The 140,000-nt window shown below is 39.6% G+C and overlaps 2 protein-coding genes and 1 pseudogene across 4 annotated transcripts in view; 1 reads left to right on the forward strand and 2 right to left on the reverse strand.

Moving 5' to 3' along the window:
* Window positions 1–35,922, reverse strand: part of LOC135198126 (ceramide kinase-like) — a 91,903-nt gene extending 55,981 nt beyond the window's left edge. The window contains exon 1 of one of the 2 annotated variants that reach the window (XM_064225598.1): window positions 35,487–35,922. In XM_064225598.1, coding sequence (XP_064081668.1) covers window positions 35,487–35,592 — 106 coding nt within the window. In that variant the 5' untranslated portion in view covers window positions 35,593–35,922. Of the gene's footprint in view, window positions 1–30,984; window positions 31,001–35,486 lie in introns of those variants that run through there. The other variant, XM_064225599.1, reaches the window with a different exon arrangement.
* A 3,447-nt stretch (window positions 35,923–39,369) lies between these two features.
* LOC135198127 (condensin complex subunit 1-like) lies at window positions 39,370–105,729 on the forward strand. Of its 2 annotated transcripts, none has more exons than XM_064225600.1 (29): window positions 39,370–39,501; window positions 40,604–40,724; window positions 40,945–41,085; window positions 41,437–41,615; window positions 42,165–42,310; window positions 42,731–42,881; window positions 45,116–45,364; window positions 45,604–45,765; window positions 46,419–46,589; window positions 47,938–48,121; window positions 50,688–50,865; window positions 57,859–58,102; window positions 58,899–59,010; window positions 59,546–59,687; window positions 60,538–60,644; window positions 61,737–61,851; window positions 62,535–62,696; window positions 70,659–70,779; window positions 73,229–73,342; window positions 73,716–73,940; window positions 74,740–74,864; window positions 75,016–75,142; window positions 96,631–96,758; window positions 98,773–98,912; window positions 101,065–101,197; window positions 103,278–103,412; window positions 103,912–104,162; window positions 104,644–104,766; window positions 105,481–105,729. In XM_064225600.1, exons 2-29 carry the CDS (start codon window positions 40,604–40,606, stop codon window positions 105,525–105,527), a joined length of 4,233 nt encoding a protein of 1,410 aa, XP_064081670.1. In that variant the 5' UTR covers window positions 39,370–39,501; the 3' UTR covers window positions 105,528–105,729. The 2 variants fall into 2 exon arrangements, with proteins under 2 accessions (XP_064081670.1, XP_064081671.1); XM_064225601.1 differs by having other exon boundaries at window positions 39,377–39,491.
* A 1,479-nt stretch (window positions 105,730–107,208) lies between these two features.
* On the reverse strand, window positions 107,209–114,725 carry LOC135198128 (uncharacterized; annotated as a pseudogene).
* Window positions 114,726–140,000: the final 25,275 nt, after the last annotated feature.

Below are 140,000 nucleotides of genomic sequence, written 5' to 3' on the forward strand. Positions count from 1 at the left end.
GATAAGACGAAAATTATTATCAACTGAAAAATTCCCCTTCGATTTACACATATGAAAATATATTAATTCCGCGGTAGAGCGAATTAGATATTAAAGGATACTTGTAGCTCGAATAATTTATATGAATCACGGTGATGCGATAATTATTCATATATACAGTATATTTCTTCATAATCGGGCTGTCTGCAATTGGAATTTGCAAAATTCTCGTGTAACTGAGAATCCTTTGCATATTATCTGGCTGTCAATTAGCTGTCAAAAAGCTCACGATATGGAACGATACCAACGCAACGAAATAGTTCGTCCCTCGTTTCGATGATCTGGCGAACTTTCTCATTTTTTTTTTTTTTTTTTTTTTTTTTATCTATAAGTTTTTGAGTTCTCCCAGTCAGAGTCTCAGGTTTTGAAACTATACCATATCAGAATTTAAAGCTCTCTGCCCAGTCAGATTTTCCAACAAAATCGCCACAAAAGCTGCGCCAGTCAGAAGCTGATAATAATAATAATAATAATAATAATAATAATAATAATAATAATAATATAATAATAATAATATCATACTAATAATAATAATAATAAAATAATAATAAAAATAATAATAATAATAAATCTTATTTCAGATCAAGGCCACATAAACGGAATATATATACAAGGTCGAGACAATGCAATACAAACAGGACCACAGCCATCGCAAAATACGACCCTACATCGACACGCAAAACCACCTAAGAATGTTATACACATTTATAAAAACTGCTTTGGCCATATGTACGCGAACGAGTATTACATAAAAACGCATTTTCTACGATTCCTATTCCAAATCGATTTGGCATCCGTCCCCAAAAGCCGTCATTTTGGCACTGGTTCCAAAACATCACCTGACATCACCCTTCCCCTAAACGTCACAGAGAGAGAGAGAGAGAGAGAGAGAGAGAGAGAGAGAGAGAGAGAGAGAGAGAGACTGTACTACAACCATTTCACTTTTTGAATGAAGAGACAGAGAGAAAACGCTTGGATATTCTATAAAAGAGAGAGAGAGAGAGAGAGAGAGAGAGAGAGAGAGAGAGAGAGAGAGAGAGAGAGAGAGAGAGAGAGACTGTACTACAACCATTTCAATTTTTGAACGAAGAGAGAGACAGAGAGAGGAAACACTTGGAGATTCTATAACTATTTCACTTTTGAAAGCATAAACGAGAGAGAGAGAGAGAGAGAGAGAGAGAGAGAGAGAGAGAGAGAGAGACTGCAGCTTCCCCCAACCCAAAGACATGACCGCCACCTTCAATTTACGCACTAAACATCAACAACTTATGTCTCACTTACTCTTGGCACCAAAAGATCTCCTTCAACTCATTGGCCCCGAAAAAGGAGAGAGAGAGAAGAGAGAGAGAGAGAGAGAGAGAGAGAGAGAGAGAGAGAGAGAGAGAGAGCTCCAAGTCATGCAATTGCAGATAGGTTCAAGGCTGTTTACTTTAATATGTGTATAAGTGACCGACGGCTTCAGTATGAAGAGCTATTCGTTGATTTATTTTTCTTTTCTTTTAACGAGAACAGACTACGTAACAGTCTGATGTACGATGTAAGAAGAATAATCTCAAAAGTGAAATGGGTTTAGCATCTTCGAGCCTCTCTCTCTCTCTCTCATAATTTCAAAGGTGAAATGGGGTGGAGTATACTCCTGAAGCCCCCCCCTCCCCTCTCTCTCTCTCTCTCTCTCTCTCTCTCTCTCTCTCTCTACTCTCTCTATATATATATATATATATATATATATATATATATATATATGTATATATGTGTGTGTGTGCGTGTGTGCGCGCAGGCGTCTGTGCCTTTGAGAGAAGCGGCGAGTGAATGTCTGAATATCTGCCATGATAACTAAGTGGCCTCACTTACGTTTTGTAAGGCTGTGATTATTTCCGTTAGCGAAAGAAGGGGAGAGAGAGAGAGAGAGAGAGAGAGAGAGAGAGAGAGAGAGAGAAGAGAGAGAGAGAATCTTCTTTTCCCAAGTAAGTTTGCAGCAGCCTCCCTCGCTCCAAAATTCGTTGTAGTAGACGCGAATGAACGAATACTACATGAATCATTCCCGAAAATTCATTCATTCTGCGGACTGGAGAAGGGATTTTGGACGGTGATGGTGGTGGTAGTGGGTGGGGGGGGGGGGGGTGGTAGAGACGTGGCACTGTCATTCAAGTAAGCATATCGCAGGTGGGAGGACCCACACATTCACACTCACAGCTGCATTCCCTGACTTTCTTCGTGTTATCCGGTTACTTTTTAAGGGGTTAATACACACCTGAGAGAGAGAGAGAGAGAGAGAGAGAGAGAGAGAGAGAGAGAGGAGAGAGAGAGAGTAACTAATAATTGGAGATACTACAGCCATTTCGCTTTATCATATCTTGAGAGAGAGAGGGAAACGGAAATAAGAGATTGTACACTTATTTCGATTATGAAATTATATGAGAGAGCGAGAGAGAAAAACCAGAGATTGTACACTTATTTCACTTATGAAATTATAAGAGAGAAAAAGAGAAATCAGAGATTGTACACTTATTCCACTTTTGAAATTATAAGAGAGAGAAAGAGAGAGAGAGATGAACTGGAGACACTACAACCATTTCGCTTATGAAATTATATGAGAAAGAGAGAGAGAGAGAGAGAGGAGAGAGAGAGAGAGAGAAATCAGAGATTGTACACTTATTTCACTTTTGAAATTATAAGAGAGAGAGAGAGAGAAACGAATACGTGTACGTGACGATCGAGTAAACATGGAGAACCTTGCATGGAATGGCATCTAGCCTCGAACATAAAATCATTACTCGACCTAAATGTCTGCTTCCTTCCAACACACAAGCAAATGAAGCTAATATTTTGACAATTGGGGAAAAACAGTGGCAGAAATTTGAATTCTATACCTTCAAAAGTTATACATTCAAATTGCAACAACGCTCCTGATTACAGACTTTGTTTTTCAGCTGACCGTAAGTATCCCCAGTCGATATCACTGAAGCCTTCATCTGGCTTCTGATTGGCCAATACATTTGAATCACCAATGATGGTTGCTCCCGGTAAGAGCCTCCACCAATCACGATTCGTTTCAATGATATCAATTGTGGATATTTACATAAACAAGAGGTTATTATTCTGCAATTTCAAGCAAGAGACGATCCCTACCCATGGCCTATAATGGTTTTCATATGATGAAATCTATACTTCCATTTACATGAAGGTATTACTTTACAACCAATACTACTAGTTGCAGGATGATTTGCCCGGGATGCCAATGGCTCACATTTGTAATGAAACAATAGAATTCATACCAAGAAATCGCATCGAATGAAACCACTTCTTCGTATATTTTCCCTCTTGGGCACGTCTCATTTACACACAAAAATAATATTAATATATTTGAAGTTATATTTATCATAAGTCTCCACATTAGACCACGCATTCTATAATTGTTTCGTATTTCTTGCGCTTGGATCTAAGGCTTTGCAGTAACAAGCGTATCCAAAAAGAGTGAAGATTTCGAGAAGTTACGAAGATATTGTGGCTATTACAATTACATTCCTTATATATATATATATATATATATATATTATATATATATATATATATATATATATATATATATATATATATATATATTATAGTCATCCGGTTCTGGGATGAGGCTGCTATCCTATGCATACTAACTTCCCACCTTCCACAACCGCCCATTCGCTGTATATATAGTTTATTACAGTCGACCAACTAAGAAGTAGTATATACATAATTCACTGCCTATACGCCAAAACGCAAGGCTATCATCGATCTCAAAACGCGAGACGATACGACAAATCTGAATCTGTAAGTGTGAAACTACTTCCACGCGACGGCCAATTTCCCTTCGTAAAAATAAAGTCGAAATACCGAGGAGAAGTCAGATCGCATCGCTATAAACACACCCGGATCTGTTTACGGTTCTGGATGGAGGTCGAGGGGATCTTGAAGATATCGTTCGTATAAACACAAAGGTTAATCTGGGAAGGCCTCTGCGTCGTTCTGATTTGCAGCCCTTTTGAGTTTCACGGTGGCTTAGTCGAGCTGAATACAGAATTTAGGCCAGAGGCCAAGCACTGAGACCTATGAGGTCAAGTGTTAGGAGAGGGTGGAAAGGAAGATGGAAGAAAGAGAATATGAACGGAGGTACAGTAAAGGGAACTAAAGTGGTTGCAGCTCATGGCCGATGGCACGCTGCAAAAGACCTTCAGTAATGCCTACAGCGCACCGCACGTTGGCTTAGTTGTCAAAGACACCTATCGCACGTCGAAAAAAAAAGCGAATGTTGCATTGTATTGAAAAGAAGATGAAATCGTGATTGAAAGCACAATACGTTCACCCTTGAGGGATCTTGAAAAAACACGCACAATCTAACGGGACCAATTTGTTGCTTTCAACCGAGATACATGGGAGTGCCTATGACCTACTATGTGTTACTCTACCAACTCGTTGGAACAACGGCTGAAATAATACCAGCAAAAGAGGGAAGCCGTCCTCTAATTCATTGAGTAAACAAATAAAAAAGAAATACGCCGAAGTTTTCTGTACAGCGTATAATTCTGTAAGAAATTCTCAGCCACAGCCCATGAATGGCATTTAAAATGGCGTTTGAGCAAGTACTATATGCTTACTTCATAAAAAAGTAATATGCTTGATCATGCACCACTTAGCCTACGTGAAGAATTATTCATATTCCATTGTGTACAATGAGTCACTGTCATGCCGTCGCGGTCATATTTAGTAAGGGAAATCAGTAGTAGAATATCTTCAAATCTGATCGTTCATAAGAACCCCCCCCTTCCCCCCCCATTATGATTTTGCATATCCATAAGACAAGAGCTTTTCTCTAGTAAAGTCTTCTACCGTTAGCTTTCTGCAACTCGTGAACAGACTGGATGTGAAACATCGCCAGGGTTTGCAGTATTATTAAATATACATACCACTAAAGTAGCTCATGGTGGACCGTACAATTATTCCTCTTAGGCACGAACCAGGAGAGAAGACCTACTTGTATTGTCAGACAAGTTCAAGATGTGACAAAATTCTTAGGGTTAAATTATTATTATTATTATTATTATTATTATTATTATTATTATTATTATTATTATTATTATTATTATATTCAGAGATGAGCCCTATTCGTACGAAACAAGCCCAAAGGTGTGTGTATATATATATATATATATATATATATATATATATATATATATATATATATATATATATATATAATATAGACTTCAATTATGTGGCAACCACCTCAAAATCCTGGAGAGAGAGAGAGAGAGAGAGAGAGAGAGAGAGAGAGAGAGAGAGAGAGAGAGAGAGAGAGAGAGAGATCCAAACCATTGTTTAGGAATTCCGAAAGGTTGGTAACTCCAGATAATAATTACAATTACACCTTCTCAAGGTAACTTCAACCAGCGTGAAGTTTTCTTCTTTTTTTTTTCACCACATAATACCGATTCGCTTGAGCACGTGCTGAGTGGGGTACCTTTTTTTTAAACGACTTTTTTCAGTTTATATGACGTCAACTATCATTGCTGTCCATTAGGCCAATGGTTTCCAAACTGGGGTCCGCGAACCGCCCCAGGAGAAGGCCCTACTAGGGGGCCCGAGACACAATGACAAACTAACATCTTTTCAACTCAAGAAAACAAACGTGGCTGTTGTGACCAATTTTACTTTGCACTGAAAGCAACAAGCAAATATTGCAAATATCTTATATATTTACTTATACTTACTTTGGGCAGGAATATGGAAATATATAGGTATATATATATATATATATATATATATATATATTATAATATATATATATATATATATATATATATATATATATCCATTTAGAGTATGGCAACTATGAATATACCGATAATTCTACGTCCGACGTAGAATCTATGTGAGTGTTTCCAGGCAATATACAGCATTAAGTATACATAGTATGCATCACAAATATACATAAAGAATCATACATTCTTCATGTGGCTAAACGTAACAGCGTACCATTCATATAACCAATAATTATGTCCGTTTCTCTTAATTACCCTAATTATTACTATTATTATTACCAAGGGGAGAATTAATTATTAGTATCAGAGGGAGAATTAATTGCAAGGCATTACACACGCCACCGAAGCTTCCTCATGCTTCAGACTGTGTGTGTGTGTGAGAGAGAGAGAGAGAGAGAGAGAGAGAGAGAGAGAGAACAAGAAAACTCGATCCTACTCGGTATGAACTCCGGATACCAGAAGCAGGTATACGAGCACTTTAGGGGAAGATTGGTATTTCCAGTGTTAACTGCAATACAGTATAATCCTTAAGCCACATTTAACGAGAATCATGACAAAAAAAAAAAAAAATCAATGTTTACCGATGTATGAAGGTCTTCATTTCACTGCATTTCCAATCGACCTTTTGATTTTTTCCATGACAACATCCAAATAGTTATTTTTTCAGTCGCTATTTGGTAACGAGATAACTGCAACGCTCCCAAGGCCAGTTTCTCTCTCTCTCTCTCTCTCTCTCTCTCTCTCTCTCTCTCTCTCTCTCTCTCTCTCTCTCTCCTGGCTTTGCGAACTTGCCGTCGGCTGAATTGTTTCCTCTTGAAACAAAAGTTCCTTCACGACTGAAGGAACTTCATTGCAATAGCAATTATCTTCTGTCCATCCAATATAAATCTTCCCCGTCTCCACCTGAGACCACTCTAGTTAGTTTTGTTTGTTTGTTTGTTTGTATGGTGTTTTTACGTTGCATGGAACCAGTGGTTATTCAGCAACGGGACTAACGGCTTTACTTGACTTCCGAACCACGTCGAGAGCGAACTCCGATCACCAGAAATACACATATCTAACACCATTTCAATGGAATGCCCGAGAATCGAACTCACGACCATCCAGGTGGCAGGTCAAGACCATACCGATCAATCCTCTTAGACGCTCCAAGGTAGGGAGAGGGACGAATCTAGCATCGACACCCTCAACAACAAAAAGGAGTCCAATAAGAGACCTTAAAAGAGGTGTACATAAAGAACTATTTTCTTAGAGTGAGTAGCTGACGGGACATAAAACCGACTCTGTCAAACACCTTGAATTAAAAAAATAAATAAACAAGTAAAAAATGCGCCGAAGTTTCTCCAGCGGAATCGAATTTGCTGTACAGCATATATAAATGCTGTATGAAACTCTCAGCCAGCCGTGGTGGCCTGTGTTGTTGCGGTGTCAGACGCACGACCATAGGTAAGACCATGGATAACTTTAATTGAAATAAAAAAAAAAAATTACTGAGGCTAGAGGACTGAAATTTGGTATGCATAATGATTGGATGGTGGATGATCAACGTAACAATTTGCAGCCCTGGAGCCTCAGTAGTTTCTAAGATCTGTGGGCGGACTGAAAAAGTGCGGACGGACAAAGCCATCTCAGAGTAGTTAGATTTCCCCATAAGTACATTTTATGTTAAGACGGGGCATGATATAACGTGGAATAGGCAGAACATACTGAGCCTAACAAAATGGCTTTCAGAGAAAGTGAAATCCCGAGTTACTCAAGTTTTTGGAGTTCGCTTTGGCTAATGAGATCTTTTTCAAAGAAGCTCGATTAAAACTACTGACCTCCTTTATAAGGGGCTCTTAAACACCCCCTCCCCCGGCCGCCCCATAAAACAATCCTTCAATACAACCCAAGAACCCATCCTTGACAAAGTTTTTTTGGGTATTTATAATGTCAATGGTGCAAATTGTCCGGTAACAAGAGAAATGCAGCACGCCCAAGGCCTCTCTCTCTCTCTCTCTCTCTCTCTCTCTCTCTCTCTCTCTCTCTCTCTCTCTCTCTCGGTGATTCACCTGTCTTTGCTTCCACTAAAAGCAATCCCAAAGTGGATTCAGGAGGAGGGAGGGAGGTCGCCATTTCGCTGAACTGCAAGACAGACAGACAGACAGACAGAGAGAGAGAGAGAGAGAGAGAGGTAATCACAAAAAGAAACCCCACTTGCAGCTGTTGTAATGCAAGTATTACAAATAATACATTATAATGATCAATTTAAGGATAAATATTCTTGTCCTGAAGAAATAATAGAAAACATTTTTTTCTTGTACACATTTATGCATAACTTTAGTTTTATATACACGAGAATGTGTATGTGTATGTATGTATATATATATATATAATATAATATTATATATATATATATATATATATATATATATACTATGAATGAATATTTATCACATCGGAACGTGATTCATTTATATATCATTCAAGCTACAAATGTCCTTTAATATCTAAATTCACTCTACCTCCCAAATGATATATTTTCATATATGTACCGAAGGGGAATTTTTAGTTGATAATAATTTCGTCCCCCCGTGGGATCGACTGTCCTGATTTCGGTCCCCGTCCACTTGGACGGTGGTTCGATCCCAGGGGGGACGGGGGGACGAAATTATAATCAACTAAAAATTCCCCTTCGGTACATATATGAAAATATATCATTTGGGAGGTAGAGTGAATTTAAAATATTAAAGGACATTTGTAGCTTGAAATGATTATCTATTATATATATTATATAGTGTAATATTACTTAATAATAATATATATATATATATAATTTTTACTTATATATAATTTAATGAATACTTATATTAATTCATATAATATATACTATTATATATAATACTATTCATTAATACATATATGTATAATTATATTGTGTAAGTTAAATATAATATTATTAATTATATAAATAAATTAAATAAAATAATATCATAACTATAATATATATATTATATATTCCTTAAAACATATATATTATATTATATTATTAATATTATATTATAAATATATAATATATATAAATAATTACTTATAAATATATTAACGTATTAATATATATATGGAGTGCCTATTGTTAAACTGAACTCGACAGAAAGTTAAAGTTTGGAACACCGTGATTAAAGTCCAATAAATAAATAATAGGACATCTTGAACGGTTCGTACGCCGATTAACTAGGTATTAAGCTACGGTCGATCGTGAAAAGATAACGTCATATCACATTACCTTGATTCATATATAAACATCGAGCTACAAATGTCCTTTAATATCTAATTCACTTTACCTCGGAATTAATATATTTTCATATATGCTTAACCGAAGAGAAATTTTATTAGGCGATTATCGCCTATTAAATTCCCCTTCGGTTAAGCATATATGAAAATATATTAATTCCGAGGTAAAGTGAATTAGATATTAAAGGTCATTTGTAGCTCGATGTTTATATATTATGTATATAGATATATACATATAATATATTACATATACAAAATCAGTTTTGTATATGTAATATACAAAACTGATGTATAGATAACGGGTTGGGGGAGGTGAAGACGATGAGAGAGAGAGAGAGAGAGAGAGAGAGAGAGAGAGAGAGAGAGAGCTGTTGTGGAGCTGGAACGGTCAGGGACATGTGAAATTCTCTCTCTCTCTCTCTCTCTCTCTCTCTCTCTCTCTCTCTTCTCTCTCTCTCTCTCTTTCTGTGTGTGTGGGGGGGGTGCTTGCGCAATCTTGTTGTGCTTGCTTTATCTATTTCTTTCAATGTATTGTCTATTCGTTTATGTCTTTACCGACCTTCTCCACTTCTAAATGACAATTCGCCTCACCCCTTAATATGAATTTATAAATAGTAATTACTTGTCGTCCCAGGAATACGAATTAAAAATCTCCTGAGGAGCTGATTTCTTTTCAATGTGAATTTATAAATAGTAATTACTTTTTGTACCACTAATAAGATTTAAAAAACCTCTTGAGGAGATGATATCCCTTTAATATGAATTTATAAATAGTAATTACTTTTCGTCCCTGTAATACGAATTAACAATCTCCTAAGGAGATGATTTCCATCTGGTATTCTTCCAGGTTCTGAATACCGTCCCCTTGTTGAGTCTCCAACAGCTCACTAGCATCGTAAGTGGTGGACAATAACGAGTTCTATTACAATTCTGATTCCTGATCCTCATATTAATCTCTGACACAGTCGCTCCATTAGATGGCTGTGCACGCTGGGCAAGATATACTAGTTCCTAATGATCCTCCTAGACTAGAATGCCATCCACCACCTAGCACCAGAACGCCAGTGAATTCAGAAAGCCAGAGAGTTCAGAAAGCCTGTGAATTCCAACAGTCTTTCTGGAAATTCAGGAGTTGAATCACTGTTCAAAAGTATTTCTGATGGGCAGACTGAACGTGAGTCTCACTGAACAGTTGATTCGTTGACTTATTTACATTGTTATCTATTTGTTTTCTTCTTGTATTTCTCTCCAGTGGTTTATTCTTTACCTCTTGTTTCAATTTCTGCACAGAGCTGTTTTCTCTATCGGGGTACATACCTAGGTATGTTTGTCAGCATTCTGTTTTCCCAATAAGTATTACAGCTTGGTGTGTAACATCAACAAAAACTACAATAATAATAAAATAATAATAATAATAATAATAATAAAATAATAATAATAATAATAATAATAATAATAGCAACAACTGTCGTATACCTAATTCTAGGCCTTGCCGTAAATTCGGTCACTAGACCTACTTTCAAATCCTTTTTCAGAACTAACTTTGTAACCGATAACCCCGTTTTACATCATCACAGTTGTTACACCATAAATCAACTGAGTAAACTAAACAGATCCACACATTTTAGAATAAATCATGAATTACTGGGGAGCCACACCCACACCTATGATATTACAGTTAGTTCATACTGGTACAATCTGATCATGCAACGTGTCGACTACATACCGAACTGGAACACAAATTGCAAGTCCCGTTTTAAGCAATATCTGTTGAAGACTATAACCTTATATGGTGACAATACTTAAAATTTCGTTGTTTTGATAGCACATACATACATACATACATACAAACACACACATATATATATAGCTATATGTGTGTGTGTAGCCTATGTATAAATGAATCAAGAAAATATGGAACGTGGCGAATAGACAAATTGCCACGAAGAAAAGAGAAACAGTGGGAGTGCCGCTAGGCCTTTCGACATCCTGTCCTTTACTTAGATGAGCCTAAAGGCCTATAGCAGCACTCCCATTGTTTCTCTTTCCCTCGTGGCATTGGTGGTAGACCTGTTCATTGTAGCCATTTTGATAAACAAGTCTTAATAACTATGTTTCGTGACATAGTAGCACTTCACTGTGGATCTCATCTCACATTTCTGAGAAATTTAGAACGTGATGAATATATAAATAAAAGGCAAAATCCACGAAAGAATGTGAAGCAATGGAGTATAAACGCTTTGAGACCTTTTCGACGTATATAGTATATCTGCATGTACTTCCTAATACTAACAGCGCTGCACAAAGAACAATGGCTTATTCAAGACACACCCAGAAACCGCTTTTGTATCAAAAGAAAGTCTACTACAGCTGGGAAATCAATGAAATCAATCAACCCTTGACATCAACCACTACGCTGGAACAAATTCCTCGCACTCAAGTCACCCTTACTTACTTTGTTAACCTTTCGCCCGTCATTAGAAACACTTCAATTCTATTGGAATGTCAAGCTAATCTACCTTATAAGGAAATTAAAATTTGTTTTCTCCTCATATAATTGGGATAAAAGACTATCTATACGTCACAATACACTTAAGTGACTTATGGTCAGTGAATGTATAGAATGTACTTGGGCAAGTTACACATTTTATAAAAGTAAATAAACGAATATGCACATTCTTCTTACCTAAACGTCAAATGAAAAGATATATTGTGAATTCGCCCTCTTTAAATGGCAAAGACAAAATATCACCACTGAACGTCATTCTTCACTTGAAGAAACAAACCCACAGTTATGTATGTATGTTTGTTTGTTTGTTTGGTGCTCTTACGTTGAATGGAACCAGTGGTTATTCAGCAACGGGACCAACGGCTTTACGTGACTTCCGAACCACGTCGAGAGTGAACTTCTATCACCAGAAATACACATCTCTCACTCCTCAATGGAATGGCCGAGAATCGAACCCGCGACGAACGAGGTGGGACGCTAATACCATACCAACCAAAGTTATGTATGGGCACATATAAGAGAATTCCGCAGGAAAAATGATAGCCAGACAGTCAAACCAAGAGAGAGAGAGAGAGAGAGAGAGAGAGAGAGAGAGAGAGAGAGAGAGAGAGAGAGAGAGAGAGAGAGAGACTTCATGATGCTCGACATCCCGAGTCACTCCTAACAAAAATTGTTGTTTTCACTCTACGATCATTACAATTTCCTCGAGCCGAGGCCAGCGAGCCTGAGGAATATCCTTATCGTGCCCTGGCAACCTATGATTCAACGGTGCATCCGATTTCATAATGGTAGGTTGCCAAAGCACGATACCAAAACCTTAAAAGAATTGTCGGCCGAAACTACAGTTCACTTAAGATAACATAAACAGCCAGATGAAGAAATTCCTGATAAGCTTTCAGTTACTTGTAATAGAACGAAAGACGCTGCAGCAAAGAACTTCAAGAAATGCCTACAGTGCACCACCGCACGAGGTAGTACACTGACGGAACTAGCCCCCTACGGAGCTTGGTCACTTATTACACACCTAGCAATAGGTCAAACTGACTCGGGAGCCCATTACCTTTGCAGTACCTTTGTAACATCACAAGTCAGCCATTCAATCATGGTTTCCCTAGGGTTAATCTTTTTACTGCTCCTCATTGGTCCTTAAGGTCATTTTGACAGCCATGGACGAAACTTTCACCCGTCACATACAATTCTCTTTCATCACACATGTATTTCCCAATTTAATTGTTTTTTATCTATTTTTTTATTCATTAACTTGCAATGATCTTTCCTGTTGGGCTACATATGTTTCTATGGATTCTTAAATGGACCTACATACATACATACATACATACATACATACATACATACATACACATCATAACATACATATTATATATATATATATATATATATATATTATATAATATATTATATATATATATATATATATAGCTATATATATATATAGCCTATATATATATATAATATATAGATATATATATATATAGAGAGAGAGAGAGAGAGAGAGAGAGAGAGAGAGATTGAGAGAGAGAGAGAGAGAGAGGAGAGAGAAACGTCTTTTAGCTCACTACTTAAAAACTCTTCCCTATCTCTCGGAGATTCGCTAACATGAATGAGAGAGAGAGAGAGAGAGAGAGAGAGAGAGAGAGAGAGAGAGAGAGAGAGAGAGAGAGAGAGAGGGGACGCCCCTATCTATCCGTGTATACATACATGGGCGTGGTCCTCACTATGCTTCTTCACATGAAGAAACACAGACAGAGGCTATCTGGGGCTGCATATAGACTCCCCCTTCGTACCTCAGCAGATCTGAAGTCTCTGTATTGTGAAAATTGCTTGGTGGAAATTCGCCGTGTCTGGCCAAAAATACAGTATTTCTACAACAAAACAACAAAAAAACTAACTGTCTTCAAAATCTTTCAAATTTATAATTAAAATATTATTTTTAATAAACGTAGGTACACCCAAATTATACATTACGTAAATATGAAAACAGACATTTATTTATATATGTATACATAATGTTTTATCAGTGATGATTTTCTACCATTTGGCATTTGCATCAGCAACTGCTTTTAGAATATACCTAATATATTATATACATATTATATATATATATATATATATATATATATATATATTGTCATATACACAAACACAAAGACCCAATGGATGTTTTGGTATTATAGCTAATATCGCTAAGTCATTCCCATGTTCATGATGACTGGTTATATTAACGTTTTTTTACTCCTATTCCTCAAGGTTCCATTTCCGAGAGAGAGAAAGAGAGAGATAAAAATCATTATGGGAATCAGAGGCTTTTTGAAAAATACAATAGTTACACCATTAGTTATTTTACAATTTTATTGCCATTGTTGTTGTTTTTGTTAGAGAGAGAGAGAGAGAGCTTGTCAGAGCGATGATAGCTCACATTAACAAATACACTAGCAGGCAAACTTTGTGTAAAAGGGTGGGAAACACAGACCGGTGTATATTGGGTAGAATAATGTGGGAGGGGGGGGGGGAGTAGGGTTCAACGTCATGCACGGGACGTCCTTCAAAACCCCTCAGCCTCACCTCTAACTCCCCCAACCCCCATCCCTTCAGCCTGGATACTTGTTTTTAAAGATCATTAATTTCACGTAAACAGAACCTTCTATTGAAATAAAAATACAATAAAAACTAAAAACTCAAAAATGGCCTCAAATCCCACAACCCGACTGATAGCACCGCCACCTGTTGCTCTCTCTCTCTCTCCCTCTCTCTCTCTCTCTCAGGTAGTTACCACACAATCCAGCCGTTGCTGCAACATTCTACTGGCCTGGAACTTTTTTTATTTTTTTTTTATTTTTTGCAGCGCCGAAGTTGCTTTCAGCTTCTCGCTCGAATAATGAACCCTCTCTCTCTCTCTCTCTCTCTCTCTCTCTCTCTCTCTCTCTCTCTCTCTCTCTCTCTCTCTCTATATATATATATATATATATAAATTACTATATATATATATATATATATATTATATATATATATATATATATATATATATATACATATATATATAATATATAATTACCTTTACCTCTACCGTCAATAAAAAATGAACCCCCTGGGGGGGGCGTCAGTGCACCTTACGCAGTGCACTGTAGGCATTCCTTACAAATTTCTTTGCAGCGTCCCATCGGGCCCTAGCTGCAACTCCTGCCATTAGGTAATTTTATCCTAGCTACAATTCTTGGAAAGGATTGTAATATAGAGGAGGTATATAAATTCATAGATTGTCTACGTAGGAACTTATATATATGAACAAGATTTTTATATACATATATTTATAGTTATTTTTATGAAATTTATTAAAAATTTAATTTTTTCTTTTTAATTTATTTCGGTGTCAATTACCTAAATGTTGTGACGCCAGGTTTAATAGACACAATCAATCAAACCTTTTACTGTACTTCCGTTCATATTTTCTTTCTGCTATCTTATTTTCCACCCTGTCTTTACAACTGTTTCAGCATTATTTTCAGCAGTGGATGACCTCACAGGTCCCAGTGCTTGGCCTGTGGCCTACATTTTATACTCAGTTCAGTTCAATAAACCCACAACAAAGGCGGCGTCTGCAAAAGCAACAAAGATGGCGTCTGAAAAAACAACAAAGATGGTGTCTAGAAAAAAAAAAACAAAGATGGTGTCTGAAAAACAAGAAAGATGGCGCCTGAAAAAACAAAGATGGCATCTCAAAAAAACAAAGATGGCATCTCTAAAAAACAAAGATGGCGCCTGAAAAAAACAAAACAAAGATGGCGTCTGAAAAAAAAAAACATCTGAAAAAAAAAACAAAGATGGCGTCTGAAACAAACAACAACAAAGTGCGGCGTTCCCTCCATCCCTCATCGGCTGGATCAAGTCGTTACACAATCCACAAAAATTTGGAGGACCTGCGCCTCTAGAGCGTGGGCGTGGCTGATCCGCCACGTCACAAGAAGCTCCCCCCCCCCCCCCCCCCCCCCCCCCCCCCCAAAAAAAAAAAAAAAAAAAAAAAAAAAAAAAAAAAAAAAAAAAAAAAACCAGGCGGCGGTAAAACGACAGCTCACCTTGAACAAATGACCACGACAATTAGCTAAAAGAACAAGCCCAGCATGAGTCGCACAAAAGGACAAGAAAATCAACAAAACAGACTAGATAAAAAAAAGAACAAAATGAAAAAATAGATAAAAGAAAGAAAAAATGCTATATATACAATAGCTAAGGAATAAAACAAGAAAAAATTCAATACTATAATAAAATAGACAAAACACAAAACAAGAAAATATTCAATAATATAAAAGAGATGAAAAAGAAAACAAAAAAGTAAATAAAATAAAATAGATAAAAGTAAAAAAAATAAAATAAAAAAAATCTAGATAAAATCAAAACAAGAAAAAAATAAATAAACAGCTAAAAAAAATCTTTTTAAATAAAAAAACAAGAAAAAATTGGGACGTGATAGATCAGGGAACTTCTGATCTCACCTTAAATGCCTCTAAAAGCCTAAAAAGGGCTGCTTTTAATAACATTGAAATATATATATATATATATATTATATATATATATATATATATATATATATATATATATATATATATATATATATATTATATATATAGTTGTTTCACTTTAACACGGGCCCAATAACTGTTCGAGAGAGAGAGAGAGAGAGAGAGAGAGAGAGAGAGAGAGAGAATCACTCGCTGGACAAAAACCTTGCTGTCCTTAGAAACCCGAAAAAAACCAGGGAGGGCGGGGGGGGGGGGATAAGAGAAGCAGGGGAGGAGGGGAGAGAGAAGAGAGCAGTCACACGACCTTGCATAACCACTTGCTCTGACGTATAATCCTATTTCCCATCAGAGCTCAGTTCTTTCCTGACACTTACCGCAGCAGTTCATGGCAAATATAATCGTTTCTGTATAAAAAAAACGTCGCAACTGTGGTGTCGAAAGCAACTGAACTGATTTAATTCGCTGTTTTACGATATTTTTCAAGTTGGTGGAGTCTTCAATGAACTTGGTCTTAACACGTCTGGTATTGTCCCGCTAGGTAACGTTCTAGGACCGCCCTTAGTACCGACTGCTGTACTAGAAAACAACACTGGACAGTAAACCGTATAGACCTGAGGCAGTCACCAGCTATCCCAGCAAATTTAAACCGCTACTGCCCTTAACATATTTACCTATACATTTTGTGGTTTACTGAGCGGATAACGGTGATGATAAACACCGACAATATTAACATTTTATCAATTAGGCGACCTCGTACCGTGCCTCATATTCTCTTATTCGCTGACTGCACGCTTCTTCTATGCAGTATATAATGAAGCATAATTAATGCTGTAAGAAATTTATGACTAACTATCATTAAGCCACAAAGATGTCTTAACTTTTTTTTTATAACTACGCTTAATTCTCTAAGCATTGATTCTGGACGAGGAAATATAAATATGGAGAAACTCCTACCTCTCCAGGTGGGATTCGAACCTACGATCACGACGGAAATGATGTGGCTGCTGATAGATGTCACGAAAGAACACATCTGCAGGTTGAGATTGCTTAACTTACACCTGTCCTCTGACAAACACTTGATACACACTCTCCCTCCCTGTCTAAAACCCACATTGCTCGACACTTATCAAGACATTCTCTTCTCTGTGTTACTGTCAATCAAACAAAACCATGCCCCTTACTTTGTACACTTAATAACCTATGTCATTCTTACACATATATACTACATCTGACAGAACAATGAATTCTCACCCAATCCTTAGGCACTTTTCCCTCTTCCAGACAAGCCTTAGCAGACACAGTCAGCCACTCAATCACATTATCATCACTTGTACTCTTTCCAGCCCCTCATAGCTTTCCATTATTTTATGTTGTAATCTCACTTTTGCATCATCAACATTCACCTCCACAAACATTCTAGAATGTTCACCTAATTATATATATCCATTGCACTCAATTCTAGTGACATAAGACAACATTTCCCTCTGATGGCATTATTCCATTTGTATCCTTTCTGCAAAAGAACACTATGATTAATGTCCATTTCTTACCCAGTAAGACTTTTTTTTTTTGTTTCCTCTAAATAATTAACAGGTAAGAATTTTTTTGTTTCCTCTAAATATGTGATTACATTCACCGCTGTGTTGTCATTAACTTCATTTTGTGTCACATTGTTTGGTTTTATGTACAGCTCTCCAGAGGGATGATTATTGTACGTTTTCAAATGAAGGTGCTTCTTAAATCTTATAATTGTCTTTTAGAGTTTTCTCGTCAGAAGTGTTTTTAATTTTTTTTTTCAAACCTGCTCTCTTCTCGTATGATCTTCACTTCAGCCGGTAGTATTTTGATGTCTTTAGTCTTGGTGCTCAATGTACTATAGTAGATTCATATCAGTCGCGCATTTCATGTCTAGGCCAGTCCCTTACGGCACTCCTGATTGGCTGTTGATAAGCCAATCACAGGGCTGGAAACTCTCAGTCTCTCTCGAGAGTTCACATAGGCAGGATGTATATGTGTACCTCTCCTGAGGGATACTTTTAAAAGACGTATCCCTCAGGAGCGGTGGAAGATGCATCCTGCCTATGTGAACTCTCTCGATAGACTGAGCGTTTCCAGCCCTGTGATTGGCTTATCAACATCCATTCAGGAGCATCGTAAGGGACTGGCCTAGACATCAAATGCACGGTTGATGTGAATCTACTATAGCTTACTTTTGTAAACGTAATTTCCGGCTACCCTGAGACGACTTTTGAGCAATTGCATAACTGGCACCTCATGTGGCGTTTACGCAAAACATGCTGTCCTACATCTGCGACATTTTGCTTCAAGCAAAAGTCAAGCAGGAAACAAAAATACGCATGAGAAAGGCTACGGTGACACACTTCATTTTTTGCCAGATACATTATTCGTAGAAAGCGTCACAACTTCAAAGCTGACTGAGAAAAGATACTTAGAATACATATAATACATATAATATTAAGTTAAATTAAATTAAACTGTCGTTCTTACATGATGAAATGATCAGTTTCTGTTTAGCCAAGCCCAAGAGAGTAAGCTAAGCGTCGAAAGTTCAGGGAAACACGACAGAAATTAAGAATACGCGAGTTATCGCTTTTGACAACAGTATAATTCTAAATAAAAAAAAATAATAATAATAATAATAAAAAGGGACTCAGGATATCCGTTTGACTTGTTTCCTCTGACTGTGTGCGTACAAGTCGCCTCAAACTTCTTAAAATGTAACTACGTCACGCATACAGTTCTGTATCTATAGGAAAGTCCACCTAGCTTTGCAGCTGGCTAGTTCTCGAAGGGGAAATGAAGTCACACTAGTTAATAGTCCATTATTCTCGTTAGCATTAACGTTTTACCGTCAATATCAATATCAGTTAGTGTAATAATTCCATTACAATGCATTACAAGGTTAACTGATATTTATTATGCATGAAGAGTTAAAGTCTAGACATTGCCAAACGCATCCTCAAGGGTCAGACAATACATAAAATGACAGAACCAGTCTTTTACAATGGCCACCGTGTTATTCATAGCCAAATTCACACGAAGAATAATAATAATAATAATAATAATAATAATAGCAGTAGTATTAGTAGCATGAGTCTTGAAATGGAGAAAAAATATCCACAGTTATGTACATAGGCTATACATAACTGTAGATTTGCTTCTCCAATATATAATAATAATAATAATAATAATAATAATAATAATAATAATAATAATAATAATAATAATCTCAGGCTGTTGGTTACTGTCGTTGTGGTGGTCAGTTGCTGGATGACGACCTCCAAGTACCTGACCGTCTACCCCTTCAATTGGGTTGAATACCTGGCTGCCGGACGAAGCTCCTCTGTTGCCAGAGGTTCCATTTACGTCGTTGTCGTTTATTCCTTCATTTCTTAACATCATTGCTGAGTTTTGCTATTTAACCCGTAGCTGGACCCTACCCCATCAGGGATAGGTACTCATTTACAGCTGAGTAGACTGAGGAAATTATGGTAAAGATCCTTTCCCAAGGAATCAACGCCGAGGAGAGCGGTCACCCATCCAATGACTGACCAGCCTCAATGTTGCTTAACCAGACCATTGACGACCTAACCCACTCTGCCACGGCGCCACATAAGTATCAAGATCTGAAAATAGAAATAAGAAGGATATGGGATATGCCAGTAAAATTGTAGCCATAATCATAGGAACACTAAGCACGATCCCAAGATCCCTGAAAAGGAATCTAGAAAAACTAGAGGCTGAAGTAGCTCCAGGACTCATACAGAAGAGTGTGATCCTAGAAACGGCGCACATAGTAAGAAAAGTGATGGACTCCTAAGGAGGCAGGATACAACCCGGAACCCCACACTATAAATACCACCCAGTCGATTTGGAGGACTGTGATAAAAAAAAAAAAAAAATAATAATAATAATAAGGATTAAATTTGAAGCAATACATTAATCGCCACCAAGCGCGAAATTCAAAAGCAACTACCAAAATTTCCTATACATCATCCAACTCGTCGAATGAGGTGGGGGCAGCCGCACAGGGGAAATCGTGTACTGTATAAGGAAGGACTTTACAGCAGTTGACCAGTTAACTCTTACCAAACTAAAGTGAGACCCGAACCTCGTACTATTGCACAATGAAACGTGGCCTGGCAGATTTGCCTTCAAGTGGCCGTTTCCGCGGGTTGAGCAATGAAGAGGAACACTGACGTAAGTGGGAAACTTCGTGTGTAAACAAGTTCCAAGAAACTTATAGGACATTATAATGTTGTTACTTTCATTTTGCGAAGTTGTTCCACCGTGATAAAAAGCACTGCTCTACGATGTCAATTAATAACAATAAATCAATTCTTCATACTGTAAAAATTAAAATTTCTACGATAAAAAAAACAATGATCGCAGATTAATCATTTATACTGTCTCACAACTGTCCTTCTCAAGACGGGAAATACAGGCTATGCGTTGCTACAGTTCTCTTAACAACGGAAACCGGCGAACCTTAGGCCTACACTGTATAAGATCTTGGAAAAGGGGTGATTGGTCGTAAAGATATTATTACACACGTTCGTTTTTAGTCAACATGAGGGCATAATAAAGACGGAATTCTTCGGCGCATAAAGGAAAACCACTAAGGTGGACCAAAACCAAAGAATGTCGTGGTGGTTTCATATTTGGTTAAACTGGTAGCCTTAGTGGTTGACTATGGAATTACCGAGCGTTTTTATTTCTTAGCTAAAGAAGCGTTGTCAGCAGCTTTAGATTGGAGAAAGTAGCACCCTAGTGCCTGCATAGGTAACTGATGATATCTGGCAGTTTTTGAAAGGAAAATAGACCTCAATACGATTATTGATGACATAGTGGCCTCATTTGAAAAAATGTGGAGTCCCCAACTGACAGAATATGGAATTATTATATTAACGGAAAGCTAATCAGCATCTCGTCAAACCGTCTTCCCTACAAACACTGTGCCACTCACCTCTATCTTGCTTGCAAACACTCATACTTGATGATTACTGAACTTTTTTTTTTTTCAAAACTCCTTCTGCGCCATCTGCCCATCACTTTCTAGGTTTACTAATCGGTTTTCCTCAAAATACTTCACCAACACACCGTCCTCCATTCTTTCTACACGACTGATCCCTCTCGGTTATAACATTTCCCCATCACCTCACCTATACTAAACTTTTCCTTGCATCAAAAGATCTTCACACTTCTCAAGCGTTCATTTCTAATTCCGTCACATATACAAATTATGATTAACCTCACATTCTTCAATCTTTCTCTCGTCTGCATTCAATATCCACACTTCTCTTCCATAAAGGGATACCGGCTCATACATGAATAAGTTTTTATTTACCGTCCGTCCAAGGCCCACTGAACAGTCTACGTTAAGAGGTAGAAATTAATTTCCTCTCTCTTACTACTACCACTATCACTACTACTACTACTACTACTACTAGTACTACTACCACACAAACATTATATATATATATATATATATATATATATATATATATATATATATATATATATAATATATATATAATAAAAGGAGCCTATAAAAAACGCCAAAATATAGAAAGTACTATATTTCAAAGACTGTCTCCTCTCTGAAAAAAAAGTAGTACTAACTTTCTATATTTTGGCGTTTTATGGGCTCCTTTTATTAGATGGAATTCTGTTGTAACAGAACACTTTTACCGCCAGGCATGAATATATATAAGATCACTATCAAGAAACGTCATCTGGCCTTTTCCTTCAGTGAGCTCTGTGGGACCCCGTTACAGTACAGAGAGGCACAAACTATGCGTAAGAAAGCAACAAGCAGCAATTAACATTCGCCAAGCGATACCAACCATCCCTTTGCGGGCAAGAGATCCCCGGAAATAGCAAAACTCTCTCCTCTCTCTCTCCTTCATCGTCTCCTCGTCTCCTCATCGCATCTCTCTCTCTCTCTCTCTCTCTCATGGGACAGCTTGAACTTACTTTGGCGAGCAAAGGCCACTGGAACCTGAGAAACAAAATTTAATATTAATATATTATATAATAATAGTTATCTATATATATATATTATATATATATTATCTATATATATATATTCTAATTGCACTCTTAGAAGCAATTCTAAAGGAACCTAAACGACTAAGAACGTTGTCTTCAATATTGTTCAAGGGTATATTATTACTCAATGATGCTTTCAACAAAATTGGAAAATAAAAAAATAAACTGAAAAACAAAATGTGAAAAAAAATTGAGAACTCGGAGAGAGAGAGAGAGAGAGAGAGAGAGAGAGAGAGAGAGAGAGAGAGAGAGAGAGAGAGAGAGAGTTTCTAAGGAAAAATTTAAAATGAGTTAGTATACTCAGTGAATATAAGAATCTATGATACACAAAGAACAACTACAACAGTTGAATTTAATAAGCGTAACACAAAACCACCTTTGATAATAAAGCAAATGATATACCTATACGCCAGATTCATCATCAAACAGGAAATTTAATCAATAAAAACATAAACGAACGAAGGGTCCATTTGTACTCCTGACTTCGACGAAGACTTCCGCCCTACTGTGTAGTATATGGGAGGCAATAAAGCCGCCACACGCTTATACTAGACAGCCCTCCGCATTGGCTATTGTTTTCTTAATATTTTTTTTTCATTTGAATCTTTTGTTGGTTAATAAGTTCTTCCTGCTCCCATACAATATGTCTGGCTGGCGTTACAGGAATCTCAACTCTTCATGTAATGAACAGGCCGACAGTGTTTGAGTGCAGTCTACCAAAGACTGCCTACATTGTTGAAAATAAATGACCAGTAACTTTAGCGCTGAACTGTAAGACATCAATGCAGCGTTGTAATCAGTGTCTTATGACACCTGGGAGTACATCTCAAACTAACCCCATTGATTCGACTCTTGAATGGCGAACAATAAAATATAGTGAGGAAATGTCTGAGATAACTTGGTAGAGGGAACAAAACTGAGATGTTGGTGTGACTTCTGAATAACCGTTAAGAGGCCGTGATAGTCTTCTGTGTAGAGGATTCGTCACTGATTCAGCAGTTCAAGGATACGTGCGGTAGTGACTTTTGTCGTATTTCTCTGCAGCCACTTCGTACATGAAAAACGGTACAGGTTTACTGCTTGGGAAGAAGTGACGTGATTTCGAGGGTAGAAGGGCTGCTATCTGCAAATCATTCATTACGGTGAGCGGGCTACTTTGACTTTTTAGCTACGCGTCAGCTCCGAGTGGCTTACATAGTACTACAGTAGATTCACATCAACCGTGCATTTGATGTCGAGGCCAGTCCCTTACGACACTCCTGATTGGCTGTTGATAAGCAAATCATAGGGCTGGAAACTCTCAGTCTCTCTCGAGAGTTCACATAGGCAGGATGTATAGTCCACCTCTCTTGAGGGATACGTATTTCATAAGTATCCCTCAGGAGAGGTGGAACATACATCCTGTCTATGTGAACTCCCGAGAGAGACTACGAGTTTCCAGCCCTGTGATTTGCTTATCAACAACCAATCAGGAGTGTCGTAGGGTACTGCCCTAGACATCAGATGCACGGCTGATGTGAATTTACTATAGCACCTTGGAGGTCACGCGTAGATAACAGGCCAAAGTAACACCTTACGGTGCTTAATGGTGACAGCGAAGAGAAACTACAGAGGCAGTTTAAAAGTTTGTATAAGCGTTTGGAAGAGAACAGAGTTGAACGATAACTGATGATACAAGGGCACTGGAAAGATACAGCAATGAATATCAACCTGCTTGGCAACGGAGCAATGTAGTAACGCAATGAAGTTAATATGTTAGCACAAGTGTAAAAAAAAGAGGCTTGGATACACGACAGGAATGGAGGATAGGTAGGTGAGAATGGTGTTTAATACAGAAAACCTGGAAGGAAGGAAAGAGAGAGGACGTTAGGTAAATAAGGAGACCTGCGTATCTGAACAGAGGGGCCTTATAAGACCATAAGTATAAGACTGTATGCAATGATCGAGCATTCTCACGATGCTGAAATGTGTTACAGTCAACGTAAATGTATAAAATCGTCAACGATCAAAGACTCGTACTGGATAATGAATCGTTAGTATAGCTATATGTGGAAATGTCTGTCCAAGTATATATGTGAAAATGTCTGACCAAGAGAAAAAGTCAGTACTAATCTAAGTATAGTTTGCATTTGTAGGAAAACGCTAAAAGCTTCATTTATCTGGAATCCTAAGACAAAAATGGATTGGGACGTTAAACCTAAATCAGCTGCATTGTTAAAAAAATAAATAAATAAAACAATAACAACAACAAGAGGGTGGAGGATGACTGAGACGCAAAGCTAAGTCAGCTGCATTGTTTTCAAGAGCAAGATCTCCTGAATGACTATGTTGTTGTTGTTGTATTAAGCCAACAACTTCTTGTTTTTCCCTTGTTCGGCCCGTAGTGAATGACCAAGTCGAACTCTAATTTAATAGATTGCTGAGGAACAATTCTCTCTCTCTCTCTCTCTCTCTCTCTCTCTCTCTCTCTCTCTCTCTCTCTCTCTCTCCAGCACAAGCCATGTATATACAATTTTGGGGGAAACGTGCCGTAAAACCAGATCGAAAAGTTCAACCTTTCCCTACCTGTGACATTTGAACAAGGCCTTGAATAGCAAGACCCACTACCGAGCGATACTGACGTCATCGGGAACGGCCTCTTTTGTCTCTTCGAAGACTAATGGACTGATACAGGGAGACGACAAGATCATTATATAAGAACTGAAGTCGTCATTCCAGGGCTAAGGGTTAGTCAAGTGTTGGATTATTATTATTGTTATTATTACTACTCAGTTGATGAAAATATTCATATATAACAAGCCCACAGGGACCACTGACTTGAAACTCAAGCTTCCAAGAATATGGTGCCCATTACGGAATAAAAAAAAAAAAAAAAAAAAAAAAAAAAAAAAAAAAAAAAAAAAAAAAAAAAGAGAGAGTGAGAGATCCCACTCATTAAACAAGAAAAAATAAACCAGTAAAGAGATGAATGTATAAAAATGTACTAAAATACCAGAACAGCATCACGGTTAATAACGAACTGCATTTTCGCCTGAACGTCTTCCGGAGTTCCATGTGCACGACATCCTCTGCACTTGTGAGAGCTAACCTCGAAAGCAACTTGACTACTACACAAACAGGGTCCAAAAGCACTGGACTACCTTGACACGAGGCGCTTTCGAGCCGCACGAACTGACTGCAAACTTCCAGGAAGGAACGTAGCCTATAACTGCCAAGCAATACGGGTGTTACTATTACTATTATTATTATTAGCATAGTTTAACCGATCACCCATATGTCGGTCAGATCCAAATGTAAAATTCATGGCAAAGACCAGGTGCTATAGGCTATCAGGTAGTAGATTCACATCAACCGTGCATCTGCTTTCTAGGCCAGTCCCTTACAACGCTCCTGATTGGCTGTTGATGAGCCAATCACAGGGCTGGAAACTCTCAGTCTCTCTCTCGAGTGTTCACATCGGCAGGATGTATATTCCACCTCTCCTGGGGGATACTTTTGAAAGACGTATCCCTCAGGAGAGGTGGAACATACATACATTCTGCCATTGTGAACTCTCTCTCGAGACTGAGAATTTCCAGCCCTGTGATTGGCTTATCAACACCCAATCAGGAGCGTCGTAACGGACTGGCAGTTTCACTATGAATTATTTGTTAGAAGAGAGCGGAGAGTAAGATGGAAGAAAGAATATGAACGGGGGTGAAAGGAGTTGCAGCTAGGGACGCTGCAAGGAATCTTACGTAATGCCTACCGTGCACCACACTGAATGCACTACTCCCCCCTAAGGGGTCTTTTAGATCAGGTACACGCAGGTTATGATCAGCAGTTATAGAGCATTGTATAGCGACAAGGAACCACGACAATGCTCCAGATTCCAGAGAGAGAGAGAGAGAGAGATGATTGGCCATTTTCAGCAGACCGATTAGTTCCGTGTTGGTTACACAATTAGCTTTGCGTGATACTATCTCTCTCTCTCTCTCTCTCTCTCTCTCCAAAGGGTCACTCGATGAATGGATTCGCTGACAGTCTGATTGCCGTCACAACCTACGTAAACATTTCGACTACTAAAGATTCCTATAGAGCGAAATTGGTCACAGAAATTGGATCTTTCTTCGATACTGTACCCCCAGGGATTTCCGGGGGTCGTTAACTAAGACTAATATTTCCCTAGGGTCGTTAGCTAGGACGAATATTTCCCTGGGGTCGTTAGCTAGGACGAATATTTCCCTGGGGTCGTTAGCTAGGACGAATATTTCCCTGGGTCGTTTAGCTAGGACTAGCTAAGGACGAATATTTTCCCTGGGTCGTTAGCTGGACGAAATATTTCTCGGGGGTCGTTAAGCTAGGAACGAATATTTCCCTGGGTCGGTTTAGCTAGGGGACGAAATCTCTGGGGTCCGTTTTAGCTAGGACGAATATTTCTCTGGGGTCGTTAGCTAGGACGAATATTCCCCTGGGGTCGTTAACTAGGACGAATATTTCCCTGGGGTCGTTAGCTAGGACGAATATTCCCCTGGGGTCGTTAGCTAGGACGAATATTTCTCTGGGGTCGTTAGCTAGGACGAATATTTCCCTGGGGTCGTTAGCTAGGACGAATATTTCTCTGGGGTCGTTAGCTAGGACGAATATTTCTCTGGGGTCGTTAGCTAGGACGAATATTTCTCTAGGGTCGTTAGCTAGGACGAATATTTCCCTGGGGTCGTTAGCTAGGACGAATATTTCCCTGGGGTCGTTAACTAGGACGAATATTTCTCTGAGGTCGTTAGCTAGGATGAAAATATTTTCTATGGGGTTCGTTAGCTACGGACAATATTTCTGGTGTCGTTAGCTAAGACGAATATTTCCCCGGGTTCGTTAGCTAGGACGAATTATTTCCCTGGGGCGTTAGCTAGGACGAAATATTTTCCCGAGGTTCGTTAGCTAGGGACGAATATTTCTCTAGGGGTCGTTTAGCTAGGACGAATATTTCCTGGGGTGGGGTCCGTTAGCTAGACGAATATTTCTCTGGTCGTTAGGTAGAACGAATATTTCTCTGGGGTCGTTAGCTAGGACGAATATTTCCCTGGGGTCGTTAGCTAGGACGAATATTTCCTTCGAATTAGCAGGAAACGAATTTATTCTCTAGGGGTCGTTAGCTAGGACGAATATTTCTCTAGGGTCGTTAGCTAGGAGGGAACGAATATTTTCTCTAGTCGTTAGCTAGGACGAATCTTCCCCTGGGGTGGGGCGTTAGCTAGGATGAATATTTCCTGGGGTCGTAATAGGCACGAATAATTTCCCCTCGTGAGGCGTTAGCTAGGATGAATATTCTCTGGGGTCGTAGCTAGATGATCTTTTCTCTGGGGTCGTTAGCTAAGACGAATATTTCCCTGGGGTCATTAGCTAGGACGAATATTTCCCTGGGGTCGTTAGCTAGGACGAATATTTCCCTGAGGTCGTTAGCTAGGACGAATATTTCTCTGGGGTCGTTAGCTAAGACGAATATTTCCCTGTTGTCGTTAGCTAGGACGAATATTTCTCTGAGGTCGTTAGCTAGGACGAATATTTCCCTGGGGTCGTTAGCTAGGACGAATATTTCTCTGAAGTCGTTAGCTAAGACGAATATTTCCCTGGGGTCGTTAACTAGGACGAATATTTCTCTGAGGTCGTTAGCTAGGACGAATATTTCCCTGGGGTCATTAACTAGGACGAATATTTCTCTGAGGTCGTTAGCTAGGACGAATATTTCCCTGGGGTCGTTAGCTAGGATGAATATTTCTCTGGGGTCGTTAGCGAGGACGCATATTTCTCGAGGGTCGTTAACTAGGACTAATATTTCTCGAGGGTTGTTAACTAGGACTAATATTTCTCGAGGGTAGTTAGCTAGGACGAATATTTCTCTGGGGTCGTTAGCTAGGACGAATATTTCTCTGGGGTCGTTAGCTAGGACGAATATTTCTCTGGGGTCGTAGCTAGGACACATATTTCTTGAGGGTCGTTAACAAGGACTAATATTTCTCGAGGGTTGTTAACTAGGACTAATATTTCTCGAGGGTTGTTAACTAGGACTAATATTTCTCGAGGGTCGTTAACTAGGACTAATATTTCTCGAGGGTTGTTAACTAGGACTAATATTTCTCGAGGGTCGGTTAACTAAGGGGAACCTAATTTAATTTCCTCCCGAGGGTCTTTACTAGACTTAATATTCCTCGGGGAGGGTCGTGAACTAGGACTATATTTCTCGAGGTCGTAACTAGACTAATTTTCTCGAGGTCGTTAACTAGGCAACTAATATTTCTCGAGGGTCTTTTTGCTAGGACTAATATTTCTCGGGGTTGTTACTAGGACTAATATTTCTCGAGGGTCGTTAACTAGGACTAACATTTCTCGAGGGTCGTTAACTAGGACTAATATTTCTCGAGGGTCGTTAACTAAGACTAACATTTCTCGAGGGTCGTTAACGAGGCGTATATTTCTCGGGGGTAGTTAGCCAGGACGAACATTTCTCTGGGGTCGTTAGTTAGGACGAATATTTCTCGAGGGTCGTTAACTAGGACTAATATTTCTCGAGGGTCGTTAACTAGGTTTTAACTAGGACCTAACTTTCTCGTCGGTCGTTACAGCTAGTCGACGAATATTTCTGTCTCGTCGTCTTATCTAGGATTTGTATTTCCTAGGGATCGTTATCGAGGACTAATATTTCTCGGGAGTCATTATCTTTATAATATTTACAGCCCTTTGTTTATGGATAGATACTGGGTTAAAGCCTTTGGGGGGTCACTATCTAGGAGAGGTCCCATATTCGACTAAAGAATCATAGCTCATAGGTAGTACAGTAAGTTCCAAAACTGAAGCGACAAATTTCAGAGGATTTCGTTCGAAATTCACTAACTGGCAACTACAACTCGTAGCTGAACATTTTTTTTTCTACAGTGAAAGCTCTATCAAGCAAAATAAAGTTAACATATGATGCACAAATATCGAATCTATGATATTTATAACAACCATAAGAAACAATTACAGTAATAGTAATTATTTTAAAGTATAGTAATTACTTCAAACTATAGAAACGAAACAATTTGAAATTCTCGTTCAACACAGGATTACCAACATTACAAATGTATATTTCGAGCAATGTGGAAACAAATATTTAATATCATAGTGTATTATCAATTATTTTAGCGAAGATGCATAAAACCATGCAAGTATCATTAAAATGTAAAGGGAAAATCTCCGCGACATTAAACATAATCAACCATGAATGCACCTAGATTCAATAGATAAGTTGGGTGTGGTTGTTAGTTCTGATTCTAGCTTCTAGGACCGAGCATAAAACACCGTCTTCGAGAAAGGCTCTAACTGCTGCTGCTACTTTCAGGTGACTAGGCCTAGTTCCGGGCATTGCAAGGCTTACAATGCAGGGCCACTGTCTGTTATTTAGGCAAAGATAGAACCTTGAGGACCGATACCAGGACTTGTCCTTGCACCTGGGAAATAGACTCGCTATACAAAAAATAAGAAAGACGATCGTAAGCAACCAGAACGCCCGTAATATCACCACCTGGTAAAGTAGGGAGACGACAGACCCCAACCACCCCTCCCCCCTCTACCTTTACCTCTACCAACAATACTAACTCCACCTTTTTCTCTTCAACCTTTTACCTCAAATCTTTGAAGCATATCTCAACCGTGAAATTTAAGACTGAATTTGCGTAAGTGGGCGTATCATAAGAGAGTGAAATCACCCAAATTCATATTTCCACGGACAACCAGTAACCAGTTCAATCCAGTCAAGCATTATTGTATGAGTTTTTTGGGGATATATATATATATATATATATATAATATATATATGTGTGTGTGTGTGTGTGTGTGTGTGTGTGTGTGTATAAAGAAGCACCCGAGCATGACCAATAGGCCTAGTACTAGATTCTTAAAACAGACCTCTGGTTATTCCTGACTAGATAAAAAGGTCCTGAGAGAGAGAGAGAGAGTTGAGACGAGAGAGAGAGAGACGAGAGAGAGAGAGAGGAGAGAGAGAGAGAGAGCATAACAGGAGATACTCGAATTAAAATAATGCTCGCCAAGCATATTCACACTCCGGGTCGTATGGACAAGAATAGTCTCACTTATGCACTGAAAAAAAAAAAGTGGAAACCTACGAAAATACTTGTTTGGTGCGACCGTGAACGCAATTCCACATGCAAAAATTTGCACAATTGAGAAATTCGATGAAATTATTAACTAACCAGCTGGAAAATATATTTCCTTGATTCTTGAAATAGGCCTAACCATGTAACCAATGCTAAACGCGCATATAACTTGGATTTCGTTTTTTTTTTTTTTTTTTTTTTTACACCAACTTGTGTCTTACTTATATTTCATTTAATCAGATGCTAAACTTCTCTGTGCTTTATCAAAAGAAATCATAATAACTTTCGATATAACGCTATAAAAGTAGAAAGTTAATTTACAAATATTAGGCCAATGCTTATGCACTCTGTCCATACTGCCACTCTATGGTGAACACTTGATATCACACTTTGAGAGCCGCAGACGTTTCTTTGGGGAAAATCTTTTTTTTTTTCTTTTAATAAACAATTATTGAACTAACATTGATCATTCACTGGGAAAATATTTTCTGCGCTTATACAGTTGATCACTGATACGTATTATCAGATAAATAGGATGACAATAATTGGAATAAAATATACTAACTGGCAACCCCACGAGTTTCTAAAGAAGTACGATCAATTCTGAGATTTGTCGCTTCACTTCTGGAACTTACTGTACTATAGTAGATTCACATCAACCGTGCATTTGACGTCTAGGCCAGTCCCTTACGACGCTCCTGATTGGCTGTTGATGAGCCAATGACGAGGCTGGAAACTCTCAGTCTCTCTCGAGAGTTCACATGGGCAGGATGTACGTTCCACCTCTCTTTAGATACGTCAGGAGAAGTGGAACATAGATCCTACCCATGTGAACTCTCTCGAGAGACTGAGAGTTTCCAGCCCTGTGATTGGCTTATCAACAGCCAATCAGGAGCGTCGAAAGGGACTGGGCCTAGACATCAAATGCAGGGTTGATATGAATCTACCGTACCTCCCGACGGCTCTGAATCCCGATATTGTTGACAGAATTCGCACCAGCTGGGAACACCTTTGAGAGCGTTAAAACCAAACAACCTTAAGGACAAAAAGTGAAGGGGCGTCTCTGCAAGTGTCAACAGCTGCTGCTGAAGTTGGAGGTTGAGATATAATAGCAGGAACCTCGGTGTCGGTCTCCCGAACCAACTATAAGATTATACATACTTTTCCTCTTCAGGTCCTCCCTTATTCCCTACACGAGGAAAGAAGAGCGTAGTAAAGAATTTAGGCCAAGCGCTGAGGTCATTCACCGTTAAAGGGAAACTTGACATTAAGAATGTTTTAAAAGTCTAACAGGAGGAAAACCTCAAAGCAGTTGCACTAAAACAATTGTTAGAAAGGGTGGAAAACCCGATGGAAGAAAAAGAATATGAACCGAGGTATATATAATAAAAAAACAGTGAAAGTCGTTGCAGCAAGGGGCCGAAGGGCCACTGCAAAGACCCACTGAGAAATGCCTACAGTGCACCAAGTGATGTGCTCAGACGGCACTACCCCCGTGCGATGTATACATAAAGAAAGGCCCTTCGTCTTAAGACCAATACACACACACACACCAAAACTAATAATAATTAAACTGCAGGACACTTGGAAATCCCCTAGGCACGAAGCACTAACATTCTATTCGTGGTATGTAGGCCTACATATTATATACAAGTATGTGAAAATTCTATACCACAAGAAGTTCATTCACAATTCTTGAGTCAATGCGAAAATGTACATATAGTTAAACATTATATATACCTACATATACATATGTATATATACATATATATATACACACACACACAAACAAAAATAAAGTTGGATCTCTCAACCCGCACATTGACCCTCCTCTTACTGGTTTCTCTGAAAGGGATTCCTTCTCCTTTAAGGGAGCTGGTTGTCCCATGGAGACAAAAAGAAAAAAGAAAAAAAATACTTATCACCGAAACCAACATGGATTCCGTCAGCAAAAAAAAAAAAATCTCCCATCTCCGTCACTCTCACAGCAAAGTAAACAAATAACAACAGTTAAAACATATCAATATTAAATATATTCTATAAACCGAGCAACGCAAATCCACACAAACCAAACAGGACAATAACTACTGTATAATCAAGCGCTGCGGATTGCTAAAATGGCGTCTGATATGCATGACAAAACCTAGGAGAGAGAGAGAGAGAGAGAGAGAGAGAGAGAGAGAGAGAGAGAGAGAGAGAGAGAGGGGGGGGGGGGTTGCATCTTCTACCGAGAGCTTCGGGAAAAGGCCAGGGGTCACCACAACATGCCGTGTCATTCCCTGGAAAAAGACAGCCCAGATATAGGCATTACAATATTATAGATCTTCTATAATAAAGCCGCAGCCTAAGGATGGCAAGGTGCTGCTGCTGCCTGCCAGATGTATTCTTAATGGTGACACACACACACACGTGTATGTGTGTACAAGGGAGCGTACTGCGTAAAAATTATAGACCCATAGATACTAAACTAAAGTTGTGAACAAAATTATATCCAAACAAGTAATATAATCTACCAATCATCTTACTAGAAAAAACTAAATACGGTTCTCAGTCGCCTATGCTATCGTTCTTGTGAGTGTGTGTGTAGAGCTTAGGCCTATTCCCTAAAACAGGGAGGGTTTTGCTAGCGCATATGCCTCCTTATACACCGCACAGCCAAGGGTCCCCACATCTTGCATTTTCAATCCAAAGTAGCCCGCAAATCACAGAAGGTAAAAATATGACTTACACGGGCTTCTACGCTGTCCCAAATTTGTCAACAGGCAAAGGATTATCGTCAAAGTCAAGATGCAGGGACCGGGTAAGCAGTCTTCGCCAGTTATAGACTCCACTCCAGTAACCCCGCCTCCATAACCAGAGAGCCCAACTATCTTTCAGGTTTCGTTGGGTTTTGCTGACCCTTCGCCTTTCCTAAGACGCTCGATAAATTGTCTTCAAGAGTGGCCCTTTACTCATGCTATACCGTAAATTAATTTATCTCTCTCTCTCTCTCTCTCTCTTTGAAACAGAGAATGATGTCAATTCAGGCATATTTATCTCTCAAATTATTTATAATTTGAATATTTAAACTCTAAGACCTATGCATATATATATATATATATATATATATATATATATATATATATATATATATTATATATATATATATACGTCTCTCATCAAAAGGAGACTATTCACTAAACTAGCAATCAAATTTCAGAATAGCATTTGACACTTCTTAAAAAAAGTAAATATATATATATATATATATATATATATATATATATATATATATAGTATATATATATATATATATATATATATATACGTATATATATACACACATATATAAATGGTACCTGATGAAAAAAACAAATATATGTTAGCAACCAATCAATTCTCCTTTAGCTAAACACAAATGGAGGTTACTTTGCAAACTGGATTATAAGCGATTAAAGAACTAAACGTTTGCACAAACATTCAGATGGGCATAATTTAGTATAGTATATAAATTAACCTAGACCACCCATCTTTGTAATGACAAGAAGAAAAATGTACTCTGTTAAACTTTTCACAACAATCATCCTGACGAAGGGTTTCTTCCATGCTCAGAATTTGAGTGGTTTCAGTAACCTATGAAAGCTTAACATTATCAATCAATGGCGTCCATGCAGCACCTTTCAAAAGTGTGATCAATATTAGCTTTCCGGTCTGAGCTCTCTCATTCCGAAGCTAGTTTTTTTTTTTTTTTTTTTTTTTATCCTTTGGGTCTGCCGTGACTAATATAACAATCGAAATCATAGTTTCCTATAGTATCTGGGTTCCTTATTAAGAATTTACCGTTATTTTTGGGGGGTCGACTGCAATCAACCCCCAGGGGCTAATAATAAACACGGCGAAATGCATTGGACGCCCCAATTCCTGTCGTATTTGCAGGACCGCTCCTTGCAATCCGTGTGGAGTTATTGCCTAGAATTACCATTACACCGAATTCTAGCGACCAACTGTCCATATTCAACGTACATTATTTTCATCGTTGGCAAATTCACAATAAAAAGTAAACAGAGAGAGAGAGAGAGAGAGAGAGAGAGAGAGAGAGAGAGAGAGAGAGAGAGAGCGATCACCAATAAAATCTGTAGGGGAGGGGGTTGCTTTCAGCCAATGAGGTTTTGAAGGAGAAACATTCCACCCGTCTTGTTCAACACACGTCGGTTGGTGGAGGGGGGGAGGGGGGGGGGGAGATGAAAGGGGGTGGAAGAAGGAGATGAAAGACGAAACTCAACACCCCAGGCCCTATTCGGGGGAGGGGGGATGGTTGGGAGCCGGATCCAGGGAAACAATGGTAGAGGGTCTCGGTTGACAGAGCAAAAAAAAAAAAAAAAAATGCAATCATGTGATAGTACTTTTTGGAGAATCTCAAATGCCGGAAAAAAATGCGGCGTAAGTAATTTCATTATATCTGCTGATTGTGTTTAACATCTGAGGGACAACGAGTTAACATAAAAAAATAAATAAAAAGTTTTAAATTGTTAGAAGAAATTAGAGGAAATCTTAAAACGCCTTTTCGATGTAATATTGATGTGTTACTAGTTTTCCGAGCAATCCCGAAGGTAGACTACACACCATTAAAAATACACATTTTCCTTTAACAATACCTAATTCCCCACACCAACAATAAAAATTACAATGCATAATAATGAATAGTCACATGTGCTTACGCATGAAGGCTATCGCTACCTATACTTGCAACAACCGTAACTAGGTAGTAGCGTCATTTTGAAGTTGCCTGTGGTAAAGAAAAAAAATTAAAAAAAACTTGGCCTAATTTCCAGCTAAGATACATGTCGTCGCTTCATTATATAAAAATAAGAGGAATAAATGTCCAATCTTGACAGCTTCGCCTAAGCAAACGTCAAGATCCCATTGTAACAAGCCAAAACTAAACTGAATATCTAAGCATCCTGGTTGAGGCTTCATTATAGTTGCAGCATGCTAGGCTATGGCGTACATTTCCCTTCCTTAAAGCGAGTCAGACACTACTACTACTCAGCATCCTGACGGATATCCGAAGCAATAATATCAGCTCATTCATAAAAATGACTTATGACGACAACGAGGTTCTGCTGGAATTTGAAATATGGCTCGAGATTATACTCACAGTCAGGTGTACCCTCTGGTTCCCAGCTGATTCCATCGTTCGTCAAGGTAACTTTGCATCGCTTGTTCAGGATGTAAAACGTCCCTTGAAGATGCATGGCAGACATCTAGTCTGGCTGGCGAGGGTGGATTTAATTAAAGAGATGGTAGCCTGTTTTTCAAACGCCTTCCATAATCACTCACTCTAGCTATCTGTAATCCGCGCCATTTCTGCGAGTGGTTATTAATTGCTATTCGATAGATTTGCTTTCACGCAAGTAATTCTACGGATGAAATAATTCCTTTCACCGAAATAAAATCGCACTCGTGGATAGTAAAATTTTTTATCACAGGAAACGGCACATTATTAACACTACAAAACGCAATAACAGTTATAAACGACGGAAAGCACGATAACGTGCACCATACTCCTACGAGTACCTGACCAACACTGTTTATTTTGCTGGTGGTCCGTTCCGTTTTCTTTTAAATCCCGCCGTACTCCACGCGGCGAGTTTACTTGAGTTGCCATGTAACATTTTCTCAGAGATATATCCAGATGCGCATGTAACTGGTTATAATTCAATGATTGATATATCCAGACCCCCCTTTTATATCAAATTTCATCCTTGCATCCCCATCGTCAAATGAATAGGTAGATGTATCCTTTTTTTACTACCCTTAGGAAGAGGATATAAACAGGAATTTCAACTTTTGCTGTGATGTTGAAAATATCGCAAATATTAATTTTAAATACAATGTTAAAGTTGTAAAGGACTGTTGGGATAATGGAATGAACCTGGGCATTTAACTATATTCTTATTAGTGTCAAGCGTGCGTGTACTATGTGTGTGCGTATTTTAGGATAATTAGTTATTTGTATTACTGGTATAGGGATCAGGGCGTCCAATGTATTTCGCCGTGTTTAGTACTAGCCCCTGGTGGTTAATTACAGTCTAACACCCCCCAAAGAAAAAAAAACTAACCCCAAGCACGTTTCATTCCAGTGCTGACATGCAAGATCATACACATATGCAGTATTTGCTGCTTTATTGCATGTGTGTGTTCGTGAATTAATACGTGCACTGCTTAGTCTGCTAGGGATGTGACGGGAAAATCCAAAGTGTAGTATACCTGATCACAACAAGAAATTATAGACTTTTGTCTTTCTGCACCGAGCAAGCTATCTCTCTCTCTCTCTCTCTCTCTCCTTTTAAACTACAAGTGTTCGAGAGCGTGTTCCTTGTAATAATTCAGGGAATATGTCAGGATAGAGCCTGTGTAGGCTATCTGTCTATGTGAATCTTAAGATATTTACATTCTGCGAATAAAAGACTTTCCGGTGAATCTGTAGCTACAAGGGCACGAAACAGAAATCTAAAATCACGTATTGTTGCACAATATCTTTCTTCTATTTCAAAAGCTAACTGCCCTCACTCTTCTTTCACCCAACTTACCTATCAGCTAAATATATATATTTATATATATAGATATATCTATATATATATATATTTGTGTGTGTGTGTGTGTGGTGTATGTATATATATATATATATATATATATATATATATATATATATATATTTCATGTAAATATCAATAAGTAACTATAGGAAGTAAGACCATGGCCATGGTAAGACGCACTGCGGCTCAAAAATTGAACCGTTTATAGGAGTCTCCGTAGGTTAAGCAGAGTCTGGAGGTCCACACCAGGCCTCTGTTCCAGTTTATTATCACCTGCTGGCATGTGCCAGCTTAATCTGAACCAGATAAGTAACCAAAACTCATGGAAAGCTTACTGTGTTGTTTCTGAGGGAGTTCAGTTCAAGCTTGTGTGAAACTACGCAGACGTAGCCTCACACAAGTCGGTATATTATTTTTCCGTGGGTATAGGACGACCACAGAAAGAACATGATAAGAAAGATGCATTGCGAACAGGATATGGAGCGTCTGGTGTCCGAAGATTATACAGGGTTGATTTGTGACATAAAAATAAAGAAAAAAAGTTACAGAGACCGGTAGTACTACAGGTTTGGAAACGTTTTTAGAATGGAAAATGTTTGAATCTGGATTATACCAAAAGTCTGGCTGTGAGGGTAAATGAAACCCAAGACAGCATAGTGGATTCACTTTAGTTTTCCAATTCAAGACTAACATTATAGGAGGTGAATCAATAGGTGTCTGGTTAAGTAAGTAGAAACTGGGGAAAGCTGTGAAGCTTTTGTTACTTTATTTACCATTTATGTACCTGACTTGAAAGTTAACTTTTAGAGATACGTCACTCCACTCTAATAATATTGTGCTCTATAATGAGTGACCTCTGATATATAGATAATGTTGTTATGTGTGCAATACCAATAGTACTAGACTTACAAATCGAAAATTGTAAACTCATCAAAAACTCTATCAAGAGAATGCCTTAAGGCACTGTTCTAGGACCGTCATTGTTTATTAACACTGTGGTCACACGCTCGAACGACAAATTATGGCCCTGTGAAAAGTCAAGGACGAAGGCTTCAATGTTAGCCAGGTTAGAACTCTCAAAAAGCCACAAACATTGCATAGAGAGAATTGTGATTAATGAAGCTATGGGATGTCCCGATGAACCAGGAAAGGAAGAGATTTCGTGGATGTCGTTAGGCAAGGGGACAGGAGACTCTCGTGGCATGAAGTCAACTAATTAAAGGAGGTAACGTCAGCGGATCTTAGCGACAAACAATGATGGTAGAGACTGAAGGAGGTTTTCTGGCAGAATGACGTCCCAGAGAGGAAATTCTAGGCTCTTCAGCTGAGCTTGAAGTGCGGTGAGGTTACGGTAAGACACCTTCAAAACAAAATCACATGACCAGAGGTTACAATGAGACATTTGTAAAGGGTCAGAGAGGTTGCCGGAGAAAGCATCATCTGATTCCTAGGTTTAAAGCCGACAAATTTTGGTGAAAGGTAACACTAAGTGTCCTACAAAATGAAGGTGGTTTGCCAGAAAATTGGAGAGAAGCAGAGGCAGGAGTTCCATGAGCTACAAAGTCATGAGTGGAACCGCAATTGCCAAGGGATTGGCATCTTTTCGCCATCGTCAGGGTCAAAGAATTGCCTGGATTTTGTTCACCCCACGACTTTGGGCTCTATTGACTTTATTTCTATACATTAAAATGACAATTAAATATCTATGTAACCACAAACAATCACAGTTAACAATGAATGAGTCAATATGCTAACTGAATGGCATTGCCTACCAGTTAATTCAGGAACTGAAATACAATGCATAATTTATCGCATTGCCCAATAAAGACGTGACAATGAAAATATGTTAAAGATCAGCAGAAATATGATATTGAAAACATAACTCCGAGAAAGCAGATGGATCATCTAGAATAACTGAATTCAGATGACGCACAGACATATTAGAAAATGGCCTGTGAGTGTATCACCCAGGTTATTCAATAACTGGTCATGAGAACAAGATGTGTAAAACTTAGAGATGTTTAAAGAAAAATTTAAAGGCAAGTCTAATTAACAACAGGTAAAGGCAAACATATGAGCCCAGCCACATGGGCCGAATGAAGACTTCTAAAGCTAAAGAAACCGATGAAAACAAGATAAACTTACAAATTGTTTGTACTGTGAGAAAAAAAAGAAAATTTAGAACATTTCTTACTCTGCTCCCAGCATATAATGAAATTAGAAATATAGTTTTGTGGAGCAGCCATATTAGGGAAATAAGGAGGAATAGTTAATATACTTTTATTTGCAGATCTGCTGAGGGGGAAGTTGAAAATAGGAAAAAAATTATCAAAGAATTATGGCATTACCAAGAGAGAGAGAAAAAAAAAAAACCTTAAACAAACATAAACATAAGAGAAATCAAATGGAGGCAAGGGAGCCGTTTCATAGACAAATCCCGCCCATTAGTACTACTGCTAAGCGTTGGACGCTATTACGCGGGAAATTCCTTTGCAAAACAAAAACAAACCAGTTCAACTGTCAAGTGTATTTTAAAAAACACTCGTTCCTTTGAATTTATTTTGGTATGTTAAGGTACGTATTTTAATACGAAGTAAAGAGTATTAGAAATATTCAGGAGTGGAAAAATAGTGGTAAATGCTCTGAAATTTAGGAAGATAGGTAGGTAGATTTGCATAACAATGTTGAGCCGATACCGAAGGATAACCAATTGGACCATCTTATTTCACCTGCAATGCTACTTAATCCTCACAGTAATTGACGTTTTTTTCTTAAATTCCCTCATTTGCAACATTTCCATGTCATTTTCGTTATTTATAAAGACTAAAATTGTCGTAGAAAGCGCTTTAGCCTAATAACCTGGTGTACTAGCCTAGTCTATCTGGCAGGCCTACTGGGGGCCTTGCCGATTCCATTCTTAGACTGTTGGTCGTAAGTTGAGCAATAAATTGCGATCCTAATTCAGGTCACTTAATGCTAGTCTAGCTTACATTAAGGTAAGGCTATCCTTACGAGCTATCCTGACTTTTGGGGTACTTAGAATGCAGAGTACGTCATCATGAATTAGGGTAAAATACCGAATGGCCGGCCTCTACCGTAGCGTGACCACCTTCCCGAAGAAGTACTTTAGCACGTCCTTTAACCCAAGAGCCAGCATCCTTCTAAGCAAGGCCTTTAGACCTCTACTTTCCTCTCAAAGTAAGTTTTTTTTCTCCCAAGTCACAAATTACCTAGCTAATGCCATAGGTACCTAGGTAGTACCTAATTTCTGATTTTTGGGAAGGTGGTTGCGGTATGGTATAGGCTAGGTGGCCATTCGGTATTTTACACTACTACTTGAGGGGGTCCAGAGGGGGCTACGTCAGGACACAGCATCCAAGGTTAGGTTAGTACCTAAGGTAGTTAACGGTAAATCTGGTTAGATTTTACTCCCTCAGAAATTCCTACTGCCTAAATACCTACTAGGCCTTCAGTAGCCTTGACCCTGAACTCTGTGTTTGCTCCAGCTCTTGCATCTCTGTTCACTTAGCTGTGGTTAAGTTTAATGGCTATGGTTAATGTATGACACTATGGTCTTCATCTTACCTAGGTACTTCTCTCAGTTACTCTTCATATACTAAGCCAACCCCTTTTGTTGTGATTGAGTTACCTATGTCAGTGATTTTAATAATTTCAGATGGAATCGTTTGATTTTGTTATCCCGTTGAGTTTGGATGCTCTTCAAGAGGCTTCTAGTACACGGCAGTATGCAGTCACAAATATTTCCAGCAGTAAAGAACTTCCAAAGAAAATCATAGGTAAGAGCCCAGTAATTAATTAGAGAGGCATTTAAGAAGATACTCATATGGTTGCAAATATTCTTAACACAGCATCATACTAAGGTTTTCAGGTTGACTTGATCATCTGTTTCAAATGGTTGACATTCAGTCAAGTTCCTAACTTTTGCTTAAATGAAGGTTGTTCTATATTTTTTTTGTCTTTAATTTGATATATAACCAAATTTTCTCCAACTTACAGACACAACAGTTTCATTTCGGAAACATGGCTCAAGTTTCATTTTACAAGAGCAAAACTTTGACTCATTATACAGTGTACTGGTCAACTTTAAGGCTGTCGATGAGGAATGCAAGGAGAAATCCTGGGATTTACTTGTGAAAGGTTAGTGACTGATATTGTTAATGTGGATATTTTCTTGGTAATTTTCTTAAGAAAGTTTGCTAAAATAATAAAGAATATACTTGATCTTTTCAGCTTATTTTCACTAATTGTAAGAGCTATTTTCAGATAATTTTGGAAGGCATAGTGTATGATTTGTGCTTGTTCATTTCCAGCATTGGTTACCAGTAAGAATTAGTTTTGATAGTTAATTGTTTTATTGCATCCTTTGTCAAGTGGAAAATTGTTAATGATTTATTATGCCAGTAGGCTTATTACCATATGGAATCGTACCAGTGAAAAAGCATGTTTTTACTAAGCTTTGATTATTACTTTTTTTCTCCATTTTTTCAGCCATAACAAAGCTGTCTTCAGAAATTTCTCCTGTTGTAGACGAAAATGATATGTCTTCAAGTGATAGACATAGATGGTTAAACATTCTTAAAATGACTACATACATTGCGTGTACTTTAACTGAAGCCTTTGAAAAGCATTCCAATAAGCCAACTCTGGATACAGCCCTGATTACCAAGGTACAGTGTTATGATTTTTTGGTGTGTATTTTCTAGGATACAGTATTCTGTAACTAGGGAATAAGTGTGTTGAGATATCATTAATATAAAATGAAAAATAGATTATAACTACTTATTGAAAACATAATGTATAATTTATTATTAATGAGTTAACATTTTTGTGGTAGTATTAGGTCAGTAATTCCACATTGCATGAACTGTTATGCTCCTCTTAGTTCCAGTTAGTCATCATTACTGACATCAGTACTTACCTAATGTAGTTTTAGTCAGTTTTTTTTAATTTCTTTTTATTATTGATTTTCATAGCACATTTAACGGTTGGAATGTTTATTTTAATGTAGGCAGAGAAGCTTAGTTTAAACTACCAAATTATCATTAAGAAAACAGTTTTTTATTAGATTTAGTGTATTTGCTGCAGGACTTGACTCTGTTTTTAATGATTTTGTCAGTAATGTGATGCTAAAACCCATTTGGAATAAAATCACTTAATCATGTTTAGTACTATTGAAACGAGCATTGCATATTGACTGAATTATTGGGATGTTTCAGGGACGAAAAAAATCTTCCAAGAAAATGGAGGATGAGAGAGATTGGGAGGACGACCGTAATCAAATGCTGAACCAACTTTATGGGTTGTTGCAACATCCACTGCAGCGTCTGTGGGATCCTCCCATAATGGAAGAAGATTTTGTCAAGTAAGTTACTATAATGGCTGGAAGTTGTGAAAGTTTGGCAGTCATGGCCATGCATATGGTACTCTTTGTTTTGTCTAATTTCATGTGGCTGGGGGTTGTGTTTTATGGTAGGTAGTTTGTTTTTTGTTTCCTCTTATTAAGTTTATTAGGCCATTGGGAATTATATTATGATATTTGATAACTTTGGTGCATTTGGAGTTGAAAATGAGTGTTAATTGTAAGATTTGATTAGTGCTTGATTGAATCTTTTGGTTGCCCGTCATAAAAGGTTAAATCACTGACTCTATTTGACTGATTACCAGATCAGTTAAAGTTGGATGATTAAGAGACAGAAGGGAACAGGGGAAATGCAGAACTGTTTTCTTGTGCTTTGTAATTTATTTTCATTTTTTATTAACTTGACATTTTTCTGTCCAACAGTTTGATTGCTAACTGCTGCTACAAAATTTTAGAGTCCCCTAATATGAATCTGGTGAAAACAAAGCCTACCAGGGACTCTGTCTTCCAGATTATTGGATCACTGGTCAAGAAATTCAACCATGGCCTTGCTTGCTCACTCAAACTCATGCAGGTAAGGCTATGTATAGTTATCTGATGTATAACGTATTATGTTGGATTAGCATTAAGTTTCCGTTAATGCATTTAGGAAAATCTGACGGTTGAAATTGAGAGCTCCCAGGTGTATTTTTAACATGATAAGTGTCTTACACTAATAAAACTACTTTGTATGTAATTAGTTGCTAGTTCACTGAAAATATATAAGGCAATTTATTCAGTATTCTAAGATGTCCCTAACTAAGTGACAAACATATTATCATTTTGATGTCAGTTATCTGTCATAAGTTTTGTTAACAATAGTTGTCTTATTGATTTTAGTGTAAGAAAAACTTTCTAAATTTAAGGAAAATATCATAGGTGAAGGTTACAGTTTCTAACTTATTGTACTGTTTTTGTCATTGCTGTTCAGGTAAACATAAATAACTCATATAATTCTACTATTTTCATCCATATGTTTAGGAATTTGGTCTGTTTGCTTCAATGTCTTTGCTGAATTTTTGCTCTTGGAATTGATGCAGACAAATTAAGGAGAAATCAGAAGAATTTATGAAGAAAAAAGGAGCAATGATACCACTTTTCATATAGAAATTATAATACATTAAAGAACTAACAAACAATATTTGTCAAATATAAGAATCCCCACCATATGCAGTTATATCATCTTTACTAGCTTTTATCAGTGGTAAAAGAGCACAAAAGTAAATTACGTAAAAGCATTGACCATGAGCGACTGTAATGTTTAGAGAGGAAATAGTCACAATACGTATTACTCTTCTGTCGCAATGGCTGTTTTTTTTAAAAATCAGAATGGGTAGAAAGGATGGCAGCTTAAATGTAGAGATTAATAACTTAGGGAAACCTATCCTCTAAGAAAGATTTTTCTTATTGTGAGTACATAAATGACGAATAATGACAAATTTTATTATGGTGAAATTTAAAGACAAATATTTATTATACGTATACGAAGGAGTTGTATGCACTGACGCAGCATGTTGTTTTGCTTCAGTAGTATTTGGATAAGTGATAACTGAAACCTTCATACATATATACATATGTTCATAATATACAAAACAAACCCTCAGTCTTAACATCAAGATAAATCTTCTAGCAGTGTCTGATGACAAAGTACAAGACTTTTGAATAGATTTTTTATATAATGTATACATATCTGTACATGTAGTATAAAAGAAATTAAGAAAAATTTGAAATGAGAGAAAAAAGCAGGAAAAATATTGCATTGTTTAAAGAACACTTCATCATAGCAAATCACCACCTTACAAAAGAGTAATGCAGCAGAAGGAATATATAAATTCATGTGGACCTTGGCTTAATATAGGCTCTGGATTGCAAGGTTTTTGAAAGGGTTTTGTTACCTTTTCACTAAAGTAAGTGAGATGTGTAATAAATTAGATTGGAATTAGAATGTTTGCTTGCAGGCATGTGCCTGAAAGTTAATGTTTGTGGGGAATGGTTTTCCTTTTTTTATCATTTTACTGTGTGTATTTGTTCCTCAGTAAACTCATTGTCTGTATTGAGCCCATTTTTCCTCTTCTTCCCCTCCGTTATCCCTACATTAAGGGGTCAGTTGCCTGATGCGCCTTCTCCACTGCCTTCTATCAAAGGCATCATCCTCCACCAAACCTCTTCTCTCCATATCTTCCTTCACTTTATCTTGCCATCTAATTCTCTGTCTCCCTCTTGATCTTCTTCCTCTAACAGGTTTCTCCCAATCCCTCTTCACTCCCTCCTCGTCATCCATCCTCAACAGACGCCCATACCATCTCAATCATGACTCTCTTATCATCTCTGTAATCTTTACTAAGCCTGCCCTTCTTATTTCATAATTTTTATGCCCATACAATTGTCACAGACAATTTAGTTCCTCTTAAAAGGAGAGCTAGTAGCACTGTGTTTGTGTAGGCAGATTTTAGGGTCTCAGTTAGCTATAAGTCTTGTTATTTGTGTATTTGTGAAAGTCTTAACCACTCTTGTGAAGTCCTCAAAAGTTTGAGCTCATTGCAATTTTTTTTCAAGGATTTCCATGATTTATTTTACTTTCATTTTTTCTGTAGCATTTGCAGTATTTAGTGAATATATACCTGGGGTCACTAGTTTTTTCTTTTAAAGAACGTTTAGCCAGTCTGCCTTTTGAAAAATTAAGTTCTAATATACTGTGGCAATGATTTTTGTTCATTGAGACATGTAGATTTAATTTAGTTTCATAATTCCATATTTTATCTTCTACAGTTACTTCAGCACTTTGAACACATGGTAACTCCAGCAGCCCAAGGAATTATCCTTCTTATTAACTCTTATGATAACAAGAGTGTCATAAGTGAAATGATAAGGGAAATAACCAAAACAGATGCAAAGGAATTGATGAAAGACACCTCAGGGCTTCGCAACTTTTCTCAGTTTATTGTGGAAGTTGCAGAGAAGTGCCCGCAGGTGGTCATGCCTTCCCTGAGCCTTCTTATCAATTTTCTGGATGAAGAGGTAAGTCAAAATGTGCCGAGGAAAATCCATATGTGTTGTGTTGACAGTGCAGTATGATTGCCCACTACTATTCTATTAAGGTAGTCAAAATTAATGACTTTTAGGACCATTCTTGGCCATAGATACTGTAAATTTCTGTAAAAAACGGATGATTTGATAAACTTGGCTTAATGGCTAACAATTATTGCTTCAAACTATATGAAGTGTTTTGTGTTTCATCTTCCTTCCATTTTGAACAGGCATACGTTATGCGCAACTGTGTGTTGTCAATACTTGGTGCAATAGTACTAAAAGTTCTAAGTGGAGACGACCTTGAGGACAAGAATAAGGATTTGAGAGACCAGTGTCTGGACCACCTAGAGGATCACATACATGACATTCATGCATTTGTGCGCAGTAAGGTTAGGAAAATGTAACATATTTTCATTTTATTTACTAGACTTTCTTCTCCTTTTCCTCATTCAAAAGAGCTTCATTCCACTTTTGATTTTGCCAATATTTGCTATGCATTTAATTTTCATCCACTGGAACTTAGTGGTCATGCAAATTATGCATCCTTATACTTTTAGCAAAGCTTAATGCTCAAGACTATAACTAAAAAAGTGCCAGTTTTCTGATAAGACAACCTAGGTGATTGTTAGAAATAAAAAACCCATTCAAAAGACATATTTTAATTTTGAAAATACAACAGTTTGGAGTCATGTATTTAGAATGGGTATTGTATGTGCAAAGTGTAATTCATCCACGTCATTGTTAGAAAATGTGTCAGGAGTGTTCATTTAAAAGTTCTCCCTTCAGTCATTTCATCTGTCAAAAAGTGCATTCAGATTTATGGCATTAAACGTGGGGTGCTCATAGATCAATTTGGATGTTGCTTTTAGAAACAAATGTACTGATTAGTTGATTATAAAAGTCAAAGTACTTGGGCTTTCTCTATAACTATAACGGAGTATGGATAATCTACACTATTAATTTTAAATCAGCCACAGATGGGTTGTTACAAGTCGTATGGTGAATCCCCATGTAATGCTTTTTGCCTTTTTTTTTTATCAAGGTTTTGCAGATCTGGAATGATCTCATAACTGAGAAGGCTGTCCCACTTAGACGTCAGCAACACGTCTTGGAGCTGGTACTTGGACGTCTCAAAGATCGTTCATCAACCGTAAGAAAAAATGCAGTCCAATTATTAACTGCCTTTTTGAAAGGCAACCCTTTTGCTGCAAAGGTGAGTGCCTTTTTGGGATGTTGTGTTCTGTGCTCATTCTATTTGACCATGAGGGCTGAGGTATAATCACAAACAGCCAACAACTTGTGCTTTAACATCTACGGGTTTGTTGTGGGTCTAGTTTTAATTGAACAATTTCAGACTTTTGTATTGATATTCGACTTTCTGAGACTGGGAAATGTACAGAGTAAATTTTTGCATGTTTGTTTATCGCTCAATTGAATTTATCTTGAGATAGAACTGCATTATTATTGCTAGTGATTACACTTGCAGTCCAACAGAATAAGACAAGCTATGAAAGACAAAATATTTCATTGTATATATAGATAAAATCTGTGTCAGTTTTCTGGGATAGTTTCATTATCTGTGGGATGAACATACATTGTTATGGTTACAAAATGTACGAGAACAGAATGTTAAGGTTCATGGCTGGAGTATGTTGGGATCATATTACAGATGGGGAGGTAGCAGAGGGATGTGTTGTCCTGCTGTTGGAATATAAATAGAGATTTCAAAAACAAAGATAATTTGGACTTATAATGAGAATGGATGGGGCATAGTTAGTCTGAAAATCAGAGGAAAAGGAAGCAGCAGGAGGAAAAGCTGTAGGAAGGCCCAGGAAAATATGAAAAAAAGTTGATAGATGGAGACCTCGATCTAATTGGAGTTGAGGCAGAAAGATTGCAGGAGAGGGGAGAAAATTCATTCCACGTTTAACCTCGAAAGGAAGAGGCTGATTTAAAAAAAAAATTGTGATGGTGATGATGGATTAAAATACATACATAGTTGCACTTGGATTTTGTATAAAACTCAAATGCATGTATATATTATAGAATTGTTATCTGTTAGGTGATATTCAGTAAGCAGCTATTCCTGGACATGTACAGTTAAATTCAATAGTTTGCTAACACTGATCATCACTTTCCTAGTGTAGAAAGTCCTAATTGCTCTTTAGTAAGTGTCAATTGTGTTTTGAACTGGACTGTACATTACTGCTTCAGTAAATAAAGGTTGGCTCACAGAACCTGAAATGTGGAGCAGGTATTGAAAGGTTAGTAAGAAAAGTAGCACCAGCAAGGATTAAGTGCTACACTAAATAAGGATGTCACTAGTGAACAGAGTGAAAGTTTGTTTCATGTACTATAAGGCCTGTACTGAAGTACAGAGTAGATAGGTAATTGCCAAAGAAAATGTAAAAAATTTGACTACAGATTGCCACTGTCTGTGTGCTCTACTTCATTTTTATCCAAAAGCAACTGTTAAAATTGATTCTTCTGTAGTACTTAATTTTTATTGATGATCCTCAGTTCCCTCTAAACAGCAGAATAAACTTTCATTGTATTTGCAGTTACCTCTAGAAGACTTACAGTCACAGTTTGAAATAGAGTATAAGAAATTAAAGGAAATGGATCCTGATGCATCTGATGACCCAGGAGCTGAGAAGCCCACAAAGAAGGTTCTCTCCCCAAGTGATAAGTGGGAGGCAAAGTTACCGGAAATTGCTGAATTTATTTTGGAAGTTGTCAAAGAAGGTTTGTAGTAATTATGTTCTGCTGATCTTTTTAAGATCTTACTTTTTTCATCCAATTATTCTCTCAGAAAGATTTAATTCTGCTGATATATAAAGGAACTTTTTCAAATTAATTTGCTAATTCATAAATCAAGTAGTACTTTATTAGGTGTTAAATATGTACATCCGCGAATAATGGGTATACGTACGTATACAGTCTATAGAAAATCTGCGAATAGTGGGGGTTGACTGTGTAGTGAGGAGGAATAATGATCAAGTTTGTGTGTAAGTGATATGGTTTACGAAGAGTTCGGTGTTTTTTAATAGTGAAAGTTAAATTTTTCATTGCACTTTCTAAGCTTTAAGGGTAAATACAGTGAGAAACTCATTTTTTATATATACAGTGGGCCCCCCTATTTGCAGTCTCCGGATTTGCGGACTCTCTGGAACATATCCCACCATTATTTACAGGAAATTTGCCTATTCGTGGTATTTTTCTATGAGAAATATCCACATTTTTTTTTTTTTTATCAATTTCATCATAAAATGCCCTTTTTGTAATAAAACTATTAAAAAAAACCAAGTATAAACATTTTTAGTTGGGTTTCTTTGAGTTTTAACTAACAAAATAGACAGTTTTAAGAGTTTTGCAGGGGTTCCAACTATTCGCAGGTCCTAACTGTTCGCGGGGGGGTTCTGGTATGCGTCCCCCGCGAATACGGGGGAACCACTGTAGTTAGATACCTTGTATTGATAGATGTTAACCAAGGAGAGTCCTCAGTGGGTGAAAAAAAATTTGAAACATCCTTTCAGTGAAGTTTTCCTTCCTAGGGTAATCCCCCTACTTACTATGAAATAAATTCCTCCTGCAAACTCCTTACTATGAGATTAATTCTGCCTATAAAATGATGTTATGTCCCCAAGAAAGTCCAGGAGATCAGGGTCACCTACTTTGCGAAGGCCTTCCTTCCTATTCTATTGTTTAGAAGTGGGCTGCTGAATTCAAATGAGGCATTGGCAGTGCATGAGATGATCCCTGATAGGAACATCCAGATGTCATCCCTTGCATGATTTTGAATGACAAGAAGTTTACAGTTTAACAGATACAGTAGATGAGATGTTGGTGCTGACTTGATACACACTAATCTTGACTTACTTTTTGGGATGAACAGGCTGTTTGCGAGATGGGTATCACAGTCACCAATAATTGCATCAGAATAGAAACCTACCAGAGTAGACACTTCCCGGAAACTAACACTTCCAAGCTGATACAGACTGTATAAGAGAATCATGGGGATACCATGATTCTCTACCACCTTAAAAGCCTAGTCCAGTGGCCAGTATGCAAGGTGGTGGTTTCTTTATTTTGAGATTATAAGAATGTTTTAGAAGATAGCTTGCAAAACCATGAAACCATTAATGGGAAGTATCACACAGTGGAATTATGACTTAAAAAATGCACCCAGGACGCAAAGCAAAGGAAAGCCACAAACAAGTGTCCTGTTGCTCTGCTCTGTGTGAGGCAATGGCTGAAATGACTAACTGTGGCTTTGAACTGTTGCCTTATGCCTTTATGTCACCTGACTTAACACCTTCAGACTTTTACCATCTCCTTGGTTTCTAGTGAGGGTTGTTCTTATTACCTAGAGATGACAAAGGAATAAAGATCATTTGGTCAGCTTGCCAGGGTGGCAGATAGGTATACCAAGCTTGGTATCAAACAGTACTGATTTTGGAATTTTCACAATTTTAATATTTAAGTCTTACCATGGGGAACTAAAACCTCATACAGGCAGTCCCTGGTTCTGGCGCTTGTCTAGCAACGATGATAACTGAATTTTCGGCGCTAATCCCCACTTAGCACTGTTATTGGCGATTTTCTCAGTTTAAATTGAACCAGCAATTACACTTACTTAAATGTTATATTTTTGGTGTAAAGTTAATGCTGTACATATTAAATTTTTACTTCTTTGTGCATTCAAATGCTTTTTATTCAAACAAAAACTAGAAACCACAAATTCAAGAGTCAAGTAGTCTTCATACCACCAGCTTCTAAAGTGTGGGATTATCCCTTCCTTATTTTCTTTCTCATGATTGATTTTTTGTGCCCTGTGAAAATTCAGTTCATTAGCATGAAAGACACCAATCAGTTTCTTTTGTTCCAGTGACTGAGCTTTCTTTGTGCTTACATGGCTCACTACCATAAAAGCAAGGTTATTAGATACCAAATGAATTGCCAAGGTGATCTAATATATCAAGATACAAGGGACAATTTCATTCATAACTCCAAGAATTTCTCATGCTTCAAAAATAACCTGCTTTCAGGAAGTTGCTTCAGGCCTGAAACATTTGGAAGAATTTTATAAAATTGCAATTCTTTACTTTTATTTTAGTGCAATCCTTTCAGTTCTAGTTTATACAAGTATCCCCAGAGAGTTGTATCATTATTTTGCAATTGGATTGTGGATTGTGTATTTAGCAATGAAATGTTAGTTTTAAAGCTTCTTTTACCAAGGACATCTGGGGAGACTTTGGAATTTATACTAATTGCCCTCAAAAAAGTATGTACTTAATGTTTTTCATGGCAGGTGCAACGGATGATGATGATGATGATGAAGATGATGGGGAGGATGTTTTAGATGAAGAATCTTCCTTAAATGATGCAGTTTTAGAGGTTGCTGCTGCGATGGATAAGGACAATATCAGAAGAGCTATAAAGCTTCTTGAATCAGCACTGGAAATGTTCCATGGAGCTGAGATATTGTCGTGAGTATATGCACATTTTTTTGAATTTTATTGTAAAGTTCATTGTTGGAGGGAGTCAAAGTATAAGAGAGAAGAATATTTTGCTTTCTGCTTTGTTTGTTGAAGAATCAGTTCTGTACCTTTAATATTTTCCTACTTAAATTCTTAACATGTTACTTTATGGCAGGAAGGCATTATGTATAGTTGGGAATTTCCATTTTTACATTCCATCACAAATGAGGGGCGGATCTTCAAATAGTGAACAAAATTTCTGAGAGAAAACTAATATAAATGCATACAATTGCAAAATTCACAATTGGTGTGATCTCAGATGAGGGTACCAAACTTCATCATAGATCTGTTTTTGCTAAATTACAAGTTTAGTCCCTCACGAGCTTTCTCCTCTATTGGTTACCGTTTCCTATCACTGGATAGGTTCAATAATAGCAAAATTGATTAGTAATACATATGGAATGATTTATCCTTCAGATAACCAGTATACAGCAAAAATTTTGCAATCATCCTGAGAATATCAAGACACCATACCGCCCAAGTGGTTGGTGTGTTATAAAATAAGCATTCTGAATATCTGACAGTGTTTTAATGTGCTATATATGGCAGTATGTATTAGTGTCTTGACTTGTAAAATAATTTCATTGTGTTTCCTAACCCTAGACAAAGAAGAACGGTATTAACAATGGTATTTTGAACTAGATTAGATTTTAACAATTGTATTGTGCTCATTATATAGTTTAATGAATTTCTAGAATGAACAGGATATAATGGTTTTTGATGTCTCACTTTGTTGTCAGTTTTGTGAGGTTTTTCTCAACTTTAAATAATTAGAAAAATAATTATTTGAGATGAATCTTACCTACTGTTAAATTTAGCTATATATCTCCTTGCCGATTAGGCGAGTCAGCATTTAAAAAAAAAAAAAAAATCGAATGGCTGCCCGGATGACTGTCTAGTGTACCTGTTCTCCACCAGGTGTGTTTCTAATGTTTTAGCTCTTGTCAGAATTCTCCTCGCCACCATTGCGGCTAGGCGATTGTTGGTATTCTATGAAGTTTGGCTGTTTTACACCTGTTTATGGTATTGTAATTTCATTTTCCTTGGATATCTTCCACCGGAAATAAAACCAATAACATCAGTCTATGTAGGAATGTTTTGGTGTAACCAGGATGGTGAAATTGGAAGTTGATCAACATTCCTTTGTACTGGCAGGGGTACGGGGTGTGATTTTGGAACTACTAGATGTGAAGAATGTAGGGAATTGTTCTGAGAAATTTATGCCTGAATATGTGAGATACAGGAAGACTGGAATTAATAGATTGCGTAAGCAATTAGTTAGATCAGGACTTAAACCTGTCAGGCTATCCCTACTCAGACTAGGCATTTTAGTAGGCTAGTATTGACTTCCATTGTAGCTCCGCCTTCTACTCCCCATTCGGTTCAGGAAAAGCGTAACGAGAAGTTAGAACATTAATCTATTTTTAGTTCTAATACAATTTGAACTTAGTTCGTGACGGGGACATTCTGAATCCCTCCAGTGTGCGCTCATTTTCGCTTTCCCTGTTAGAAGTAAGGTGTTGGTGCCCTCGTCTATACGTAGCCCGAGCCTAGGACTGCCCTGCGACAGTTGGAAACGTCTGCTGCCAGGGAACCGGGTCGGTTCTCGGGATGATGGGATTCTGTGCCCTCTAATACCTACTTCGCCCTTTTCATGGTCTGAATCTCGTTTAAAACGTTCGCCAAAGGACCATTAAAGAGTTCATATAAGGACTGTTTCGGTAAGTGTTAATGCTCGCTCCGTAGGTGCATTCTGTCGTCTTCAACACCTAGTTTGAGGTGTTAGCATGCATAGGTTTAATGATATATGATAAAGGTGTAGACATTTTATTGAGATGATAATGTATCTGTAGCGAGTTTTACACGTTTAGATATGTCGACTGTTTATCTCTCATGTTTTGGTTATTCTAAATTCTTATATATTAGCATATTCCTTTTTCTTCATAATGCTTGTGTTCATTCTTTGCGTGCTTCCTCTTCGGCTATCGGCAAATCTCTTACTACTGCCTCAATTAAATTTTCTTTTTCAAGTCTACACTGTCTGTAGTATCTACAGTTCTCGCTGAGTTAGATATTCTAGCTTCAGAGATTTCTAACTTAGTTTCATATAGGAATGCTTTCAAGTATGTACGATCGCTTTCGGACGAGGCGGGAGCGTTGTTGTGACTCCTCTCCGAGGCGCCTCGTTCTCTCTCTCCCTCTGTCGACTCGTGCAGACTTCGGAGTCAGGGTTCCCAGACATATGATAATTATCTTAGGAGTAATATAATTTGACCCTCTGTACGATAAATGATTATTAATCAAATATGATAATTTGAAGAGATTTGGTCCGATACATATGGGATCCCTGCTGTGGGCGTTGTTGACTCATGTGAACGCACTTGAATCGTGTGGAGTGGGAACTTGGCCGAGTCTCGAGTCGCTTAAACTGTCTTGCTCTCATTGAGTCGTGGTGGATTCATTACAGCACTTAGCTACTGTCACCTCTCATTGATAAGTGTCGCTTTTTGTCGCCAAGGGTTGTGGAGAAAGAGCAATCCTTTAAGTTCTTTGTTTACCTCCTGTCGGCAGCTGTGTCCTTCCGTCGCCCGCTGAAGGAAGAAAAGAGTGAATGGAATTGGAGGAACTCGTTTTGGGCCGGTTGGCGTTTGTTGCCACATTACGCCTTCCTGTATTCTCATTTTGTAAAAGGATAGAGGCCACATAGAGAATATTTCTTGATTGTCTTAGGTATTTTGGCGAGCGTATTTTGGCACACTCTAAATATTGGAGAAGAGAACCAACGCTTTCTCCAATTTGAGAGCATTTCGTAACTTTTCTTGTCCTCGGACACAATCTCCCTTTGTGTCTGCCTTGGCTTGTCGTCTTGTCTTTTATAGTCCCGGAGAGCCGAAGGCCGCCTTTTGCTGTACAATGCTTATTGGTCCTTTAACCGTCTTTAATAGGAGGTTCGCTTTCTTTCTCTTTCCTGTGGGGAAATGAACTCAAGACAGACAGACATGCTGATGGATTTTCAGTCAAGTTGAGTTATTATCTTCTATTTACGTTGTCTCGTCTCTGCGACTTCTTAGAGAGGTGGAGATGCCAACCCGGCGGTAGTGTTTAACGATGAAACAAGTAACTAAAACAAGTAACTCATTTCTGATGCTGCAGGGTAATGTCCTCATGCATATACTCACTTTGTTTGGAAGTGAGAAAACACTTTCGCTTCCTGTCTGATTATGCAGTTCGGGATTATCTATTGATAGTCTTATTTTATACCTTTTGGGGAATACTGTAAGTGCAGATTCAGGTTCTGAGATATGGACAGTTGCAGCCTCCTAACATGCATGGAGAGACTTGGGACCAGTATGTTATATGGTGGAGATGGTGAAGGGCAGTTGTGATTCTTTGTGATTGTCCTCCACTGGTTTATTCTCCTTCTTATAGCTTCCCTTGTCTTCAGCAGAGATCTCTCATAAGTCTCTTTTAGTAGGAGATTGTATATAGAGGGAATGATGGTCCAAGGGTAATTCTTTAGGAAGACACCCATAAGTAATTGGAGATATTCTTGGACATTTGGAGACTGAATAACAGCAAGTGTCTGCCCATATACTTGTTGGTTTTTAGCATGGTTTTAGTGTCTTTCCAAAGAATGGTCAGACTTGTGGTACACATGCAGAATGTATTCATTCCACTTACCATACATCCACAGTCATGCAAGTTCCTTCAAAGGGTTTTTACTAGAAGGTATTGCTGTTCTGTGCACTTTGTTTGGGTTAGTGTGCAGCCCTCAATATTATGTCAGGGACTTGTTGCCCATTGGTAGATGGTGTCGACTTTAGGAGCAAGACACTTCTACTGAATCAGTGATTCAAGTTAGCCCACTCTGTCAACAGTATTCCAAAGGCCAAGGACCTGTTGCTTCTTCTGGCCCAATTTCTATGCATTATATTGTTAATTCTTTATATCCCCATTCTTATCTAGTGATGTGGGGATGATATTTAATTATGCATGCTTGTCGGTCAAGATGAATAGGCATGTGCTGCTTGAAGATTTTAGACCTGAAAGAAACTTCCTTATATGGTAAGGGCTTTTCCTCATCAGGAAACATAGCCTTATGGGTTATTTTCAGATAATCATGCTCAATGTATGGTTTCAGCGTAAGAATTACGACTTACAAATAACTTTCATTAAATTTGTAAGTAATCCAGAAGCAACTTTGGCTCCAGGACTGTAGGAGGGACACTTTAACAAGGAATCTACCATTTGGTTCTAAAACCTAAGTCCAAGTTTTGGTCTTTTCCCTCTTTCATGCAACACAGAGTTTAACTAGTGTCATTAACCTTTCATGCAACATAGAATGGTCAACTACACCTGGTAAAACATTTTAGATGTCAGGGCAGTGGAAAGACATCAGGATGCTTAGCAGGTTTATTCCTGGTTAGAAAGAAAGTCTTTGTGGAAAGTTTGCTGCTTTGAGTGAAATGAAACAACATATTGGTTTGATCATCCATTCTGTGGAAGGACAGTGTTTTAGCAATTGGGGATTCAGGAAGAACAACTGCCTACAAGGGCTCTGACATTCATAAGTTTGGCATGTGGGTGGATTTAAGGAACACTCATTTAGCTTCCTAGCATGTAGATGAACAGGGACAGCCGAATGATTACTACTACTTTGTTGGCCCTCAGGCTTGAGCAGTGGATGTTTCCTTAAATTTTGCCTAATTCAGACTCATAGGCCTGCCCCTTGTATCTACTGTGAATTCTATTGAGCAATTTCATGTTCAAGAATTGCTTAGTCTCCTGTAGAGCCCTTGTAGCCTCAGGGCAAAACTTTTCAGAATTTCCAATGCTCTTGGTAGATGTCTCATTCTTCCGTTTAGAAGAAATTAACTCTTCTACACAATTCCATACATTGACGTAGGCATCTCCTTAACTGCTTGGAGATGTTAGAATGTCCCCTCCCAATAATAAGGTTTTCAAGTTATCATAGGATCTGTCCTTAATTTAAAACTGCCATGGCCTGGGGTCAGAAGCAGTGGTCTGTGTGTGTTGCTGAGGGTACCATTCTGGAAATTTTCAGCACTTGGAACCTTGTAGACGTCAATGTTTTCTGTTTAGAGGAGATAAGACTTTTCACTGTCTACTTCCAAAGTTATTGTTCCATATGTACTTTCCTTGGTATTGCATCAAGTACTTTTAGATCTTGCTGAGGACCAGAACTGTAAGGTGTTGAGATTTAAGCCCCTTAATCTCTGTATCAGCCTCTTTCTGGAGTTTAGATGTGGGTCTAAACTTTATCTGAATTTACTGTAAAACCTTTTATTTAGCAGTGTTTAATAAGTAAATTTGCTGTCAGCATCCTTCTTTAAGCTGGTGTAAGGGAATGCTATTTTAGCTTTCTGCCTTAGAGCTGAGGGTGATATTAAGGCTATGCTCTACAGTTCCCTGTAAGAATTCCAATCTAACCCCTTGGGGGGGGAAAAAGAGGAAACTTCTCTATCCTGTTGGGCATTTAAATTTAAAGGTTAAACCTAGAACATTTTTATCATCCTTTTAGAGACCTTGAACATCTTTGTCAAAGGTAAATGCTGGAAGAGGCAAAATTAAACTTTGGTTTTATGGTTTTAAGAAAAACAGATGTTATGGTCAAAGGTTAGCCTGGAAGAGGCAAAAATCAACCTTTTGTTTTGTGGCTTTAGAAAACCTACAATGTATTTGTGAAGGTTAAACCTGGAAGCGGCAAAGTTAACCTTTTGTGTTGGGATTTTTAGAAACTTATAACGCCTTTGCCAATGGTTAAACTTAAGGCAAAGTTAACTTTTGTTTTATGGTTTTGTTTTAGAAAACCTAGAATGTATTTGTGAAGGTTCAGCCTGGAAGAGGCAAAGTTAACCTTTTGTGTTATGATTTTTAGAAACTGTCAAGGAACACAAGGTCCTCTGTGACATAATGGATAGGCTAGTGTATGAGAACTAGCTCCATATCTTCTACCTTATTGAAGTTAAACATTCATAATGTGAGCAACAGTTGCAACTTCATTTAGTGTTAAGTCAATTTGTCGCTCCAGAATAAGATTGATGTGTCACAGTAGAAGTATAATTCAGTTTTTGCCTGATCACTACCTTAAGTATACAGAATTGTGTTTGAAAACAGTAAAGCCCTTAATCCGCTACTAGTAGTGGGTAGTCATATCTTGAACTGAAAAAGAGCAATTCTTTAGGCTCTTTTGTTTAAATCCCAGGATTTTAATACTTTGAGGAGCGTGAAGGTACAAATTTTGTATAGGGGCGTACCTTTATATTGTAAAGGTATTCATTTTAAGTGACTGTCGTTTGATAGGGCTTTTGGACCCAGGCACAGGGGTCCCTCATACCTCTTGGCGTTTCATGCTGGCTGAATCGAAGCGGTTTTCTCCGCAAGGCTACTCTTTGCTGCATACGTATGAGAGCCTTGCTCCCTGAATGGAATCCAACTTCTGGTGGTAGTAAAATCCACCAAGGATTCCAGATCAAGTGAGAATGTTTTGAGTTTCGTATAAGAAACCTTTAGCTCAAATGGCTGAGCGGAATTTTGTCTAGCTACACTACCCACCATCCACTTCTTAATGTGGGAATCAGCTAATTTTAACAGTAGGTAAGATTCATCTCAAATAATATAAATTTTCATAATAAAATTTATTATTTGGATACTTATCTACTGTTAAAGTAGACCCACCCAGCCTCCCCACAACTTAGTGGGCTGTCAAGGAGAATTCTGACAAGTGCTAAAACTTTCGAAACACACATGGTGGAGAACAGGTAAACTAGACAGTCATCTAGACAGTCATCTGGGCAGTCATTCGATTTTTTTTGTTTGAATGCCGACTCGCCTAATCGGCGGGGAGATATAGCTAAATTTAACAGTAGGTAAGTATCCAAATAATCAATTTTATTATGATAATTTATATTTTTTTATCAGGTATGATCCAGAACAGGCTTTCCAAACCAAGACGGATTTTGATGCTACCAGCTTTTCATCTTACCAGATGCATATTCTTGTTGTATTGAAACGTATATTTGTTTCATCAAAGTCAATGGAGTTGAGAAATTCTCAGAATAAAGAAGATGGTAAGGAAGATGAGGAATCTGAGGACAAAGATCCTGATGAAGAGAAGGAAAATCCAGAAGTAACAAAGCAGAAGCTATTGGTGGCTTATTTAAAGGTAAAATTATTTTTTTCTCATGTCTGTCAAAAATTTTTAGGACAAAACTTTTAAGGATAATGCTTATGCTGTGGCAAATGTTTAAGCAACCACATCTTTATATTATTGTACTCCAGTTGGAAAAACAAATTCTTTTGCCTGAATTGTGAGAAATTGTTTTGTCATCCATGGAATTCAATCATTCTTAATGAGAGAGAATTTTCCATGTTTGCTTGTCAAAAGCTTGCTTTAATGTAATTTTCTGCAAAGTGGATATGTATTTGTGTACTCCTTTTACGACTGGTTTGAGGTGAGTACACCCAGATAACTGTGTCATCCTTTTTATTCATTTTACAATCCAGCTAGAAATCCTTTTTCTAATCCACTCTATGTATAGGACTTAAAATGTTTTTATAGACCTAAAGGTGGGGCCAGAGATTTTTCATGTCTCTTAATTAATTCTAAGTGGCTGAACAGCTGAGGAGTTAATGCCTTTCATATTGCAGTTGTAAGTCTTATAGATGCATTTAACACACTAATAATTTTGGTACTCTGTTTATTTTTACTGGAATTGAACTGTCTGCTCCTTTGCTCTGAAGAATGGTTATTTACAGCAGAGATGGAAGACTCCCTATAAAGGGAGGCTTCACATATTGTTAACAGTCATTTTATGTTAATCAGCACTCAGTTTTATTTGGCCTGCAACCAGGCATTTAGGAATGAGTAAAGATTAAAGGCTTATATCTGTTACATGTATAGTTTTTCCAGACTGCTTTGTAAGGTAATTGTTCTATGTATTTGTATTTGTTTTTTTCAGGATTCTGTTGGATTTGCTAAATTGATCAATGAAGGTATTCCTGTAGTGTGTCAGCTGCTTGGTAGCAAGCAAGTATCTGATGTTATGGAAGCTATCTCATTCTTTGTCACAGGTAAGCTTTGTGTCAGTTAGGGAACTTGCTCTTGCCAGGTTACAGTAGAATTTTTTAATTTTTATTCTTAATTAGTGAAGGGATTGAATGATAATTTTCATATATTTTGTTGGGCATTTTTGAGAGCTTTATTTCTTTCATGATCTAGAAATAGCTGCATAGCATGGATTTAACTTTATTTTGACAAGCATAACAGTTAACACTGGAGAAAAAAAAAGAATTTCTCCTTTTGAAAATAATTACTATAACTTTTTTAGTGATGAATGTTTACAAAATGAAATTCTTTTTACAATATTAATTTTTTTTGTCAGTCAAAGTAAAATCTGTGGAAGTCAGTTATGTAGCTTTTCATAGTATTAGTGGAAAGAGATATAAACACCAGCTAGAGGAGAAACTTTATTCCTTAACTTTTAGACCATTTATTTTTACTGTAATTTTATCTCCATGTAATAACATTACATCAGTAATAAGTTTGATGTACTTCACTCTCTTATCTTGATTATGAAATGAATTGAATAGTCATAATTTTTCACAGCATTTGAATTTGGACTGCTTAATGCAAAAGCAGGCGTCCTGAAGATGCTGGTCTTGGTATGGAGCAAAGAACAGGCGATCAAGGATGCAGTGGTGGAGGCTTACCAGCGTCTCTATATCAATTCAGATATCTCGAGTGATAGGTGAGCCATCTGCCAGGTCACGTCTTTTGAGTGTTCTTTTTAAATATAATTGAGGCGTTCACAATATTTTTTTTTCTTCTCCAAAGTCTTTAGAAATATCCTACTTTTCCCATGAAAAAGCATACTTACATATGTAGACTCCAAAGTGGTAGAAAATCCTATTATCTAACAAAGGGTGGTGATATGCTTGTTTGAAAATTGCCAATATTCAAATGTGTTTTCCCCACGATTTTGTCTTTTTAATCAGCCCCTGGAGACCCTTAGTGTTGTGAACACCTCAATTGAGGAAAACTGTTTTACATACTACTTGAATTCCTTTTCAAACAAAGATTTGTTCATTGTTATATAGAACTACATACTGTTATATTAATGTAGTACAGACAGTCCCTGGTTAACGGTGGGGGTTCTATTCCTGGCTGAGCACCGATAACTGAAAATCATTGTTAACTGGAACACCACAATAATTATCGTAATAAATGGCATTTATGATGCCAGAAGTGCCGATAAACTACTTAACTGTGCTGTTAACTGGTTATTGGTGCTGATAAACTGCTTACTGGTGCTGACAAACCTCTTACTGTCACTGATAAATTGCTTAAAGACGGTGATAATCTGCTTACCAGCGCCGAAAATCGCTTTCCGGCATAAAAAATTTAGTGAAAGACGTTGTTAGCCAAGCGCTGTAAAGCTGAAACGCAGTTAATTGACACTGCCGGTATGCAGGGACTGCCTGTACTCTGAAAACTACGTAAGAATGGTTTTTCTCTTATATTTGTCAGAATGTAATTGTTCATTAATATCAATAAATACCTTTAAAAGTTAAAAAATGTCTTACCTGTCTAATTATCAGAGCCAGGGCCCAACACATTGTACGGAATCTATCAGCCCTGATTACTGGCTCAACTCTAGGGGAAAGGACATCGTTAGATGAAATCGTCTCTCAATTTGTCAATTCAGGTAGAGTCCTTTTTACACATGTATTTTATCTTGTACTGGCACTTGAAGTGTGGTGCAGGGATATTGTTGTAATAAATATTGTTTGTAATTTAAATCATAAATGGCAAATCTTTGTTACCCATATATCTTAGTACAGTTGGCTTTTATTGAAAATAATTAGTAGTACCTTGAAAGATACGTAAAGGGAATTGATAAAAAAGTAAAGTAAATTTGAAAAAAAAGGCATTCCTAGAGATGGTTTGCAGCATAACTCTGCCCATAGCTGCACCCGCTCTTCAACCTTTTACTTTACCATCATTCCCACTTCCTTTCTTCCATGTCACTGTCCAACCAATCCAACTCCCTCTTCATTCTCTTAAGCACTCTGTGTTTGTCTTTTTAGCAGCCAGATTTTCATAAACCATCAAATCACATCTCTTCAAGAATCTTGTTCAGTAAACTGAATATACAGTAGTCTCAGTAAGGGTAATCTATAACATTCAAGTTTACCTAGTGTGGCTATAAGGTCTTTCACATTTAAAAAAATATAATTGGTGTAAATGGAAGGTATGCTTGATCCTTTTGAAGAAATCACTTACCCATCCATTTCAAGATTTCCCTGGCTATTTATGCCTTACTAAACATGTTTACATATATCATTAGCCTTTAAACCCTGTAGGTTTATGATTTCATAAATTGATATTTAAATTTTTTGTAAATAAATCAGCAATGTCTATGCAATAATTTTTGTAAACTCATAGGTATGCCTCTCCTGTTTATGAATGAAGCTTACGAATGGCGTCATAGATACATGAGAGACCGAAACTTGTTGATATCTGTATTTTAACAGTCTTAGGGCCATGGCTAATTTGACACTGGAGTTAGAAAAGAAGGTACTCTTAGCTTGCTAAACCAGCTGTGTAAGATAGCTTTCCTTTCTATGCATTTAATTTAGAAACTTAATGAAAAATGAACCTATTGAATGTGAACGTCAGAATGTGGTTAGAAATTGTCCACTTTAATTTAGGTGGTTAATAGATCAAACAACCTATTAATATAATAAGTCCCTCAGTAAATCTGCCAGTTTACTTTGGTTTTTTATTTTAATTTCAGGTGATATCAACAAGCACTGTGTTACTCTGATGTGGGAAAAGTTCACCAAAACCTTGCCCGATACCACAGATGACGAAGCACGTGCAGCTTTAGTTCTTCTGGCAATGTGTGCAAAGTATGTTATGTATATGAAATGGTTAAATTATTTTCATGGCCATGAATACCATGCATTTGTCATGTAATTTGATAAATTTTTTCCTTTTATGCTTTCTTCTTTTGAAAGGTGAATTGTAGATTTTTAAAAATTTTCATGGATTTTTTTCATGGTGCTATAGAACGTAATTTACATTCAATAGTGGATAAAAAATTTGAATGTAACTTTTTGTGAAGCATTTTTTTCTTTTGTAGCCAAAAATTAAACTTAATGATACAGAAAACTTCCATATAAACTTTTGACTGGAGTTGAAATGATACAGAAAACTTCCATATAAACTTTTGACTGGAGTTGAAAATCAGGATACTAGGCATTAGAAATTGTGGAAGCTGGTTTTAACTGAAATTGTGAAGCACTGCTGTTTGCCAGTGTTCAAGCTTTTTTGCTGTGGGATTAATTTTTCCTATAGGAGGAAAAGTATTAATTTCACAAGTTAAGTCATATTCTGATGGACAATGTTAATAATTACTGCTCTTTGAAGTTATGCAGAGAAATCAGAAAATATAATTAAAATAGGCATAAGTATTCTTTTCAGTGTTTGTTATACCTTCAAAATATATTTTAAAATTTTATGTAAAAAGCATCTTTTTTTTTTTTTTTTTTTTTTTTTTTTTTTTTAAGAAATATTGCTTTTCTTTTTCCAGTTCCGAAGTGAGTATCATCTCAAGTAACATCAGTGTCCTTGTGAAGTCTGGTTTAGGAGAGAGAGGTGAGAAGGATTTTGCGCTTGTAAAGGAAACCTGTTCAGCTTTACTGAAATTGGCTGTGAGCAAGCCAAAGACTGATTCACCAAATGCTCCTTTTAGGTGAGTTCATTCTCAGAATGTTAATCAAACTGTGTCTTTTAATATGAATTAGGGAAACATGTAGAAGAGTGCTAAAAATATTCAGGTACATATTTGATGATCGTGTAATTTTACAAGTAATGTATTTGTTTCTTACTGAAAAGTAGCTGTTACAGCATTACTTAATGCAGAAAATAATTTCTTGTAAAAGCCATCAAAATTATGGATGCTATATCTATGGAAATATTAAAAATTTGCAGTTTAGTAAAGGGTGTTTGCAAAAAATATCTGTAGCTATATCTCTATGGAAATATAAAAAATTTGCAGTTTAGTTAAAGGTGTTTTAAAAATATATCTATAGCTAGAAAGTTTCACCTTCTAAATTCCAGGGACTATTGCAGAGCACTCTATTTACTAAGGCCTTGTATTAAATGTTTTATGTGCTTTCAGTCTTAGTATTTAAAATAATTTTATTTTGGCATTTATGCAATAAAGGATATTTATTTGAGATGAATCTTACCTACTGTTAAATTTAGCTATATCTCCCCGCCGATTAGGCAAGTCGGCATTCAAACAAAAAAAAAATCGAATGGCTGCCCGGATGACTGTCTAGTTAACCAGTTCTCCACCAGGTGTGTTTCGAATGTTTTAGCTCTTGTCAGAATTCTCCTTGCTGCCATTGCGGCTAGGCAATTGTTGGTACTCTGTGAAGTTTTGCTGTTTTACACCTGTTTACGGTATTGTAATTTCATTTTCCTAGGATATCTTCCACCGGAAGTAAAACCAATAACATCAGGCTATGTAGGAATGTTTTTCAGGCTATGTAGGAATGTTTTGGTGTAACCAGGATGGTGAAATTGGAAGTTGATCAACATTCCTTTGTACTGGCAGGGGTACGGGGTGTGATTTTGGAACTACTAGATGTGAAGAATGTAGGGAATTGTTCTGAGAATTTATGCCTGAGTATGTGAGATATAGGAAAGACTGGAACTAATAGATTGCGAAAGCAATTAGTTAGATCAAGGCTTAAACCTGTCAGGCTATCCCTACACAGACTAGGCATTTTAGTAGGCTAGTATTGACTTCCATTGTAGCTCCGCCTTCTACTCCCCATTCGGTTCAGGAAAAGCGTAACGAGAAGTTAGAACATTAATCTATTTATAGTTTTAATAAAATTTGAACTTAGTTCGTGACGGGAAGTTCCGAATCCCTCCAGTGTGCGCTCATTTTCGTGTTCCCTGTTAGAAATAAGGTGTTGGCGCCCTCGTCTGTACGTAGCCCGAGCCTAGGACTGCCCTGCGACAGTTAGAAACGTCCGCTGCCAGGGAACCGGGTCGGTTCTCGGGACGATGGGATTCTGTGCCCTCCAATACCTACTTCGCCCTTTTCATGGTCTGAATCTCGTTTAAAGCATTCGCCAAAGGACCGTTAAAGCGTTCAGATAAGGACCGTTTCGGTAAGCGTTAATGCTTGCTCCGTAGGCGCAATCTGTCATCTTCAACACCTAGTTTGAGGTGTTAGCATGCATAGGCTTGATAATATATGATATAGGTGTAGATATTTTATTGAGATGATAATGTATCTGTGTAAAGCGAGTTTTTTACACGTTTAGATATGTCGACTTGGTCGACTGTTTATCTCTCTTGTTTTGGTTATTCTAAATTCTTGTATGCTAGCATATTCCCTTTTCTTCGAAATGCTTGTGTTTGTTCTTTGCGTGCTTCCTCTTCGGCTATCGGCAAACCTCTTACTACTGCCTCAATTAATGTTTCTCTTTCAAGTCTACACTGTCTGTAGTATCTAAAGTATGTACGATCGCTTTCGGACGAGGCGGGAGTGTTGTTGTAACTTCTCTCCCACCGCCTCCCACCTTTTTGGCGCCTCGTTCTCTCTCTCCCTCTGTTGAATCATGTGGACTGCGGACCAGGGTTCCCAGATGTATGATAATTATCGTACAAGTACAATAATTTGACCTTCTGTACGATAAACAATTATTAATCAAAATACGATAATTTGAAGAGATTTGGTACGATAATTTGGTCTGATACATCTGGGAACCCTGCTGTGGAGTGTGGGCATTGTTGACTCGTGTGAACGCAATTGACTCTTGCCGAGTGCAGACTTGGCAGATTCCTGAGTCGCTTAAACTGTCTTGCTCGCATTGAGTCGTGGTGGATTCGATACAGCACTCGGCTGCTGTCACCTCTTATCGACAAGTGTCGCTTTTTGTCACCAAGGGTTGCGGAGAAAGAGCCATCCTTTCAGCTCTTTGTTTACCTCCTGTCGACAGCTGTCTCCTTCCGTCGCCCGCTGGCGGAAGAAGAGTTTGAATGGAGTTGGAGGAACTCATTTGGGCCGGTCGGCGTTTGCTGCGACACTACGCCTTCTTGTATTCTCATTTTGTTGAGGATAGAGGCCACATAGAGAAATATATCTCAATTGTCTTAGCGTATTTTGGCGCACTCTAAATATTGGTGAAGAGAACCAACGCTTTCTCCAATTTGAGAGCATTTCGTAACTTTTCTTGTCCTCGGACACAATCTCCCTTTGTGTCTGCCTTGGCTTGTCGTCTTGTCTTTTAAAGTCCTGGAGAGCCGAAGGCCGCCTTTTGCTGTACAATGCTTACTGGTCCTTTAACCATCTTTAATAGGAGGTTCACTTTCTTTCTCTTTCCTGTGGGGAAATGAACTTGAGACTGACAGACATGCTGATGGATTTTCAGTCTAACTTGAGTTATTACCTTTTATCTACGTTGTCTCGTCTCTGCGACTTCTTAAGAGAGGTGAAGACGCCAAGCCAGCGGGAGTTTTGAGCGAGGAAACAAGTAACTCATTTCTGATGCTGCAGGGTAATGTCCTCATGCTTATACTCACTCTATTTGGAAGAAGTGAGAACACTTTCGCTTCCTGTCTGATTATGCAGCTCGGGATTATCTATTGGTAGTATTATTTTATACCTTCGGGGATAAGCGCAGATAAAGGTTTTGGGATATGGACAGTTGCAACCTCCCAACATGCATGGAGAGACTTTGGACCAGTATGTTATATGGTGGAAACGGTAAAGGGCAGTTGTGATGATTTTTGGTGTTCCTCCACTGGTTTAATCTCCCTCTTATAGCATCCCTTGTCTTCAGCAGATCTCTCAGTCTCTTTTAGTTGGAGATTTGGAGACTGAATAACAGTAAGTGTCTGCCCATATATTTGCTGGTTTTCTAGCATGGTTTTAGTGCCTTTCCAAAGAATGATCAGACTTGTGGTAAACATGCAGAATGTATTCCACTTACCATACATCCACAGTCATGCAAGTTCCTTCAAGAGGTTTTTACTAGAAGGTATTGCTGTTCTGTGCACTTTGTTTGGGTTAGTGTGCAGCCCTCTATAAGTTATGTCAGGGATTTGTTGCCATTGGTAGATGGTGTCGACTTTAGGAGCAAGACACTTCTACTGAATCAGTGATTCAAGTTAGCCCACTCTGTCAACAGTATTCCAAAGGCCAAGGACCTGTTGCTTCTTCTGGCCCAATTTCTATGCATTATATTGTTAATTTTTTATATCCCCATTCTTATCTAGTGATGTGGGGATGATATTTAATTATGCATGCTTGTCGGTCAAGATGGATAGGCATGTGCTGCTCGAAGATTTTAGACCTGAAAGAAACTTCCTATATGGTAAGGGCTTTTCCTCATTAGGAAACATAGCCTTATGGGTTATTTTCAGATAATCATGCTCAATTAATGTACAGTTTCAGCGTAAGAATTACGACTTACAAATAACTTTCATTAAATTTGTAAGTAATCCAGAACCAACATTGGCTCCAGGACTGTAGGAGGGACACTAACCAGGAATCGTCCATTTGGTTCTTAAACCTAAGTCCAAGTTTTGGTCTTTTCCCTCTGTCATGCAACACAGAGTTTAACTAGTGTCATTACACTTTCATGCAACATAGAATGGTCTAACTAATGCTGGTAAAACATTTTAGATATCAGGGCAGTGGAAAGACATCAGGATGCTTAGCAAGTTTATTCCTGGTCAGAAAGAAAGTCTTTGTGGAAAGTTTGCTGCTTTGAGTGAAATGAAACAACATATTGGTTTGATCATCCATTCTGGGGAAGGACAGTGCTTTAGCAATTGGGGATTCAGGAAGAACAACTGCCTACAAGGGCTCTGACATCCGTAAGTTTGGCACTTGGTGTGGATTTAAGGAACACTCATTTAGCTTCCTAGCATGTAGATGAACAGGGACATCCAAATGATTACTACTACTTAGTTGGCCTCAGGCTTGAGCAGTGGATGTTTCCTTAAATTTTGCCTAATTCAGACTCATAGGCCTGCCCCTTGTATCTACTGTGAATTCTATTGAGCAATTTCATGTTCAAGAATTGCTTAGTCTCCTGTAGAGCCCTTGTAGCCTCAGGGCAAAACTTTTCAGAATTTCCAATGCTCTTGGTAGATGTCTCATTCTTCCGTTGAGAAGAAATTAACTCTACTACACAATTCCATACAGTCCAATTAATGTAGGCATCTCCTTAACTGCTTGGGAGATGTTAGAATGTCCCCTCCCAATAATAAGATTTTCAAGTTATCATAGGATCTGTCCTTAATTTAAAACTGCCATGGCCTGGGGTCAGAAGCAGTGGTCTGTGTGTATTGCTGAGGGTACCATTCTGGAAATTTTCAGCACTTGGAACCTTGTAGACGTCAATGTTTTCTGTTTAGAGGAGATAAGACTTTTCACTGTTTACTTCCAAAGTTATCGTTCCATACGTACTTTCCTCGGTATTGCATCAAGTACTTTTAGATCTTGCTGAGGACCAGCACTGTAAGGTGTTGAGATTTAAGCCCTTTCATCTCTATATCAGTCTCTCTCTGGAGTTTAAATGCGGGTCTAAAATTTATCTGACTCTACTGTAAAACCTTTTATTTAGCAGTGGTTAATAAGTAAATTTGCTGTCAGCACCCTTCTTTAAGCTGGTGTAAGGGAATGCTATTTTAGCTTTCTGCCTTAAAGCTGAGGGTGATGTTAAGCTATGCTTTACAGTTCCCTGTAAGAATTCCAATCTAACCCCTTGGGGGGGAAAAAAGAGGAAACTTCTCTATCCTGTTGGGTATTTAAATTTAAAGGTTAAACCTAGAACATTTTTATCATCCTTTTAGAGACCTTGAACATCTTTGTCAAAGGTAAATGCTGGAAGAGGCAAAGTTAACCTTTGGTTTTATGGTTTTAAGAAAAACAGATGAGGTCAAAGGTTAGTCTGGAAGAGGCAAAAGTCAACCTTTTGTTTTGTGGTTTTAGAAAACCTAGCTGTCTTTGCCAATGGTTAAGCTTGAAGGCAAAGTTAACTTTTTGTTTTGTGGTTTTAGAAAACCTAGAATGTATTTGTGAAGGTTAAGCCTGGAAGAGGCAAAGTTAGCCTTTTGTTTTCTGATTTTTAGAAACTTTGTCAAGGAACACAAGGTCCTCTGTGACATATGGATAGGCTAGTGCATGCAAACTAGCTCCATTTCTTCTACCTTATTGAAGTTAAACATTCATGATGTGAGCAGCAGTTGCAACTTCATTTAGTGTTAAGTCAATTTGTTGCTCCAGAATAGGATTGATGTGTCACAGTAGAAGTACAATTCAGTTTGTTCATGAAACTTACCTGTCAGATATATATATAGCTGTATTCTCTGAAGTCCAACAGAATTTCTAAAAACTTACGACACACGTAGTGGGAATAGGGTGGTTAGTACCCATTCCCGCCGCTGGGAGGCGAGTTATCAGGAACCATTCCCATTTTCTATCAGATTTCTTCTGTCGCTGGTGTTGTAAACATCTGTTTACAGCACCTCCGCCTCAGGATTTTGGAAAACTTTCTTTGCTTGAGTATCCTCTTGACTTTTTGGTTATTTGTTATTGGATCGATAGCTTGGCATACGTGACTTTGGATTGTTTTGATTTTGGCTTGGTTTTTCCTTAAATATGTCAGGTTCTAGTTCGGTTAGTGCCAGAGTGTGTATGAAAGACGAATGCAAGGTGAGGTTACCAAAAGCTTTGGTTGGATCCTCACACAGTGTGTAAAGGTAGGGGGCAAGTGTGTAGGTATGATTTTCGCTGCACGGAGTGTGAAAGTTTGAATGATGCTCAATGGAAGACTTATGAATCCTATGTAAATAAATTAGAGCGTGATAGGATCAGGAGGTCTTCCTCCAGGAGTAAATCGGGGTAGTAAGACCAGGGTAATAATGTAACATAACCCCATTCTAACCCTTCTTTAGATTTTGTGACTCCTAACCCCGTAGTGTTTGCCTTCGGGCCCTCAAGTGGTGTCTGCGGAGGGTAATGCCCTTTCGCTTATTTTAGATTCTTTGAAAAACTCTGGAATCTAAGGTTTCTAGCCCTTGAAAACAGGGAAAGTGCTAAGTGTAGTGATAGTGCCCCTAGTGAAGTGGAGGGGGGCGTCAGATCGGCCCTATAGCGCCTCTAGGCTGGGACCTCTGCCCGGACTCCCAGGACTCAGGGAGAGGGCATGTCGAAGGCCGAAGGAGGGTTACGGGGATCCCCCACCGATCTGCGACGTCCCTTCAGCAGTACCTGTTGACGCTTCCCAGGCTGCTAAGGAGCGTGCTCGGAGCACGTGTCCTAAAGGATTGTTTCTCGTCTTCCGACGCGTCCTCCCCGCGCAGGGGTGGGAATCTCGTTCGGATTCGCGACCTTTGAAGAGGACGTTTCAAGATATTATAGTTAATGGTTACTTAATAATTATTTGAAATAAGTACATGCAATACATTTAATAGAGAAAATTGTGAATTAGATATCATAGAATATAAAATAAATCAGACTGCTATCATCGAAGCCAACAAATACGTACATATTTTTTAGAATTCTTCTTCTGTTTTAATATTACGTTACGTATATGTTTCATTATAGCTGTCAGTAACTCGGTATCTCTATTAGGTAAAAATAAAATAAAGAGTGGAAATGAATGGTTATTATACTGTTTGGTAGTTTCATTAGTTGAAGAGAGAAACTAATAAAAATTTATGGCTTACTGTGTCCTAGGAAAAGTGATTGCATGGCGTTCGTTCGGTACTCGTAAGAGCTGAATGTAAACAAACGATTGGAAGGTATTTTTTGTTTGTTTGTTTGTATATTATAGTTAATGATTAATTAATAATTATTTGAAATGAGTACATACTGATTATTTATACATTTTATTGGCATATTCTAAGCTTTTAGCTTCCTAGGTTTAGATGTCAGAATCATAGACTAGGCTACAGTAGCAACCGCTAACATAGGCTAGGCTTATTGCTAAGGGACATATGCTAAAGTCCTAATATATTCAGTAAAAATGGGGTTGAACATTACATACAGTTGAATATTACTCAAGTATGTACAGTATTTTGCCTTTTTGGAGTCATATTTCTTCCGTCGGATGGGCGTCGTAACCCTAGAACATGTGTTGTAGGCCTGGAAATATAATTTACTGGGGTGTTTTTGTAGGGCTTGGAACGGATTAGGCATTTTACATGTAAAATGCGGTTCAAGATACGAAAAACTCATGATACGAAGGCCGCCTCGGAACGGATTAATTTCGTATCTCGAGGTACCACTGTATTTGGATACTTACCTACTGTTAAAGTAGACCCACCCAGCCTCCCCACAACTTAGTGGGCTGTCAAGGAGAATTCTGACAAGAGCTAAAACATTCAAAACACACCTGGTGGAGAACAGGTAAACTAGACAGTCATCCGGGCAGCCGTTGGATTTTTTTTTTTTTTTTTTTTTTTTTTTTTTTTTTTTTTTTTTTTTTTTGTTTTTTTTTTTTTTTTTTTTTTTTTTTTTTTTTTTTTTTGAATGCCGACTCGCCTAATCGGCGGGGAGATATAGCCATATTTAACAGTAGGTAAGTATCTAAATAATAAAATTTATTATGAAAATTTATATTATTAATTTCTTGCAATAAATATATTGGTTTAACTCATTTTTAATTTGTTTTTCAAGATTGGAACAAGATCATGAAATCTTTATACGTCTAGCAAAGATTCTTGTTGCTGGCCTTACCCGCCTAGAAGACCGGCAGTATTGTCCAATGGCCACTCAAGCTATTTCAACTATATATTCTGTGAGTACAGTTCTCGACAGATTACACTTAATTTATTGCATTATGAAAAATTCTTTGAACCTGAAATTGTCTTTCTTTACTCATGTCATCTTGAAGGAATCTTCAGCCTCATCTGAGGTGGACCAAATTGGCATCTTCTGTCTTTGGGTTAGGCTTGTCTTCCATTCCACCACCATTAACAGATGATGGTAGATTGGTTACAGGCCCTAATGAACAGGCTGTATTGCTTCATTGAGCATTTGAAGCTAAGCGGTTAGCTTGGGGTGTCTCTCTCCTTGATACTGTTATACTGAACCGATTCTTACAAAATTTGCAATTTGCTCCAGGGATGTTAGGAAAATTCTTGATAATCTGGATAGATATGGTGGAGAATATCCTGATGCTTTCTTCCCTTTGTTTTTTGAATAAGGATTCTTGTGTATTGTCTCCCAAGATCAGTAGATTCTGTAGGTTTTTGTTGGTACAGTGTCTTTGCGGATGAGAGCAAGCTTAGTATACATTGCCTGTTTCAGAGCAGTATATCGGCAGACTGCAGTAACTACTACAGGCAAATTTCTATTCTCACTATGCTGTATAAAGCATCAGAAAAACTTACTTTTAAGCCACTGTACAAGTTTGTAGAATCTAAAGGATTAGGTATTAACTGATAGTCAGTATGCATACAGGAAGCAGTTAGTACTTGCGATGCTCTTTAAGATTGACATACCATTTACAAGAGGCTCTTGATAAGATTTTGAGTGTGGAGCAGTTCAAATAGGTTTTTAGTGCTGCTCTCAATTCAGTAAATCAGAAGACACTTATTTAGAAACTTCAGAATCTTTGAGTGGGTGGATGTGTTTTAGGTTTACTTCAAGATTTCCTTACAGGTAGGTTGTTATTATTATAAAGGATTAGTTTATCCAGACCTCTGAGGGACCAGCAAGTTGCTGTTGATGGGATCTTTAGCAAACCACAACTTATTTTGTCTGGAGTTCCACAGGATAGTGTACTTGGTCCACTGTTTATTTTTAGTGTACAAGTGATATAGTTGTTAGCCGGGAAACAAGATTGTTCAGTATGCTGATGATGCAGAACTTGTGGGTATAATAAAGTCTCCACTTAGGAGTGAAACTACCCTTAGTCTCAATTATGACATGGAGCAGGCTAGTGAATGGTGTAGTTGGTGGGGTATGAGGCTGAACTCTGGTAAAACTAAGACTATTGATTAGTAGATCTTGTACAGATTTTCCAACCCATTCTCCCCTTCAGGTGGATGGGACTCTGCTGATTGAGTGTGAAGCTTTAACTATATTTGGTGCAACTTTGGACTCGCATTTTACTTTTGAGAAACTTCTAAAAAAAAGTGTCAGCAAATGCCGTCTTTTACTAGAATACTGTTCTCTGGTGTGTATGTCTGCTTCGGCTAGAGATTTATCTCTTTTCAATAGAGTGGTGTATGGTGGCAGGTTTCTGTTTCCTAATATTAGTAGTAATGACTTCAACCAATGACAGATAGTCTTTTGTTTGTGAATTTTTCATAAGTTGTAATATAACAGAGAATTTTTGCATTCACAATTGATCCCTGTTCCTCTTTTTGTGCCAAGAGTGACCAGATTTGTTGAACAGCAGCATCAATATGCAGTAAATGTGCCTTGCTATTGAACTTCTGAGTTCCAGAGGTTCGTTATTTCTCACCCTGTGGAACCTTAAAAGCTCAAGGGAAGGTGCAGTGCAATACGTACTACCATAAAACAATTCTTGTATTATACTTACATTTTTATCTGTACTATTTAGTTATTAAGTTTTTCTTTCTTACTAACTGATCTATTCTCTTTCTGCAAGGGAAAGGTGATTGATGTGTGTAAGACTTAACAGGGGGATGTTTGGCAGATAATGGAAGGATTGATAATAAAAGAATAGTGTGTGTTCATAATAGAAATTGGCTATATAAATTAAGTACTTATGAATCAGCTGTTAGACAACTGAAAGTAAGGTGACATGCTCTCGTATGGTGATTATAGTGTAACTGTGTTGCTGACCAGTTCATGCAAAGCCTGTCCACTCTTGTATATTCAGCTCTGCATCATTTCTGGCCTTCACATTCAACAGTTCTTCAAGTTACCCCATTAACACAGTCCTGCATTCACTTCAGGCATTATGTCCATTTGCATAATATATTGTAAGAGTAATTTACTTATTAACCTGCATTTGCTGACTTAGAGGGCAGGTACTTTCCTTCCTTAAGCATTTCTCATATTTACACCTAAGTTTGTAAAATTCCCACCTTTCATTTACTCATATCTTATATGACACCACAGGATCATTTCTTTTGTCATGGCATTTCTCTTCAACTCCCCTTTTTTCTTCTTCATTAACCTTCCAGTTTTATTATGATTATATTTGGATGTTAATATATTTCTAATTAGTACTGAGGTGCTTCTAATTTGGATGTTTGTTCTTATTGAACCAGTTGGCAGAACATCCAGATATTATAAGTGGTGAGATTATTCAGAATATGGCAACAATTATGCAGGAACAAACTGTAGAGGCTGAAGAATCAAATCCAGAAGATTCTGCATCACAGGTATTTAGTTGGTCTGCTGAAGTTGAAAAAAATGAGGCATTCCTTTATTTTATGTACTGTTTAAATTAACTTTTGAATGATGTTTCATACTTCCTTTAAAATTTCTTGGTACATGTCTTGGGATGAAAAAAAAGTAAATGAATATGTGTAGTAAAATTAAAAATAAATGAACGATTAACATTGTATTTTTTATATTTGATAATTGAGTGCACTTATTAAACTTTGACATAATGAAGTGTTATGTGGTATTTACTCTGATGTAGAGTAGATATAGATGTTGTGAAGAAGTGATAATGATGGGGAATTTAAATCTTTTTTGTAAAAAGAAGAGAGGGTTTCAGCTGATTGATGTGAAATTATTTCTTATTTTCAGGGACTACTTCAGGTGCCAGTTGGCATTTTAACTCGGTTTATTGTTGTTGTTGGACATGTAGCACTGTGTCAGTTGGTGCATCTTGACACATACATTTTCTCAGAACTCAAGCGTAGAAATTTCTTGAAGGAAGAAATGGAAAATGAGAAGAAGTCCAAGAAAAAGAACAAAAATCACAGAAAGTCTCTTATTACATCTGCAAGTGAAGCATCCATTAGTAAATCTGTAGGTATTCTTTACCTCTTTCTCTTAAATCATAGATAGGTTTTTTCTAATTACTGTTGAAATTCCTGTTCTGTTTAAGAAACTGTATAGCTTTATTTCTTGGACTGTCCACCATCGGATTTTACAGAAGACCATGGTATTCGGAAGTGTCTTCATTACATCTTTGTTGTATTGTAATTTGAAAGAATGACACAGAACTCTTTGGCAAATTCATGAACAAAAGCCAGGTTTCTCTTGCACAATGATTTTAACTACAACCTTCTTTGAGATAAAAAAAAAATACTAACTGGACATTTCCAGTACACCCTCACATTTCACTCCAGCCCAAGTTTAGCTGAGATGTTTACTCTATGAAGTAAATTGCTAAAGAAAGTGTTAAGGTCAGTGAAACATCTTAATACGTAAAGTTCAAACCCTTAAATTATTACCTATTTGATGACAGTACAAATCTGTATGTAAAGTACTTAATCGTAATTTAGTCAAAGCTTAACTTTTATAAGAACAAAATTACTATTGAAATCTCTTTATGATTATATTTTATGGATTATCATACAAACTAAGGGGGAAAGCTATAACAGTTTATTTGCAAAAGAACTGGCAGTATTGCCCTTTTATACAGACATTAGCAAATCCCCAAAATTGTAAACTAAACACCAAAGGTCATACTAGTTTGAATGTTAAATGAAAAAGCTTGAAGTCTTATTATAAAAAAATTCAGATCCTTTCTTTTGTTATACAAGAGAAGAGTGAAATTTGCCAACATTTTTCTTATTGGTGTGTTTACATTTTTTAATTTCAGGAGCCTGACATTGACGATGAAATGGAGCTGACTGGAGCTGTAGCTGATGACTTGGAAGCTGAGTACATTCGGTCAATCTGCGATTCTGAAATCATCAAGGGGGAGAACCTCTTAGACCTCATAAGGTGACTATTTCTTTTAATGTGTATTTTGATCTCTGATAATTTAATAAAATCAAAGCTATAATCATTTGTATAAATTCACTGAAAGTGTTTGAATTTGTTCAGAGTTGAATCTATTTCCTTTAATACTGAAACACATTTTTTTTTATTTCAGGCCAACTATTTTGGCCATATGTTCCAATCCTGGGAGGTATAGCAACCCTGATCTTCGAGCTGCTGCGACTCTCACTCTTTCAAAAATGATGATGGTTTCATCAGAGTTTTGTGAAGATAATTTGCAGGTAGGGTATGACTCACAAAGCTCCATTACTTAAATTTCTATCCATAGCTGTACTCCTATCTGCTGTTGCTTTTATTTTTAGCGCTGTTTCTCAGTTATCATTCATCTAACTTAGTTTACTGCCTTATTAATGATTCTAAGAATCCCTCTCCCCTCGAGTAGGACTCCTCCCAGTGGTGAGGGGATAAGGGACTCTGTGGGAATGTTATTGCATTCCCATAGGTGCCCTGGGTCCTGACGGAACATTCTACAACCCTTTCTCTCTAACTTTAAATCCTTCTCTCTTCTCTTTCTTTCCTGAATCCTTCTGTCCAACCTCTAAATTTTAACTGCTTTTGTCGACGACTTTTGGAATGGACTTGGCCAAGTTTTGACAGTCCTGATTTGATGGAGGGTGGGGTTGGACGGCATTCCTCCTCGCCCGTAGAACTGGAGTACCTGACATGTCCGAGCGAGGGGAAACTTTTATGTTAAACTCTGCACTCAGTGCTGGGTCTGATCTCAATGGACTGACGACCCTCAAGGCACTGGGTGTGGGGTGTATATCTGGGTAGGACTCCTAGGGTGCTATATCACCCTCTAATTGTGGCTCCATGGTGGGTATGGGGCCAACCTGGATGAATGTTCACACCATAGTCTGATGGATTTTTATTTAACCCCCTCTGTTGATGACTCTCGTCTGATTAAGGATTCTGCTTTAGGCTCTCACCTTGACCTAACACCGGGACACCAGGGTGTAAATACTGGTGGTGTAAATGGTAATCTAAGAGTTGTGCATTGTAGTAACATAAGTGATAAAGTCGATTTTGACATATTACATAATTACATGAAACAGTTTGGCAAGGTAGATAGAATAAAATTACGAATTGTTAAAAGTCCCATCTCTTATGAAAGTTACATAACCTTTTGCAAAGCTGAATATGCCTCCAAAGCTCTAGAAAATCTTGATGGTAAAAAAGTCTTTGGTTTAGTTTGCCATGCGAAGTTGTTTAATATAAACAATTTGGAAGAGGACGAGACAGACTATGTACCCAGCAAATTTGAGGTTGATAGCCAAAAACACCTGGCAAAAGATGATCCAAAATTGATTTGGCATGTTGCAAATTACAAACAGGGCAAAGAAAACTTTTTGTCAGTATGCAAGTATCTACAGAGGAAGATTGGTGCCATTCCTATAGGCAATATTAAAAGATATGGTAAAGGAGTCTTGATCAAAGCAAATAACGACATTCAAATTAAGATGCTTTCAAAATTCCAACAAACTGAAGATGGTAATATTTTAGATTTATCTCCTCACCAATCATTCAACATTAAACGGGTTATAGTTTATAGCAGAGACCTATATGAGTTTGAAGAGGAGGAAATATTAAAAATGTGTCCTGCATATGTCATTAAAATTAGAAAATTGAAAGGCTCTCAGCATGCCATTGAATTGACTTTCACCTGCTCGCACTTACTGGAGTATATTGATATAGACCACTCTCGGGTTTGGGTTAAGCCATTTAAATATCGACCAACCCAGTGTTATAAATGCTTTGAATATGGCCATGTATCAAACACGTGTGCAAAACCAGGAAAGTGCTTTGTGTGCTCTGGTGAACATGTAAAGGACAACTGCAATGCTGATAAATATTGTCTCCATTGTGCTGGCAATCATTCTCCCAATTGGAGGGGCTGTCCTCAATATATTTTCCAACAAGAAGTTGTAAACACTGCTCATAATAACTATCAGCATAGTTCTCCTATGCTGATAGTTATTATGAGCAGTGCCAAACGCTTGGTTCGAGGTGCTAACAAAAGTGCTGGATCCTCATTTGGTTCCACTGTTATGGGAAATAGTGCATTCCATCAGCCTGCTAAACCCATCATTAAAAATAACACACCCTCTCAGGATATTTCAACTTCTGTGGTATGTAATGAACTTCAAACTAGTGGTACAAGCCATGATTGATGAACCTCTCCCTGACCTGCAAGCAAATGCTGTCTCAGAGTTGAGCTCGACTGTTAAGCCCAAAGAGAGAATAGAATCTAAAGGAAATCTTAACAAATCTTATGACAGTTTTCAGTCACCCCTGAAGTCAAAGAAATGTAGAACATCCTCTCCTATAGAGTTTAAAACTCCAATTTCCAATAGATTCAATGCACTTGATGACCCCTTTAAGCCATTATCAACCTCACAGCCATTGGAAAAGATGTCTGTCCTGCTCAAATTTAAGTATGACCGACCTCCAGTCAGCTACTTCTGAAGTGGAGGGGAAACATGCTGAGTCACTAAACATAGGTAAAAATTTAGATAAATCTAGTCTCAAACTGAACAAACAGGATGTGCAGGAAAAATGTTCAAACCCCCTCATCCAATAAAAATAAAAGTCTCCCAGGCACCAGACTTAAGAGACTTTCAAATCCAAGAACATTCAGCTGTGTTACTTTGAAAACCCAGCTAAATAATGACTTGGCTGGGCACAAGAATCACAGTTAAAATTCCAATTTAATATCATGCAATGGAATTGCAAAGGCCTTAGGACTCATTCTGAAGAGTTAAAATTACTTTGTTCCGACACGGCATACAAACCTTCGGTCCTTTTACAATAGGAAGGTACTAGCGGCAGCTGGATAGGTCGTAAGCTTTCGAACAAGGGGTTCGGTAGTTAACTGCTTGTCCGACAGGCGCGCGCGCGCGACTGGGAGGTAAACAAACCACTTTTGCTTTCGGCCTCACAGCGAGTGGACGTGTGGTTTTCGACGCTCTCTCGGCCGTCCTTCTCGTCGTTTGCTTTCATGAGTATTTGGTTGTGTTTTGTGTGTGAACATTTGTAAGTACAATCATTTCCTCTCTTATTTCTTCAATTTTGAATTGATCAATAATGGAATCTCCACGCCTCGCTACCCCACGGAGACTATGGGCCCGGGTACCGAAGGGCGTAGATGCGGAAAGTTCCGCTCATTCCCGGAAATTGACCCACATATTTTGTGCGCTCGGTGTCGGGGGCGCGAATGCACCCGAGCCGAGCCCTGTGAAGTATGTTCTAATTGGTCGGAGGCGCAGTGGAACTTTGTACGAGGGCAGGAAGAAGCGAAGGCCTGCAAAGGAGTCGTCGGAAAGCTCTCCCGCGACTCCTTTGGTTACGGACACTTCGTCTTCTTTCCTGCCGCCCGCTCAGCTCCCACGTTTGGCGCCTTCCCCTTCGGGGGGGGTTTCTAGGTCCTTTTCCTCACCCGACCTGTCGAGTGTGGAGGAGGGCGCTAGATACCCCCGATGTCCGATTGTACTCTGGGTCCTCTATCCGTTCGTCTTTGCGCGAGCGGGTAGAGGATCCTGCTAATCACCCGACTTTTGCTTCCTCAGGTGCGGTTGCCGCGAAGGACGACCTCGGACAGGTGTGGCATCGTTGGGGCTGCAGGGCGTGCCGAGTGTCCAGGGGCTGCTCTACCATCTCGCTGGCTCTGTGGCGGTCACGCATGCTACGGTTACGACCACCACCACGACCCTTACAACGCCTGGCTATGCTTGTCACCTCCTCACCTGGTGTACACCCCACCCCGCACGCGGTCTCTGTCACACCAACTACATCGGTGCAGGGGCCAGTCGCCGTACCGGTTGGGGGAGTGTGATGCCGCCGTGCCTGGGTTTGCCGTGCTGCCGCGAACCGGACTTGTCGTGTGCCCGAAGAGCTCGCCCCACTGGACCTCCCACCAGTACCAAGGATGTCTGTGCCACTGGTCCGTCCATCTGGACCGCCTGTACAGCCTGCCGTACCTGCCGTACCTGCCCAGCCGCTGTTCACGGACGTGACGTTGCCGACCACTGCTGCCGTTCCTGTACCTGCTCCTGCCGTCTCCACTGCTGTTCCTGTGATGCCTGCACCTGCTGAACGTTGTTCTGTTCCTGGCTCCGCTGCTCCCGATGCTGATCTGTTCGGACAGGTGCGTCCGGGCCCTGTTGCTTTGGCAACAGCAGCCCCGGCTCCGCTCTGGATGACAGATCTGACATCGGTCCTGAGGAGGTTGACGAAGAAGAAGAAGAAGAAGAGGAGGAAGGTGTCGTCGTCGTCTTCATCGTCTTCTTCGTCGTCGTCGTCGTCTGCCGCCTCTTCCCCTTCTTCTTCTAAGGCTCCCCCGCCGCCTAAGAAGAAGAAGGTCGCCTCCCCCCCCCCTAAGAAGTCTCCTTCGGGAACTTCTAAGGGCCCGTCTCGCTCTGGTGAGACGGGGGGTTCTTCCGCTGGTCACCCTGCTCCTTCGGGGGCAGGACCCGTCTCTTCTTCCGCAAGGAAGAAGACTACGGGGACTAGAGGAGTGCCGGCTAATACCGGCACTTCCTCACCTGCTGTTAGTGGTTCGACCACGGCAGCAGGATCCGTCTCGGCCTCTCGTTCGCGAGAGGTACCGAGTGTACGGTCGCCTACCAGCGACCGTGCAGCTAGGAACCAGACCTCTGAGCCAGCTCAGCGTCAGGTTCACGGCACGGAGCGGAAGACTGGTGACAGCCGCTCACGCGACTATCACCAGACCAGCTCTCGCTCTCGCGGCGAGCAGCTGGCTACCCGGGCGGACGTGACGGTCCATGACCGGCCACGGGCTGAGGCTGGGAAGAGGTCCCCCCGTTCGCCGGCGCCAGCCACGGCTGGTACCAGCGACGTGACGCGCCGTGAGGATACGCACCGGTCTCACCGTGACAGTGGAGCTCGCCGGTCGCCTGACCGTCACTCTCACAGAGAGCGATCGGGTACGGCAACCAGCACCAGCTCCTCTGACACACGAGACCGGGGCCGCTGTTCTCGGTCCAGCCGTTCTCCACAGCGAGACGGCTCGACTAGGCCTGCAGCTCGATCGCCACCCGCGGGTTGTTACGATCGCCTGCAGTCTTCCAAGCCCACTGGTTCTGCCAGCGAGCGAGGAGGGAGCGTCAGGTCTGCCTCTCCCATACCTTCAACCTCCTCGGGTTACACCGGGAGGGGCGAGGTATTGAGGAGTGATCGTGAGGGGTGCGCCCCTCAGGATACCACCGACGTTCACGTTGTCCTACGTACCAGGCACGGTTCTCGGACCAGCAGGTCGTATGCACAAGTGGTTTGGAGGAGACCGAGAGGGGTCTGTCGCTGTTCCTCCCCTCGAGGGAGGAGGGTCTCGGGAGATGCTCCTGTTTGAGGGACTGGATGGTCCGACTCCGCAGGACGCAGTCACTCCTGAGATCCAGAGGAACTTTGCCGAGGTTATTGCGCTGATTCGTCAGCACAGCGACCTCGCGGAAGGATCGCCGCTCCCACCATCCGAGCCCACGTCCCGGCTCGAGTCGTTCTCCGGGGCCCCGAAGAGGGAACCCAGACCGACGGTGGGTTTGCCGCGTTCCGAGCTTGCCGACTCAGTGCTGGACCAGGTAGAATCGCTTGTCTCCGGGCAAGACGGTTCTCTCAAGTCTGGCAGGTCGAGCAAGCTGCTTCCACCTCCTCTGCTGCGACAGCGGCGTTTTTACGTGCCATCTGAGGACCCGATGCCGCCCAAACAGGTGAACCCGGAGTTAGCCAGGCTGACTCCGGGTGTGTCTCTGCAGCAGCTCCAAGAGGCACTTGGCCTGGAATCTACTGCCATGGCAGCTTTCCAGGCCATCTCCTGGTTAGATCTGTGGTCCCTCACAGTATCTAAGGTCGCAGCCAACTCCGGGGGAATTTCTCCCGAAGATGACTCGGCCTTTAGGAGACTTTGCCAGTCTGGGGGAAGAGCCATCTCCTTCCTTGCCCACCAGACGGTGAACCTGTGGGCCAACCTGGTTCTCCGACGTAGGGACGCTGTCCTTACTCGGGTTTCCAGGCGGCCGGGCGTGAAGCGGCGTTGGGACTTCGCAACGGACCTTTACGGAGTTCCACGTCTCTCTTCCCAGGAGAGATGGTGGACGCTGCGGTGGACAGACGGCGCACTGACGACAGTGACCGTCTGGTTCACCAGGCAGTCTCGAAGGCTTCTGGGCAGCCTCGGACTGCGGCCAAGTCTAAGAGCTCGGCTAGCGCTTACCTCGGTGGCTAAGACGGTAGCTGCGTGCGAAGCGGGGAAAGACTCTGTCTTCTTCGACTTCTACAAAGGGGAGGGGAGCCGTAACCAGCCCTCCTCCCAGCCCTCCTCCTCCCGTGGAGGCTCTGGGAAGAAGTCGAAGAAAGGGGGGAAACGCTAGGGACTGGCCCGTTCCCCCTCACCTGCTGCCGGAAGTGGGGGGGTGCCTGGCCAGCCATTGGGCAACTTGGCAGCGCTACGGCGCGAGACCTGGATTGTAGATGTCCTTCGGGAGGGATATCTATTAACCCTTCGAATCTCGGCCACCCCTCACCTCCAACCCGGTCCAACAGCAGTCGTACGTTCCAGGGTCATCGAAGGACGTAGCATTGAGACAGGAGATCAAGACCATGCTGAGCAAGAGAGCTGTAGAAATCGTCACTGGATCAGTCACCGGGCTTTTACAGTCGACTCTTCCTGGTGGAAAAGTCTACGGGAGGCTGGCGCCCGGTGATAGATCTCTCTCCTCTGAACCGGTTTGTTCGCCAGACCCGGTTCACGATGGAGACGGCACGTTCAGTGCTCGACTCCATCAGGGAGAATGATTTCATGCTTTCAGTGGACTTGAAGGATGCGTATTTCCAAATACCCATTCATCAGTCCTCCAGAAAGTACCTCCGCTTCATCCTCGACGGGACGGTGTACCAGTTCAGGGGACACTTTGCTTCGGTCTCTCAACCGCCCCACAGGTGTTCACTGCGAGTGTTCACTCTGGTGTCTGCTTGGGCCCATTCGCACGGGATACGTCTGATGAAGGTATCCTCGACGATTTGGTTAGTCCTGGCGAGCTCCCGCTCGCAGTTGCTACAGGACAGGGATTGACTGCTCGAGTTCTGTCGCGATCTGGGGATCGTTGTGAACTTCGAAAAGTCCGATCTCGAGCCCAAGCAGAGGATGAAGTACCTATGGGTATGCTGATCGACACGGTAGCAGGGCGAGTCTTCCCGCAGACTCGCGGATCAGCAGATTCAGGGAGGCAGCCAACAAGTTCCTGTCTCGGCAAGGAAACAGGTAGCTCAGCGATGGCAAGTCGTGATCGGACACCTGTCGTCACTCGAGAAGTTAGTCCCTCACGGGCGTCTTCACCTGCGGTCTCTTCAGTGGAGACTAAAGGAGAGTTGGTCACAGGCGACGGATCCCCCAAGCTTTCCAGTGTCACTGACACCGGAGGTGAGGCAGGACCTAGCCTGGTGGCTGGACGACAGGAACCGTCTTAAAGAGGAGGTGCCTTCTGCGCACTCCCCCCCCGGACTATGCAGCTGTTCTCAGACGCATCGACCAAGGGATGGGGCGCACACCTGGAGGAGTTGCTGACTTCAGGAGTGTGGGACGAGAACGACAAACACCTTCACATCAATGTACTGGAACTCAAGGCAGCGTTCCTCGCTCTCCAAAGAGTTCCAGGACCGCTTGATGGGACACTCAGTGGTGTTGATGTGCGACAACACCACGGTAGTGGCCTACGTCAACAAACAGGGGGGCCTAGTGTCTCTCCCGTTGTACCAGTTGACTCGGCAGGTGCACGAGTGGGCCGAGGCACACTCAATAGAGCTGTCGGCACGCTACATTCCAGGGAAGAGGAATGTAGTAGCAGACACGCTCAGCCGTCGGGATCAGGTGGTAGGGACCGAGTGGTCTCTACACCAGGACGTGGCGGAAAGGCTCTTCGACCTGTGGGGGCGACCAGTCGTGGATCTGTTCGCCACCCGGCACAACAGGAAGCTCCAGGTGTTCTTCTCGGCCGTGCCGGACCCATGGGCAGCTGCAGAGGACGCTCTTCAACACCCGTGGGACAACCTCTTCGTCTATGCCTTTCCCCCGTTCAGCCTGATTCGCAAGGTGATCAGTCGAGCACTGGTCACCCCGAATCTCAGGATGATCCTGGTGGCTCCCAAATGGCCACAGGCCATTTGGTATCCGGACCTGCTGGCTCTTCTCGCAGGAGAACCGAGAGAGATTCCCCCTTGGCACAACCTTCTCGCCCAGCCACACGTCGAGCGGTACCACCGAGCAGTCCAGTCCCTACGTCTTCACGGCTGGCTGTTATCCACCATCTCTTGCGAACGAGAGGCTTTTCTCGTAGCGCAGCAACAGAGATGGCTGGAAACGTCCGTCAGTCCTCTGCAGCTGTGTACCAGGGGAAGTGGGCCGTCTTCTGTGGTTGGTGTCGTAGACGGGGTCTATCTGCCTCTCAGAGCCACTCTTCAGCAGGTAGCGGATTTCCTCGTTTTTCTTCGCCGAAAGAAGCTCGCCTCAGTCCCCACAGTCAAAGGATACAGAGCCGCCCTGGCTCTCGTCCTGAAACTGAGGGGATTGGACATCTCGAACTCGTTCGAGATCTCCTTGCTTATGAGGAGCTTCGAAAGGTCTTGCCCACCCAGGGAACTCAGGCCCCAGCGTGGGATGTGACTCTCGTCCTTAGGAGTTTGACTCGAACGCCGTTCGAGCCACTCCGAGAGTCGTCAGACAGGGATCTGACCCTCAAGACCCTCTTCTTGCTGGCCCATGGCATCGGCGAAGAGAGTAGGGGAACTTCATGGGCTTTCCTATGATGTACGACACTCCAGGGGATGGGGATCTGTGACGCTCGATTTCGTCCCGAACTTCGTTGCGAAGACTCAGAAACCGTCGGTCCCTGACGACAGGTTCGAGTCCTTCACGATTCCCTCCCTAATGGACTTCACCGAATAATGATGCGGATGAGATGCTGCTTTGTCCTGTGAGGGCGCTACGGCGCTATCTGAAGAAAACTCGACACCTCAGGCCTGAGTGTCGACGCCTCTTCGTTAGCACCAGGATAACCAAGAAAGAAGTATCCAAGAACACTCTTTCATTCTGGCTGCGTGAGGTCATCAGGAGGGCGTATGAGGCTGATGGTAGTGACGACATCCGTACGTCCCGTCCGAGAGCTCACGAAGTCAGAAGTATTGGCCCCTCGTTGGCGTTTCGTAAGAACTTCTCCGTGGCGCAGGTCCTGAAGGCAGGGGTCTGGTCTAACCAGACTTACCTTTAACCGTCCTTCTAGCCTTCGGGATATTGCCCACAGGTCCTTGGATACCTTTTTCTTGGAACCCTGGTGGCTGCTCAACAAGTTGTGTAGCTAACCCAGACCCCTCGCAGGCTGAAACAGCATCGAGTCCTGGTGTGACTGTGGATAGATGTGTGAGTGAGTGAGTGACTGGCTCCCTCTTCCCATCTTTTCCTCCTCCTCTACCTGTGGGCAGAGGGCCACGGTCGTCACTACGCTGGATGAGGACGAGATGCAGGTGAGCTATATGACAGAGCCCCATCCTATCCCTTTCACTAGGGATAGGAGCAGAATATCCCACCACTTCCTCCTACAAGGGGGGGGAAGTGGATGCCTACAAGAGTCAAACCCATGACTTTATATTTGCTCCTGTACAGGAACAAGTTCTTACATTGCTGGTACGAAGAGATACGCTTGCCTCTCTCTTAGTACTCGGTCCATAGGTCTGACCATTGATCCTGCGGTGCACACCCCGATCAATCGGACAGAGGCTTGGATCCCTCCCTCGCTCTTACGACCAGGGGAGACTTTCCAAGGTTGGTTGGGCGAACACCAGTCTGTTCACAAAAGACTCAGATTCCTCCCACCAAGAAGTGAGTCTTCCTATTGTAAAAGGACCGAAGGTTTGTATGCCGTGTCGGAACAAATGACAATTTGTCCAAAATTGCATTTTTCCTAACTATACAAACCTGAGGTCCTTTTACACATAGCCCCACCTCATGCCACCCCTCACTCTGCAGTTTTTGCTTGGGCCAAAAGCAAAAGTGATTTGTTTACCTCCCAGTCGCGCGCGCGCGCCTGTCGGACAAGCAGTTAACTACCGAACCCCTTGTTCGAAAGCTTACGACCTATCCAGCTGCCGCTAGTACCTTCCTATTGTAAAAGGACCTCAGGTTTGTATAGTTAGGAAAAATGCAATTTTGGACAAATTGTCATATTGAACCATCATGATCCAGATGTAGTTTGTCTTCAAGAAACTAAGTTAGGCAGCTAGTTATACAATCCAGGATTAAATTATAAAATGTTTGTGATGAACCCCAGAGATGGTGATCGAGCTCATGGGGGGGGTTGCAATTATTGTTAAAAAGTCTTTGCAACATACAAGTGTTCCTTTAAACACAAACCTACAAGCAGTCACCATTCGAGCATGCTTTGAAAAAGAGATTACTATTTGCTCTATTTACCTCCCACCTAGGTCAGAGATTACTTTGAATGACATTCAGGCACTAGCTAATCAACTACCTCCTCCTTTCTTACTACTGGGAGATTTTAATGCCCATTTTAGTCTATGGGGAGGTGACAACTTGAATGCTATAGGTAGAACCATCGATGATTTTATCTTAAATAATGATCTCTCTCTTTACAATGATGGTTCAATGACGTTTCATAACTTCTACACAAATGTCTTTTCAGCTATAGATTTAAGCATTTGTTCACCTGCAGTCCACTTGGACTTCAACTGGTCTGTAGGAAACATACCTTCTGAATCTCCTATGAAGTGGAAGGAAAATGAAGCAGATTGGTGGGAGTATGAAGGAAGCTTTCAATTACATCAGGAAGTAGAGTCATTTGAGTCACACTTAGATGCATATGATTACTGGAACCTTCAAGACTATTTGGATTGGAATAAGCTGAGAAATATATCCCAAAACCAAAGGGTAAACCAAGCAGGCCTGCAGTTCCCTGGTGGGACCAAACCTGTGGCAGACTGTGAAGAATAGTGAGAAAATGCTATGGACAATTCAAGGCAAAACCCTCAGGAACAACTAAAACTACATACCAACGGGCCTTAGCCAAACAAAGAAAATATATTAGAAAAGCTAAAAAGGAATCTTGGCTCCACTATATTAATGGTATCAATTCTAAAACGCCAGAAAGATTAGTATAGAAAAAGATTAAAAACCTAAGTGGGATATTTGTTCCATCACCTGCTCCTACTCTAAAAATCAATGATGTGCTTATTTTAAATCCAGCTGATGTTGCAGAAAAATTTGGTGAGCATTTTGCTGACATATCAAGCTCCAAAAATTAGACACCACAGTTCAGTAAGATTTGAAATGCCAAGGTGTCAGTTAGATTTAACTCTCAAAACAATGAAGCATATAATGATAAGTTGTTCCGATACGTAATACAAACCCTCGGTCCTTTAACAATAGGAAGTAGCTAGCGGCAGCTGGAACGGTCGTAAGCTTCGAACAGGGAGAAACGGTAGTTAACTGCTTGTCCGATCGTCGCGCGCCGCGCGACTGGGAGGTAAACAAATCACTTTTGCTTTCGGCCGTATGTGGGAAGGACGTGTTCGCCATCGCTCTGCCCGCTTTGTCGTTTGCTTTGACTTTGAGTATTTGCCTCTCTTTCTGTATAAATCAGGAGTGACTGTAAGTACTTTTACAATTCTATTGATCTTGCAATGAGTGAATTGGAAGAAATGGAGATATCACCGCGCCCTCCAGTCGCCCGTAGAGTGTGTCCCGGGCTGGAGGGGCGTAGATGTGGAGGGTTCAGGTCATTCGTTGACGTGGACCCCCATGAGGTTTGTACTCGTTGCCGGGGGCGAGAGTGCTCCCGCAACGAACCTTGTGTCATATGTGTTAATTGGTCCGAGGCGCAGTGGGTGCTGTACGAGGGCAGGAAGAGACTTAGGCCGGCCAAGAAGTCATCGGAAAGTCCAGTGACTCCTTTGGTGACGGACACTTCGTCCTCTTTCCTGCCCCCCGGCCAGCCCCCACGTTTCGCGCCTTCCCCTGCGGGGGGGGTAGCGGAGTCCTTTTCCTCTCTCGATCCGTCGAGTGTGGAGGAGGGCGCCCGCTACCCGGACGTACAGCTGTACTCGGGGTCTTCCGTCCGCTCTGGGGGGGGTGTTTCTTCCCCAGGGCGTGAGGAAGCCCCTCCAACTAACCCGACTATTGCTTCCGCAGGTGTGCCATCAGCGAAGGACGACTTGGGACAGGTGTGGGAGTCGCTGGGACTGCAGGGAGTGCCCAGCATCCAGGGGTTGCTTCAGCGGTTGGCGGGGTCGGCGGTGGTCACTCATGGTGCGGTGACCACAACTACTACCACAATAACGACACCAGCGTATGAGATGCCACCACATCTGGTATTATACGCCCCATATAATGTCGTGACACCCACGGTGGCTATACAAAAACCAATTGCTGCCGTGCCAAGGAGGACGGTGCCACCACCACCTGGATTTTTTCCTTTGCCGACCCCGGACTTCCGCTGCCCAAAGAGTACCCCCCTGGACCTGCCGCCAGTGCCACGGATGACGGTGACTGCCGACAGGACGCCTGGCTCTCCCGTGGTACCTGCCGTGCCTGCCGTACCTGTTGCCGTTCCAGCTACTCTTTCCCTTTCAGATCGGCCTGCACATTCCCTTTCAGATGTTCCTGCCGTTCCTGCTGTTTCCGGACCTGTTCCTGTTGTTCCTGCTGCTGGTGTTGCTGTCACAGTCTCAGGTCTTTCCGGACAGGTGCAGTCGGGCCCTGTTGCTTCGGCAACTGCCCCGGCTCCCTCCTGGATGGAAGACCTGACGTCTGTTCTGCGGAGCCTGGCGAAGAAGAAGAGGAAGAGGAAGAAGGTGTCGTCGTCGTCTTCATCGTCTTCTTCGTCGTCTGCTGCCTCTCCTTCCCCTTCGACTTCTAAGGCCAAACAGCCGAAGAAGAAGAAGGCTGCCTCCTCCCCCCCTCAAGAAGACTCCTTCGGATCTTCTAAGGGCCCGGCTCGCTCAGGCGAGCTGGGGAGCTCTTCTGCTGGTCCTCCTGTTTCTTCGGGAACGGGGCCCGTCGCTTCTTCTGCAAAGAAGAAGTCGACGGGACCAGAGGTGCACCACCTCGGCTGGTGCGTCCTCACCTGGTGCTAGCGGTTCTGCCGCTAAACCAGGTTCCGTCTCGGCCGCTTCTCGTTCGCGAGAAGCACCGAGTGGACGCTCTTCCAAAGAGGACCGTCCAGCCAAAGTTTTGACGCCCGAGCTCGCTCGCCGTCAAGACAGCGGCGCGGAGCAGAAGACTGGCGAGAGTCGTGCACACGACTCTCGCCAGGCCAGTGGACGCTCTCGCAGCGATCAACTGGCTGCTCGGGCTGACGTGACGGTCGCTGACCGGCCACGGGTTGAGGCGAGGAAGGAGTCCCCACGGCCGCCGGTACCAGCCACGGCTGGTACCAGCGGTTTGACGCGCCGAGAGGACGCTGGCCGGTCTCGACGCGAAAGAGAGCCTAGCAGGTCACCCGTCCGCCGCTCCCGATGGGACCGGGCGGAGACGGTGACCAGCGGCAGCTCGCCTGACGCTAGAGATCGGTCTCGACGTTCTCAGCCGAGCCAATCGCCCCAGGCGAGCGGCAAGGCTAGGCGTCTCGACCGTCACCGCGGGTTGACGATCAGCAGCAGCCCTCCACGCACGCTGGTCCTGCCAGCGAGCGAGGGGGGAGCGTCAGGTCTGCCTCTCCTGTACCTTCAACCTCCTCGGGCTATACCGGGAGGAGCGATCACGAGAGGTGCGCCGCTCGTGACCCAGCTATGACGCCGTGCGGCTCAGGCACGGTCTTAGGACCGACCAGAACGTACGCGCAAGTAGTTGGAGGCGACCGTCAGGGGTCTGTCGCTGTTCCTCCTTCTGAAGGAGGAGTATCGAGGGATATGCTCTTGCTGGAGGGACTGGACGGTCCTACTCCACAAGACGCTGTAACGCCTGAGATACAGAGGAACTTCGCAGAGGTCATTAAGCTGATGCGTCTGCATAATGACCTTGCGGAAGGATCGCCGCTACCACCAGCAGAGCCCACGTCCCGGCTCGAATCATTTTGGGGTCCCAAGAGGGAGCCCAAAATGATGATGGGGTTGCCACGATCGGAGCTTGCGGACTCGGTCCTGGATCAGGTGGAGAATCTCGTCTCCGGACGGGAGGACTCGCTAAAATCCGGACGGTCCTCTAAGCTGCTTCCTCCTCCTCTACAGCGGCAGAGGCGATTTTACGTGCCATCGGAAGACCCGATACTGCCGAAACAGGTTAACCCGGAGTTAGCGAGGCTGACTACCCAGGTGTGTCCTGCAGCAGCTCCGTCGTCGGAGAACTTATGGTTCTCGCAGCAGGAGGCACTTGCCCTGGAATCTACCGCTATGGCAGCATTCCAGGCAGTTTCCTGGTTGGATTTGTGGTCCCTCACAATATCCAAAGTAGCGGCCGGCTCTGGGAGTTCTGCTCTCGAAGACGACGCTTCTTTCAGGAGACTGTGCCAGTCTGGAGGAAGAGCAATCTCTTACCTCGCCCATCAGACTGCTAACCTGTGGGCCAACTTAGTTCTTCGACGTAGGGACGCAGTCCTTACCCGAGTGAACAAGGGGGCCGGGCGTGAGGCGGCACTCGGGCTAACGAAATGGACCTCTTAGGAGTTCCCCAGCTCTCTTTCCTGGAGAGATGGTGGACGCTGCGGTGGAACGGCGGCGCACTGACGAGAGTGACCGCTTAGTCCACCAGGCAGTCTCGAAGGTTTCTGGGCAACCTCGAGTAACTGCGGCCAAACCAAAGAGCTTGGCTAGCGCTTCCACGGCGGCGAAGACGGTTGCACCGTCCAAACCCCGTGTGAAGACTCCAGCTGTTTCAACTTCTGCTAGAGGAGGCCGCAACCAGCCCTCCTCCCAGCCCTCCTTTCCCCGAGGAGGTGCTGGAAAGAAGTCGAAACGAGGAGGGAAACGCTAGGGACGGCGTTCCCCCTCACCTGCTGCCGGAAGTGGGGGGGTGCCTAGCGAGCCATTGGGTCGACTTGGCAGCGCTACGGCGGCCGAGAACTGGATAGTAGACGTCCTTCGGGAGGGATATCTACTACCCTTCGAGTCTCGGCCCCCCCTCATCTCCAAACCGGTCCATCTACAGACCTATGTCCGGGGATCAACAAAGGACAACGCTCTTCGACAGGAGATCAAGACCATGCTGGCGAAACGAGCTGTAGAAATCGTGGAGGACCAGTCACCGGGCTTTTACAGCCGCCTCTTCCTAGTGGAGAAGGCATCGGGGGGCTGGCGTCCGGTGATAGACCTCTCTCCCCTGAACCGCTTCGTTCGCACGACGCGGTTCACGATGGAGTCGGCACGCTCAGTGCTCGACTCGATCAGGGGGAACGATTTCATGCTTTCAGTGGACCTGAAGGAAGCGTATTTTCAAATACCCATCCATCAGTCCTCCAGAAAGTACCTCCGCTTCATCTTCGACGGCACGGTGTACCAATTCAGGGCACTTTGTTTCGGTCTCTCAACCGCCCCACAGGTGTTCACGCGAGTGTTCACTCTGGTGTCGGCTTGGGCCCATTCGAACGGGATACGTCTTCTGAGGTATCTCGACGATTGGCTAGTCCTGGCGAGCTCCCGCTCGCAGTTGCTACAGGACAGAGATCGGCTCCTCAAGTTTTGTCGCGATCTGGGGATCGTGATAAACTACGAGAAGTCCGACCTCGAACCCAAGCAGAAGATGAAGTACCTGGGTATGCTGATAGACACGGTAGCAGGGCAAGTCTATCCCGCAGACTTGCGTATCAGCAAATTCAGGGAGGCAGCCGGCCGGTTCCTGTCTCGGCAGGAACAGGCAGCACAGCAATGGCAAGTCGTGATCGGCCATCTGTCGTCACTCGAGAAGTTAGTCCCTCACGGGCGTCTTCACCTGCGGTCTCTCCAGTGGAGACTAAGGGAGAGTTGGTCTCAGGCCAAGGATCCTCCTTACTTTCCCGTGGCTATCACGGACAAGGTGAGGCAGGACCTAGCCTGGTGGCTCGACGACAAGACCTCTTAAGAGGAGTGCCCATACGCACTCCCCCCCCGGAGATGCTTCTGTTCTCAGACGCATCGACCGAGGGATGGGGCGCACACCTGGAGGAGTTGCTGGCTGCAGGTGTGTGGGACCATCACGAGAAGCACCTTCACATCAATGTCCTGGAACTCAAGGCGGCGTTCAACGCTCTCCAAGAGTTTCAGGACCGCTTGGTGGGACACTCAGTGGTGTTGATGTGCGACAACACCACAGTAGTGGCATATGTCAACAAGCAGGGGGGGCTAGTGTCTCTTCCGCTCCATCAGTTGACGGTGCAGGTGCACGAGTGGGCCACGGCTCACTCGATAGAGCTGATCAGCACGCTACATTCCAGGCAAGAGGAATGTAGTAGCAGACAAGCTCAGCCGTCGGGATCAGGTGATAGGGACCGAATGGTCTCTACACCAGACGTGGCGGAAAGGCTCTTCAACCTGTGGGGCGACCGGTCGTAGACCTGTTCGCCACCCGGCACAACAGAAAACTTCAGGTTTTCTTTTCAGCTGTGCCGGACCCATGGGCAGCTGCAGAGGACGCTCTCCAACACCCCTGGGACAACCTCTTCGTGTACGCCTTTCCTCCCTTCTGTCTGATTCGGAAAGTGATCAGTCGAGCGCTGGTCACTCCCAATCTCAGAATGATCCTGGTGGCTCCCAAACGGCCACAAGCCGTTTGGTATCCGGACCTGCTGGCTCTTCTTGCGGATGCACCGAGAGAGCTACCCACTTGGCACAACCTTCTAGCCCAGCCACACGTAGAACGGTACCACCAAGCAGTCCAGTCCCTTCAACTTCACGGCTGGCTGTTATCCACCATCTCTTGCGAACGAGAGGCTTTTCTCGTAGCGCAGCAACAGAGATGGCTGGACACGTCAGACAGCCTCTGCAGCTGTGTACCAGGGGAAGTGGGCCGTCTTCTTGTGGTTGGTGTCGTAGACAGGGTCTGTCTCCTCTCAGAGCCACTCTTCAGCAGGTAGCGGATTTCCTCGTGTTTCTTCGCCGAGAGAAGCTCCTCTCAGTACCCACAGTTAAGGGATATAGAGCCGCCCTGGCTCTCGTCCTAAAACTGAGGGGACTGGACATCTCGAATTCGTTCGAGATATCCTTGCTAATGAGGAGCTTCGAAAGGTCTTGCCCACCCAGGGAACTCAGGCCCCCTGCGTGGGATGTGACTCTCGTACTTAGGAGTTTGACTCGAAGACCCTTCGAGCCACTCCGAGAGTCGTCAGACAGGGATCTGACCCTCAAGACCCTCTTCTTGCTGGCCCTGGCATCGGCGAAGAGAGTAGGGGAACTACATGGCCTTTCTTATGATGTTAAACATACCAGAGGCTGGGGATCTGTGACGCTCGATTTCGTCCCGAACTTCGTAGCTAAGACTCAGAATCCGTCGATCCCTGACGACAGGTTCGAGTCTTTCACGATCCCCTCCCTCCTGGACTTCACCGATAACGATGCGGATGAGATGCTGCTTTGTCCTGTGAGGGCGCTACGGCGCTATCTGAAGAGAACTCGACATCTCAGGCCTGAGTGTCGACGCCTCTTCGTTAGCACTGGGGTTACCAAGAAAGAAGTCTCCAAGAACACGCTTTCTTTCTGGCTGCGTGAGGTGATCAGGAGAGCGTACGAAGCTGATGGTAGCGACGACATCCGTACGCTCCGACCGAGAGCCCACGAAGTCAGAGGTATCGGACCCTCCTTAGCGTTCCGTAAGAACTTCTCCGTGGCGCAGGTCCTGAAGGCAGGTGTCTGGGCCAACCAGACCACCTTCACGTCCTTCTACCTTCGGGATATTGCCCACAAGTCCTTGGATACTTTTTCCTTGGGACCTGTGGTGGCTGCTCAACACGTTGTGTAAGCTTACCCAGCACCCGAGCAGGCAGAAACAGCATCGATTCCTGGTATGACTGGGAGAATGAATGCGTGAATGAGAGAGTGACTGGCTTCTCTTCACCATCTTTTTCTACCTCTACCTGTCGGCAGAGGGATACGGTCGTTACCTTGCTGGAAGGGAGTCAGATGCAGGTAAGCTATTCAACAGAGCTCCATCCTACCTCTTTAACTAGAGATAGGAGTGTATATCCACCACTTTCTCCAACAAGGGGGAGAAAGTGGATGCCGACATGAGACAAACCCATTACTTTACATTTGCTCATGTAAAAGAAAAAGTTCTTACAATGCTGGTACAAAGAGATACGCTTGCCTCTCTCTTAGTACTCGGCCCAGAGGTCTGACCATTGATCCTGCGGTGCACACCCCGATCAATCGGACAGAGGCTTGGATCCCTCCCTCGCTCTTACGACCAGGGAGGCATTCCAGGGATGGACGAACACCAGTCTGTTCATCAAAAAGACTCAGATTCCTCCCACCAAGAAGTGAGTCTTCCTATTGTTAAAGGACCGAGGGTTTGTATTACGTATCGGAACAAATGACAATTTGTCGAAAATTGCATTTTTCCTAACTATACAAACCTGAGGTCCTTTACATATAGTCCCTCCTCATGCCACCCCTCACTCTGCGTATTTTGCATGGGCCAAAAGCAAAAGTGATTTGTTTACCTCCCAGTCGCGCGGCGCGCGACGATCGGACAAGCAGTTAACTACCGTTCTCCCCTTCCCGTTCGAAGCTTACGACCGTTCCAGCTGCCGCTAGCTACTTCCTATTGTTAAAGGACCTCAGGTTTTTGTATAGTTAGGAAAAATGCAATTTTCGACAAATTGTCATTTCTCACTAAGGGAACTACGAGAGGCTCTCTCATCTTGTGAGTCAACAGCCCCTTGTGCAGATAACATAACTTACAACATGATTAAACATCTTCCAGAACATGCTAAAATATATCTAATGAAAATACTCAATAAGATCTGGGAAACAGGCATCATTCCCACATCTTGGAAGATAGCTATAGTAGTTCCAGTCATAAAGCCAAACAAAGATCCATATCAGCCCACTAGTTACAGACCAATTTCACTAACAAGCTGTGTCTGTAAATTATTTGAGAAAATGGTGAACTCTCGTCTAATGTGGCATTTAAAGAAAAACAGATTGTTATCTTCTGTTCAGTTCGGCTTTAGGAAAAATCGTTCAGCTTTGGACCCTTTACTGAGATTATCAAATGAGATTCAGCAGGGATTTTCCAATCAATGCCAAACAGTAGGGGTATTTTTTGATCTGGAGAAGGCTTATGATACAACATGGCGATTTGGCATTGTTAAACAGCTCAATGAAATGGGAATCAGGGGCAATATGTTAACCTTTATCAACACCTTTTTAAGGGACCGATATATTAGAGTGAGAGTCGGGAATAAATTTTCTTCTTGTTATGAGACGGAAGAAGGTGTCCCACAAGGCAGCGTATTGAGTGTTACCTGCTTTGCCATTGCTATTGATAATAGTATTGTGAAATCTGTTTCCGCTCCAGTTAGGGCTTCACTGTTTGTGGATGACTTTGCCATCTACGTTACCACATACGGCGCTGTATCAGCTTGTAACTACCTGCAAAAGACAATAAATGTCATCAGTTAATGGGCTGATGAACATGGTTTCCGATTTTCTTCATCTAAAACTGTGGCCGTTCGTCACCAGATGTACCCGTAATGAAACTAACCCTAATTTGAAACTGAAGGATTGTCTTATTCCTTACAAAAAAGAAGTAAAGTTTTTGGGCATAATATTTAATAGCAAGCTAACGTGGCGTAGTCACATTGACTCTCTAAAAACAAAGGTTAAAAAATTCTTCAATATTTTAAAGGTGGTATCGGGATTCGACTGGGGAGCTGATAAGAAAAGTTTACTGAAGTTGTATGATTCCTTATGTAAATAAAAAAATTGACTATGGCTGTCAGGTATATTCATCTGCCTGCAAGTCCAGGTTAAAGGAATTGGACATAGTATATAACATGGGATTAAGGATATGTACAGGTGTTTTCAGGACATCTCCCGTTGAGAGTATCTACATTGACTCTCATGAACTTCCTTTAGATCTGCAAAGAGAAGAGCTTGGGTTGCGGTACACCATGCAACTAAAAAGCTCTCGAGAGAACCCCACACGAAAAATTTTAGTGTGTCTCTAGAAAATTTGCTGAAAGATCTTCCAAACCTTTTCAAATATGACAGTTGGAATGTTTAAATGATATGGTAATTCAGCGCCAAAAAGTTGAAAAAGTAAAACCATCCTCTGTACCCCCATGGCTTATTCCCAAGATTTCCTTATGCTCTAAGAAAATAGACAAAAAACAACAGTCTGAGGAAGAGATAAAAGCTAATTTTCTGGAGCATGACAGTAAACATGATGGCCAAGTGAAGATCTACACTGATGGATCAAAGTCTGATAGTGGAGTTGGGTGTGCAGTTGTGCATGGTAATGAAATTTACGAGGCAAAATTGCCTGAGTCGGCTTCCATATTCACTGCAGAGTTGTCAGCTATAGTTAAAGCTTCAGAAATTATTCTTAACTCGAATAAGAAAAATTTTGAAATATATATAGTGACTCAAAAAGTGCATTAGATTCATTAAAGCTGTGAGTAATTTGTATCAGGTAACCAAAGTGCCACATGTAGATATGAAGAGATCCATCAAGTCGTACATCTTGAGGAAATGGCAAGAGAGATGGTCCTCCCCTCTCTTAGCCAACAATAAGAAATATAAGCAGATAAGGAAAAGCTTAGAAAAATGGCCCTCTTCTTTTCAAAAAGAGAGGAGAACAGAAATTGTTTTGGGGCGACTTCGTATTGGTCACACTCGGATAACCCATAAATTTATTTTAGAAGGTGGCAGTGCATCAGTGTGTGTTAGGTGTGATGCTACCTTATCAGTGGAGCACATCCTGGTGCATTGTGTAAATTATAGAGAACAGAGGCAAAGATTCCACCTTAATGGAAAATCTCTTGCCGATGTTCTAGATGACAAAGCAGACATTTCTGCACTAGTGAGTTTTTTAAAATGTATTGGGATTTTTTGTGAAGTATTAAGTGGTGGCAAATTTTAACTTATTGATTTTATTTTGTGTTGACTTTATTTTATTTTATATTGATTTTATTTTTTATTGTTTTGTTCATAGTCATCATTTTAAGTACCTAATTATTATTTAAAAATTTTATTTGCTGTTTTTAATAAAGGTTAAATGGTGTTGAATGGATGTATGTATGTCAGTTTTTATTTTATTTATTTATTTATTTATTTTTTCATTTTTTTTTTACTTCAGCTGTGGGATTCTTTGGCTGCAGTGTAAGTGGTTTTGAGTGAGAGTGAATGGTTTTGGTTTGGTTGATATGTGATGTGAGATCGTCTTGGTCTTGGTTGTTGTGTGTCATTCGATGTTTTTAATTTAATTGCAGTTTTAATTGGTCATTTGTGTGAGAGATTTTAATTGATTCATGTATTCATTCATTTAATCGATTTCATTCAATCATATAATACTGCAGCGCTGAATGACCTTTGCAGTCCCAGCGCTTGGGCTATGCCCTAAATTCCACGATCAATCAATCAATCTAAGAATCCCTTGTATCCCACCTATTGATGTATACTCTTATACTGATACTACCTATCTGTCACACATGGATTTTTTTTCCTTTACGAGTGTTTTTATCTATTTAGACATTTAGGAGCTCACTTTCTCATTATCTTGCAGTTGCTTTTCACTATCCTGGAGAAAAGCGAAGAGCCTGTTATTCGTGCTAATATTGTGATTGCACTTGGTGACTTGAGCTTCAGGTTTCCCAACCTACTGGAACCATGGACGCCACGCATTTATGCTCGGTAAGTTTTGTCATTCAGTCATTCCAGTTTTGTAATTCTAAGTATGCTAGAGCATTCATATTCTTGTTGTGTTTAACATTTGATAGATTACATGTTTGTATACATTTGAAAGTATTAAGTTTTAAATATAGTTTAATTTTATGAAGTACAGTACACGATATACATTGCTATGTTGAAGAGCGTTAGTTTTGTACTCAAAGTGACAGTGAAGCATAAAATTTACCTGGGTGAGAATCTTGCTCATCCAGGGCCTTGTGATGCCCCTTAAGTGGAGTGTAAACCCCACTTTAGCCGTAGTCATTTAGTAATAAAAGCGAAGGATTTGATATTTAAAGTTAATTTTTAGATTTGTAGAGAGCAACTTTTTACATTGTTAAATTTTAAGTGCTAAATTAATTGTTAAATTTTAAGTGCTAAATATTAATTTGCATACCTAGGAACAGCACTCTAACTCTAGTGTTACTTTCAAGTAACAGTGCTCTTAATTTTTTCAGGCTCATTCTGGACTATTGAAGTATGATTATTATTATTATGTTTTCTTAAAGTTCTCACCTTTGCCAAGTAATGAGTAGTAACTAAAACTTTTTGGTGTGATAGTAGACCATAATCTCTTCTGTGATTTTACCTCACTAGGTAACAAAAGTCAAAATGGAGAAAAGTGAGGACTCTTGTTCTTATTTCACCAGGCAGTCCTCTGATAGTTACTAGTTGCAAGTAAACTATTAGATACAAATTATCAGATACAAAGAAATAGGTCACTGCATGATTAAGCATCTGCAAGGAGATCCGCAGACATGGCCAACATTTTGCAGAGGGTACTATTCCTCCTGTTCCACTGTTAAAATGTGGACTGCCAAATTTAGGTGGGGCTTGAACATCATATGGTTAGAACATCCTAAAAGGCAGCCACTATTGACAGTTGGTTACCATTCATTACATGATTCTAAATGTCACATGTTTAACAGGTAGTTAGGAATATGAACATCATTGCTGGCTGGGTGCAAACGTTTTTCACTGACATCTTGAGGATGAACAAGGTATCAATAAAATGGAAACCATAAATGTTAACACTGGAACAGAAGCTAACCATTAGAAAGTTCCCATACAGTGTTGTCGTTGTGAGTGTGTGTGTGTTTTTTAAGCAATGTAACCACCTACCCCCCAAAAAAATCAGGCAAATTGTGTATATCAGCAAGGTGCTAGCCTCTGCATTTTAGGAGGATGAGGAAGTTATGAGATTATAAGTACTATTAAAGATTAAAAAAAACCATTCCATTGAGGGTTCAGAGATGTGTATTTCTGGTGATAGAAGTTCACTCTCGACATGGTTCAGAAGTCATGTAAAGCCGTTGGTGCCGTTGCTGAATAACCACTGGTTCCGTGCAATGTAAGAACACCATACAAACAAACAAACAATTAAAAAATGGTATATCCATTAATGGAAGCTGTATGCAGTAGAATTTTAAAAGTAAAATTGTACTCAAGGTTAAATGCAATTTTAACCTGCTGTTTCAGGTCAGTGTTCTTGCTCACACAGGGCAGGTGACATTGAGTGAAGCAGGTAACTATGGGCTTGAGTTTATGCAACATGTCCCTTACCATAACTGGCACCTTCTGACATTGACCTGTTTCTTAAACTCAAATCTACCTGTATGGTCATCATTTTGGGAGCAGCAGTGAAGTCATCAATGCAGTGGAGAAGTGATCAGAAGTCTTGAATGCAATATTCTTCCATGACTGGAAAGAAGTTTTTAAACATGAGTAAACTGAATGCATCCAAGTCTGGAGAGCTGGCCAATTTTTCAGGTTTTTGAAAATTTAAAATTACCTTGCATATAAAATTTTCAGGTTGTGCCTCTTGATGTATTTCAGTAATTATTATGGTGAGGGTAGAGATTACTTAATTTAGACTCATTAATTATTATATCCAAGTTTGAGTTATTTATGCGAGTATTTTTAAAACTTTTGTTATGACTACTTCTTGATATATTGTGATACATTTATGTTGTGACAGGCTTCGTGATCATTCACCCAAGGTGAGGCAAAATACTCTGACAATCTTAACACATCTCATCCTGAACGACATGGTGAAAGTGAAAGGGCAGATCTCGGATATTGCTCTGTGCATCACAGATGAGGATCCACGCATTTCAGGTAATCAAAGAAACTTGTTTTTAATCTTTTATGTTAGGCATTACTTTTTTGTTTTTAATCAATACTATATATATTTTTTTTGCCACCTCAAGAGGTTGAACACTGGTTTTCTTTATTAGCCGGTTACTATGTGTCTACTAGAGGTAATGAAATTTTCAGTAGTTCATTTCATTCAGTGAATTTGAATGGTTTTGTTCATGTGATGGTTATCATCAGTTAGAAAAGTAATAGATATGACAGATGTGGGACAAAGACCAGCTGAAAGACCATGGATGAGGTCCTAGCCCATATGGAAGTTCAAACAGAAAGTGAACAAAGAAGATAGTGAAGAGAACTCATTTTACATCTAACTCCATTAAGGGAAAATCTGACATAAAAATTAAGGGACCGATATATTAGAGTGAGAGTCGGGAATAAATTTTCTTCTTGTTATGAGACGGAAGAAGGTGTCCCACAAGGCAGCATATTGAGTGTTACCTGCATTACCATTGCTATTGATAATAGTATTGTGAAATCTGTTTCCGCTCCACTTAGGATGAAAATTGTGTACATATAAGGAAGGCTGTAGTAGTACTGTAAAGCCCCATGTACTTGTGCTTACATTTTCCTGGCATATTACTATTAATGTATGTACTATGCATTGCACTTTATTTAAATATTTGATTTATTTGTTATTTTCATTACTTTTCTTGTAAGATACAGCTATTCTATTCTTTTAAAGCTCAATTGCAAGGTAATGGCTTTTTAGTTATGGTCTATGTAAGTAATGCCTCGTTTGAAAGAATAATAATAATCTATGTTAGTCTTTTGTTCAACTATCTAAGATCATGAAACTGCCTTTCCTGGTTTATTGCATGCAATTTTGTTTAACCATATTTTTAATATAATACCTGTGTCAGATCTGTGAAAGACAGTAAACCTCTTGTTTCTGTTCTTGCAAAGTGGTATGGTTAAATTCCTCTATTTGCTTGAAGCTTCATTTGAACCTCCTAGAACTGCGTTAAGGACCTACAAGTTTCATTAATGGTCATGTAATTTTCATAGCTGGAAATGTTTTGGTTTGTCTTGAGCTCTTAAGTTTGCAGCCAAGTTTCAACTGCCAGTCATATGTCCATTTTCCAAAAGTTTGTGTGAAATAACAAGAAAATCACTCTCATGGATGATTTACGCCCTTAGGAGATACTTAAAGAGCATCCTTGCAATCCCAATACCTTTCAGATATTTTGGTTGTTGATAAATGATATTGCCTTTCTTCAGACATGGATCTCCTCAGTGACTCACATCTATGCCCTCCTTAAGCTATGTACTACTGATAAGTAAATTTTCCACCAAGTTAGCTTTCCATTGCTTTGCTCCAAGAACCAAACATGGGCCTCATTATGTCCTATAGTTTATGACTTAAAATATGTGGATTAAACATTTATCTTTGCCTCTACTTAGTTGCCCTGTGTAATTAGCTTATGTCCTTTCTTAGGTGCAATAAGAAAGAAAGGATATCAGCAGCACAGAGAGGTAGATCTATCATAACTTGTGTTTTTGTGTTCTTTTCTCTCTCTGAGTATCTCATTCAGTGTTTTTAAGGGAAACTGGGATGGTGTGTCATTGGAATTGCTATCTTGTCCCTTAACTGATGTTATTAATGTTTATTTTTATAGACATTTAACAGAAATGAAAACAATAACCAAAACTTGATGAACAACTTAAATTAAAAAATAATGGTTTATTTTTTGAAACAATATTATTCCATCAAAAGTAGTTAGTACCATTCTACCATTTGGTTAAGAGTTTTGTATTGTTTTAGATAGAATATTGAAAGGGAAATATGAGAGGAATCCACAATTTCTGTAAAATAAATTATTCGTACTCATGTAAATACACAGGAGTTATTTACGTATTCCTTTTCATTTAACCACCCATTGATTACTTATTATTGTGGTTATGATATGAGAAAACTTGCTAACTATTAGCTTATTAAATAACTTTTCTTTTGAATTTTATGTACTGTATATAAGAATGTTATTTTTTTACAGTCTACGTAAAAATTATACTGTAATTATTTTGCTGTGCTAGGTAAGGATATACATATACGTACGTACATATTGATCTATAAAAGAATGGACCAAAATCATGAAAAGTTATTGATGTTTTGCAGGTTTAGCAAATCTTTTCTTCACTGAGCTAGCAAGAAAGGGAAATGCTCTCTACAATGTTCTGCCTGACATAATCTCCCGTCTCTCTGATGCAGAATTGTCATTAGAGGAACAAAAGTATAGAATAATAATTGGGTAAGTTTTCTTAATTATTGTGTTGTGTACAGAAATATGATAACAAACATAATGGTTTTGATAATGTTCTTGTTATTATATCTTGATGAGAATTTGATCCTTGGTTCTCTGTGGGAGTTTTTTTTACGGTTAGGGGTAGTTAAAGGTACCTCAGGGAAATAGACACCATTACCCCATACATTCGTGGGCTACCTTATGATGGTGAAGCATTTATATTGTTGCCTGTACCAGGTTTACATTGAAGCCATCAAGCAGATATTAAAGTGCTGGTTAATTGGGCATTTTCAGCTGATTAGTACTTTGTGGGAAGAAGAAACTTCTGTGACATTCTGTCAGGGACTTCTTGAAGAATGTTAAAATTGTGTTGGTCCATCCCTACAAGCTCTTGGTTAGTATGAACTTTTTAAACCTCTTTCTTTGAAGACTTAAGAAAATGAGCCACAACTCTTTCTGTCTATCTCATTATTTGTGGTGGGGTGGGCTGGGATGAGTGGTTCTGGTTGTGGGTTTTTGGCAAGTGAAGTGGTAGCCATCACTTTTGCTGTGCAGGAGGAGTTTTTCCTTGTCCAGATCTCTTCATGCATGAACAGAAAATTCATTGTTACTGAAACAGCGTTTCTTGGGTTAGCTTTTGATGGTAGACTGACTTGGATTCCACATCTGAAGTACATTGAGGCAAGATGCTTCAAAGCAGTGAATGTCCTGGAAGATCTGTCCTACACCTTGTGGAGTGCTGACCAAACTTGGATATTGCAAGTGCCTAAGTCACCACTGCACAGAGAAACACATGGCCTATGCACATAAATTTTTACTATTTATTGATGGTATATTGATATTTGATAGTAGATAAAGCCTCTTTCCACTTGATCATATTTTTCTTTATGTTTTCTCAGTGTACTGGCTTTGCAATCCGTTAAGACACAGGTATCAGTAATGTTTTTACCTCCTGCATGGTCTGCTTCTTCTCCTCTTCCTCCTGCATGGTTTGCTTCTCATCCTCCTCTTCACTAATACCTTTCCTCAGTTTAAGCATTTGCAGTCCTGATTACTGTAATCACCCAGACACCTTACATGCAGAATATGCTAGATATACTAGATTTGCAGTTTGTAAATATATGTAATTAGCATCACCATTGCCTGGGTGAAATATATTTTATGTAATTTCATTCCATGTCATACAGAAAGACCAGTAATGCTTTCATTCTGTTGTAAATTAAATTTATTTACTTAAATTAAGTGGGGATCTTAAGTGGTCATCACCAGTATATTAAACGTAATAAATTTAATTTTTGTTTCCTCTTTCATTGCATGATTTGCTATTTTGTATTCAAAACCTGTAACTGTTACAAAATAACCACTACCTTCGGTACAGGGCAGACACTGTAATATGACATTTGCATGTGACATTTTGCCTTTTTTTTTTCTGTTGCACAGTTCTTGTCTTTTGCATGTCACAGTAGCTGTCACAAAACAACCAATCCAATGGTAATGGTAATATATTCTTGCCTGAGAACAACCTAGATTACTACTCACTATATGCTTATACCAAACTCATTGGATGCAGTGAATCAAAGAGAATCAACATTTTAATCTTCCCTGTAAGCTTGGTAGCCACAGAAGTTCCAAATATCCAAGCATTTCTCCTTAATATTGTAACTGTGGGAGAGCTTTTGTTTACTTTGGGCTTTGCAAATATGTCTGCTCTCAAGCTTTATGAGTTCACAGTGAGGCTTGTTGTCACGTAAGAATTAAATTTTTGTTTCCTAAAAATAAAAGTTTATTAACATTTCCCTTGCAGAGACCAAGTCTAATTGTGAGTTTGGTGTATTCACAAAAGAATTTTATTATGACTTTCTGAACCTAGTAGTATTACTACTGTATTTTAGGTTGTATAAATATTGTATGAACACTATCTTTTTGTCGACTGTGTAGTTTTTAGAAGTCAGATAACATTTTCGATCGTCCTAATATGTATATCTGTTACCTCCAATTTTATTTTATAATTAGCATTTGTTCTTGTTTATGATGGACTTCAGCTGCTTCATAAATTTTGTTATTCGAATTTTGGAAATCTTTTCAGGCCCATATTTGCTCTACTGCAGAAGGATAAGCAGCTGGAAACTCTTGCTGAAAAGCTTTGTCATCGTTTCCAAGCCACCATAACTCCACGGCAGTGGAGAGACATTGCATATTGCTTGTCTTTACTTCAGTACAAGTAAGATTTTAAGATTTTATTTGTTTAATTATTTATGTCAAATTTAAAAGAAAATGCCCTTATTCATTTCAAGTGCATTTTAACAGCCAGCAAATGGGAGTTCTTTTGTTCCCATTGTTGTCAGTCTGCTGGTTTTCTTATCTGGACCCAGGAAACCAATCATGGATGGCATATTCTCAATAGTTTGACAGCATTACTTTTTACCTTTTTTTTTTTTTTTTTTTGTAGAGGAAGTATCTGGAATTTGTGTACATACACACACAAATATTCTATATAAATGTAATGAGCATGTATCCAGTGTAAATTTTATTTTCAAAAGCTGTAATTTCTTCATATTAAGCATGATCTTTTAATGTTTCCATCTTGCTTAAATACAGCCTTGCAGAATTCATATTTTCATTTTGGGTTGGTTAACCTGTGGCCAATTGCAATTTGCATTCATTGTAATGTAAAAAAAAAATAATAACTGATATTAAGTTTGATCTTTTATTTTTACCAGTGACAAAAGCGTCAGGAAGTTGAGTGAAAACTTTGCTTGTTATGGAGATAAACTGCATGAGCCTGAGGTGTTTGACTTCTTCCTTGGCATACTTGCTAATGCGCGCAAGAACAGTAAGCCAGAGGCAAAGGCACAGATAGATGAACTGGAGGCAAAGATACAAGAAAACCATGACAAAGGTGTCGAAGATGAAAATGCTCTCACTAATGCTGCGAACGCAAAATCCAAGTCAAGAAAGCCTTCCAAAACAGGTATTTAAATTATTGATTTGTTGTGTTACAGAATTGTTATAAAACAGATTTAAAATTGCTAGGTACGACGTACGTAGTTGCAGGTACAGTATGAAGTATCTTGTGGAGAATAAATAATCCAAGGAAAGCTTTTGTATATCTTGTCTTTAGTTTAATTATTCAGATAGAAGTAATAATGAAGATATTGAAATCCAGATTTTAGGAAAGACCCATTCATAGGCACTTAGAAAATGATAAGTAGAAACATCAGAAAAACAATAATTTATCTCTTAATTGTATGTCGGGTTATTTCTGTCCTATTTTTTTCTTACTGTGAAATAGTCAATTGAGGACAGGTTGTGCCAACTTGAGCAGTTCCAAATTTTCTGCTATTTATTTTATTTACTAGTATACTGTAGTACTTATAATGTAGAATTGTAGTGATACACACTGTGGCATATACAGAGAAATTCAAGCATTATTTGCTTCATGATAATTTCAGTTACCAAGGTAAAGAGGGTGAGACTCCAAGTTGCAGACTCATCGAGTGAAGATGAAGGAGGAAGGGAAAGTGGCAGTGAAGACAACCTAAGCAAACCACCACCTGCTATGAAAAGTGTTACAGGTAATGCAAACATACTACCTCAGAAACTATTTAAATGATATGAAATGAGACTAAAATGACAACATTTGATTGGAACTTTATATGTTTGTTTCATGCAAACTTAAGGACATACTTGAATTGATCACTGATAAGGGGACCAGCCATCTTTGGAAGGAACATATTTTTTTTGGATTTGGCTATATTTACACCAGAAATTATATGTACAAAATAGTACTATAAAATAACAAAATGTTCTAATTACTGTGCTGTTTTTGGGTATTTTAACCAGACCACTGAGCTAAGTTATTTAGCTCTTCGTGAAAAATATTGGTCTGTAGAATATAATTTTTCATCTTTCCAGTCTTGCCATCACTCCTCAAAAAAAAAAAAAAAAAGTTAAAATCCTTATGATTTGAAATAATGGCTTCTGAATGGGTACGGTGATAAGTTTTGGTTGCCATCTTGGCGGGAGGATATAGAAAGATCAGATGCAGGATGAGCAGGAGCACCTAAACTAATGCCATTAGACCGACCTTGAGTATCAACGGAGGCTCTGATACATCGATTTTAACTCTTTAGAAAAGCATCCATTGATTACTTAATGAACTCATTGTTAATAATTTGACTTAAGTTCAAGGCTGTGATACTGTTCTTAAAACAATAGCCGAATTCATTTGGGAAATGTGCCAGAATGTGTGTTTAATCATTTTTAAATGTTTTCTCATCTACTTTCAGAGAGTCAACGGACACGGCGATCCTCAGCTCGAGTTAGCAGAAGATAATGCATTTTAAAAATTACTGTATTTTGTATAGTATGAAAATAACTTGGTTTTATATTTGAGGTGGTAGAGGATAATTCATTATTGTAGTATAATGTAGAAAAGTAGATAATTGTAACCTATGTGATTTACTCAAATCTAAGCTAATATCTTAATAATGTAACTTTGTAGCTTCTCTAGAAAATACATTAAGACCAAAATTAAATTATAACTTTTTTTATGTGAAACAAGAAATAAGGATAAGGAATTAAAATAATTTGATGGTGATGAGGTGTACAGCCAAGTTCATTGCAAGTTTTTAAATATGTTCATATGATAAAGACATATTTATCAAGGTCAGGGATAACTAATTTTTCTGTAGTATCTTGGTCACATTTTTGTTGGAAGGTCTTATAATATGTTTGTTTGTATGGTGGTTTTACGTTGCATGGAACCAGTGGTATTCAGCAACGGGACCAACGTCTTTACATGACTTCTGAACCACGTCAAGAGTCCACTTCTATCTCCAGAAATACACCTCTCTCACTCCTCCACCGAGATGGAACGCCAACACCACCAACCACGCACGCCACTGAGGCGCTTCTTATAATATGTACTGTAGTAATTTTTGGAGGGATAAAAGCATTTAGTTAGAAACATTAATTGGCTATTAATAGTCATTATTTGTTTGTGCATTGTTGCTAACGTCTGATTTGAAGTAAATGGGGTGATTTGCATATGTATTCCTGCGCAATATGCTAAAAACTAGATCATTCAGAAGTGATGAAACTTTGGAAGAGTACAGCTGTTGTTGGCATGTGTGTACAGTACTCTATATTATGTACCGCAAACAGGGAGATGGAGCAATGGCCTCACTGGTGTAACTGTTTGCTAGGTAATACTAAAGCATTTCTTCATTTTCTGGACCTTTTGTTTGGTTGGCTGTATGAAAACAATGCACTGTTGCATCATTTGGCGAGATTCATTATTATTATTCTAAAAAAAGAATTGTATTTGCAGGTTATAAATATTACTAAATAAATATTACTTTTATCCAACAAGTTGACCTGTTAAGAGGAAAAAGTAGCTCTGCAAGGAATATATTTTCAGTCTTAATTCATTTGCATATTGTCTTTCAATGTGATGGTATAGTAATATGCAAAATTAAGTTAACTTTTATTCACTTTTGTAGGTCTTTTTTTATGGTTTTGTATCATTGAAGCTTGCTATCTTCCTCAAAAGCACTGGATTGCCTCATTTTTGACCAGATTCACTCATCTTTTAGGTTATACTGTATTTGCAAAGGCCTTCAGTGTAAATAGATACTGCATTATCAGGTTAAAAATTAGAACAGGTGCAGAAAGATTAGCACGGTTTAAAACGCAACTAAATTAGTAACTAAAGTCAGTTACATGGGTCAGAATGAGACTTCAAAATTAAGAACAAAGAACACATACTAAGTCAACATCAGTTTCAGGGCTTTATACTGTTTGTTTGTTATTAGAGGCATTTATGCCTTAAAATTGAAAAATTCAAATTTCTGGACAACTTTTATCATTTACTAGTACAGTAGTTTTCTTTCATACCTTTGTGACACGCTAAGTTTATTCTCATTTGTCATAGTGTAATATTTTGTCTACCAATATCCAATTTATGCAAATACCTGTTAATCCACAACCAAACCATGTTAAAGGGTAGTAAACAATTTTTGCTAATGAATTTTATTGGATATCATACACAAATATATACCTTACTCTTACTTTAAATAAATCTATCACACAACATAACCATATATTATTTACAAAAACACGGTATCTTATCAGCATTATCTATATTACAAAGTAGATAACTTCAAGCACTATTTACATCAAATTTAAAACATGATGGAAAATGCTTAAAATAATGATGGAAAGAGTTCATTGAAGCTTTCTATATCCAAATTACATTCATAGTCTTCACTGACAGCTGGAGAGCTTGGCAATGGGGTTGGGGACTCTACCAGTTCATCCAAATAATCTTGTGACCCATTATTCTCATATGAAGCTTCAGATTTAGGAGATAATGCTGACTCATACCCTGATTCTGAACTGCCTGATGATCCAGGACTGGGGATGGTTACAATGTCTTGTAGGAAATCCAAGATTTGTGCTTTACTGATTGGTGAAGGTGCTCTCACATTAATTTGCTGACTTTGACTGACATCCAATTTGTTTTCAGAAGTGCTCATGCTTTGAAAATCAAGGAAATCCTTCAAAATATCTGGGGTAGCCACCTCTTTGTTCTGGTCTGTTGAGGACTGAACTACATTGTTTGATGAGGTCTGGTCTACACATGTTGGATTTTCTTGACCCAGAACAGTGGTTAGTTGTGCAATAAGTTCATCTTCTGCAGGTGTAAGATTCATACCCATCTGTGTCTGACATCCTTTGATGTAATCATGGTCAGCTACGTCCCAACTGGATTCCATGACTGTTGGTGTGGTCCCCACCACTTGTTCTGAGGTGTGTGCTTGCTTGGCATCCTCTGCAGTTGGTTGGTGGGTATTGAACTGCTGTGAGCCAAGCTTAGAGACAAAACTGCTGTGTTTACCCAATGTTGGCATAGTGAACTGAGAACCATGATCCTCAATACTGCCAGCACACTGATTGCCCGCTGCAGGGGAGAGGATTCTGCTGATCCAACAATCTGTGTGCTGACAGGGACCATGACTCCCTCGAACACATCTGCTTTCTGGGTTTCACTAATGCTGTGATTGCTCTCGACTTGGCTACTGTTCAATCCACACACACATTTAGACAACATTGTTTGCAAAGCTTCATTTTTCTCAGCAAGTTCTGCATTCTGTTCTGTGAGTAAAGATGTAAGATCAGTTAACTCGTTTACATGCTCCGTCAATTCTGCAAGCTGGGCTTCTAACTGATCCATTCTTAATTTCTTTCGGTCTCTTGCTGTTTGAGCAGCAACTCTGTTTTTTAGTTTTCTGAAAAGAGAAAATTAATAATTAGTCATGACAAAAATTATTTTTGCATTACAAATTTATCAGAGCATTATTACTTTATGACAATAAATATAAAATGTCCTCTGACATTACTGTGGAACACAAGGTATAAATAATTACCATTAATCGGTAATACTGCATGTAGGCTACATACTTTCCTTCACTGTGTCCTAAACTAAGGGTTTGACTTACAATCAATTAAAATGGAGTAGCTGTTCAATGGCCCTGGATATTAACATATCACTTGAAACAAGTTGGCTTTAAATAATAATAAAAGGAATTACTTTTTAGAAAAGCAGACAACCTTCACAAGGTTTGATTTTGCTGGCTAATGGTCCCAACTGGAATGTTTTGAACATGAAAGTTCCAAAAACTTAAAAGAAATAGCGAACAATATCAATGAACATAGACATGACAAGCTTAAAAAAAAAAAAAAAGGCAGGAGGCTAAGTTTTTGACTGGACCAATTTTAAATTTGGGTAAGGATGTTGGAAGACATGTTCATACTATTTGCAAAGATCACATGTTCATTTTTGCAAAGACCAGGGTACAGTATGGCAAGATAAACTTTTTAAAAAAATTAATAGTGTAGGATAGACTACCATGTATATAGGTAGTCCCCGGTTTGTGAAGGGGTTTCTGTTCCTATGCCACATCGTATACCAGCGGCTGCCAGTATAAGTAGCCTATCCTACAATATACCCACAGCCCCCCCTCTCTATCTCTACATATCCTTAAATGAAAAATTGTCGAAAATCCGAAGAAAACCTTACTTTTAATGCTTTGTGAGAGAAAGATTAAAAGTAGCAACTGCCCTATAAGCTTTAAGTTCAGCCATTACTGAAAGAAATTACCATGAGGATATAAATGGATTAAATGCAACTTTGTCTGGTCCCAAGAAAAAATAAAATATATAAGGTACATCAAAAGGGAGAATATGTAACAATCAAAATTAGTTATGGTACTAAATAAATTGGGAAGGGGGGAGATGGTAATATGAAAGATAGGTATCTGTAGAGATGTTTATTTAATTTAAATGAAAATAGAAAGGTGTAAATAATGCAGTACAGGCAAGATCAATTTACAGTCATGTTTATACAATCATCCAAGGGGCTAGAACATAGTAAAGTGTCCCAATGAGGTTTTCTGTAGAACTACCAAACTTTAACAACTCTTGACAATGCTTCCATCCCCCATACCTCACCCATAACAATATTCCCTGTACCTCATCCATAACAATGGTAATATACAATACACAGTGTCCTGTACCATTCCCGAACTTGGTCCCAAGGCTACAGCTACTAAATTGTGCTTTAATTAAAGCCCAGTAACAAAAATATCTGTTATTTTACTGTGAAATTAGCTACAGATAGCCATATTTTTTAAGGTTCCAAATATTAAGGAAAACATTAACCCTTAACAGACAGATACCATCAATGAGTAGCGATAAGTTTTGAGCGCTAGACGGATTCACTCCTGGCTAGCATCGATATTACACACCATATGATTACTTCAATGGGCTATAAATGAATCTTGGCAATTCAACTCTGGTTAATCTAGCCAAATGGGTGTCTCATGAAGTTATTTGTGTTCTGGATATGGTCTTCTTTCTTCCATGATGTCTTTTTAATTATTTGCTCATTAATACACCCAGGGTTTTGCTGTCGTTTGCAGTTCTTATCTTTTATGATAGCATGGCAGCTGTAATTGTAATTTTGCAAAGAAATTAGGAAAAATTCAAGAAATGAGAAAATCATGCCTCAATTGACCCTTTAACGCCGATTGGACGTATTAAACGTCGACATAAATTGTCTGTTTTGATATCGACATAAATTGTCGATATCAAAAAGTTTTTTTTTTTAAATTCGCGGAAAAATAGTTATAGGCCTACTAGGCCAAAACTTTTGAATCACGCGCCTTGGGGGATGCTGGGAGCTCATGGATCGAGGCGTTGTTTTGTTTACAATCGTTACGCAAGCGCGAATTTCTTTCTTCTCGCACTAAAAAGCATCAGCGACATTTCTGAAATTATTTCGTCACGGACATAATTTTTGCACCATTTTATATTAGCCGTTACATGGAGTATTATATACGAGAATGTGCGCAATATCATGTAGAATACAACAAAAAACTACTCATGGTTGTAGCTTTTATCAGTTTTGAAATATTTTCATATAAATAATGATAAGTGCCAAAATTTCAACCTTCGGTCAACTTCGACTGTACCGAAATGGCCGAAAAACGTAATTGTTAGCTAACGACTGTACCGAAATGGCCGAAAAACATAATTGTTAGCTAAAACTCTTATATTCTAGTAATATTCAATCATTTACCTTCATTTTGCAACAAATTGGAAGTCTCTAGCATAATATTTCGATATATGGTGAATTTATGAAAAAAAAAACTTTTTCCTTACGTCCGCGTGGTAACTTCCGAAAAAATCATAAATTTTTTAGTCCGATTGTCGTAATGTTTGTACCATTTTAAATTAACCGTTACATAAAGTTTTATATATGGAAATGTGCGCAATTTCATGTAGAATACAAAAAAAAACAAACAAACAAAAAAAACAAAGAAACAAACAATGGTTGCAGCTTTTATCAGTTTTGAAATATTTTCATATAAATAATGTGCCAAAATATCAACCTTCGGTCAACTTAAGACTCGACCGAAATGGTAAAAAAATGCAATTGTAAGCTAAAACTCTTACATTCTAATAATATTCAATCATTTACCTTTATTTTGCAACAAATCGGAAGTCTCTAGCACAATATTTAGATTTATAGTGAATTTATTAAAAAAAAAAAAATCCTTATGTCTGCGGTAAATCTTCCAAAAAAATAGAAATTTTTTCGTCCGATTGTCGTATTGTTTGCACCATTTTAAATTAGCCGTTACATAAAGTTTTATGTATGAAAATGTGCGCAATTTCATGTAGAATACAACAATAAACAACCCATGGTTATAGCTTTTATCAGTTTTGAAATATTTTCATATAAATAACTATAAATAGAAAAAATTCGTCCTTAACTATAAATAGAAAAAATTTGTCCTTCAGTCAACTTTAACTCGACCGAAATGGTAGAAAACTGCAATTGTAAGCTACATCACTTACAGTCTAGTAATATTCAATCAATTACCTTCACTGTGCAACAAACGGGAAGTCTCTAGCACATTTCGATTTATGGCAAATTTTTGAAAACAGCTTTTTCTTTACGTACGCGCGTTGCGAATTCATGCATCATTTTGTGATAATATTTTCTGTGTTGCCTTGATCGTTTTATAATGTGTTATACACCAAAATGATTGCAGCCTTGATCGTTTTATAATGTGTTATATACCAAAATGATTGCAATTTAGTTTACAATACGACAAAAAATTAACTTGTTAGCTTTAACCGTTTTGCTCACAGCGCGATTTGTATACAATTATATATGAAAACTTTTTTCGCGCCGTCATATATCCCAATATTTATATATGATATTTTTTTTCATTTCTGATGGGGGGCATCAATGAAGCGAACTCTTACTCTTGAAAACTAAGCGTGCCGTGTTTAAAAAAAAAAAAAAAAAAAAAATTGCGACGCTCACTCACGAACGCCGCTGTCATACGGGAAACTATTTTTAAAATACCGCTTCAGCGTTTAAGGGTTAATTTCATAATCCTTTTACAGATACTCAAAATTTTTCTTACAATGTGCATTTGCAAGTCTTCCTATTTCCATTGACGTGTTATTTTTCTTAAGCTGGGCTTTTAACCCTTAATATGCTCACCTGAGTAGTAATAACAGGTTTTGGGTGGGCGACAGATTCAGTCAGTGAGTAACAGCATTTACATGCCATCAAATTGGGGGAATCGGGCGAGAATGAGGTGCCATTACTTCTATAGCCCATTATTTCACTAATAGCAACTTTTAGACTGGCTAAGTTGAGAGAGACTGTGGCTCAGGACTTAGTTTTGATTTGGACTTCATGGGAGGATGTACTGCGCTTCTGTCTTTGGTATTTCTACAGAAGCAGTCCACATGGTGGTTGTTGTTGTTGTTGTTGTATGGTGCTTTTACATTGCATGGAACCAGTGGTTATTCAGCAACGGGACCAACGGCTTTACGTGACTTCCGAATCACATCGAGAGTGGCAGTACACATGGACTGCAAGGAACGTAACCGCAGATACGACATCCGCTAGGGATTGAGGTGTCCAATGTATTTTGCCGTGATTAGTACTGGACCCTGGGGGTTAATTACAGTCGTCCGAATAAATATTACTTAAAATTCTTGTTCAGTAGGTAAAACTACATAGAAAAACCGCAACTGCCAAAGTCTAGGCCGCCGCGGATAAGTACCCTAAATCTACCCTGTCTTTTTGTAAATTTACTCATAAATATACCAAGAGGTTGCTGTTGGATTTAGTTCTTATCTTTTCTGATATTAAGTCAGTTGTAAATGTAATTTTGCAAAGAAATGTTATATAAAACATGTATAAATCCAACAAAGTTACTGGATCTTTGTTCTGGGTAAATTTACGTAAATGTTATATAACAATTATCAAAACAGATAAATAAAATTTACACATTCTTAGCATATCATGAGAGTTGTATTTATAATTTTACAAAATTTATTGATTTTAAAAAATCATGCATTACCTTAAATCTACGATTTTGTGAGAGGCCCCATTAGGGATTGAAAACAGCCATTTTTATCTTTTCGTGGAAGATAGAGAAATCTTTAAAAAATTTACTTACATGTGCATTTGCATATCTAACTCTTTCCACTGATGATTTTTTTCTTAAATTAGCCAACCACAAAATTCTCCTCACTTGGGGTGCTGCATATTGGTTATTACCGCAGCTCCTGATTAAGGGTAAACTTGCACATGTTACAATTTCCACAGGTTGCAACCAGCTTATGAGTTAGATTGAAGAGCTACAACCTAACTCTAATAAACCCTAGCACAGCCTTGAACTGGGAGAAGGCCCACCTTCTACCTTTGAAAAGGTCTTCATATGACACCCCACATCCACTTGGGCCACAGTGAACAGAATAAGTGTTAATTATTATTAAAGGAAGAATATTAGCCAGCCAAATGAGTCAGGCTTGACTCAAATAAGTGAAAAATGTCAATTTATATGACCTATGTGATTTACTACTACCCCATCAACAATTACACATTAGGTAAGCATTGGCTTTTTAAAGCCTTTAGGTACTGCATATAATTTCAAAACTGTTTTGTGCCATAACTAAATACCCATACATCACTTTCAGGGTAATCAATCACTGGAAGTCTCTCCTGGTGAGCCCAATTCTAAACCTATGACCTCCCCTCATAATTGTCCATTTAAATGACAGCCGTGAGATCTTTTTCATTATAGCAGGGGCCGGGTGGGCGTGGCTGTGTTGATGGGAGGCCACGGGGGAATGGGGATGGGGATTATTACTACTAATTACAAAAAGGCAGTTAACCTGTTATGACAAAACCTAACCACCCGCCCCCCCACCAAGGAATAGCCTGGCATATACCCTAGTTGACCAAGTACACCTATAAATTATTAATCTGCGATGATTAATTATATCTTCGACGGAGATAGAAGCAAAGAAATAGGTAAAGTAATTGCTAGTTGTGCGAACACTGCCTACGCCTACTTCAAAACGTGAAGTCGTAGGGCAAGTGCCTCCAAAGGACGACCTAATGAGGACGCATCTACAACAAAGAGAAGCGACGACCTTTCAGAACCAAATCGAGGCGACGCTCATCCAATATGAATGGCGATCGAAGACGGACCCTAAACCAGGGCGCTTTGTTTAAGCCTTCCTTACCTCCTCATGATCTTCTCCTCCATGGTCAAATGGTCCAGACGCTGCCTCTTCCTCGGAGGTTTGCCATCGGCGTTGTTGCCCTCCATATCTGGAACCTCCTCCTTGATGACAGAGACGTAGTTTCCTGTCAAAATGTTCGTCAGCTGTTTGCCAGCGATGGCCGTCGTGGCAGGGCTGGGAGCTGGCAGCACCATTGGGGTCCCGCTCATGTTCTTCGGCAGCGTTATGACTATGGTTTTGGCCGTCGCCATTGTTCACTTGTGTAATGTCTGTAAAGGGTGTGTCGTTCACTTATAAATCCTTCGCTCCGTCTGACTTCCTACACTTGTTGCAGGACTTTCATACACTGACACGAATGACACACCCTTCCCCGGTCTCAGTTTCTCTTCTTCTGGAATGTGTTGCGATGCGCAGAGGGTTTATCCCACTGCGCAGGTGTAGAAAGGAGGATGGTGTGTTGCTTTCTGATTGGCTGAGCGACACTCACCAATTGGCTAATACTGCCGATTATGTTATTTTATTTTCATTTATTTCTACATAAATGAAACACGGTGTAAACCATTTAAACTTTTAAACAATACAAAATAATTTCTAAAAACACAAGAAACATTTGATATAAGTCAATGTCTAAGTTTACCTTTCCATAATTAGATTTAAAACATCCTCCTACTATCTAAAACCATCAATGACGTCAATTTGACGTCACATGCCAACATGGCAATATCATCTCTGAATAGCTCAGATTTTCTGATGCAATATACGCTTTTGTTGAATAGGAAAATATCAAAGGGAGAAAGGTCATTTCATCTGCAATGTGCTAAATATAAGAACTCCACTGCGCCTATTCAGTTAGTTATTCTTTTCCCTTTTGCAGGGAATAAAAATAAAGGAATGATTATATAAACACGGCAGCAAAGAAACAGGAAAAACCGCCATAAAATTATGCATGAAGTACGAATGATATTGATCTAGTCGCGGTTTTCCTACTGCGCAACAGATATATATCTAAGCATCTTAAACATTTCAGATTTACAGAGTCATAAACGTTATCAGGTTTAGAAGCTACCCGTGAGGATCAATATGAAAGCTAAATACTATGAAATAAGCACAATATGCTGTTCGTGGTTGTATATTAACCCAAGAATCCTAAAATTGGATTAAACAAACTCTTTGACTATCTGCCCAATTACTAAAGAAGATCCAAAGCTCATTATAGTAAAACAAATGAAAAAAGCTAATTCGTGATATTATGATTACATCAGTCTCATCCTTGAGTTTCAATGGTTGTCTTTCTAAAAAGTAATATATTTGGCCTACATTTCCGTAAAGAACATTAAGCCATAGTATTCGTGAGAAACTTCACGAAGCGTAACAACGCGTTGGTGCGTACATATCAGGTGAAGATACAGGCTGATCGAACGAAAACAGTTATGCAAATAATAAACTCTTCGACTCTTAACTTAATCTGAAAAAAAAATACAGTGGACCATTATTAAGGCCAATGACAAGGCCTCCAGAATCCAAGGTATTCGGAAACATGTATCCTTAATTTTAGAATATATATATATATATATATATATATATATATATATATATATATATATATATATATATATATATGCTTAAAAATCACAGTAGATGCACGTGACTGCTTAAATAAGCGAATTCCACAGGAAAATGATAGTCAGAAATCCAAGCGCTTTCGTCTTTACTCAGACATTGTCAAGGAGTTAATGAAGAACAATTGGAGAGAAAGGTCTCAGGTACACAACAAGATCAAGAATACCAGATGGTTAATTGTCAAAAGGGTAAAATTAAAAGCGATAATCCAGGGTTATCGGATATCACACGGTCACAAACCTAAACAGATTTGACCCTAACCGAAATTACAAAGTATCTTTACAGTCCAAAACATGTAAAAACTGAATATATTAATTTTGTTGCTTATATTTATCTACAACTTTTTTCATTATGAAAGCATCAAGTTTAAATAAACCAAGACTTAAATTTAGAACTTTTATTATTTTACTTGATGAAACAAGATTCAATGATATTCCTTTTAACTGTGTCATTACATGGGATTAAGGCTCTTGCTTGACTCCAGTTAATAGGATGGTCTAAATCTCTCATATGTACGAATAATGCATTCGATATTTGCCCAGTTCTCACAGAATATTGATGTTGTTTGAGACGTTGTGAGAGAGATTTACCGGTTTGACCGTAATAGACTTTATCACACTTTTTGCAAGGAATTTCATATATGCAGCCTGGAAGATCTTTAGGAGAATTTGTGATTACTAAACTCTTGACATTAATATTACTGAAAACAACATTTATGTTAAACAGCTTTAAAATTCTAGGAATATCTAAAAACCTTTCATCATAGGGTAATTTTAGAATGTTATGCTTACTAAATTCAAGTTTGTCATTAGTTGAATAAAATGTTTTTCTAGCTCTTTTCCATGCCACATCTACAAAAGTCTTTGGGTATTTAAGTTCAATGCAATATCATAAATACGTAGTTTTAATTTCAGCATCAATATACTGCGGGCTACAGACATGTAAAGCCCTTAGGAACATCCCAGAAAAACAGAGAATTTAACATTTTGATGGTGATTGGAGTAGTAATGTTAGTTGATTTTCGAAAGACTGACAAGGTAAAATTTCTATAATTTCTATGGACAGTTACATCAAGAAAATTCAAATAACAATTTCTTTCTTCCTCTACAGTAAATTTTATAGAAGGGACTAAATTATTGAGATTATTAAGGAATTCCTGGAGATTTTCGTGAACTGGCCAAATACAGAAGATATCATCCACATATCTAAACCAAATAACTTTTTGGGGCAAAATTCTTGGTAAGAGTTTTGTCTCAAAAAATTCTATGTAAATATTGCTAAGGACAGGAGATAAGGGATTACCCATAGCCATGCCAAACTTTTGTAAAAAAAAAAAAAAAAAAAAAAAAAAAAATTCCCCATTAAAACAAAATTTACTATCTTTGATACATAACCTTATGAGACTAATGAGGTTTGCCACACTTAAGGGAATGTCATGACGTTCTAATTCCTCCTCCAAATATTCAAGTAAGTCATCTACAGGCACTTTTGTAAATAAAGAGACAACATCAAAACTAACCATATTAAAATCAAAATTCAAATTTAAATTTGTTTATAAAATCAACATTGTTTTTAACATTCGTGTCAGAAATGTTTCCTACCAAAGGAGTAAGAATTTTTACAAGCCATTTAGATCAATTATACGTAACTGAGCCCACGGAACTAATGATTGGTCTGATAGGGTTATTGATTTTATGTGTCTTGACTAAACCATACATATAAAGTATGGATGCGCATTGCGGTGTAAACTGTTTAATTAAATGGTCCAAGCCCTTCAAAATGGATTTAATTTGTTTATTAAAATGGGAGTTCACTGTCTGTGTAGGGTTAGACCTCAGTTTCGTATAAGTATCAGTATCATTTAGCAATGTCATTATTTTACTTATATAGTCACTTTTATTCATTATTACCACTGCATTAGATTTATCTGCTTTTGTCACTTTAACTGTTTCGTCTTCTTTAATTTTCTTAAAAGCCTGGAGAAATCTCACGGGTACATTAGGGGGAGAAGGTTTACACATAGCACCATACACAATACCTTTACAAATATTGATATCATCAGGGCATAGGTTTTGATTAAACTTTGTAATTTCGGTTAGGGTCAATCTGTTTAGGTTTGTGACCGTGTGATATCCGATAATCCTGGATTATCTCTTTTAATTTCTACTCTTTTGACAATTAACCATCTGGTATTCTTGATCTTGTGTTGTACCCGAGACCTTTCTCTCCAATTGTTCTTCATTAACTCCTTGACAATGTCTGAGTAAAGACGAAAGCACTTGGATTTATGACTATCATTTTCCTGTGGAATTCGCTTATATATATCATATATATATATATAATATATTATTATATATATTATATATATAGTATATATATATATATTATATATATATATATATTATATATATATATATATATATATATATATCTAATAAGGGAGCCCATAAAAAACACCAAATATAGAGAGAAAAGTACTATATTTCAGAGCTGCTGTCTCTCTTCTTCAGGTATTAGATGGAATTCTGTTGTAACAACCATTTTTAACCAGTCAATATAATATATATATATATATATAATAATATTATATATTATATTATATATATAATATATATATATATATGTATGTATATATATATGATATATATATATTATTTATAATATTATATATATACATATATATTATATATATGTATATATATATATATATATATATATATATATATATATATATATATATATATATAATATATATAACTGAATCATGAAAGTTTGGAACGTGAGAAATCCATAAATAAAGGTATAAGTCACGAAGGAAAAATAAACAACAGAGTTTCTGCAAGATCTTTAATGTGTTTTGTGAATAAGTTTTTGTTTACCAAAGATCTGAATGTGCTCAGCTGTCGCCCTGTATAATCCTTTAATTGTCTTGTCCCTGTGTCTGAGCAGTTGGACTTAATCTTTTTGTTCTTAAATTGTACCCATGTTTATGCTTGTTTGGAAAGGTTTCTCATTCTCCAGGTGTGCTGGATTCTAAGTACTCTTTCCTGTACTCTCAATTTCTCATGTAATCAGTTGTATGCTGAGTAAAAGACGATGAGTCGAAAGATCTTGCAGAAACTCCGCTGTTTATTTCCTTCGTGGCTTATACCTTTATTTATATATATATATATATATATATATATATATATATATATATATATATATATATATATATATATATATGCAAGTGTTGCTAAAACGTGCACATGCAATGCACACATTCGTCACTGTTCGGTTAACAAATATCTCCATGTAACTCAGTATGCTTATACAACAAACTCTCTTTCTCTCTCTCTCTCAAGGCAGCGAAGCATCTATGTAGAAGAGAATTGTGAACCACTTGAGGTTGAGGATGGAATTGCTCACCTAAATGGCAACTGGGCCTAGTATTACAACGTGAACACTGCTACCTTCGGCAGTGAGTGCCAATGGTATGGGCACATACATATAGTGCCTCTTGAGGAACACCTGGTAAAGGATTTCGAACCCTCTGGTTAGGAGAAATATCTCAGGTAGTAGATAAGAAGCCTCTCACTCCTAGATGATACCACAAAAAGAAAATAATAACACCATCGCTGTTCCGTGTTGTGAATCAGGACCAAAATAGTTGGAGTATAAACTGTAATACAGATATCGCCAAAAGACAGGGAATAAGATACGAGTAATTCGGGTTTGCAATGTGTGTATATTTAATGCAAATAAAGAGAAATATGTGATAGCTGATTAGTATATAAGGAGAGGAAGCTGGATGTTTTGTAACTGAATGAAACGAAAGATAAGAGATAGTGGAATTCCTGGAATAAAAAAAAAAAAGACAGAGGAAACGTGTTTGGAAAGAGGCTTGACTGCTGGAAGTGGGTACATGGTTCCTAAGGAAGAATTTTCATAAGATATTTGGGAAAGAGAAAATTTTTAGCCTTCTGTTTATTTATATGAAGTGGCTGAAAATATGGAGATTTTCTGCTGAATTTCCATCCCCTATTCAGCAGTTAACATATAACAATGGCAGAGAGAGCTCGCGCAAGCGAATGTCGTCCGTAACTAACTATCCAGATTGCATCAGCAACTATTCCTTTCCAATGCGTGGGTTCATGTGACGTCAGAGTCCGTTAGACAGGAAATCAGGCTCATTGCCATTGGTTTCCGGTGAAAACTTTCACATACTTATATCATGATAAGACGTTTTATATTATATATTATATATATATATATATATATATATATATATATATATATATATATATATATATATATATATAGTGTGTGTGTGGGTAGCAAGAAAGCTGAAAATAATATTAGATCATAGTACTAGATATATCATCATTCAGTTACACGATATTTTAACAAATCAGTTTTTAAAACCAAAATAACCTCACAAATATGGACAGAAGCGATAGATTTAGTTCTATAAACACTAAAAACTTATTTAGTCTATGTCTAAATCCATTTATATATAAGAACTTTTTAAAAAATACAAATAATGCGCCAACCTTAGATTCGCCTAGACTCTACAAAGTATAAATAATACGATCCCATTATTAGATGTACTTCAAAGGGTATCCTATACCGAAAATGGGAAACAATACTGTGAGATAAAAGAAGAGAGACGGAAATGAGTATAATAGTAGATTACGCGAAAGACCGATAGAAAGGGAATCGATAGTTTCATAAGGTATTTCTCTATCTAGTTCAAGATTATGATTTTGCATGATTTTGAATGGTTTGTATGCTGAAAATTACTTTGGTTTTACAATGTGATCAATGCTGTCTCATTGTTTGTTGAACGTTGATACTCTGGACGCGGATTCGACTCCTGCTAGCGAACATCAGAATTGCTCCATATTCTTGCATTTGGATCTACATGGCGTGCTCATCAATAGTGTCAAATACTCTTCAAAACAATGCAACCTCCCCCCGCCCCCTACTTTACCATGTATATCCCAAGAGAGATGAGTGGTACCTGAATGAAGGTTGCCCTTCCAGGCCAACGCCAGTGACATACGTATTTCTGCATAGTAGGTTTATATGAATGTTGCCTAATTGAGAATTGCTGTCGTACCGAGTGATAGAGCCTTGCAATGCAAGCTTATTTTTCACTCGCATACAATACCCGGAAATGTAAATGACAGTATTCTCGCCAATCTCCGTGGTTTGATGGATAGCAATTTCTGCTAAAATAGTTTTGCAAGAAAATGACTTCCTCGTGGAATTTGACCCAATTGCATGACACATTATAAGCCCTACACAATAATGTCTTGCATACATTAAGTTTAAAAACCAATGGACAAAAACTAAAGAAATTTGTTCCCAAACCAGTAAAAGACTTCTTTCTAAAAACACCTGTTAAAAATTTATCATTACATCGTAAAATTGTTATATCTAAAAATGGCAGTTCGTTATTCGATTCTATGTCCATAGTAAAATTAATGTTCGGATGAAATGAGTTAATGAAATTCAGGAACAAATGTGCATGATCTTTATCTTTAAAAAGTACAAATGTATCGTCTACGTATCTTTTATAAAAAATGGATTTTAACAGAAATTGCAATCCATCCCTCCTATTTGAGAAAATCTTGAGGGAGTTTTTAATTGACATTTTTAAACCGAAACACCCTCTTTTAATGTACCCAAAAAAAGAACTGTATATATCCTTGCCCTTTTGTTCAACATATAAACTTGTAAAGCGAGAGCTCACCGTCGTACTTAGCAGTATGTACCCATACGTTAAATTTAATTTTATCTTCAAGAACCCCTTAAAAAATTAGAAGTCTTTTTCAAGTTCAAGGACACCCTACCGCAGTTGATGCGACCTTCAGCGGTATATTTGTTTACTTGCCCCAAATGTAATTTGGGAACTTATGTCGGTAATTCTAGTGGGCTGTTGAAGGTTCGCATCGATTGCCATCGGGGTGTCAGTCACCGAACAGGATTAGCTTTATCTAAGAAAGAATTTTCTGCAATACGCAACCATGCAGTAAAATGTAAACATAGCATTCAGCACAATGATTTTAAAATCTTATCCCAAGCTATAAATAATCGGTCATTACCCATTCAAGAGTCCCTCTTCATTAAACAATTATCATCAACCCTTAACAACCATTCAACTGCTGTACAATTGAACATTACTTAATAGACCATTCGCCCATTCTACCTTCTCGCCTTTGTTTTGCCCCTCCCCTTTTGTCAAAAATAAATAATAACTTATTCAGTCTTGTCTATGCTTCTGTACTGGCGAGTTCTCGTTTCGCTATTTCCTGCTTGTGTTCACTTATATATATATATATATATATATATATATATATATATATATATATATATATGTACGTATATATATATATATATATATATATATATATATACGTATATATATATAAATATATATGATAATATAATATATATATATATATATTATATATAAAGTTATTATTATATATAAATTAAAAATATATATTAATATATATAGATATATATATACGTATATATATATATAAATATATATATAATATATATAATATATTATTATAATATAATAATATTCCTTTTGTAATCATATAGAGAAATTTTTGCCTGTTAGGATTAATGTTCAATATTTTTCTCGTGTCTTTAGTAATAATGTAATTTTCTTAGTTGTTCACGTGTGGTTTTTGTGTTTAAGTGTTTTGTTTATTCATTTTTTCTCTTTCTCCTAATAGTGTCATTGTGCCTAGTAGCTTTGCTCTTTACTGTTAATCTGTTATTTAATTAGTTACCATTTTGCTTTTATATAAAATTCGAATTTTACTGATGTAATGATAATTAATCTCTATAATTTTTTAAAAAGCAGAATTTACAACTGTGCCCCATTTTAGTCAGATTTAATGTATAAAATTTTAATTTTTTCCCTGTTTTTAGCCCTAAAGATGGGATTTGTATCCCGAAACGTAGGCGTTGGATAGAAATAAAGTTTTAATGAAAAAATGCTGAAGTTTCTGCTGGCCATACTCTTTCTATTATACAACAATATATAAGCGTGCACGAATTCTTTCTCTTACCTATGTATCTATCTATCTATATAGATAGATAGGTAAAAGAAAGAATTCGTGCGCGCTTAAGTATAGTTGTGTGTGTATATATCTGGTGTATATATATATATATATATAATATAGTGAGAAAGTACCAAGTATCTGGTTACTACACTTACCATTCATTAATTGTTAATTGTTACCTCACAACAGCCAGACACCTGAACCTTCATCACAAGTAATAAACGACTGAATACTCTAAAGGCAACAGTGATCCCTTAAACAACTTACAAGTATTGCAGAAAATCAGACTAAGTTCATTAAAACAGGTGTAAGGTAATCTTAGATGTAATTGAATTAATTAAAGAGCATCACTCCATCAACAACTTTCAAAGTCTAAGTATTTCTCTGATTTCAGAAGTCTAAGTACTTCCCTGGTTCTAACTCACTTCAAGTAAATTGAAGGAAAACAGCTCAATTACCACTCTATGTTTCTACCTAAACAAATCATGATTATACTGGTGAAAAAGAAAGCACTTATAAAAAATTTTAAATACAAAAGTTTATTATCGAACTCAAAATTTATAAGAGAAATTCACAATATCAGGTTAATGTACTGTTACTTGAAAACAAAGCAAAGTTTAATTAATTCTTGAATTAAGTAAAATTAAATCGAAATTAATTGAACACAAAATTCAAGAAAATAGATTAATTAATCGAAATTCAAAAGTGTTAGGCAATAATTAAAATTTGGAAATGATTTTACAAGTGCTAAACAACAATTAAACTTGAAAAGAATTCTAAGTAAATGCAAATTAATTCACAAATGTTAAATTCAATTAAATGTGCAGCGATTAATTAATGAAACCAATTAAGTTAATTAAATTGTGAATGCTAATGAAAAGACATCACAGAAAAATATGGAAAATACCAAAATGGTAAAAAGCACTAATCACAAAGAATAAAAAAAAATAAAAACACACATTTCAATAAGAAAATGGTTAAATGTCCAAAAAAAAAAAAAAAAAAAAACAATCACTTCATAAGAAAATGGACGAATGCACAAAAAATCACTTCAAATGAAACAAACACAAAACACAAAAATTTGAAATGTGTAAAAATTTAAACTTGTTTCATGAACCACTGTAACCATTAGTTGCAACTAATAAATTTAAAATATGTAACACGTTACCTTGGTACCAATTTTCTTTCTGCTGCAGCTTGTTCAAAAAATTCACCAATTTGCCATATTTCACAAAAGAAAAGGCGCCGTTACACACTTGAACTGTTTGTTCAGATTCCACAAAAAGCAGTAAATAATACTAAATAATCCTAAGAAATCCGAAATCTAAAAGTTACGAGTGACCAATGTGTAAGTATAAAATCTTTACGTTACATAATATCAAGTATGGCGTCGGAGAGAGAGAGGGAGAGAGAGTTCTAAGGGACCTAAACACTATGAGGATCTAAGTCTGAATGAATCTCTCTTTTTGTACGGAAGCTGAAAACAGTGGATTCCACACAAAACGTTTTGGGCATGTGAAAGAGTTTCTAATATGACGTAACTTTATAGAAAAATCGTGAAATCTTCATGCGGTTATCGACAAAGAAGTAAGAGTCTGAAACCAGTCATATATGTAGTATGCACAACAAAGACAACGTACTCATCTGAAACAGAAATCCCTTATCAGACGTGATGACAGGTTTCCAAAACAACACAGAGATCTCAAGTTCCTCTAATCTGAGGTGTTGACATATTACGGAAACAATTCTATCTTGGAACGGACAAAGGTAATCTCTTTCTCTTTACATTCTACATTATATTAACTTTTAAATTATGTTATGCAAAATCTGAGCATACATTCTTAGACATCCTACAACTCTAGCTAAATAAGGAATCTAAAAATGTTTCAAATACTTTTCATACAATCAAGGAGAGGAAATATGCATTACGAAAGTAGCAGCATATATATATATATATATATATGTGTGTGTGTGTGTGTGTGTGTGTGTGTATGTATGGATATACAGTATATATAAGAGCGGTTCGCCCGCTGCTATTTAGACTTACATCTCACATTTCCATTTTACAACTACGGAATCAGACAAAGCAGGACACTAACTGTTCCTAATAAAAAGATAAAATAACTTCTTCCAAAATCACATATCTATTAAATGACTGAAATATAACGTTGAAATAACTAGCTGATTGCAGAATTCAGGATGGTTTTGTACATTCTGCAAGTTTCCATGATTTTGTTTCTAGTTGTATCTGTCTGCGTCATCATTTCCGGTTTCCAGAATGTTTGATGCAGCATGATCTCAATTTTTTTTCTTTTTGGTAGCTACGTCAACCATTTCTGTAATAGTATAACATTAGCACTGTCTTTACACAAAGTCAGTATCAGCATTACAGAGCAAGTTTATAGCATTTGTAAGTATAATACTCACGCTTGTCATGCTGTAAGTTGAGCTGAATATAGAATTTAGGCCAAAGGCCAAGAACTGGGACCTATGAGATCATTCAGCGCTGAAATGGAAATTGACAGGAACAGGTTTGAAAGGTGTAACAGGAGGAAAACCCAAAGCACTTGCACCATAATGAACTCATTTTGGAGTTAGGTTATTTATCTTCAAACAAAACGTAAAGACTAAAATAAAAAGACTAATAAACTGATAAAAATCCTTCACCCTATCTATAGGTAGTCGTTGAGAAAGATTCTTTTATAACACAATATGATTACCCAGTCTATTCAATTCTAATGAGAAAAAGGGAAACTTCAATTTTATTACAGCGAAACGCCCACAAATACATACATACATAAAGACATACTAGGCACACATCTACAGAGGAGATTTTCAAGGAATTTTTCCCAAATTAAAACAACGCCTGTGTCAAACAGCTGTCGACCACATACATTCAAATGCATCTAAACTTTTGTGAACTTATCTAATCAGTAACAATTTGGTAGGGATAGTCTGTTTTTCTTAATTCTGACTTCCAGGTGTCATGGCTTCTACACACACATACACACACACAGAAACAAATAAACACACACACACAACTATAAATAACCGCGCAAGAATTCTTTCTCTACCTATCTATCTATCCATCTATTTTGTATGTGTGTGTGTGTGTGTAGAAGCCATGACACCTGGAAGTCAGAATTAAGAAAAACAGACTATCCCTACCAAATTGTTACTGATTAGATAAGTTCACAAAAGTTTAGATGCATTTGAATGTGTGTGGTCGACAGCTGTTTGACACAGGCGTTGTTTTAATTTGGGAAAAATTCCTTGAAAATCTCCTCTGTAGATGTGTGCCTAGTATGTCTTTATGTATGTATGTATTTGTGGGCGTTTCGCTGTAATAAAATTGAAGTTTCCCTTTTTCTCATTAGAATTGAATAGACTGGGTAATCATATTGTGTTATAAAAGAATCTTTCTCAACGACTACCTATAGATAGGGTGAAGGATTTTTATTAGTTTATTAGTCTTTTTATTTTAGTCTTCATGTTTTGTTTGAAAATAAATAACCTAACTCCAAAATGAGTTCATTATTATTATTATTATTATGTTATTAAAAGAAATGGCTACTTCAGCAGCGTTACACTTGTAGAGATTCTTCTCTATTTTACGAATAGCGGCTTTTTCCGTGCTACTTAAACAGGCTAGTAGAGCGCCTATAGAGGTCATGATCAAATACAGTGTCAAAATAGGTGTATATATTTGAATTTTACAGATAAACCATGGTATCATAGCTTATCTGTAAAATCCAAATATATACACCTATTTTGACACTATTTGATCATGACCTCTATAGGCGCTCTACTAGCCTGTTTAAGTAGCACGGAAAAAGCCGCTATTCGTAAAATAGAGAAGAATCTGTACAAGTGTAACGTTGAAGTAGCCATTACTTTTAATAAAGTATGCTTGAGAGAGGGTCTGCTTCCTAAGTACACTAATATTTGGCTACACGACCCGTCAGCAAGAAATAATGAGGACACCAGGGGCTTTAGAAAATCCCTCCTGCAGCAGCAAATAGCAAGCAAGACTACCGAACTGCGTGCCCTCCAGAACGAGACCAAGAGACTGCGGCAGGAGTGGGAGAGAGTGAGAAGCAGCCCTGGCACCAGTGGAGTAGAAGAGGAACCTATAGCAGCACGTCCTGGTGCCCTTCGAGAAGAAGGTAGTCATAGACTGGCCGACACTGAATTTGATAATCCTGAATGTGACACACCCACTGAAGAAGACAACCACGCAGGAGAGGAACCAACATACCCCAGGAACATCAAGAGATGTCTCGTCCACCTTTAGGAGGACGACATGAAGCAGCGGATGATAGGTGCCCTGCACAAGCTCATCTCCCTGAACGGCGGCAAACTCCGCATCCCTGGAGTAACCCAAGGGTACCTTACTGATTACGACCCCACCCCCAATCAAGAAGCCCTTCTGGAGCTGGGTCTTAAATGCCACTTTATTTCGAGACCCAGGCCTCATGGCAAGAGACTCGAAATCGAGTTGCTCCTAGACTCCATCCAGCAACTCGAAGCCCGAAGCATCGTGAGAACTACCGACGCTCTTCAACCCCTCCTACTTGCTGAAGCCCTTACAGAGAGGGGTTCACACTCCAGCAGGATCCTTACCAAGGAGATGAATAAAGCAGCGAAGGAACTGAAGGAGAAAGTGAACATCACGGTGCGATGCACGGACAAGATGGCAGCCTTCGTCTTGATTGATACTGCCGAATAGCACGAGAAGCTGGAGAAGCACGAGAAGCACGAGAGCAAGTTCGAGCGCCTGACGAGGAGCCCGATAGACAACATCAAGAGGGAGGCTAATGGAGTCATCAGTGCAGTGAATGCTGCGACAAATACTGTGCACCTCCCGCCCATATAAGGATACTACAGCCAGGGTTATTTATATGGTAATGTAAAAACCCACACACAAGGACACCCCCTCCGGCTAATCATCAGCCAGACGCCCGCCCCTACATACACCCAATTTTGACCCCTTATGTCCCGAGTCAGTACAGCCTGCAGTCTTCGGCAGAATTCATAGTAGCCATCAAGGACGCCCCTGGCACCAGGATTATCACCTCGCTGGACATGGAGTCCCTATTTACGAATGTGCCTGTCGACGATACCATAGATATAATCCTTGATCGTGTCTACAGGAATCAGTCGACAGCGCCCCTCAACATACCCGAAGCCTCGCTCCGTACGCTGCTGGAGATCTGCATGAAGAAGGCCCCTTTCTCCACCCACCGTGGCCAGATGTTCTGCCAGAAGGAGAGCATGGCGATGGGCTCCCCACAGGGGGTCCTCTTCGCTAACTTTCATGTGGGTGTCACGGACCCCTGAGGTCCGCTACAGGTTCGATATTATAATAAACAAAAAGATTCAGCACCAACAGTTGAAACTCAGGATACGAATATAGAAAGAAACACAAACAGAACAAAGGCTTATTTACAAGCTTACTAACAAAGATAAATGCAGAATGGTTTCTCCTATTTACATGACAAAAATAAAATCTTACAGTGTGTGAACTGGGGAAACAATGCCATAATGAAATACTTGCTGGCCAGTTTTGCAGCTGTTGAAAATCAATGCTTGAAGCGACAGCTTCACAAAGGAGAGCTGTATAACTTTAGACGTCTTCTTGACTCCGTACTGTAGAAAGCAATGTCTATTCTTGATACTCGAAGGGCAGGTTACTCCACAAAACCAACTTGTAGGACGTTTCTTCTCTGAAGGCTTGCTCAACATTGGAAAATCTCTCTCTCTCTGACTGGACGACTTGACCTGATTCTGATCAAACTCTCATGCACCTTTTTCCTCTCTTATCCTTCATCTGTTCCTTCTTCTCTTACCTCTCTCAGATGATCTCTCACTGATGATCTGACCTCTCTCTGATGATCTGATCTCTGTCTGATGATCTGATGATCTTTGCTGAACTCTCACTGATGATCTGTGCTACTTCGTCAGTCGTATTTATGCGGCGATCTGGGGGCGGGGCCTACCAGCGAACGTCACAGACTCCCGAGACGACAGGAACATTTTAGAAGGATCGCGACGAAATGTTGCATCATAAATCGCGGCGTTCCTAACGACATGCCGGCGCCTGTTGAGTTCCTTATCCCACCTGACGATTCTAGAACAATCATGAAAACTGGCGCCTCCAACACGTGCGTGAATGCCCCTTTGCTGCAGACCTTCTCGAAGAAGATGCATTTTCCTTTCCTTTATTATATATTACTTCGCTGTAGAGCAATTACCATGACAATGGGCACTGTGGAGGAACGGGTCTTCGCCAGGATGCAGCAACCCTGCAGATATGGACGTTATATTGACGACATCTTTGTGCAAGTCGACGCCAAGGATGAGGTGGAAGCCCTCCATCAAGCATTTCAGCAGTGCAGTATGTTGAATTACACAGTTTAACACAGCTCCGACAATTGGCTCCCCTTCCTCGGCGTCCTTGTAAGCAAGACGGAAGACGGTCTCCGTACTTCCGTCTACACAAAGAAGATCAATCTAGGACTTTGCCTCAATGGTGACAGCGAGTGCCCCGCCAGATTCAAAAGCACCACCATCAGGGCCTTCGTCAGGAGAGCCCTCTCCCACTGCTCTACCTGGCAGGACACTCACCAGGAACTCGACCATGCCTCCCAAGTACTTGTGAATAAGGGGTATTCAAATAAATTAATCAGTAAGGAAGTCCACACAGCCCTGGAGAAATGGTACGGTAGTGAGAGCCCGCAGCCCCGCCCCCAGGATAATATCAAGCTGTACTACAAAACGTTCATGAGTTCCCATTATCGTGAAGAAGAGGACTCCATTAAGAAAATTATTTCTGAAAATGTATCCCCGACCGACGACACCAAGAATATCGACTTAATCATATATTACCAGAATCGGAGGACGCGCAACCTTATTATGAAAAATAACCCCTCTCCACAGGTATGAGACCCCCTGAAGCAGACGCATGTAGTGTACCAGTATATATGCCCAGTCCGTGAATGCAGCGGCGCCGACGTAGGTATGACTACCATGCGCCTGTCAAAGAGACTCTCATGCCATGTTCAAGAGGGGGCTATCAAGAATCACGCCCGCACCAAACATCAAGAGGCCATCTCCCGGGATGTCATCATACAGAACACGAAGATCATCGGGAAGGTCCCTGATGCCCATTGGTTGTGCCTGCTGGAGGCGCTTCTCATCCAGCAAATAAAACCTACACTGAATACAACGCAGGAAGAATTTCTCCTCCCTATGAGTATGAGATGTTCCACCAACAATGACACAACCGATCGCGACAATTCCACGGAAGACAATGCCCTCGAACGAGGTACTCCTGCAGCTGATGGAAATCAAATTAGCCGTGACGTCCCACAGCGTAGCGCAACACCCATCAACGTTACCATGCCGCTCAGGAGGTCTAGACGGCTGCAGGATCTGCAGCACCGCACCCATCGACTCGGAGAAAGTGGCTTGAGACCTGGCTCAAGCCACCAATGAAAACGAAGACTCACCACCACCAGCCAATAGATCAGCATGGGGCAGACCCCCTGCTGTCAACCCCAAATATAAGGAGGACGGACACCAAACCAAGATCAGAGACACTCTCTGCCAGAGTGAGAGACAGAGCATGTCTTGGACATTAGTCTCCAGCGCCGACGCCGACGTCCACTGGCCGCCTTTGGACGCTCCTTCCTCTTGCCTTTGCGAGGCAGAGGAGGACCCTCCAAGCCCTCCAGCTCCTGACGAAGAAGCAATTCCAGCGCCGCCAAGCCCTTGTGTCACAGAATCGGACACGATCGCCGACGAATGGTCGACAGTTCGCCGACAGAAGAAGGCCAGGAGGAGGTTCCAGAGGGGGGGGGGGGGGATGGGGGGGGATGTCCCACTCCAAGCAACCGCTCCTACTACTGCTCCTACTACTACTCCTACTACTACTCCTACTACTGCTGCTGGAACGGAACTTCCTAAGTTTCGAGTCACAGCAAGTGCTGAAAAGTCTCCTTACTTATTAATAGCAGACTTGGAAGCCAAATATAAGCAATTAAAAATGACAGTTAAACCTAACAGGAATGCTGACTTGATCATTTCTCCAAAAGACCGAGAAACTGCCGAGTTCCTGAAGAAAAACACTCCTTTCCAGTTCCTAGATCCGAATGAACGGATCAAGAAGGCTGTAATTTGCAAGTTCCCGACCTGCCTGCCCCTAGAACCGATCCTTCAGCTGCAGAACGTCGTAGAGGCCCGGAGATGTATCGGAAAATCGGGAGAACCGACGAAAAAGGTTATCATCACCTTCAAGGGACATATCCCAAGTCATGTATCCCTCGGAGTATGGGGAAATTTCCCCACAGAAGCCTTCACACCTGAGCCCCTACGATGCTTCAAATGTCAAAAGTTTGGGCATCACAGCAGCCGCTGCAAAGGACAAGAGAAGTGTGGGATATGCAGCCAGCCACACCCCACCAAACAATGCCTCGATACCTACAAGAAAGGTGAAGAAGTGACCAGCAAATGCCCAAATTGTTCCAGCCAACATCATGCCTGGAACAAACGCTGCACTGCAAGATTGGAGCGAGTTGCAAGGATGAAAGGCGTTCCTCTCCCTAAGGAGCCGACTTTGAAACCTTCAAAACAAGAGATATCAAAGCCACAACAAGTAACCACTGCACCACAGCAACAACTGCCGCCAAAACCACGCAGACAACGTCGTACACCAAGAAAGAAAGTCGACTACACACCCAAACCAAGAATACCTGCGCCATTACCTTCACCAAATCCCATCCCACCTCCAAAAACCGACCCTCTCCCTTCCCTCACCTGTTCCCCAACTCCAACTCCTTCCTCCTCCAGAGTTCCAGACAGTGCCAGCAGAGAGAGAGACGAAACAGCCAGTGACTGTGTTACAATCACAGTAGAAGGGATACTTATTCTCTTCGAGAAGTTGGCAGGGAAACCTGTGGACAGGAAGGCACTGCTGGAAGTCATACAACCACACCTCATTCAGAATCCTCGTTCAAAAGCAACTGCTGTTCGATTCGAATAAGCAGCTTAAAATTCAATTTGACATAGGAAATTTTTAATTTCCACAAGAGAGAATTAATTCTTTGGAGTATTCTCCAAAAGAGTTTCTTGCTTTTTCTTGATCTAAAATTTTTCCATTTCCTTCCTGATTTTCTAAACACTCATCAGGACTCTCTGCTGTAAAACTCTCTCATACTGATAGGTACCGTAAGGTTTAATGGGGTTTGTAACCCTGCCTGTCCTTCCTTCCTTTCCTTTTATAACCACCACCTTTTCTCTTTCCAGATCACATCTACTGTTACGGGCTGCTCATAGAGCAAGAGCCCGTGCTGGCATTTATGCCAGCTTAACCTTCAACAACAACAACAACAAAGATCAGTCCACCCTCAGCTTCCCAGCCCGAGGATGTCTGGCAGCTCCAGACGAGAGCTCGCTTTATGAAAGAGAGAGAGAGAGAGAGAGAGAGAGAGAGAGAGAGAGAGAGAGAGAGAGAGAGAGAAATCGTTAATGAATTTGATGACTCTGGTATCATAGCTTATCTGTAAAATTCCAATATATACACCTATTTTGACTGTATTTGATCATGATCTCTAGCCTGTTTAAGTAACACGGAAAAAGCCGCTATTCATAAAATAGAGAAGAATCTCTATAAGTGTAACGCTGCTGAAGTAGCCATTACTTTTAATAAAGTATGCTTGAGAGAGGGTCTGCTTCCTAAATATTATTATTATTATTATTATAAAATTAAAGTAAAACTTACTCAAAGAGACGTCACATAATAATGATAATAATATCTCGGAAGTAGAGTCTATTGCAAACTTCTTTGAACAGGATGGGTGTCTGGATGCCGTTTAATTTGCATTGTAGTTTCTTTATCTCTCGAATGAGTTTCTTTGTAGCACCAAGTAAATCATACAGCAGCTTTCCAAAATTAATTGATCTACTCTGACGTTTCGGTAGAGTGTTTCTACCAAACTCAAGCCGTCTTACAAAATTGTTAGCGATTTTTCATTGGATATCGAAGCTGGCCAACATAGTTGCTGATCAGTTGGTGCTCAGGAGTTTTGGTCATAAAGGGAACTACAGGAGAACGGTAATGAGTGCCCCTAGGACAGCAATTCAGTTGCCTGCTTCTTTAGGTAGCATGCTCCATTACCAAAACTCCTAGAAACCAATCAGCCAGACTCTCCCAGATGAGTCATTCTGTTTCCTGCCAATTGGAAGAGCGAGGAATCGTGTGCTCCCCCCGCAGCTTCACCCTCCCCCCATTTATTATTACTACTTTCAGAGAAAACAATAATGATAATAACAGTAACACAAACAAGAAAGATTGAGCCATCATAGGAGTTTCTATTCTTTTATAATTTCTGGTTAATTTATTTCAATAAAGGCGATGTTTGACAGAAAATAAGTCAATTAAGACACATTATCCAATATAACTGGGCAGACATTTAGGAGACTCCTATTTATCCGGGTTTGGGACCGGCTCTGAGATTGGCTGGCATGCCCTTCCCAGTGACTAGGTTAAGGAGTTGTGCTATGGAGGAGTTATAAGTTCCATTTGACAACGTCTGTCTGTGTGTGTGTGTGTGTGAGGAGAGAGAGAGAGAGAGGGAATAATTGGTGGTTGGATGGTTAACGACTGTATTGGCTGTTGGTGCTGGGTTGTCTGCTGGTGCTGGTAGAGATCTGAGTTCTGTGTTTTGAGTGAGGTTTTCAGGCAGTCTTTAGTCAGAACTGGTGAGGTTTATTAGTGACGGCAGCGGTCTTTGAAGGCATTGGGAGTTAGTTGGGTTTCGTGTGTTTTTGTTTGTTATTGTGATTGTTAGATTAGTGTTGTTTGATTAGAGTTGTTGTACCTGTGCTGTTGTGATTTTTGTGTTTGTGCAGTGGTCTTTTGTTGTGTTTTGTTGTGATATGTGAGGTTGTGTTTCTTGGTTGGTTGCTGTGTTGTTTGGTGGTTGTGTTCTTTGGTTGTTGTTGTTTTTGAGTTGTTTTGTGGTTGTGTTCCTTGGTTGTTGTTGGGTTGTAGTCCTTGGGTGTTGTTGGGTTGTAGTCCTTGGGTGTTGTTGGGTTGTAGTCCTTGTGTGTTGTTGTGTTGGGCTGTGGTGTTGTGGTTCTTGGTTGTTGTTGTTGGTGTTGTTGTTATGACCTCGACCAGCGGACAGCACAGGATAGCCCGGAGTATCTGGAGTGTTGGTAAGTACGTGTGTTTTGTGTTATTTTTGTTTTGTTTTGTATAGGTGAAGGTCAGTTGTCCTGCTGTATTTGTTGTGTAAAGAAGAAAGTGTGACTGAGGGGGGATTTTGGCAGCTGGAGTGATTAGGTTAATGTGGGGAGGGTTTTGTCCGCTTGTTATTTCAAGCTTGTGATCCCGCCACAGTGCCCACCGGCACCCTGGTCTTCCAAATAGAAAAGGAGAGACCAGGAAAGGGGAGGGAGAGAGAAGAGTGAAAGGTGAGTGGGAAGGAGAGTGAAGAGTGAGGGGAGGGAGGGGGAGGTGGGAGGGGGATTTCCCAAGTCAATATAGTCAGCCCTCATTCACATTTGTCCAAAGCATATTTCCACTTCAAATTGTGGCGGGATCACAAGCTTAAAAAACAAGTGGCAAATCCACCCCCCCCCAAATAAACCTAATCACTCCAGCTGCCCAACTCACCCCAGTCACACTTTCCTCTTTACACTACAACATACACGCAGGACAACTGACCTACACCTATACAAAAACCAAAAAAACAAACGCAAAACACATGTACTTATCAACTCCAGATACTCCAGGACTATGCTGTGCTGTCTGCTGGTCGAGGTCGCTGAGACATTAACAACAACAACCCCAAAACCAAGAACCACAACCCAACAGCACAACACCCAAGGACTGCAACCCAACAACTCAACAACACACAACAACAACAACCAAGGAACACAACCACAACTCAACAGCACAGCAAACAACCAAGGAACACAGCCACAACACAGCAAACAACCAAGGAACACAACCACAACACAGCAAACAACCAAGGAACACAACCACAACACAGCAAACAACCAAGGAACTCAACCACAACTCAAGACCACTGTACAAACAATGACTAACACAAAAAAAAACAGTACAAAAAAGGCAACACACGTGCCCACTAACAACACCAATCTTAACAATAACCAAAATCAAATCAACAAAACACAACTCAAACAAATCTCAATCCCTTCACCAGACTGCTGCCCACACTACTGTCTCTCACAGCTTTTGACTAAAGACTAACCAAAATAACCTAAAAACACAGAACTCTAACAGCTCTCTCTCACACACACAGACGTTGTCAAATGGAACTCCTTAACTTCTCCATAAAATCAGTATTATCAGAGTTCTGCTGCCAACTTTGGATATTCACGTTTTTTCTGGGGGACTGGCATTTGTTGGCTCGGTTCCTTGCCAGGTCCTGGATACCTCATTTGGTCTGATCCAACTGGATACCACATTTGGTCTGATCCAACTGGATACCACATTTGGCCTGATCCAATTGGGTACTCCAATTGGCCTGATCCTGGATGTATCATAGGTCCAGTAACAATCCCAGTTCCTGCTAGATTTCTAGGATCCAGTAATAATCCAGGTTCAGGCATTCCACTAGCGCCTCGTTTTCTTGTAGGTTGAGGTTGCATTATAGGTACTGGCATTCGTGGTTCAGGTTCCATTGGGGGTTCTGGCTTTTGAGGTTCAGGACTTATCAATAAATGTCTAGGAATCCGAATTCTAAAACCATTTCCAGGCATTCCAAGTCCAGGCATTCCAGGTCTCATTTGTTGTTGCCAATTTTGGTCTATTGGGACACAATAAAAATCATTATATACTTCAGGGTCCAGTTTGGTGTCTAAAGAACCAGGAAAAGTGTCGTGTTTTCTCTTTATCTTTTCTTTGAATTTTTGTTTCAACATAGATAACTTACAACGCAAGAACGCAAACTTCACGGCAAACAAGTCCTCCTCATCCATTTCAGAGAAAAGTCCTTCCAAACTTCTCTGCTCGTTTTCGAGTTCCTCTATTTCCCTTCTCGCTTCGTCGGCTGTACGAAAAGGAGGGGGACCATAGGAAGAAGAGGAAGAAGTAGGAGCAGTAGGCACAGGATGATGATGATGAGAGTCCTTAGGGGCCCTTCGTCCATCACTTTGACTACTACTACTACAGCAGCAGCCGCGTGTTAATCTCCTGAGCTTGTCTCTAATTTTCCTGACTTGGAGTCGAACTGGCCTGACCTCAAAGTCTTCAGTCTTGTTCCTTTCCATTTCGTAAATGAGTCTTTCGAAAGCCCCGTAGTCCTGTTTCAATTTCTTCAGCTGTCTTTTCATTTCATACGTTGCATTCCAGGGAGTGGGAGGGAAAGGAGAGGCGAAGGAAGGAGGAGAGACAGGAGTAAAGAGAGTTGGAGAGGCGGAGGAAAGAGGAGAAGTAGATGAAGGAGAAGGAGAAGTAGGAGGATTAGGGGGGACAGAAGGAGAAAGAGAAACAGATGAAGAAAGAGGAGAGGAAAGAGAAGAATAGGTAGAAGGATCAGGAGATACAGAAGGAGAAGGATATGAATAAAGAAGGGAGGAAAGGGAAGGAGAGGTAGAAGGATTAGTAGGGACAGGAGGAGAAGGTAGATTATGAAGGATAGGAAGAGGGAAAGAGGGAGGAATAAAGGGAAAGGGAAAGAGGTAAGAAGGAATTAGTTAGGGGCAGGAGGAGGATAAGGAAGGGAATAGGAATTAAAGAATGGGGAAAGGGAAAGGAGAGGTAGGAAGGGATTAGTAGGGTATAAAGGAGGAGTAGGAAGGAATATGAATAAAGAAGGTGGCAAGGGAAGGGAGGTAGGAAGGATTTAGGGGTAGGGAGGAAAGGAGGTAGGGAATATGAATAAAGAAGGGTGGAAAGGGAAGGAGAGGTAGAAGGATTAGTAGGGGCAGGAGGAGGAGGAGGAGAATATGAATAAAGAAGGGAGGAAAGGGAAGGAGAGGTAGGAGGATTAGTAGGGATGAAAGGAGGAGGAGAAGGATATGAATAAAGAAGGGTGGAAAGGGAAGGAGAGGTAGAAGTATTAGTAGGGAACATGGGTATGATGAGAAGAATCTGGCATAAAGGGAGGAGAAGGAAAGGGAAAAGAGAGGTAGAAGGATTTAAGTAATAAACAGGAAGGGGAAGAGAATATGGATAAAGAAGGAGAGGAAAAGGAAAGAGAGGTTAGAAAAGGATTAGGGTAGGGACAGGAGGAGGAGGAGGAGAATATGAATAAAGAAGGGAGGAAAGGGAAGGAGAGGTAGGAGGATTAGTAGGGACAGGAGGAGGAGAAGAATATGAATAAAGGAAGGAAGGAGAAGGGGAAAGAGAGGTATAGGAATTAGTAAGGGAACTGGTAGGAAAGGGAAGGAAGATATGGAATTAGAAGGAATTAGTGGAAAAGGGAAAGAGAGGTAGCAGGATTAGGTAGGACAGGAAGGAGGAGAAGAATATGGAATAAAGTGAAGGGAGAACGGGAAAGGTAAAGTAGAGGTAGGAAGGAATTAGTAGGGTACATAGGCGAGAAGAATCTGAATAAAGGCGAGAAAATAAGGGAAAAATAGAGTAAGGAAGGATTAGTAAGGGAACAGTAGGAGGAGAAGAATTTATGAATGAATTAAGAAGAGGAACGGAAAGAGGAGTAGGGAAGATTAGGTAAGGGACGGGAATGCGGATAAGGAATTCTGAATAAAGAAAGAAGGGAGGAAATGGGAAAGGAGAGGTAGAAGGATTAGTAGGGGCAGGAGGAGGAGAAAGAATATGATAAGAGAGGAGGAAAGGGAAAGGGTAGGAGGAGAGTAGGAACAGGAGGAGGAGAAGATAAATGAAATAAAGGAAGAAAGGTGAAAGGGAAAGAGAGTTAGAAGGATTAGTAAGGGACAGGAGGAGGTAGACGAATAATGAACTAAAGAAGAGAGGAAAGGGAAAGGAGGAGGTTTCGGAAGGGATTGCGTAGGGACAGGTAGGGACGGAGAAGAATATGAATAAAGAAGAGAGGAAAGGGAAAGAGAGGTAGAAGGATTAGTAGGGACAGGAGGAGGAGAAGAATATGAATAAAGAAGAGAGGAAAGGGAAAGAGAGGTAGAAGGATTAGTAGGGACAGGAGGAGGCGGAAATAGAAGGTATGAATAAAGAAGGAGATAAAGGGAAATGGAGGGAGGTCTGAAGGATTAGTAGGGAACAGGTATAGGTGGAGGAGGAAGAAGGATATGAATAAAGAAGGTAAGAAATAAAGGAGTTGGAGGAAATTAGTAGGGTCAGGAAGGTTTAGTAGGGCAGGAGGATGAAGAATAATTGAATAAAGAAAGAGAGGTAAAAGGGAAAGAGCTAGGTAGAAGGATTATAGGGACAGGAGGAGGAGGAAAATATGAATACGAAGAGAGGAAGGAAATAGAGGTAGAAGGATTAAGTAGGGGACAGGAGGAGTAAAGAAGAATATGGATAAAGAATAAGAGGAAAGGTAAAGAGAGGTATAAAGGTTAGTAAGGAGAGGAGGAGGAGTAGGAGGAGAAGAATATGAAATTAAAGAAGGAGGAAGGGAAAGAGAGGTAGAAGGATTAGTAGGGACGGAGAGGAGGAGGAGAAGGATATGAATAAAGAAGAGAGGAAAGGGAAAGAGAGGTAGAAGGATTAGTAGGGACAGGAGGAGGAGGAGGAGGAGAAGGATATGAATAAAGAAGGGAAGAAAGGGAAAGAGAGGTCAAAGGATTATTAGGTGACCATTCGAGGAGGATGAGGAGAGAGAAGAATTGAAAACGAAGAGATTAAGTGCAATGAGTAGAAGGATTATAGGGACAGAGGAGGAGAAGAATATGAATAAAGAAGAGAGGAAAGGGAAAGAGAGGTAGAAGGATTAGTAGGGACAGAAGGAGGAGGAGAAGGATATGAATAAAGAAGGGAAGAAAGGGAAAGAGAGGTAGAAGGATTAGTAGGGACAGGAGGAGGAGGAGGAGGAGAAGGATATGAATAAAGAAGAGAGGAAAGGGAAAGAGAGGTAGAAGGATTAGTAGGACGGGAGGAGAGAATATATGAATACAGAAGAGAGGAAGTGAAAGAGAAGGTAGAAGAATTAGCTAGTGGGGCGGAAGGAGAGGAAGTATGAATAAAGGAAGGGGAAGGGAGAACGGTAGAAGGCTTTAGTAAAAAAAGGGATGGGAAGGAGGAGGAGAAGGATGGATGAAATTAAAGAGGGAAGCGGAAGGAGAAAGGTAGGAGGGATTAGGGGAAAAGAAGAAGATGAAAGAAAGGCGAGGGAGAAGAAGAAAGCAGAAGTGAAAGAGGAGAAGGGAGAAAGGAGAAGGCAGGAAGAAAGAAAGAGGAGAGGAGGAAAGGAGAAGCAGAGAAGGAAAGAGGAGAGGAGAAAGAGGAAGCCCAGAAGAAGAAAGAGGTGAAGAGGAAAGGGAAAAGAAAAGAAGCAAGAGAAGAAAGAGGAGAGGGGAGAAAAGAGAGCCAGAAGAATAAGGAAAGGGGGAGGGAGGGAAGGAAAAGAGAAGCAGAAATGAAAGAGGATAGGGAGAAAGAAACAGAAAAGAAAGAGGAGAGGGAGAAAGAGAAGCAAAGAAGAAATAGAGAGGAAGAAGGAAAGCAGAAGAAGAAAGAGAGGAGAAGAGGAAGCAGAAGAAGAAAGTGGAGAGGGAGAAAAGAGAAGCAGAAGATGAAGAGAAGGGAGGCGAGAAGCAGAAGAAAAGTTGGAGAGGGGAGAAGAGAAGCAGAGATGAGGATGCGAGGGAGAAGGGCAGCATAAAAAAGAAGAATAAGAGGAGAGGGAGAAAGAGAAGCCAGAGATGAAAGAGGAGAGGAGAAGAGAAGCATAAGAAGAAAGAGGAGAGGGAGAAAGAGAAGCAGAAGAAGAAAGAGGAGAGGGAGAAAGAGAAGCAGAAGAAAGAGGATAGGGAGAAAGATAGCATAATGAGAAAGAGTAAAAGGGAGAAGAGACGAAGATGAA

The sequence above is a fragment of the Macrobrachium nipponense genome, chromosome 21, assembly GCF_015104395.2.
Source record: "Macrobrachium nipponense isolate FS-2020 chromosome 21, ASM1510439v2, whole genome shotgun sequence".
In the NCBI taxonomy this organism is placed as follows: Eukaryota; Metazoa; Arthropoda; class Malacostraca; order Decapoda; family Palaemonidae; genus Macrobrachium; species Macrobrachium nipponense.

Excerpts from the sequence above, each read along its gene's own strand:
- LOC135198127 (XM_064225600.1), top strand. The coding sequence starts at position 40,604 with ATGGAATCGTTTGATTTTGTTATCCCGTTGAGTTTGGATGCTCTTCAA. Across the intron at positions 46,590-47,937 it reads GCAACCCTTTTGCTGCAAAG|TTACCTCTAGAAGACTTACA; the intron begins GTGAGTGCCTTT and ends TTGTATTTGCAG. Across the intron at positions 101,198-103,277 it reads AAGTATAGAATAATAATTGG|GCCCATATTTGCTCTACTGC; the intron begins GTAAGTTTTCTT and ends AAATCTTTTCAG.